This window comes from Myotis daubentonii, chromosome 3, assembly GCF_963259705.1.
Source record: "Myotis daubentonii chromosome 3, mMyoDau2.1, whole genome shotgun sequence".
Taxonomy (NCBI): Eukaryota; Metazoa; Chordata; class Mammalia; order Chiroptera; family Vespertilionidae; genus Myotis; species Myotis daubentonii.
In genome coordinates, this window is record NC_081842.1 from 67,116,703 (window position 1) to 67,244,696 (window position 127,994).

Below are 127,994 nucleotides of genomic sequence, written 5' to 3' on the forward strand. Positions count from 1 at the left end.
ACTATTGGTGTATAGAAATGCCTCAGATTTCTTGGGGTTAATTTTGTATCCTGCTACATTGCCAAATTCATGTATTAAGTCTAGTAGCTTTTTGATGGAGTCTCTAGGGTTTTGTATGTATAATATCATGTCGTCTGCAAATAAGGACAGTTTTACTTCCTCTTTTCCAATTTGGATGCCTTTTATTTCTTCTTCTTGCCGAATTGCAATGGCTAACACTTCCAGTACTATGTTGAACAGGAGTGGTGAGAGGGGGCATCCCTGTCTTGTTCCTGTTCTTAGGGGAAATGGTGTTAGTTTTTGTCCATTGAGTATGATGTTGGCTGTGGGCCTGTCATATATGGCTTTTATTATCTTGAGGTATGATCCTTCTACTCCCACCTTACTGAGAGTTTTTATCAAAAATGGGTGTTGAATTTTGTCAAATGCTTTCTCTGCATCAATTGATATGACCATGTGGTTTTTTTCTTTCAATTTGTTTATGTGATGTATCACGTTTATTGATTTGCGGATATTATACCATCCTTGCATCCCTGGGATAAATCCTACTTGGTCATGGTGTATGATCTTTCTGATATACTGCTGGATTCGATTTGCTAAGATTTTGTTGAGGATTTTGGCATCTATGTTCATGAGGGATATTGGCCTGTAATTCTCTTTCATTGTGTTGTCTTTACCAGGTTTTGGTATTAGGGTGATGCTGGCTTCAGAGAATGAGCTTGGAAGTGTTCCTTCCTCTTGAATTTTTTGTAGTAGTCTGAGGAGGATAGGTTTTAGTTCTTCCTTGAATGTTTGGTAAAACTCCCCTGTGAAGCCGTCTGGTCCTGGGCTTTTGTTTGATGGAAGCTTTTTGATGACTGCTTCAATTTCTTCCATAGTTATTGGCCTGTTGAGATTTTTAGATTCTTCCTGATTGAGTTTTGGAATGTTGTATTTTTCTAGGAATTTGTCCATTTCCTCCAGGTTGTCTAGTTTGTTGGAGTAGAGCTGTCCATAGTATTTTTTAACAATCATTTGTATTTCTGTGGGGTCTGTTGTTATTTCGCCTCTATCGTTTCTGATTTTGTTTATTTGGGTCCTCTCTCTTTGCTTCTTGGTGAGTCTGGCTAGAGGTTTGTCAATCTTGTTTATCCTTTCAAAGAACCAGCTCTTGGTTTCATTGATTTTCTGTATTGTTTTTTTGGTCTCTATGTCATTTATTTCTGCTCTAATCTTTATTATCTCCTTCCTTCTGCTCACTCTGGGGTTTTCTTGTTGCTCTCTTTCTAAATCTTTGAGTTGTAGAGTTAGGTGATTTACTACCATTTTTTCTTGTTTTTTGAGATAGGCCTGTAGAGCTATAAACTTCCCTCTCAGGACTGCTTTCATTGTGTCCCATAGGTTTTGGATTGTTGTGTTTTCATTGTCATTAGTTTCCAGGATGTTTTTAATTTCTTCTTTGATCTCATTGGTAACCCAGTCAATATTTAAATGCATGCTATTCAGCTTCCAGGTGTTTGAGTATTTTGGGTTGTTTTTATTGTAGTTTATTTCTAGTATTATGCCATCGTGGTCTGCGAAGATGCTTTTTATGATTTCAATCTTCTTGAATTTGGGGATACTTTGCTTGTGACCCAATATGTGGTCTATTTTTGAAGATGTCCCATGAGCACCTGAGAAGAACGTATATTCCCTGGCTTTGGGGTGAAGTGTTCTGAAGATGTCTATTAAGTCCATCTGATCTAGTGAGTCATTTAGGATTGCTGTATCTTTGCTGATTGTTTGTCTATAGGACTTATCCAGTGCTGTCAATGGTGTATTAAAGTCCCCTACTATGATTGTATTGTTGTCGATCTCTCCTTTGACATCTTCCAGGAGTTTTTTTTATGAATTTGGGTGCTCCTACATTGGGTGCATATATGTTTACCAGGGTTATATCTTCTTGTTGTATTGATCCCTTTAGTATTATGAAGTGGCCTTCCTTATCTCTTGTTAAGGCCTTCACTTTGAGGTCTATTTTGTCTGATATAAGTATTGCTACCCCAGCTTTCTTTTCCTTTCCATTTGCCTGAAAGATATTTTTCCATCCTTTCACTTTCAGTCTGTGTGAGTCCCTTCTAATGAGGTGGGTTTCTTGTAGACAGCAGATGTATGGGTCATGTTTTTTTATCCATTCAGCCACTCAATGTCTTTTGGTTGGAGCATTTAGTCCGTTTATGTTTAAAGTTATTATTGAAAGGTACTTGTTTGTAGCCATTTCTTTTTTTTGTGTGTGTGGCTGTTTTCTTTCTGAGCTTTTTATTTCTTCTTTTTGTACCAGTCCCTTTAGCATTCCTTGCATTGCTGGCTTGGTGGTGATAAACTCCCTTAGCCATTTTTGTCTGTGAAGCTCCTTATTTCCCCTTCAAGTTTGAATGATAGCCTTGCTGGATAGAGTATTCTTGGATTCAGTCCTTTGCTTTGCATCACTTTGTAAATTTCTGTCCATTCTTTTCTGGCCTGATGTGTTTCTGTTGATAAATCATTTGATAATCTAATGGGAGATCCCTTGTGACTTTCCGTCTCTTGCGGCCTGTAAGATTTTCTCTTTGTCCTGAACATTTGCCATGGTAATTATGATGTGTCTTGGTGTGGGTCTTTATGGGTTCACCTTGTATGGGACTCTCTGTTCTTGTGTGACTTTTCTTCCCCACCTCAGGGAAGTTTTCTGATATGATTTCTTTTTTTTTTCTTTTTTTTTTTTTAATTAAATCTTTATTGTTCAGATTATTACATTTGTTCCTTTTTTTTCCCCCCCATAACTCCCCTCCTTCCAGTTCCCGCCCCACCCTCCGCCCTCACTCCCCACCCACTGTCCTCATCCATAGGTGCACGATTTTTGTCCAGTCTCTTCCCACATCTCCCACACCCCTTTCCCCCCCAAGAATAGTCAGTCCATTCCCTTTCTATGTCCCTGATTCTATTATAATCAACAGTTCATTCTGTTCATCAGATTATTTATTCACTTGATTCTTAGATTCACTTGTTGATAGATGCATATTTGTTGTTCATAATTTGTATCTTTACCTTTTTCTTCCTCTTCCTCTTCTTAAAGGATACCTTTCAGCATTTCATATAATCCTGGTTTGGTGGTGATGAACTCCTTTAGCTTTTCCTTATCTGTGAAGCTCTTTATCTGACCTTCAATTCTGAATGATAGCTTTGCTGGATAAAGTAATCTTGGTTGTAGGTTCTTGGTATTCATCACTTTGAATATTTCTTGCCACTCCCTTCTGGCCTGCAAAGTTTCTGTTGAGAAATCAGCTGACAGTCGTATGGGTATTCCCTTGTAGGTAACTGAGTTTCTTTCTCTTGCTGTTTTTAAGATTCTCTCTTTATCTTTTGCTCTTGGCATTTTAATTATGATGTGTCTTGGTGTGGTCCTCTTTGGATTCCTTTTGTTTGGGGTTCTCCGCGCTTCTTGGACCTGTAAGTCCATTTCTTTCACCAGGTGGGGGAAGTTTTCTGTCATTATTTCTTCAAATAGGTTTTCAATATCTTGGTCTCTCTCATCTTCTGGCACCCCTATAATTCTGATGTTGGTACGCTTGAAGCTGTCCCAGAGGCTCCTTACACTATCCTCGCATTTTTGGATTCTTTTTTCATTTTGCTTTTCCGGTTGAGTGTTTTTTGCTTCCTCGCATTTCAAATCATTGACTTGATTCTTGCGCTCCTCTGGTCTGCTGTCGTGCGTCTGTATAATATTCGTTATTTCAGTCTGTGTGTGCTTAATTTCTAGTTGGTTCCCCAATATAAGATCGAGGGTCTTATTAGTTTTCGTGTAGATCTCATTAAGTTTATTGGCAGCTTCTAAACAGTTCTTGAGAGACCTTAAAAGTGTGGTTCTGAACTCTATTTCTTCCATTGACAATTTTGTCCTGTTTCTTTGTCTCCGCATTTTGTTATGCTTCCTTGGTGCACCCCCTAGTGGTCTTTGTTCGCAGTCTTATAGATAAATCTTGATTGTTGTAGCTAATTCCAGGGAGGGTTTGACCTCCAGGCCAAGTGGCTATGAGAATCAGCTGTGTCAGCAGTGAGAGAACTTCTGTCCTCTAGGGAGGTGCTAATCTAGCCTTTGCCTGAGGCTATCCGACAAATGCCTCTGTGCAGGGCTTGGGCGGGGCGGGTCGCACAGGATCAACAGGGTGGGCCGGAGAGAGCAGTTATGGCGGCTCTCAGTCCTGTCCCAAGGGGCTCTGCCTCTCTGAGTCCCAGCACCCGCTGCAAAGCTGGGAGAGAAAGCTGCACTCGCTCTGACCGAAGCCTGACAGTCCCGCTTCTCCCGTTTGAGTCTGGGTCCCTAAAGACTCGCCCGGATCTGGAGCTCAGAGTCTGCGACTCCCTCCCGATTGAAAACAACAACCGCGCCCTCCGCCGCCAGCCCGCTCCGCGCACTCCGCACCTCAGAATTTGACTTCAGCACTGCGCCTCCTCTGAGTGTCCGTGTGCGTTTCTCTTTCCTCCTAGTTGTAGGACTTCCACTCAGCCAGCGTTCCTGTGGTTCTGGGTGATGTCCCTTCCGTTTTTTGGTTTCACTTTTGAAGTAGTTGTTCAAAGCAGCAAACTCCGGCGTTAACCTATGCCGCCATCTTGGTTCTCCCCTTCTGATATTATTTCTTCGAATAGGTTTTCTAATCCTTGTTCATCTTTCTGTTGTTCTGGTACCCCTATTATTCGTATGTTGTTTCGTTTCATGTTGTCCCAAAGCTCCCTTAGGCTCTCCTCCTGTCTTTTAATTTTTTTCTCCAATTGCAGTACATTTTGGGTGTGTTTTGCTTCCTTGTCTTCTAATTCACTAATTCGGTCCTCCGCTTCTCCTAGCCTACTGTTGATACTTTCAATGGTGTTTTTTATTGCAGCTATATCACTCTTCATTTCTTCTTGGGTCTTACTTAAGTTGTTGATTTTTTCATCTGTTTCTTCTTGCTTCTTGCAGAGGTTGTCGATTTTCCCCTCCATCCGGTTTATGCACTCTAGGACCCTTATTCTGAATTCTTTTTCTGTCATGTTGCATGCCTCTGTATTACTTAGCTGCTTTTCTGGAGAGTCCTCCTTCTCTTTCCTTTGGGGGTTTCTTTGTCTACCCATGTTTGATCTCACTGACATATCTAGACGTTGAGTCGTTCAGTGGCTGCTCCCTGGGTGGCAGTGACTCCTTGGTCTGTGGTTGCTCTTCGGGCGGTTGCGGTAGCAGCTGCTCTTCAGTTGGCAGCAGCTCCTCTGGTGGGTGCTGTTCACAGCTGTGGTGGCTCTTCTGGCTGGTGGGGGGAGGTTTCACGTACAGCTGCTGTTCCTTAACTGAGGGTGTGGTGCTCAGTAGGCTGCTATTGCTCGGATCTGCTGCGTTGATTTAAGGGCACAAAATACAACACAACAAGGCACCACGTACCAGGCACTAAACAGAAATATATTCACGATATTAATAACCCCAAATAAAGGTGACCACCCGAATAAAGAGAATTAGGGGATAAGGAAGAAGGAAGAGATAAAGATAAAAGAGAAAAAAGAAAAGAAAAGTAGGGATCAAAAAAGGGAGTGCAAAAATGAAATTGGGAAAAAGAAGGGGGAAAAATAAAAGCGAGAAAAGAAAAGAAAAAAAAAAGAGCGAAAAAAGAGAATGAAGTGGAAGAGGGGAAGAGACTTTTTATATGAGGAGAATACTCCTATAGAACCGCCACCAATCCCAGCAAATTCCAGCAACAGCTCCCTGTAGATGGATGCAAACTAGAAACAACCAATAATATAACGATGAAAATAGAATGGAGAACACTAACCCCAAAATAGAATAAAGAGAAAATAAAATGGCACTTTAAAAGATGGTAAAATGGTAGCAGTAATAATGCTGGTTAAAAATAAGAAGGTAGCAATTAAAAGGGTAAAATCAGGAAAAAGAAGAAAAAAAAAAGAAGAAGAAAAAAAAGCAGAAAAAAAAAGAAAAAAAAGAAAAATAAATTGGTTTCTTAGTTAAAAGGTGAAAAAAGAAAAAAAAAATTGCAGTAGTGAAGGTCCTTCGGTTCTTCTATTCTTCATTCTGGCTCGCCTTTAGTCCTGCCAGGTATTCAGGAGAGTGTTGAGTTTCCCTGTGATACACTGTTCCTCTGTGTTGTAAACCACAGTCCTTATTTCAAAGCAGGCCTTATTTGTTTCTCAGACTGCCTTATTTTGTGTTTAGCAAAGAGTCAGTTTGTGGCTCAGCCTCTGGGTGGCAGTGTTCTCGGGTTGGCCTCTGAGGCTATATGGCATTGAAAATCCTTCTATAGGCCAGACCCTGTTAACTCCCAGGGACTGATCAGATTATTTTAATCCTTGATCTTGTTCAGGGTGGAATCTGGGTGTGGCTGTGCTCCTTGCCTGGGGGCTGCAGGGAGGAGTCTCACTCTCCGGAGAGAATGGCTGCCCCAGTCCTGGGCTCAGGGGTGTCTCAGCACTCAACACTCAATTCGCTGCCACCTCTCCTGGCCCCCCTTCTCTCCTCAGTCTCTCCCCAGATTCCACTCCTCCGCACCCTCTCCCTCTCTTCAGCACAGGTGAGTGTCTGTATCCGAAATGTCCCATGAACAGGATTCGGTGAGAACAAACAAACAAACGCTGGCCGCGGAAACGGGGAAGGCTTAGGTTCTGTAAGCTCCTCTCTTACTGGCACTGCATGGTCTGGTCAGCTCTTCAGGCTGCCCCCTTTAGGCTCAGTCCTCCGTGGTCACAGAACCCCGTTCTCAAATCCTCTGGCAGCGCCAGGAATCCCGCAGATCTCCTTTCCCCTGTCAGGGGCTGTGCCTGTCCCAGGGGACGCGGCTGTCTGCCACTCGGTCTCCCTCCGACCCTCTGGGCTCAGAGGTCTGGCAAACTTTCCTGCCCAAATCCCTGTTTTTTTTTTTTTTACCTTTCCAGGGGAGTTCTGCCCTTCCCGGCCGTAAACCGTCTCACCAGCCGAGCAATTTCGCCAATTCGGGGTGGGTGTTACTAGTTTCAGCTGCTCACTCCATTTGCTCCGGGACACAACCTGGGACGCGTCTGCCTATATCGCCGCCATCTTCTTTCTCTCAAAATTACTTCTTGCGTGAATTTTGGGACACCCTGAAACTCTGCCTCTGGGTGGGATACGAAGGCTGTTTCTCTGTGTTAAGGTGACTAAGATCCCGGTCAGGAAATGGTGGGCTCGTACAGAGGTGACTTCAGACAGCCAAGTTTTTGACAGTCTAGAAAACTTGAATGCACAACTCTGTGTTGTCATCAGCAGTTTACTTCTCTGTGACCTCCTCAAAGACAAAAACCTACTTGCTTCCTTTTTGCATGCTGACGGACTTACAGCAGGTGCCCGACCGAGTGTTTGGTTGAACAAAGAGATATTATATGCCAGGCATCATGTTGGGTATTTAATACACCTATCCGTGCCATCCGAGAGTTTTCTGCAATGATAGAAACGTCCTATAGCACCTGATTTAATTCTCACAACAATCCTGGGCGAAAAATAATAATTTTATAAAATAAAATATTTGTATTATGTAGTGAGTTTGTTGCTATCTTTAAATGAATAAATATTTTAAATTTCCCATTTTTATTTCTAACACTAGAGGCTCAGTGCACGAAATTCGTGCGGGGGGGGGGGGGGTCCCTCAGCCCGGCCTGCACCCTCTCGCAATCTGGGACCCCTCGGGGGATGTCTAGGCCTCGGGGAGTTTAGGCCCGATCCCTGTTACATTTCTGAATTAAATGATTGCAATGTGGTTACAAAATTTTGTTGCTGATCTCTGGGGGATTGGGCCTAAACCGGCAGTTGTACATCCCTCTCTCAATCCAGGACCGCTGGCTCCTAACTGCTCACCTGCCTGCCTGATCGACCCTAACTGCTTGCCTGCCTGCCTGATCGCCCCTAACCACCTCTGCCTTGGCCCCTGCTTCAGCGGCTTTGTCTGGGAGGATGTCCGGAATGACTTCTGGAAGGTTGTTCGGCTGTCCAGTCTAATTAGCATATTATGCTTTTATTATTATAGATGGTAAATATTGATAGATATAATTTACATAAACAAAAACATCTTTGAGGTTCTCAATAATATTTAGTGCCGGGAGCCGGTCCATCCTTGCTGTTTCAAGGGACCTGGCATATATGGCATACGGTTCTTAATATGTTTGCTCACCTTCTTGGCACTGTGTTTTAACCAAGGTCACCTCTCCGAGAAAGGTTGAATCCCCAGGTAGGGATTTTCCCCTGAAGTTAGGGAGAGAATAAAACCCCTCAACTAAGTGCCAGGCGGGTAATTAATCATTTTAACTATGAACAATCATGCTTAAGCTACATAATCTTTACTCCCTGGAATGGAGATAAGAAACGCCCTAACCTTTGTAATAGAGATTGATAGGATTGAATGAACTGGTATAAATACAGATGTAACAAGACAGCAAGACACAGGGGCTTGGAAGACAGGACCAAGAGAGACAGAGCCTAGGCACAGAACCTATACAGAAGGTTCTTTAGAGACAGAAGAACTTCGCTGGAGAGAGCATGCCGGAGGATCCTGGACAGGGACTGGCCTCGGAGCCTGGAGGCAGAGCCTGGCGAGAGAGCATGGCAGGGGATCCTGGACTGAACCTGACTGCGGAGATTGGCAGGAGAGCCTGACTAGAACCTGGTGACTGAACCTGACTGGAGAACCTGGACAGAACCTCTCTGGAGATCCTAAGCAGAACCTCTCTGGAGATCCAGACCAGAACTTGGCTAGAGATTCTGGCTAGGCTGCTGATCAACTGAACGCTGTCTATGTGTCATTCCTTCTTCGCCGACTCCGTCTACACCTTTGGGGACCCCTGGACCTGCTGGGGTTGGACCCCGGCAATTTAGGACTATAAATGGATCCTGAGACCAAACAATTTGAGAACTAGTGTTCTTGGAAAAACACCTTAGGAAATATTATCTGAGTATAACCATAAAAAAAAGATTATTATATTAGACTATATTAAATTTAAATATTTCTCTTCAAGTTACAGAATGGCAAAGATTAAATGTATCAAAAAGAAAAAGCCTCATAAGCTGATTTTTAAAAAGTTGGCAAAAAACTTGAAAACATTCTTTACGTAAATGGCCAAGAGCCTAAGAAAAGGCACTCAACATCAGCAGTCAGAGAACTGCAAAATAAAACGAAATGAGATACCATTACTCTCTCACCCAGAAAGGCTAAAATGGAAAGAACTGACAAGTGCCAAGTGTTGGCAAAGATGTGGAATAACTAGAATTCTCATGGGTGATAATGGAAACTTTGGAAAATTGTTGGCAGTTTCTTTAAAACTAAAGACTTATCTACTCTACCCTGGAAAATAATGTTGTATAAGTTCACCAAAAGATATGCGTAAAACTGTTCATAGAAGCTTTCTTTACAGTAGCCCCAAACTGGAAACAAACCAAACATCATCAATAGGAGGATGGATAAATGAAATGTCATATTCACAAAATGAAGCTACTGGTACACACACAGAAGAATCTCACAGACATATCAAGGGAAAGATACCAGACAAAAAGGAGTACTTACTGCACAATGCCATTTATATGAAATTCGAGAACAGGCAAAGTTCATCTATGAGGAGAGAAGTCAGAATAGTGGTTATCTCTGGGTTCAGGATTACCTTGGAACAGACATGAGGATGCTAGGAATGTTTTCTATTTTAATGTGGGTAGCAATTACAGTGGTGTATATGTGTGTGTGTGTACATATATATGTAAAAATTCACCAATCTATATAAACTTAAATTAGTGCACATGTTGTACATTACTGAATATACTTTATATCTAGATAAAAAACTCTGGAAGTCTGAACTGATGTTGGCTTTCTCTTGATAAATTTCTTGAGTCAGTCAAATCTCAAAGTTATTTTGCTGTCACTCTTTAGAAAAAGAAAGAGCCATGATACTCTTTCATATCAGGCTGCCATTGCTGGGCTGTGTGACGTCGGGCAAGCAGCATAACTTCTTTGTTGGTACATTATCTGTCCTTGCTCCCTTACAGCGCTATTGTAAAGTACAGAGGTTTTATATTTGGAGCATTTTCACACAGTTGGAAAGGAATATTTAAATGTCAAGTGAGATTAACTGAAGAATTTATGTTCATATATGCATAACCCATAGACACAGACACTAGTGTGGTGAAGGCCTGGGGTGGGTGGCAGGTGCAGGGTGGAAGGAGTCAATGGGGAAAAAAAGGTGACATCTGTAATACTTTCAACAATAATGATAAAATTAAAAAATACAAAAAATGTCAAGTGGCAATTCTTTTCCACAACCTTCTTCATTTCCATCCCTCTATATGTGAGACTGAAATGCTAGAATATAGTTTTTTAGTCAGCGGCTTTTTTGACCCATTTTTCTTCCTGTAAGAAATTAAGGAGATAATACTAATTTGCTGCGTATGTAAGTTCAGAAGTCAGGCCGGTTAGTTACTGGCATCAATGTGCCACTTAATTTTTCATATGAACAAGTAAGCTACAGATTTGGGGGATGATACAAAACCCAGATTTTTTAAAAAATATATTTTTATTGATTTCAGAGAGGAAGGGAGAGGGAGAGAGAGATTGAAACATCAAGGATGAGAGAGAATCATTGATCAACTGCCTCCTTCACGCCCCACACTGGGGATCAGGCATGTGCCCTGCTGGAGATTTTTTTAAATTTTTGTTTTATTGCTTAAAGTATTACAAAGAGTATTACATATGTCTTTCTGCCGGAGACTTGAACCGTGACCTCCTGGTTCATAAGTCAATGCTCAACCACTGAGCCACACTGGCCTGGTTGGAAACCCAGCTTTTTAGCTGTGCTTGTGCTGTGCACTTTCTTGCTTGGTGGTGTTTTCTCATATGGTTTAATCACATTCAGATCTGTGGTTTGGAAAAAGGCTGAAGCCAGATTGTAATGGTGGAGAACTGACTGCCTCAGAGAAGTTTTCTGGGAGCTCATGACTCAACTAGGTTAAATCCCATTTTTTAAAATGTTGCTGAGTGGTGAATGTGCAAATTCACAAATATTTTTTAAAAGTCTTAGAGGCAGCTTAGTATAGGAGAGGAAAATTGGTTAGTATTTTAGCGTTTCAAACCATCACATTGCTTTTTTGTCTTACTTATGGACAAATTTAGGAACACTTATCACCATTATCATTGTACCCCAAATGAAGACTTGTGATTTCCCAGTTCAATGCAGGCTATTTCCTCTGCCTCAATTTGGCAGATGGAACCACTCCTTTAAAGGAGGGTAGGGTTGGGCCCAGCCCTGAAAAGCAAAAATGGGTCAGCCATCAATTGGAGGCAGAGATTCTGCCTGATCTACTGAGCCAGCATGGATTAGTTTCGGAAGCAGCTTTGGAGGATTTTTAAATTCTTGACAGTTTTTTGTTTTGTTTTTGTCTCTGAATGTTTTTTTAGGAATAAAAACACACCATACCCCATACATTCCTGCGCTTTCTCTCCATTGTTAATTTTGTTTAGGAATTAACAGGCTCCCAGCGGTAACTTGACATCTTATGCAACATATATTTTAATCTAAAATGAGTCCCTCAGTCTATAGCCCTTTGCCAAGTGCAATCATCGAATTTATATAAAGGTTTTTGGTCTTAGCTTTACAAGCTTAGAAACAAGAGCAGCAGTCCTTATACAAATCCATCCAGCTGTTCCAGTTTAGAGAGCCAAAATGATCCAATGCTGTAGTTTTATTGGTTGGCTTTCCTAAAAGCACAGTAGGTTTCACTGTTACTCAGGTTTATAAAACAGACACATATCTTCTGAGTTTTGGAAAACTTTCTGTTCTTGTTAATATGTCCAATAGTTATGTAATTTTAGGCTGTGTGTTTTACAGATATAGATACATGCACAAATAAAAGTTGAATCATCATTGCACCACAATCTTTCTTTCTTTTCTCTGGTCTTGTTACTTAAACTACTAATTTTTGACTACTAATCCAGGTTTCTGCACTATTCGCTTCATCTAGAGAACAGTGGCTTTCCCTAACTTTCACTTTCTCCATCTGGGAAATGGGGATAATTGTAATAATACCGACTTCATGGAGGAGGTGTTTTCAGGATTAAATATGGTAATATATGTAAAATCCCGGGCAGACGGCCTGATGACAGATGTCAAGTGTTTCAGTAATCAGTTCTGCCAACTTTAATCTTCTAGGGGTTGGAGATGGGAATTTTGGGCAATAGTTTCCTATAGTAAGATTCCACTAAAAGGGCAGACCTAATGCCCCAGTGCCACGCGTGTCCTCCAGCAGGGGGGATTGTTGCAATTCCTAAGAATTAGGGAGATGGTGCCATTCTCTTCTTGGAGATCTTTGTCTACTTGTAATTAACAAATTAGAATTATTTGTTTCATGTACATCTTCCCTTTTGAATGTTTTTATTTATTTATTTATTTTTTAAAATATATTTTATTGATTATTTCACAGAGAAGAAGGGAGAGGGATAGAGAGTCAGAAACATCGATGAGAGAGAAACATCGATCAGCTGCCTCCTGCACACTCCCCACTGGGGATGTGCCTGCAACCAAGGTACATGCCCTCGACCGGAATCGAACCTGGGACCCTTCAGTCCGCAGGCCGACGCTCTATCCACTGAGCCAAACAGGTCAGGGCTGAATGTTTTTTTTAACTGACTTTCAGAGAGAGAGAGAGAGAGAGAGAGAGAGAGAGAGAGAGAGAGAGAAAGAGAGAGAGAGAGAGAGAAGAAGGGAGAGGGAGAGGGCAGACCACGATGGCATAATATTAGAAATAAACTACAATAAAAACAACCCAAAATACTCAAACACCTGGAAGCTGAATAGCATGCTATTAAATATTGACTGGGTAACCAATGAGATCAAAGAAGAAATTAAAAACATCCTGGAAACTAATGACAATGAAACACAACAATCCAAAACCTATGGGACACAATGAAAGCAGTCCTGATAGGGAAGTTTATAGCTCTACAGGCCTATCTCAAAAAACAAGAAAAAATGGTAGTAAATCACCTAACTCTACAACTCAAAGAATTAGAAAGAGAGCAATAAGAAAACCCCAGAGTGAGCAGAAGGAAGGAGATAATAAAGATTAGAGCAGAAATAAATGACATAGAGACCAAAAAAACAATACAGAAAATCAATGAAACCAAGAGCTGGTTCTTTGAAAGGATAAACAAGATTGACAAACCTCTAGCCAGACTCACCAAGAAGCAAAGAGAGAGGACCCAAATAAACAAAATCAGAAACGATAGAGGCGAAATAACAACAGACCCTACAGAAATACAAATGATTGTTAAAAAATACTATGGACAGCTCTACTCCAACAAACTAGACAACCTGGAGGAAATGGACAAATTCCTAGAAAAATACAACATTCCAAAACTCAATCAGGAAGAATCTAAAAATCTCAACAGGCCAATAACTATGGAAGAAATTGAAGCAGTCATCAAAAAGCTTCCATCAAACAAAAGCCCAGGACCAGACGACTTCACAGGGGAGTTTTACCAAACATTCAAGGAAGAACTAAAACCTATCCTCCTCAGACTACTACAAAAATTTCAAGAGGAAGGAACACTTCCAAGCTCATTCTCTGAAGCCAGCATCACCCTAATACCAAAACCAGGTAAAGACAATACAATGAAAGAGAATTACAGGCCAATATCCCTCATGAACATAGATGCCAAAATCCTCAACAAAATCTTAGCAAATCGGATCCAGCAGTACATCAGAAAGATCATACACCATGACCAAGTAGGATTTATCCCAGGGTTACAAGGATGGTACAATATCCGCAAATCAATAAACGTGATACATCACATAAACAAATTGAAAGAAAAAAACCACATAGTCATATCAATTGATGCAGAAAAAGCATTTGACAAAATTCAACACCCATTTTTGATAAAAACTCTCAGTAAGGCGGGAGTAGAAGGATCATACCTCAAGATAATAAAAGCCATATATGACAGGCCCACAGCCAACATCATACTCAATGGACAAAAACTAACACCATTTCCCCTAAGAACAGGAACAAGACAGGGATGCCCCCTCTCACCACTCCTGTTCAACATAGTACTGGAAGTGTTAGCCATTGCAATTCGGCAAGAAGAAGAAATAAAAGGTATCCAAATTGGAAAAGAGGAAGTAAAACTGTCCTTATTTGCAGACGACATGATATTATACATACAAAACCCTAGAGACTCCATCAAAAAGCTACTAGACTTAATACATGAATTTGGCAATGTAGCAGGATACAAAATTAACCCCAAGAAATCTGAGGCATTTCTATACACCAATAGTGAACTTTCAGAAAGAGAGATTATAAAAACAATCCCATTCACCATCGCACCAAAAAATTAAGCTACCTAGGAATAAACTTAACTAAAGAGGTAAAAGACCTCTACTCAGAAAACTACAGGACGTTGAAAAAAGAGATAGAGGAAGACATAAACAGATGGGAGAACATACCTTGTTCATGGATTGGTAGAATCAACATCATTAAAATGTCCATACTACCCAAAGCAATCTATAAATTCAACGCACTTCCCATTAAAATACCAACAACATACTTCAGAGATCTAGAACGAACTCTCCAAAACTTCTTCTGGAATAAAAAAAGACCCCGAATAGCTGCAGCAATCCTGAAAAAGAACAAAGTAGGTGGGATCTCAATACCAGATATCAAGATGTATTACAAAGCCGCTGTTCTCAAAACTGCCTGGTACTGGCACAAGATTAGGCATATAGATCAATGGAATAGAATAGAGAGCCCAGAAATCGGCCTGAACCAATATGCTCAATTAATATTTGACAAAGGAGGCAAGAACATACAATGGAGCCAAGACAGTCTCTTCAATAAATGGTGTTGGGAAAATTGGACAGATACATGCAAGAAAATGAAACTAGACCACCAACTTACACCATACACAAAAATAAACTCAAAATGGATAAAGGACTTAAATGTACGACAGGAAACCATAAAAATTCTAGAAGAATCCAAAGGCAACAAAATCTCAGACATATGCCGAAGCAATTTCTTCACTGATACAGCCCCTAGGGCACTTGAAACGAAAGAGAAAATGAACAAATGGGACTACATCAAAATAAAAAGCTTCTGCACAGCAAAAGAAACCATCAACAAAACAACGAGAAAACCCACTACGTGGGAAAACATAGTTGCCAATGTCATATCTGATAAGGGCCTAATCTCCAAAATTTATAGGGAACTCATACAACTTAACAAAAGGAAGATAAACAATCCAATCAAAAAATGGACAAAGGACCTATATAGACACCTTTCAAAAGAGGACATTCAGAAAGCCAAGAGACATATGAAAACATGCTCAAAGTCACTAATCATCCGAGAGATGCAAATCAAAACAACAATGAGGTACCATCTCACACCTGTCACACTGGCTATCATCAACAAATCAACAAACGACAAGTGCTGGAGAGGATGTGGAGAAAAAGGAACACTTGTGCACTGCTGGTGGGAATGCAGACTGGTGCAGCCACTATGGAAGACAGTATGGAGTTTCCTTAAAAAACTGAAAATGGAACTCCCATTTGACCCTGTGATCCCACTTCTAGGAATATATCCCAAGAAACCAGAAACACCAATCAGAAAGGATATATGCACCCCTATGTTCATAGCAGCACAATTCACCATAGCTAAGATCTGGAAACAGCCTAAGTGCCCATCTGTAGATGAATGGATTAGAAAACTGTGGTACATCTACACGATGGAATACTATGCTGCTCTAAGAACGAAGGAACTCTTACCATTTGCAATGGCATGGATGGAACTGGAGAGCATTATGCTAAGTGAAATAAGCCAGTCAATGAAGGAAAAATACCACATGATCTCACTCATTCATGGACAATAGAGACCATTATAAACTTTTGAACAATAATAGATACAGAGGCAGAGCTGCCTCAAACAGATTGTCAAACTGTAGCGGGAAGGCTGGGGAGGGTTGGGGGGCAGGAGGTAGGGGGGTAAGAGATCAACCAAAGGACTTGTATGCATGCATATAAGCATAACCAATGGACATAAGACACTGGGGGATAGGGGAGGCTAGGGGACTGTCTAGGGCGGGGGGGGGAAAATGGACACATATGTAATACCCTTTGTAATACTTTAAGCAATAAAAAAAAAACATAGACTAGAACCAAGGAATTTGTTAAAATGTAGAGTTCAGGGGTACTTATGAAATCGAATCTGGAGATATTTAGGAAGAGGGCAGAGCTCCATTCCCTAAGATTTGGGGGAGTAAAGGACAATTCTGTGTGAATGATGGGAAACACTTCGTGTTCTTTGTATTTCAATGGGAATAGAAAGACCACACTTCAGGAAAGCCATATGGGGAATTCCTGCCCCTCCTTGGAGCTCAGAGCAGCGGTCCCTTTGCAGAGTCCTGTCCAGTGAAAACTCTATCACTGTGGCCTATTAGACGCTCAGAGGTGGAGCTAACCTGGGACGCCTGCCAAGCCTACCTGAATTCCTGTGTGAAGGCCTAAGGTTAGGTGCCTTGACATCGAGGAGGTGTCAAAACGGAGCCACACTGGTGCATCTTCTCCAAACACAGATTTAAAAACAGAATTTAAAACCGGGCAGAACTGTGGTGAGCAAGGTCATTTCAAAACCTGAGGGACCTCCCATGCTTCCTCCTCCTGGGACCTGCTTGGTCAGTGCAGGTGGAAGCCCTGCTCCACTGGAGCCCACCACCAGGACATTTGGTGATGGGCGGGGAGGGTGGGAGACGTTTGCACATGGCGCTCCCTACACCGGTAGCAATAGCTGCTGGAGAGAGGAGGCCAGCCCGATGGAGAAGGCAGTGGTGAAGTGTGGCATCATACCCAGCCCCACTTCCCGCTGGGCCCTAGCTGTGGTAGCAACTTTTCATTTGAGTTGGAATAAAAGTATTAAGGGTCAGAGGCAGTGGAATGCAGCAACAAAGGGCAAGGAGGGGGGCGGGGGGGGGGGCTTGGGAGGGTAGATAGCTCCAGGCAGCATCTGGGCAGGTGAGGCCTCCCACCCCCTGAAGGCCTCCAGGAACCCGGCGGGGAACAAAACCGCTGGTGTCAGGAGCCCCTGGAGGAGGGAGACACACCGGGGAGAGATCAGCTCTGGCCCTGCCTCCCCGTCGTGCTGGGCGAGGCCGTTCTGCGTGGACCCGGCTCCTGGTGCTCCACACACCTCCACCTTTGTCACCCGCAGGTAGTGCACCTGGATGGGAAGGTGGGGATCAGAGAGTTCCAGCAACTTGCCGGGCGTCCCACGGCGAACGTATTTGGACTCAAGTCTGATGCAAGGATCCTGCTCCCACTCCGCATTCCTTCTATGAAGAACGTTGATTGTTGTCTCCCTTCGCCCCAGGTTTTACCTGGAGAGACTGTCTCCCGGAATGAGAAACACGTGGGCATTGCTTGCTTTACTGACACGTGCAGTTCGCGGCCCCACAGAACACTCCTGTGGCTGTTTGGAGCTGCAAAGCAGCAGCTGCTGCTTTCTCTGCCCCAGGAGCTGGCCGGGTGATGTCCGGCCACGGAAAGTCCCTTCCTCAGATAGATCCTGCTTTTCCCCTGGCTCCCGCCGGTGCTAAAATAACCCGGCTAAGCCGCAGCCATCCGGCACGGCAGGTGTTTCTCAGAGGTGTGAAGAGGCTGTTTCCCCGTGCACCGTTCTGCCCCCCTGGCCGCCACATGGCAGTCCGGCTCCAGCTGAACTGCTCTCATTACTTCTGGGCCTGCTCTGCCAAGACCTGCCTGGCAGGGCTGTTTTTCTCCAATTACCCTCCGGTTGACCTCAGTGTTCAGAGTTGCCTTCCCTTCCCCTGTCAAGAGTGCAGTCCACGAGCACAGGCGTTGTCCTACACAGGGGAGGGGCCATCGGCTCTAAACAACTCTGGTTGCCCCTGCTCCACATTCCCACCCACCCCTCCGGTGCCTTCGAACCATGTACTGAGCCCTCCAACCATGAGATCAGCACTGTAGGGAGAATGAGCAACAAGTACCTTTAGGATTAATTTCCTATATACTAAAAGGCTAATATGCAAATCGACCGACCGGTGAAACCACCAGTCACTATGATGTGCACTGACCACCAGGAGGCAGATGCTCAATGCAGGAGTTGCCCCCTGGTGGTCAGTGCGCTCCCACAGGGGGAGTGCCGCTCAGCCAGAAGCCAGGCTCACAGCTGGCGAATGCAGTGGCAGTGACAGGAGCCTCTCCTGCTTCCGTGGCAGCACTAAGGATGTCCTACTGATAGCTTAGGCCCTAAGCCATCAGTCAGATATCCCCTGAGGGCTCCCTGACTGAGAGAGGGTGCAGGCTGGGCTGAGGGACCCCCTCCTGAGTGCACGAATTTCGTGCACCGAGCCTGTAGTTTACTAATATCTGAGTGGGCTTGGTCTGGGATTTTAGTTCTGCTGTAGAGAACAAAACTGACCACAGTGTGTGAGTTTATAGCACAAGACAGACATCAGAAAATGATCAAGAATACAGCAGCACAATTCATCCATCTCTACAAGGCCTTTCCCATGTCCATGTCCATGGATGTATTTTCTCAAAAAGCTACCAAACAGGTAATGTGTCTTACAAAATACTCACCTCAGGCCACAGAGTTACTTGAACAGACTTTGTTCACATTTCCTTAGTGGGACCTTTTTTTTTTTTTTTGATTTGTAACCATTAGTGTATTAAAAGAAACGAATTAATTCAAATCAGCCATAGTTAAACAGATTCAAAATTTGTTTTAGATGTTAGACTAACACAACCATTTAATGGGTGGCCTTCATATGGCCTACGCAAACCAACAATATATTTTTTTTACGAGTTTTTATTTTATAGAACACTTTCACCAGTATGTGTTAGCTCATGTGATCATACCACGATCATGTGAATGAGGCAAGGATTTTGTCTCCAGGGTAGAATGCCAACAATTTTTAAGGAATAAAGAGTAACAGAAGACCAATTACAAATTTGGGGGCATTTTAGGAAACACACACACACACACACACACATCACAACATTTCATTTAAAGCATCTTTGTGTTTTTAAAACCAGGGAAAGTTTGCCATTCAAATTTCCATAATGTTTTTGAACATTATCAGATATTTTAGAGAAAGGATAATAGTTTTTTTTTAATTTTTTAAATGGCTGATCCCTTTCTCTAATGAATGATCAGGAAAGCAGAGGTGAGAGGTGACCTCACAGGCAGATATATATCCATGTGTGCACATCTGTGTGCGTAGTTTCTGATTACATCCCACTCAGGTAACAAGGAGCCTGGTCCAAGTAGGACTCTCAGGTGCAGAGCAGCCAGACAGTGGGGAGGGAAGTGGGATGCTGAGCTCTCAACACCGTACAGGGAGACAACGAGAATCAGGTGTGACCAAGGCCATCCTTAATGTCCTGTGCTCTTTGCAACTAGAGAGTTAGAGTAAAATGCATCGGCCTGAGAGTTGCTTCTAGAGAACTCCAGGGAGCATGTCTGCAGGCCCTGATCTACAGAAAGTGACAGCTCAGGGCTGGGTCAGTGTACAGGACCCCAGTGCAGTGTCCCTGGTGAAACACCCATTTCTTCTGCAGAGGTGATGTGGGCGCAGAATTGCGCTGTTTGAACTGGAGGCACAAGGATGCCCTTTTGCTGTGGCTGGGTTTCTCCAGGAGCCCAAGTCCTTAAGGCGAGGCATGTTTGCTTGATGCTGATGTCACTCGCCTCAGCCCTGCCGGTCATTTCTCTTGCTCCTCCTGCTGCTAGAAAAGTTCTCTCATTTCCCTTCCACCTTGGAGCTGGTCTGTGGGCTAGCAGGGCCTTCCGGAGAAGGCGGAGCCTGAGTGTTGGGGTCAACACACAGCAGTGAGATGAAGACACCAGGAATAGGTAAGCACCCAAATTCTGGGCCCAGCGACCTGTTAGGAGGAATGTGTGACAGGCCCAATCCAGAGTCTCTCTAGGGAGGTGAGGAACCTGGGGGAAACACACAGCAGTCCTTCTGAGGAGGTGCCCAGCTGGTGCTGATAAAACATCTGTCCACTCCTCTGCCAGACTCTGAGGAGCCAACATCAGCCCAGGGCCCTGGACAAGGAGCTGGTGCTCAGAGATGGCTAGAGCAGCAGACGTTGCAGAAGTGCAAAGGGCGCCCACCTCAAGTTTCTGGTGGGCATGGAGGCAGCTGGAGAGAAGGGCGCAGCTTCATTCAGCCATTGCTGGTGGGTCCCAGGTGAGGGTGGGAGGGCCCCGCATGATAGCAAGTTGACTTTGATGCAGCGGTTGTCCATCTTTAGTTCAGAGCTGCGACATAAAGGGACAGGGGCTTCAGGGCTCGCCTCTGTCCATAGCCCTGGCTTCCCTGCTGCCTCCACCCTTGCAGGTTCGAGTCTCCCCCGCTCCTCTCCTCTCTGTGTGAATATATTCAGAGTTGACTCCACAGGGGGGGAGTGGAGTATTTGGCAGTGGTTACTTTGCTACAGGCCCTGCATTTTTCATGAAACAGCACCAAGATCGATCGCTCCCTCTCTCCTCTCTTAATGCTGGAGGCTCAGAAGACAGGGATCTGGTCCCTCCGAACCACATCCAGGTCATCATCCAGGGTTAACAAAACCTGAAAGGAGAGGGACGGAGAAATGAAATGAATGCACAGTCATAGCTGCAGTAAGTCGTTACTTTCTCTCTGAGACACATGTGGATTGAAACATGTGCCTTTACTCGTTTTCATGTCTTCTGCGGCCTTCTACCATGCCGTGCCCTGAACAGGCACTTATTTTAATGACATAGCTCATTTATTAATTAATCAAGGTCTACCATGTGCTATTCTAGGTGCTGGAGATACAACTACTTGCAATGACAGAGACAAAAAATCCCTACCCTCCTGGAGCTTACATTCAAGAGAGGGCTTCAGACATGAAGCAAATACATGAGTAAAACATATGTAGTATGTTAGACAGAAACATGTGCTAAGTATAGTATGTTAGATGGTAATATATACTAAGGATAAAAGTCAAACTATGACAAGAACATGGCAGTATGGGGTATGGGAGGTAAAAACATGTTGAGAGGTGGCTGAGGAAGTCATTACTTTGAAGGGACCATTTAGGTCAAGACCTAAAGGAAATGAAGTCTTATTGCATAAAGTGTTACTACACATAAACTGTATCCTCCTCCTCCATTTGTAGGCCCCTCCACCATCACTCTCTCCATATCGAACCCTTCGCTCCATTTCTGTCTCTCTCTAATGAAAGTGACTCAAAAATAAAAGCCTTAAGCAAGAGTATACAGAGTAAACTTCTGAAACCGGCCACCAGGGGGTAGCCCTGCTCCACTAATTGAGGCAATAAGGCCAGCAGAGACTGCTTAAAGCGGGCAGTAGTGGGCGTCCTGGAGACCGACTCCTGCTATTTGTCATGAACCTGTGCAGGTACCATGGGCTTTTAACCCTTTGCGGTCGTATTAAATTTGGACATGGGTGTCATACTGGTCGGAATTAATTTCCATTGAAAGAACAGTGATACATAACATGCAAGATTATGAAGGATAAACAAGATTTATTAATTCTTTTTTGGAACTACGTCACTACTAGTAGAATCACTACAAACGTTATCACTTTCTATGTCAGAGTCAGTATTCAAGGTGCCAAAATAAAACTCTTCATCGTTACTTTCAGATTCGCAGTACACTTCTTTCGGTAACTTTCTTTTTGCCATTTTGGAGTATTATTTTGAAATATCTTAACAAGCGAGAATGCCTAATTACAGTTAAACGTAATTTGTAAAGCTTTATTTGAAATTCTGCGAAGTATCTCCGAAGCTTGTCAATTTCTTCACTCTCAAAAGGCGACTGACTCGCCAAGGTGTTTTGCATGGCTAGTGTGGAACGACCGCGTTTGTTTATATTGAGTTTTGATATCTCCAATTTGTCAGGGCAATGTTTTGGTTCGTGACAAGGTCGCTTAGACACTTAAGAGCTTTTAGAGAAATTATGAACTGATACATGAATGAATAGAGTTAAGATTCGTACGGTTTCCTTGTTGTGGTGGCTGAGAGCAGACATACGACCGGAATGGTAAAAAAGCTTTGGTGGCTGAGAGTAGACAAACGACCGCAAAGGGTTAATTATGAAAGTCAAAATTAATGTGAAAGAATGCTGGGAGTTATCTTCTGAGGATGTTACAATATGCGTGGCTTCTGGGAAGGTGTTTGGGTTAAGAAATGAAGGGACTACATGAAAGACTTGGAACTGACAGGTTAAAAGGCAACAGAGGCCTGGATGCTATCCTGAGTTACTCCAGGAATTTGTAAATGACTTATATTCACTGAGACTGAAAGGAGGAATGTGAAGATAGCATAAGGAGGAATAGCCTAATGCTATCGAAATTTTAGTGGATGCCAAAAGCAGTGCCTGGGGGATTCTGGGCATGTGAGTTCTGATAACCAAATGTTGTGAAGCTTAAGGAAAATCATTTTGTCACTCTGTGTCTTAAAATATTGAAGAATAAAGAAAAATAACTATCTAACCGGAAGATACAATGTAAAAAATGAAACAACCTGTACATTAAATTACAATGCAGAATTGGAAAGGGAAATTAGAAAGAATAAAAAGAAAGAGGGTGTAAGAAAGAGGGAATGAGAAAAAAGACAGAGTACAAGATGTAAAGAGAGAACAAATTAACAAAAAGGTATCAACTCACCAAGAATGAGAAAAACAGGGCAGTGGCAGAGAGGAAGTGCCAGATGTCATGCTCATCAAAGAAATCCAGCAGGACACATTCCCGGTTCTTCTCCCGGGACTCAGCTGGGGTTCCCTGGAAGAAGGTGAGGCTGGATGTGGGCGAGCATTCCCACAGTTCAGCTGTTCAGAGGGCTGAGCTTCCAGAAAGCTACACAAATGCTACTAGAGGCCCGACTCAAAAAGTTAGCTTCCAAGAAAACATATGTTCACACACAAAAAACTTGCACATAAATGTTCAGAACAGCGTCATTCATAAGAACCCCAAAGTGGAAACAACCCAAATGTCCCCATCAACTGATGAATGACTAGATAAAATGTAGTGTATCCATACAATGGAATATATTATTCAGCAATAAAAAGACATGAAGTACGGATACATGCTACACCATGGGTGAATCTAGGAAATGTTATGCTACATGAAGAAAGTCAGGTTCAAAAGCCACAGAGTATATGATTTCACTTCTAAGAAGTGTCCAGAATGGGCCGATCTATAGAGACAAAAGACAGTTTGGTGGCTGCCTAGGGCTCAGGAATTCAGGAGAAATGGGGAGTTTCTTTATGGAGTGATAAAATGTTCTAAAATCGATAGTGGTGATTGTGGAGATGGAGAGTGGAGACTCGCACGTTCTGTGCTTCAGAAATATCACTAAATTCCTAGGCCTCCGCTTTCCAATCTATGAAATGGACTTATAGACCCCTGCACCTGGGTATTTGTTTATGGATGGTGCTTATGCTGAGAAAGGGGAGAAGATACACTAATCAAGGTCTTGCACATGTTAAACACTCACTGGCAACAGGATCGTAACACAACACATAAGGAAGGTCAAATGTGCAGCGTCTGTAGGACTTACACACCTGTGAGTGCTACCCTGAGAGTGATGACAAGGTGCCATTCGTTGAGCATTTGTGTGTGGATATTGAGGTTTTTAGAGAAAGCTTTTGTTTGAGAGGATATCCCAAAGATAAATAGCAACTAGCACATAGAGAGAGGGAAGCAAGATGGTCAGAAGGCAGATGGAGAGGGACACACCTTGGAAAAGAAAACTTCTCTTACCTCCCAGCTGCTGAGATTCTGGAAGAAAAAATACAGGGCGGCGGCCCACACCACCGCGGTGGCCACGATGCAGAAGAGCGGGATGGGGAGGACCTTCTCGGAGCTGCGGAGCTGCGGGGGCGAGAGGCAGAGGCTGCGGGGCTGCCTGCACCGCCACCGCGGGCCCAGGCGCTGCGGCTCCCAGCGCCTCGCTTACCTTCATGATGATGTAGAAGGCCAGGTAGAGCAGCAGGTTGCCGATGAAGATGCCCAGCATGTAGGAGGCAAAGTCCCTGGGCCGGTAGATCAGTCCGAAGAGGGCGCTGAGCACACGGGGAGGAGTTATTTTGCAGCCACGAAGGTGGATTTGTGACATTATTGACTTTTTTCACTTCCCCACTCCCATTTTTGCAAGGAGGGGAATTAAAAAAAAACCTCTTTAACATATTATAAGTAACTTTTAACGGCTTGCATTTCCTTCAGCACGTTCATTTTTAACGATCGATCGTAACTTTCCCATAAGTGGATGCACCATAAAGAATTGCCTTTCCTCTCTGGTTGCAACGAAGGGTTTTCCCTTCGCCCTTCAGTTTCTCACTATTATAAAGAACAACACAATGAATGGATGAACGAACACCTCCAGACATACTGTGCTTGCTTTTGCACTGAAGATTACTTCATTAGACTAGACTGCAGTACTAGAAGTAGAATTATCCCAATAATTAGCTTGAAACACATGACCAACTTTAGATAGCTGTCTATGGCTTTAAAATTAATACTAAAATTTATTATCCCATCTTACAGTCACCAGGTCTGCGGAGTCTGCCCTAAAAGGGTGGCCCCAAACAGCCCGCAGGTGACCACTGCCAAGAATCGTCCATCTCGACTCACCCCCATGTAAAGCAGGGGCCCTGCACAGCCATAAGCCTTATCCTGAGGGCATCCCTTGGTGACAGCACTGTGGGGAGATTCTTCCAGAAGCTTATGGTGCCCCAATAAGATTCAAGTGATCCTGAAGAGATTCTGGCTTCCCTGAAGGGATGCCTCTTTCATTCCCTTATGTCTTAAAGGGCAACAGAAGTAGAGAGTTATTGTTCCATCGAAGGTCACTGAACAGAGGTGCCCATCAGCGAAGAACCACTAGTAAAAGCAGCTAAACTCACTTATCTTTGAGGGATTAATAAATTATCTCACTCATTCTTATATTTTTTAAATCTTCACCTGAGGATATATTTCCATTGATTTTTAGAGAGAGTGGGAGAGAGAGGAAAAGACAGAGAGAAACATCCATGTGAGAGAAACACATCGATTGGTTGCCTCCAGCATGTGCCTTGACCAGGGCCCGGGCCGGGGAGGAGCCTGCAACCGAGGTACATGCCCTTGACTGGAACTGAACCCAGGACTCTCTGGTCTGCAGGCTGACGTTCTATCCACTGAGCAAAACTGGCTAGGGCAGAGAATATGTTTTTATTGGTGAGAGAGAGAGAGAGAGAGAGAGAGAGAGAGAGAGAGAGAGAGAAATGAAAGAGAAAGAAAGAGAAAGAGAGAGAGAAACATCAACTCCTCCCTGCGAGCCCTGACAAGCCTTTCTGGTGTACAGGATGATAGTCCAAACCACCTGAGCCACCCGGCCAGACTCATTCACATTTTTTAGTTGAAAATTGGTTGCATAAAATAGATACAGCTAGCAAAAATATACGTCTATTGTACTGTTCTATTTTGAGACCATTTGCAGGAAAAAGGGCCAATAACGAGAGAAAGAAGAGGAAGAATGATGTAGGTGGAGTAGTAAGAATGAGACCTAGGGGGGAAACAATAACTAGGAAAGAGACTTTTGCACACACACACACACACACACACACACACACACACACTCTAAGACAAATGGCTGGGTAGCCTTTATGGAAAGTTCTTCAAAAATATTTAAAGCTACATTGCATTTTTGCAACTACAGACATAATATCTATCTATCTATCTAATCTAATCTAATCTAATCTAATCTAATCTAATCTAATCTAATCTATCCACTAATTCGATGTCTGTCTTGTTGAGCAAATGAACTCAATGCTTTGAACTCAACGCTTTAAGGGGGGCTACTATTGGTACACAAGAGCTTCTCAGTGCATTCTTTGCAGGAGAAAAATGCCTTTCTCTCAAGTCTCTAGGGCAAGCTCAATCCTATGGTCTCCTTAATTTCAGATTTGTTTATAAAAATGACAACCAAGGAAAGCTAAACCGCAGTGTTAGAGGCATTAATACAGATGAAAAAAGGTGTCTTCCTAAGATTACTTACAAGGACCAGTTAATCAGATTCCCCACGATGAGCAACACCATTCTGTCCTGAAAAGGAGGAGAGAAAACACGGAAAACCTCTCAGCCTCAGCCCCCTCAATTTTTAGTGCCCACAGGTCCTGACAAGTGGCAGTGGGCTAAGGGGCCCCACATTCCTTTGTGTAAAAACCCTCTGATTGTAAACCATTAGCAGGTGCTAAGGGACCACAGACCAGTGAGGCTATTTGGCAGGGCACACGGGGTTCCCTGAGCACCTGCCAAGGCGGGGGCCGTGGCTCAGAGGGCGTGTGTAGCTTTCCCAAGGTCACTGCCAGTGAGCCGAGACATCGCTGTGACCAGGGCCCTGATTCCTGTGCTCAGTGTAGAAAGGTATAATATACCGAAAACTAGAATGGAGAATTTAAAGAAGTTGTGTTTCAACCACTAAGCAAGATCCACAATTTTGAAAAAATATCCTTGCTCATTGTACAAAAAAACAATGCATAAAAATCAAACAAATGTATAATGGGGGCAGTGTAAGTTCCTAAGGAAAGTTGCTGGAGTGGCCATAGGTCCCAGTTTGCTTGAGAGGGTCTGGCCTGTGCCTGCCGACCTGGTGCGGTTGTTGATAGCGCCCCTTTCACTTACTCAAGGGAAATCATCTTACCTCCTTGGAGGGTTATTTACAGGGACGCCCCACAGCAGTGATCACCGTTTAATAGTTCTGTACACACCCGCAAATATATTTTTTCCTTCTATACTAGCAATCTTTCATGTACAAATATGGGACCATCCCAGCTTGTTTCTTACGAACAAGAAGAATAAACAGCGGGCTTCTTGCCCCTGATGGACCTCAGCCACCTGGACCATCTGGCCCTCTGGATTGGGAAGGCTGAGTGGCTGCCCTGAGCCTGCCCTCCTGCTGTTCCCCCACTCTCTGGGAGAAAGCCAAGGGGTGCGGGAGCACACACATACCATGTACAGAGGCCGGCTGCACTGATGGATGAAGTCCGTGTAGAGCACCATAGCAGCCCTCCGGAAAATCCCCAGATCTGCCGGGGACACAATGGTGTGGTAAGAGGCTTGGTCAGAGATAATACAAAACACTCCCACAGGGCCCGAGCTTTTGGGGTCAGGATGATGTCGTCTTCACCTCATAAAAACGGTGCTTTGCAGCTAATAGGTGCACAACCCATGTTTGCTTCAAAAATGGCACCCTCACCTCCCCATCTGTGCTCTCATGGAGGGTGAGCCACACCCCTGGGTGATACTGCAGGAGGGCAAGCAAGATGGACACACGTAACCGGCAATCACAAGGAAGTTGGGTGGCCGGCCAACTCCTTTAGGGTCTCTTCCAGCTAAGTTTCCCTTCGTTTACAGCAGTGGTTCTCAACCTTCTGGCCCTTTAAACACAGTTCCTTATGTTGTGACCCAACCATAAAATAATTTTCGTTGCTACTTCATAACTGTAATGTTGCTACTGTTATGAATCGTAATGTAGATATCTGATATGCAGGATGGTCTTAGGCGACCCCTGTGAAAGGGTCGTTCGACCGCCAAAGGGGTCACGACCCACAGGTTGAGAACCACTGGTTTACCGTTTCCTCCAGTGGTGTTTCTCTTTTAGCAGAGAGGTTGCGGGGCCCACCTTAAAAGCACCTGCTCTCTCCAGAGGATGGGGAAGCTTAGCTTGTAAAAGTTCTAATCTGTATTTCTCAAAGTGGATATGAGTCAGTAAGCATTGAACCAAGGGATACTGGGTTTTACTGGGCATGTTCAGAAAGCCCAAACCTGTCCTGGAACAATAATCAGAGGATCGTAGTGAAGATGCGGAGAAAAAGACAGGAAAGATTTTTTTTTTTAAAAATGCAATCCTCCAGAAGGAAACTGTGAGGGGGCGTGCTATAGCTGCTACGGGAACAGAGACGGGATCCCAGACGGGCTGTCTTCCTCTGAGCTGTCCACACTGCAGACACCGCATGCAAGCTGGGCAAGCATCCCGTGCGGGTGGATCCCGCTCTCTTGTGAATGCTACCCTTGGGGTCAATGCAGCCAGCCTTCACTATACTCTTAGCCACACAGAGGGAAGGGGGCCCGGGGCATGCCCATGCGATAGCCCAGAGCCGTGCGCAGTCTGGGTGGGAGTGATCCTGGCCTCTGAGCCTCTCTCTGGCTCCCCGCCCACCACCCTGTCCAACCTGGAGGGAGGTGTTCTGGGGGTTGTCAGGAAACCCGGAGGGTCACGTTGTCAAGGAAACAATCTAGAACCCTGCGAAGGGCTGCTGGACATTACCTGTGTCAGACACCTCTGAGTCAGTGGAAAGCAGAGAAGACATGGGAAAGAGAAAGATCTGTAAGAAGGTAGCCAAACAGGTAAACTACTGGTTATTTTCTTTTTCTCTCTAAATGGATGACTTGAAAGTTATTTTCTGATTAGAAAAGTAATGTTGGCTCATCATAAAGCACAGAATTTGTTGCCTGTCTCAGACATTCAGAAATGTACTGTTTCTCCAGGAGGGAGTCAGATTTCTCTCTGTGTCTCCTTTTGTGTCCCGCTTCCAGTTTATAACCCACCCTGATCATGAGCACTCCCTGGGGTCCTTTTCTGGGGTCCTGGCAGCACGGTAGAGACCTGGGCAAGCAGTTGTGTGGTTCTCTGTCCCGCGTATGCAATGCTCTGCCTCACTCCTGTTGCCTTTCCTGTGCCCATGTTTATTTTCACGTGTGGCCCCCAGGGCCACAGAGAAAGGAGCTTGTGACTTGAGAAAGCAAAGGTAGCTTATGAAATGGGCAGAGAGGTGCCTCTGTCCACTAACTCAACTTCCTGCCTTTGGACTAAATCTAGAAGCAGTCGTCGTCACAATGAAATAGAGAGTTTTCCTTTTGACTCTGGTAAGTCTATCACCACTTGGGGAAGACTCCTGGGTGAGGAAATTGAAGATATTCCATTAAGCTGCACACTGGCTCTCTCTGTCTGCCCTTTCAGACCTGCTTTCCACGCCCGGCCCTGCCCTGCGCCGCCTGGAGGCTGACTGGACATCGGTGGGTTTCCTGGCCCTGCGTGGATTTGGACAATGGGAGACCCCGGCAGGAGACGGGAGGAGCAGAGGAAGGAGAGCGACCTCAGGGTGTTTACCCTCCTAGCGCCCTCCCTGTGTCTGTCAACCAAAGGTCACTGCTCTTTTCAGAGTGGCTGCCTCCCCACCATGCTCCCTTTGCACATCTCGGTAACCGTGTCCTGCCTGTCCGTTGGGGCTCTTGGAGAGGCAAAGCTTCTCAGCTGCCAGCCCAGGGTGCCCTGCTACCCCTCCCATTCTTCTCTACCCGCCCTTGTCCTTGGCATAGTCCCTCTGTGAGCAAATCCTCCTCAATCTGTGTGTGACAGCTTTTTTCTGTGGAGACCCTGGCAGGTATATGTTACCTGGCCATAATGCATTAACTTTCTTCTTTTTATAAAGATAACTAATTCAGCATTGCAAAACTTATGGCGTATAAGTGGTATAAATGTGGTATAAATATATTCAAAACTCCTCTATGTGTTAATGGTCATCATTACACATGAGTAGGTCCCCCTTATTCATGGCTTTGCTTTCCGCAGTTTCAGGTACCTGCAGTCAACCAGGGTCTGAAAATAATATTTTTTAAAATTTGTATTTTTTTTAAAGAGAGAGAGAGGGGAGAGAGAGAGAGAGAGAGAGAGAGAGAGAGAGAGAGAGAGAGAGAGAGATCAGTTTGTGTTCCACTTATTCATGTATCCAGTGGTTGCTTCTCTACGTGCCCTGCCTGGGGATCGAACCTGAAAGCTTGGCGTAGCAGGACGATGCTCTAACCAACAAAACTACCTGGCTGGGCCGGGATCTGAAAATATTAAATTGAAAATTCCAGAAGCAAACAGTCCATAAGTTTTAAATTGCACACTGTTCCAAACAGCGTGGTGAAGTCTGTGAGTCCCAGGAATTTGCTCGGATGTGACTCCACATCTGCACGCTGTACACCCACCGCCTGCCAGTCACTCAGTGGCGTCTTGGTCATCGGACGGGCTGTCCGGGTGTTTTGGTGCTTGTGTTCAAGTCGCCCTTATTTTACTTCATAATGGCCCCAAAGCGCAAAATATTGACGCTGCAATTGGGACATGCCAAAGAGAAGCCGCAAAACGCTTTCTTGACGTGGAAAGGTGAGCACAATAAGATACTTTGAGAGAGAGACCACATTCACATAACCTTTGTTACAGTAATTGTTATAAGTGTTCTATTTTCTTATTAGCCATTATTGTTGATTTCTTATCATGCCTAACTTAGGCATTAAACTTTATCATAGTTATGCATGCATAGGGAAAAAACATAGTATTTATAGGGTTTGGTATTATCCACAGTTTCAAGCATCCACTGGGGGACTTGGCACATATTCCCCGTGAATGAGGGGTGCGGGGGACTACTGTATCTGCACTACCTTTATTTTTCCAATTCTGAGAGAACCCAGAAGCTTCAGCTTATTTTCCGTTTGCAAGTTGACTTTGTATGGCCTAACTCACCTTTGAGTCTGGGGGATGGGAAGTGACCAGTGCACCAAACCAAATGCTCTACACAACCAGCTAAAGATGCTTCCCTGGGGAGCTGGAGGCACGGGCATGTCAGTGCCAAGGGAAAACCTACCGGCCATGCCAAAAGGGAAGCCTAAACTGCCAAAATAAGACAATGCTTTATTAGGTCTACTCCTCATAAACTAGCCACTTGCTTATGTAGAATCACTCGGACCTGGGCAAGAGGGGTCTTGTATTTCGGAGGCCCTCATGCCTCACTGAGTGAGGAGTCTGCAGGGCAAGGGGACTACTCCTTCCCCTCCAAGACCACAGTCTGAATTCCTGGACTCTAGGATTCCCTGCCCAGAAGGCTTTGACCCTGATCTCAGAGTCTGCATAGCCCCGTTCCCGGGTCTATCTTCTGGGGGTTGGGGCAGAAGGCACTATTGGAGCATGTACTTCCAGGGGCAAGGAGTGGCCATTTGGATGTAGAACAAGGGTGTCCACATGCATACCTGTAAGACCCCTTAAGACGTAGGACAGAGACAGAGGTGGGAAGAAAAGAGGGAGGGCCTGGGGAGCAGCTCTACAGGAGAGCTATGTTCTGCGGAACCGTGAATTCTAAATTAGAACCTGGACCATCTAGGTCAGGGGTCCTCAAACTACGGCCTGCAGGCCACATGCAAATACAAATATTGTATTTGTTCCCGTTTTGTTTTTTTACTTCAAAATAAGATATGTGCAGTGTGCATAGGAATTTGTTCATAGTTGTTTTTTTTTTAATTATAGTCCGGACCTCCAACGGTCTGAGGGACAGTGAACTGGCCCCCTGTTTAAAAAGTTTGAGGACCTCTGATCTAGGTTATAATGAAGGTATATTCTATTTATCAGTTTGTTGGCATTTTCTTGTCTTCCTTTTCTTCCATGAATTTAATATTTTTTTTTTAGTCTGCTTTATACCTTTAAAATTTATACATATGGCATATGAGCTTTTATTTGCAGTCTTTCCTTGGGCTCTGCAAATATGAGGAGTGGGCCTATGTTTCTATATATATAATTTTTTCTTGACATAGACCAGGGGTCCTCAAACTACGGCCTGCGGGTCACATGCAAATACAAATATTGTATTTGTTCCCATTTTGTTTTTTTTACTTCAAAATAAGATATGTGCAGTGTGCATAGGAATTTGTTCATAGTTTTTTTTTTTAACTATAGTCCAGCCCTCCAACGGTCTGAGGGACAGTGAACTGGCCCCCTGTTTAAAGAGTTTGAGGACCCCTGGCATAGACCAAAGAATATTTGTCTGACTTCATGGACCTCAAAATGGCAGGTGAAATTTAAATGCTCCAAGATGACTTGAACCTGCTCCCACGTGTGATGACTGACCAGCAGCAGGCCAGAGCTGATATCTGTGGGAAACACTTGTCCATGCATGTTTAGAAAGTGGTTTTTAATCTTTGAAGTCAGTCTTCTCAGGGGTAGTTTTACAGGTGCCAATGTTCAATGTTCACATGGTCAAAGGGAGTCCAGGAGGTATCCTGCAACTAACATTGGCAAGTTGGTCTCAAATTTCCAGTCCCAGAACTTGAAAAGAATATATAATTCATTCTTGATAACCATTTATCACGGTTAAAGAAATGGCCCTTTTAAATGCCACAAAACAAACAAACAAAAAAACATCCCCCAGGTAGAATTAGTGGTATGGTAATCATGCTGTTCTGCAAATGCACTTCCAAAGTTTGGTGGATTGCAAAGCTTTGGGGGATGCCTCAGCTCTCAGGTGTGGTGAGCGTAGTTTCTCAGGTGACTAGTCTTAGTGATAGTAGTTTACTGCAATCCAGTGAAGGAGAGGAGGTTTTGGAGAGAATGTATGCTATGAAACACAATACAGAATTCAGAGCATGTATTCACGATGGCTGGATCAGAGAGAACAGTGTTTTCTCAGTGTGCTTAGTATTACGTAAAAGGCGACTCACCTATCTTGAAACGACCCATGTAGTAGATCTGGGTGCTGAGGGCCAGAGAGGCCAGTATGTGGATCGCAGAGAAGATGACCCAGAACCAGACGTCATTTTTTCCAAACACCTAGAAGAAAAGATGGAAGTTGCCTTCACCTGCGGTTTTCCCCAGAGAACTTCTAAGATCAGCTCCCTCTCAAATCGGCATAAGGAGTCAAAAACCAAGCTGTATGTGACTTTGTCCCCCTCGCCTCCCCCTCACACTCCACCTCATCCCCTTCACTGACCTCACAGGGGTCTTACTACACTCAGGGCAGGAAACAGAATGGCTACCTGGCCAAATAAAAATGGAAAAGGGAGAGGCAGCTGAACAGCAGTGGTGAAGGGGTGAGAGGTTTAAAGTTGAGGACTACTGCTCTTCAAATAGCTGCAGACAGGTAACACTTGTCCATGCATGTTTAGAAAGTGGTTTCTAATCTCTGAAGGCAGTCTCTCCAGTCTTGTACATCCCTACTTCAGTCTCATGCGAGTGAAGTCCCAGCTTTAGCTTAAAACTCTTCAGGGGTAGTTTTACAGGTGCCAATCACATTATAAAAAATAACTAGCTGAATAAGTAAATAAAATGCCACGAATGGATCAATGATGAGAGTGTCATGACCAAGGATTATGATTAATTCAATTCTGTTCACCTGAGCTCCCCAAAACAAACAAACAACAAAAAACCTTCCAAGAGGGTTTGTTCTGAAAGGGAGGCTGAAGTCATGGGGAGGGACGCACCACTCCAAGCACCGTGAGTGTGATGACCAAGGCGAAGGAGGCGTAGGCAGCGTAGGCGCTGGCGTTGATGTCTGGGTGGCGGGTCTGGTAGAGCTTCAACATGCAGAGGCCAGCGATCATGTACATGAAGGAGGTGTCTGCAGGTGCAGAGGAGGAGCTGAGACCATCAGGATCCAGTAGGCAACAGACAGATTTCTCTTCAGCCTCGCAAAACCCCCTCCCTTCAGGCCTTGGGGTATCCATTGCCCTTAGACTGTGTGGAGACCTCCAATATGCCTGCCTTGCAGGCATGTTCTCTAGGCAACCCCTACATACTCCACTTCTGAATCCCTCCAAAGAAAGCTGTTCCTAGTTCACAGAAGAAACTTACCTGATATGACAAATAATTGACTATTCCCACTTGCAGGGGTGTTTGTGTTTAAACGCTGGTGTTCAACAACAATAACAGAAAAAGCCCTCGTGGTGACAATTAAGGCAGTGTGACAAGAAAATGAATCTTAGGTAAGCGTAGGAGGCCCTTCTCAGCATCCAGAAACGTAACCACCCTGATGGCTGCTCCTGCATAGCTTTATAGGCTAAGGATTTCTCATCAGCTAGAAATTAAATGTGGCTTAGCTGCATGAGAGTTATGGAAATGCAAGTGAAAACAACAATGCAATATTCCATGTTACTAAACAATCTAATAAGAATTTAAATACCCACTCAAATGCTCATAAGACATATTCAAAAATAGACCAGATATTGGGTCACAAGCAAAGTATCCCCAAATTCAAGAAGATTGAAATCATAAAAAGCATCTTCGCAGACCACGATGGCATAATATTAGAAATAAACTACAATAAAAACAACCCAAAATACTCAAACACCTGGAAGCTGAATAGCATGCTATTAAATATTGATTGGGTTACCAATGAGATCAAAGAAGAAATTAAAAACATCCTGGAAACTAATGACAATGAAAACACAACAATCCAAAACCTATGGGATGCAATGAAAGCAGTCCTGAGAGGGAAGTTTACAGCTCTACAGGCCTATCTCAAAAAACAAGAAAAAATGGTAGTAAATCATCTAACTCTACAACTCAAAGAATTAGAAAGAGAGCAACAAGAAAACCCCAGAGTGAGCAGAAGGAAGGAGATAATAAAGATTAGAGCAGAAATAAATGACATAGAGACCAAAAAAACAATACAGAAAATCAATGAAACCAAGAGCTGGTTCTTTGAAAGGATAAACAAGATTGACAAACCTCTAGCCAGACTCACCAAGAAGCAGAGAGAGAGGACCCAAATAAACAAAATCAGAAACAATAGAGGCGAAATAACAACAGACCCCACAGAAATACAAATGATTGTTAAAAAATACTATGGACAGCTCTACTCCAACAAACTAGACAACCTGGAGGAAATGGACAAATTCCTAGAAAAATACAACATTCCAAAACTCAATCAGGAAGAATCTAAAAATCTCAACAGGCCAATAACCATGGAAGAAATTGAAGCAGTCATCAAAAAGCTTCCATCAAACAAAAGCCCAGGACCAGACGACTTCACAGGGGAGTTTTACCAAACATTCAAGGAAGAACTAAAACCTATCCTCCTCAGACTACTACAAAAAATTCAAGAGGAAGGAACACTTCCAAGCTCATTCTCTGAAGCCAGCATCACCCTAATACCAAAACCTGGTAAAGACAACACAATGAAAGAGAATTACAGGCCAATATCCCTCATGAACATAGATGCCAAAATCCTCAACAAAATCTTAGCAAATCGGATCCAGCAGTACATCAGAAAGATCATACACCATGACCAAGTAGGATTTATCCCAGGGATGCAAGGATGGTACAATATCCGCAAATCAATAAACGTGATACATCACATAAACAAATTGAAAGAAAAAAACCACATGGTCTTATCAATTGATGCAGAAAAAGCATTTGACAAAATTCAACACCCATTTTTGATAAAAACTCTCAGCAAGGTGGGAGTAGAAGGATCATACCTCAAGATAATAAAAGCCATATATGACAGGCCCACAGCCAGCATCATACTCAATGGACAAAAACTAACACCATTTCCCCTAAGAACAGGAACAAGACAGGGATGCCCCCTCTCACCACTCCTGTTCAACATAGTACTGGAAGTGTTAGCCATTGCAATTCGGCAAGAAGAAGAAATAAAAGGCATCCAAATTGGAAAAGAGGAAGTAAAACTGTCCTTATTTGCAGACGACATGATATTATACATACAAAACCCTAGAGACTCCATCAAAAAGCTACTAGACTTAATACATGAATTTGGCAATGTAGCAGGATACATAATTAACCCCAAGAAATCTGAGGCATTTCTATACACCAATAATGAACTTTCAGAAAGAGAGATTATAAAAACAATCCCATTTACCATTGCACCAAAGAAATTAAGCTACCTAGGAATAAACTTAACTAAAGAGGTAAAAGACCTCTACTCAGAAAACTACAGGACGTTGAAAAAAGATATAGAGGAAGACATAAACAGATGGAAGAACATACCGTGTTCATGGATTGGTAGAATCAACATCATTAAGACGTCCATACTACCCCAAGCAATCTATAAATTCAACGCACTTCCATTAAAATACCAACAGCATACTTCAGAGATCTAGAACGAACTCTCCAAAAATTCATCTGGAATAAAAAAAGACCCCGAATAGCTGCAGCAATCCTGAAAAAGAACAAAGTAGGTGGGATCTCAATACCAGATATCAAGTTGTATTACAAAGCCACTGTTCTCAAAACTGCCTGGTACTGGCACAAGAATAGGCATATAGATCAATGGAATAGAATAGAGAACCCAGAAATCGGCCCGAACCAATATGCTCAATTAATATTTGACAAAGGAGGCAAGAACATACAATGGAGCCAAGATAGTCTCTTCAACAAATGGTGTTGGGAAAATTGGACAGATATATGCAAGAAAATGAAACTAGACCACCAACTTACACCATACACAAAAATAAACTCAAAATGGATAAAGGACTTAAATGTATGACAGGAAACCATAAAAATTCTAGAAGAATCCAAAGGCAACAAAATCTCAGACATATGCCGAAGCAATTTCTTCACTGATACAGCCCCTAGGGCACTTGAAACGAAAGAGAAAATGAACAAATGGGACTACATCAAAATAAAAAGCTTCTGCACAGCAAAAGAAACCATCAACAAAACAACAAGAAAACCCACTGTGTGGGAAAACATATTTGCCAATGTCATATCTGATAAGGGCCTAATCTCCAAAATTTATAGGGAACTCATACAACTTAACAAAAGGAAGATAAACAATCCAATCAAAAAATGGGCAAAGGACCTAAATAGACACCTTTCAAAAGAGGACATTCAGAAAGCCAAGAGACATATGAAAACATGCTCAAAGTCACTAATCATCAGAGAGATGCAAATCAAAACAACAATGAGGTACCATCTCACACCTGTCAGACTGGCTATCATCAACAAATCAACAAACGACAAGTGCTGGAGAGGATGTGGAGAAAAAGGAACACTTGTGCACTGCTGGTGGGAATACAGACTGGTGCAGCCACTATGGAAGACAGTATGGAGTTTCCTTAAAAAACTGAAAATGGAACTCCCATTTGACCCTGTGATCCCACTTCTAGGAATATATCCCAAGAAACCGGAAACACCAATCAGAAAGGATATATGCACCCCTATGTTCATAGCAGCACAATTCACCATAGCTAAGATCTGGAAACAGCCTAAGTGCCCATCAGTAGATGAATGGATTAGAAAACTGTGGTACATCTACACGATGGAATACTATGCTGCTGTAAAAAGGAAGGAAATCTTACCATTTGCAATGTCATGGATGGAACTGGAGAGCATTATGCTAAGTGAAATAAGCCAGTCAATGAAGGAAAAATACCACATGATCTCACTCATTCATGGACAATAGAGACCATTATAAACTTTTGAACAATAATAGATACAGAGGCAGAGCTGCCTCAAACAGATTGTCAAACTGCAGCGGGAAGGCCGGGGAGGGTTGGGGGGCAGGAGGTAGGGGGGTAAGAGATCAACTAAAGGACTTGTATGCATGCATATAAGCATAACCAATGGACATAAGACACTAGGGAATAGGGGAGGCTAGGGGACTGTCTAGGGCGGGGGGATAAAATGGACACACATGTAATACCCTTTGTAATACTTTAAGCAATAAATAAATAAATAAATAAATAAATAAATAAATAAATAAATACCTGACAATAACACACGCCAGTGACGATGTGGGAAATGAGAACCCTCCCACAGCTAGCAGGAGTGGGAATTAATGCTCTGGAGAGAAACCTGTCCGCTTTTGGTAAAATACAAGATGCCCATCTGCCATTGCAGGTGACCCCTAAATTCTACTTTTAGGTTACCCGGAGAACCTCTTTCACATATACACAGAGCTGAACATAAGGACGTTTATTCGGGACTATCTGTCACAGCAAAATGTTGGTAACATCTGAAGGTTGTTCAATAGAGGAATTGATAAATGTGGTATATTTTTAATATAGAATATGACAATCCTTAAAAAAAAAAAGAATGAATGAGCTGTCCTTGATTCAATATTGATAAATCTTGAAAACATATTATTGGATGAAAAAAGAAGGTTGCAGAACAGAGTGTAGTAAATTAATATCAATTTACTACAAATGTAGTAAAACTATAAAAACAAACTGGAAGAATAAATACCAAATTAATCATGGTTGTTGCCTCTGGGGAAGGAAAGAGGGCAATAAATTTGGAAAGTAGTTCAAACAAGAACTTTATACAATATTTTATTTCTTAAAAAGTAGATTTAAGTCAAATGTTTTTAAATATTGGCATTTGTTTATTCTGAGTGGTGAATAATATTGTTCTCTATAGTTTTCCCTCTTAAAAATGTTTTCTAATTTTAAAAAATTAAAATGTGACAGAGAGTCCTGGCCAGTTGCTCAGTGGTTAGAGCTTTGGACCTTGGACTGAAGGGTCCGGGTTGGATTCCCGGTCAAGGGCATGTACCTATGTTGCAGGCCTGATCCTGGCCCGGGTTGGGGCATGTGCAGGGGGCAACCAATTGATGTGTCTCTCTCACATCAATGTTTCTCTTCCTTTCTCTCTCCCCCTTCCCTTCCACTCCCTCTAAAAATCATTGGAAAGGATATCCTTGGGTGAGGATTAAGCAAAAATAAATAAATAAAATAAAATAAGACAGAGAATTTCTGTGGTGTTCTAAGTTAATAGCCAGAGGCTAGAGCACAAACATAAAAATGACTGTTTAAAAACCTTTCTTCTTGAGTACAGAGGACATTGTTAATTGCCTACCACCAGCATCAGCTCTTCCCTCCTGCTCCCTGACAGCAGCTCAGTGCTAGCTCAGACTTCTTAGCCCTGCTTTCAATTCAGAAATGCATACCTGTCAAGCCAATTTGCTTTAAGAAGGCTAACCTCACCCCTGGTTCCAGGGATAGGTCCCATTGATCTAAAGGTAATCTCACCTTCTTTGCCACTGTGATTAGTGTAGCAACCCAAGTCTGAGCTAACTAGCACACAGGGAATGAGTCTGGAATGGGCTCATGACTCTGATTCTGGAATAGGCTCAAGGAGCTATTGCGCTGTGGGGGAATATCTGGGGGACTTTTAGAAAAGAAGTTTCCATGCTCTTAAACGAAGGCTCCTGAAGCTGTGTCCTCCAAACATCGTGGGGTGGAGACAGGAAGCCAGAATCAGCTATAACTATATTTGCCATCCTAAGTTCCCTGACAGCCTGAGAATAAAAGCAACAGGTGAGAAGTGGAACCAGAGCTATTAGCCCTTTCCGCCTCTGGAGTTTCAGGTGGTGAGCTGAGCTGATAAATGTCCTTATTATTTCATTCAATTTTAATTGGTTTTTCTATTACATCCATCCCAAAGCAATCTAACTGCTAAATTAGGCCAAGTTATACTGAGGACCTTTCTAGACACTAGTTGGTGAGTTCTACCTGCTGACTTGCTGCCTAAGATTAGCCCACGGCTCACCTGCAGATATGGCCATGAGATCAACATTCAGTCTTAGGAGTTGTCTAGTCTAAAACGTGATCAGAGAGAAAATGTGTGGAAACCATGCCCTGTAGTGAGGTGCCCTTGGGCTTTAGTTCGTGTGAAATGGTGTTTAATTCTTGCAGGTATGACTTTGGCATTTTTGGGAAGGTCCCAGGATAAGGATCCTATAACTCAAATCCGTGTAGTTGATGTAAATTCTAATTACCAAATTGGAAGTTGGAGTAATTAGGGCAGATGTGGTAACAAGCACTGAGCACTCCTTCCATCATCAATGCGATGCCCATAGCATAGAAGAGACCGAAGTGTTTGGGAATCCCATACTCCTGGAAAAGGAGAAAGCGTGGTCAACAGAAAGATACCAGTGAGTGACAGAGCCACAGAATCTGGAGCCCAAGCCTGGCCTCAAGCATCGTAAACCATCATCACCACCCATAAGATGTTCTTCCTCTTTGTAGATCTGGTTTGGAATCATAGCCCTTGTAGCTCCCACTTGTGATTCACCCGCCCTCTGCTCACCTTGGCAAAGATGTCCTTGGCATCCAGGGCTCTTCGGTGGAGAATGTCCCGGCGCAAGACTATCAGCAGGAAGAGGAGGCCCAGGAGCACGTGCCCCACGTTACTGAGGATGTTATTGAAGGCACTAAAGGGACGAGAGAGAAACCATGAGAGAGTCAGGCAGTCAGAGAGATTTAGAGAATGAATGCACGAATTAGCGAGGGAACTCAGCATTCGTGTTTTCCACCACTAACCTTTTCATAAGGTTCCAGGACTGAAAAAAAAAAAAAGATTCCAGGACTGGAAAATCATCAGAGATCATCTTTAACCTTTCATTTTAGGATGCCAGGCCTGTAAAATGTGGCTGCTTCCTCTCAGGGGTGCCCACTATGCTTCCCTATTTTTTAAAATATATTTTTATTGATTTCAGAAAGGGAGAGGGAAAGAGACAGAAACATCATCGATGAGAGAGAATCATGAATTGGCCTCCTCCTGCATGCTCCCCCGGTGGGGATCGAGCCTGCGACCCAGGCATGTGCCCTTGACCGGAATCGAACCTGGGACCCTTTGGTCTGCAAGCCAATGCTCTATCCACTGAGCCAAACCCGGCCAGGACTATGCTTCCCTATTATGCTCTCAATCCTCTCTGGTCCCATGGGCACTGGCATGGAATGAATCCTGGGAAAGAGAGATGCTCCAAAGATGGGCAGTTTGGGCAAGTGTTTCAGCTACAGTGTAAGAGGGAATTCTCATAGATGGATCCGTGTTGTGTCAACACTTAGCTCTGAAGGTATGAATATAAGGATTTAAGCTGGTCACAACCAGTGGCTTTAATTCAGAAAACTTGTTCTAGAACAAGAAGCCAGGCTCCCAACTCCCAGGCTAATGCTCTTTCCACTTCTGGAGGTTGCAGCATGGTCTTAGGGCAGCCGTGGGCAAACTACGGCCCGCGGGCTGGATCCAGCCCGTTTGAAATAAATAAAAGTAAAAAAAAAAAAAAAAAAAAGACCGTACCCTTTTATGTAATGAAGTTTACTTTGAATTTATATTAGTTCACACAAACACTCCATCCATGCTTTTGTTCCGGCCCTCCGGTCCAGTTTAAGAACCCATTGTGGCCCTCGAGTCAAAAAGTTTGCCCACCCCTGTCTTAGGGGCAGCAAGTGTGGTTCAAGTTCCTACATCACTGACAGCTGAGGGACCTTCAGCAAGTCCTTACCTTTCTAAGCCCTAGCACAGTGATGGCAAACCTTTTGAGCTCGGCGTGTCAGCATTTTGAAAAACCCTAACTTAACTCTGGTGCTGTGCCACATATAGAAATTTTTTGATATTTGCAACCATAGTAAAACAAAGACATATTTTTGATATTTATTTTATATATTTAAATGCCATTTAACAAAGAAAAATCAACCAAAAAAATGAGTTCTCGTGTCACCTCTGACACACGTGTCATAGGTTCGCCATCACTGCCTTAGCATCTTCATCTAAAAAGGAGGATGGCGACAGTAACACTGTCTTCCTCATGAGGTTGTTTAATGGATTGGATGTACTTGCAGCTCATGCCCATGGAAAAGTGTCATCACAACTAGGGACCTGATGTTTTCAAAAACATCCCTGCCCTCACCTCAGCAGATTATTTTTAGGAACATTTCCTGACGCCTCATACAGGAATGCGAGAAGCATGTCTGGTCTCAACTTCTTGATTTAAATTCCTGTTTATCCATGACTGGGGTAGTTTTCCACAGGTGTTTTTAGTATTTTTTAAAAACTGAAATCATAGCATTACATAGAAAGGCATTTCTAAAAGCCTTTAGAAATGGCAACCGGTGGAGTGGGCTTACCTCAGGACACCCAAAGGGTGAGCACAGAGGAAGTTGTAGTAACAGATGTCCTGGTTTCCAGTGACATTTACCACCTGCAAAATCAAGAGCGAGAAGCAGAGATGCAGTTTTTCTCGGTCCCCTGAGCCAAGCCTGAAATCACAAAGAGCAGCACTGCTCACAGTGATAGACTGTCTGTGACTCACAGTGCAACCAGCACTCCTTCTCATCAGGCTGGGTCATTATCTGCCACCTCCCCTCAGCACAGGCACATTTCCTTTAGATGCTACCATCTTGCTTTGAATTGAAATATTCTGTTTTCCTCATTACACGGCCTCAAGGTGGAATTCAACTGAGTTTGTTCCCTTTGTTCTCATGATAAAAGGAGTATCAAAGGATGCTAACATTGGGACATGCCTATTAGGACTGCCATGATATGTCCTATTTTCTAGATGAATGCTGGGAGGACATGAAGCTGTCCCATCCTCTGTGAAAATAACCACCGTGCAGGTAGACACGAGGATATGGTGTTCAGTTTTCCATATTTACCACCATCTCTATCATCAAGAATCTCCCCAGACCACAGTATAAATATGTTTTCTGACAGGGCCCCAAAGTATTCAGAGAATATTTAGTTTATAAATTGTGATAATCAGACCTCATAAAGTACTTGTTCTCATAATGTAGTACATGCAGTAAATATGAAATTGGCTGAATATTATTAGAACTTTGGTTCTCAAAGTTGGCTGTACACTGGAATCACCGGGCATTTAATAAGTACTGATGGCTAGTTCCACTCTAAGAGACTCTGATCTAATTGCTATGGGGTACAGATTGGACACAGGGATTTTTAAAAGTTCCCCAGATGATTTTAATGCACAACAGTTTGAGAACCACTTCACTGGAGACACCTTCAGCTTCGTGCTAATCTAAATGGACTTTCTCACAGAGAATAAATCCTAGGAAGGTCACTCAAGTGACCCGGACCCTTGGATTCTATGAAGGAGTATTAGGGATTCTTAAACTATTTTAATTATTATTTATGTTTATTTTTATTTTGTTTTCTTTTAATATTTTTTAGTTTTATGAAGCTAGTTTTACTTTTACAAAAAAAATGTCCTCTTAGTGAGAGGGCACAGGCTAAATGAGACATCAGGCATCTTTGTTTTGATCTGCAAACTTATTTATTCATTATCCCATGATGGTGAAGATTTCAAACTGGTAAATCATAGGCACAATTGATAGATACTATGACTGAATGAGTGCAAGGTAATAATTTTGAATTGGTAGACAAAACAATACAAGTGGTCCCAAGCCTCTCTCTGATAAAATAATTGGGAATTAAAAATCAAAGATGAAGTATTGGAGAAGTCCAATTAGAACCCAAATGGGAAATTAATTTTTGGACCAATCCCAAGTTATACCTTTCTCTGTACCACAGCTCTCTCCCTGCAGTATGAGAGCGTGGGTTCTGGGGTTCAGGGCAGCACTTACTGTCTGGTAGGTGATGACCAGCTGGATCACAGGTAGTGCATAGAACACAGCGATAGTGATGATATTCCTATGCAGGCAGAAAGAACCAGAAATAGCTATTTCCAAATTAACAATGAAATCTTCATTCAAGTTTTTTAAAAAAGAATGTTTTCACCCCATAACTCCTTAGTCAACTCACAAAAGCAATTAGAAACTGATAATGTGGTTCTGGTTTCTCCAGTCATTTGTAAAGCAATGTAAATAATACTTGCTTCTGTTTTAACTAAATTACTAATGAGAATCTATCGCTTAAGGATGTTATTAGAGGAAACGTGGTCAGAATGCAAGTCATGGGAGATGGATCACACAAAGGAATGTGGCTCTCTTAGATTCCTCTTAGTTCCAAAATGAAGGTTCCACTATGAAATTCCATGTCGCCCCCACTGTCCCTTGTTTTCCTCTAATATCTGAATCCAATTAAAGGGGAAAATAATTGGGAAGAGAAAGGAATCAGAAGATCCGTCAGTGTCAGCCTGGGGTTTTGAGGGGAGGGAAGGGCCCTTGACAGGCAGCTCAGCCTCTCAGCTCGAAGGGAGGTGGCATCAGTGTGTTTGATTATCCTGGGATAGTTTCTAGCTACCCTGAGATGCTCTAGGCATCTAGTCCCTGAAATGCCTGGTTCGTCCAAGAGCAAGGCCTGGTGAGGAGAAGAGGAGATGGCTGCAGATTAGCATGTCTCATGCAAGGTAGTGACATTAATGTTATTGTTGCATTAGCCTTCTGGAAGAGAATTTGGTGTGCTCCCTGCACATACGGGAGTCTACTACCATTCTTATTTTTTCCTTTGTATTTATTTAATTTAGGGCCGGTTGCCTCTTATAATTTATTTTTCCTATGGAATGTGGCATGGATTCTTTAAAAAAATATATTTTATTGATTTTTTTTTTACAGAGAAGAAGGGAGAGGAATAGAGAGTTAGAAACATCGATCAGCTGCCTCCTGCACACCCCCTATTGGGGATGTGCCGGCAACCAAGGTACATGCCCCTGATTGGAATCGAACCTAGGACCCTTCAGTCCACAGGCTGACGCTCTGTCCACTGAGCCAAACCAGTTAGGTCATGGCATGGATTCTTGAAACACCTATATCTATGCCTCATTAAACATTAAAACCTGTAATAAAAGTGACGGTATCATATACAAAAAAACCTTTACATTTTGATAAAGATAACTATGGCCTCTTGGTCATCTACTCACCAAAAATAAATCTTATATTTTTTGCTGATGATTCTCCGGTCCTTCCTGGACAGATCTGACAGGTAAAGAAACATCTGGAAGCCAAATAAAAAGAGAATGCAAAGCTGTACTTGCTCTCCCCCCCCCCCCCCCCCCCCGCATAAGATACAAAGGAGAGCTTTACAAATTTCAGTTCAATCCCTTACTAGGTAATTAAATTTATTTAACAAGATTTTTCTTTTAACCTTGCTTATCCCAGAATATCATAATAAAAATCTTAGTATTTCTTCTTGGACTATTAAGGATTGGCTGATGTGGAAAAACTAGTGGGAATCGAATGCTTCTTATATCTTAAAAATTGATTTCCCAGTTTTCAAAGAGGTCCACAGTGTGGTTCTTGAATTGTAGGACTGAAACTGTGCAATTCATCTTCATACACCTTCCCAGATAAACACGATATAATAAGTATACACCAGAAAGAAGCACACTTTACTCCTAAAGGATGATATGCACAGAACCAGAAAGTCTTTCCCAGCTACACCCTTCAGTGAATTTGTTCTTCCATCTGGTTGGATCCCTCTCTCCTTTATTATCCACAAGCTGTCACTTCAGACCTGAGGGTGTTCTGATGCTCTATTCTCTTTAATGTTCTCATTTTCTTCCTCCAGACAGAAGTGCTAATTAGAGGATTGCTTCTAGCCTATAGTTATAGTTTACTTAAAAAGCCCTTTGGGAAATATGACTTTTGCCCGAAGGAAAACAAATAAGGACACAAAGGCATTGCTGAAGTTGTAATCAACTGCCCTTCAGAGAGGACAGCCAGGCAGAGGTACCTTGGTCCGGATGACGTTCTTATCACTCTCAATGTCTGGCATGGTGTCGAAGTCACTCTCCTCCACAGAGCTGTCCGAGTCTGACTGGTATGGCTGCCCCCCATCAGAGGAGGACATCTGCCTGCCGGGACTGGAGCTTGACTCATCTGAAACAGAGAACACTCATCTGCCTTCCAAAGTCCAGAAGAACCCAGGTTGCCCATTCTTCTCTGCGAAAAGCACAGTGCTGACTCAAACTAGTAAAAACTAACACCTTACCCACAACACATGACCTTTCTCTCAATTCCTCCTCAACGAACTTTTAATGTTCCTCTTCTATTTTTAAGAATATAAAGACATCTGCTCTGTTACCGATTGGACACAAACATAATATGCTATATTTCCTGTTTCATATTTAAAATATGAACATAAATATATAAATATATGCATTCACATAGTTATGTATAGCATCTACCACATATACTTGTCAGCACACCCATATCCAGCAGCTCTACATGGCTTGTGGATCAAGTATTTGTACACGGAAATCCCCCACATGCCACATCTAGGATTACATAATGTAAACAACATTCTCAGGAAGAGGAATCCTTGTGTTCCCGTGAACACTTCCCAGAGCAGATGGGAATCTGTGCAGCTTGATGAACACATGTGCCAAGCCTACTTCCGCTTTATTTCTTCTGTTCAGATGGCTAAATAAAAAAAGCTCCTGTTCTGGCAGAGCCAGAAATAAGTCGTCTGCACTGAGTCCACATGCTTCTCATAGTTACAGAACAATAGGGCAGGGATACAGGATCCCAGTCTCTCTACACTGACATTTGAGGTGCAGCATTCATAGGCCAATCAGCGTCATGGAAGTGCATGAAAGCATCAAAGCACTCCTACTCCAAAAGACAGGGCTGGGAATTCTGTTTCCCTCAGGCCACTTAATGAACTCTGGGGGTTGCCAGGTGCATGACTGGGTGTCAGTGAGCAGGTTCATAACTTCATAATTTCGATTATGAAGTTGGCCCAAAGGATGACTGGGGGGCTTCAGCCATGGTCACCTGCAGCTCAGCCTTAGTCTTCTGACCACCCTTACTCCCCTGAAACCTGAGAATGAAGCAGCTGGTCAGGTGAGGTCAGGCTCCCTAACATCAGACCCCGACACATCTTTCAAGTCCTCGACAGGCTGGGTATGAAAAAACCTCCATGGGGGCCTTGGGATGTTGATGGCAAACCATTATAGGGAATTCTGTTCAAGTGTTGCTAGCAGATCCAAGAAACAATAATAGAACCAGAGAAAGTTAGAACTGGAAGGAATCTTCCAGATCATCCAACCAATTCATCTTACAAAGACCATACAGTCTTACTAGTATGTGATGACTGCCTTGCCTGCTCTCACAGTCATTAGTGGCTGGAGAATTAGGAAGCACTTCCATGAATAGACTCGTAGAAAATACCTATTGCCCCATAGCTGCTCCCTTCGGGGGTGCTGGCAGCAATGGGATGTGACACAGCCAGAGTTCCAGAGCCTGTTAAAAAGCAAAGCGAAGAGAGACACACTTTATGTCCAGTTGCTAAAACAAAGGAACACAACACAATTCTAAGTAGTTTGAACGATCAGCACACAATATTTTAAATTTGATATTCTTTTCACTCTAATACAGGAGTCACCAAACTGTGGCCTACAGGCCAAATCTAGCCTGCCACCTGTTTTTCTATGGCCCTTGAACTAAGAATAACTTTTAAATGTTTAAATGATTGGAGGGAAAAATCAAAAGGAAAATAATATGTCATGACAGGTAAAAATTCTAGGAAATTGAAATTCAGTATCCTATCTAATAATAGACAAACATGGTAATTAACCATACCTCTGCTATCCTTCCCATTGGCTAATCAGGGCAATATGCAAATTAACTGCCAACCAATATGGCGGGCGGCAGCCACGCAGCTGAAGCGAACATGAGGCTTGGTTGCCCCGGTGATGGAGGAAGCTAAGATTCCCCGCCTGCCGCAGCCGGGCTCTGAGCTGCACTCTAAGCAACTATGTTGCAATTATAGAAGCTAAACAAACCCCAGGTACCTGCTTTTAGCCAGCCGGCCTCAGAGCTGGAGCCACAACAAAGTTTCAATTACAGAAGGTAAATAAATCCCAGAATAAAAAAAAAAAAAGAAAAAAAGGAGAGACTAGGAGCTTTTCAGTTGCAGGCTTGGCCCGACTGAAAACAGCCCTCAGCCCCTCATCCAGGCTGGCCAGGCACCCCAGTGGGCACTCCCACCCTGAAGGGGGTGCGGGCAGCCTGAAAACAGCCATCAGCCCCTCACCCAGGCTAGCCAGGTACCCAAGCTGGACCCCCACCCTGATCCAGGACACCATTCAGGGCAAACCAGCTGGCCCCCACCCATGCAGCAGGCCTCTATCCTATATAGTAAAAGGGTAATATGCAAACTGACCCTAACAGCAGAAAGACTGGGAATGACTGGTCACTATGACACACACTGACCACCAGGGGGCAGACGCTCAATGCAGGAGCTGCCCTCTGGTGGTCAGTGAGCTCCCACATGGAGGAGCTCTGCTCAGCCACAAGCCAGGCTGATGGCTGCCAGTACAGCGGTGGTGGTGGGGGCCTTTCCTGCCTCCTCAGCAGCACTAAGGATGTCCGACTGCAGCTTAGGCCTGCTCCCTGCTGGCAAGTGGACATCCCCTGAGGGCTGCCGGGCTGCCAGAGGGATGTCTGATTGCCATCTTAGGCCAAATCCCCCGAGGAGCAGGCCTCAGCCAGCAGATGGTCATCCCCCAAGGGGTCCCAGATTGTGAGAGGGCACAGGCCAGGCTGAGGGACTCCCCCCCCCCCCCACCCTGAGTGCACAAATTTTTGTGCACTGGTCCTCTAGTTCATATATAAAGTTGAATTGAGATATAGTCATACTCATTTGGGTATGTCTGTGGCTGGCTTTAGCTACAATGAGCAGGTTTGACAGAGACTATATGACTGGCAAAGCTTAACATATTTACTGTTAGGTACTTTAGAGAAAAGCTGCTGATTCTCGCTTGACAGTATTGCAGAATCACAAGAACAAAGGAGCATAGGTGCTGAATCCCTGTGAGAAAGGCCACCACTGAACAAAAACGTCAGAAATAAACGCCTGTGATTAAGGCACTGTAATTTGGAGGTTTACTTGTTACAGCAGTTAGCAGAACCCTCACAATAGGCTGAGAAAGCCCAGATGGGAAAGGAAATTTCTGCACTCCTTGGAGCAATAAATAATAGCAACATGAGCTAAAGATGTGAATGAACATTGGTTATTTTGAGGGATATTGAGGAGGTAGAATAGGAGTATCTATTGCCAAGTGGTTGTTGTCAGTGAGAGAAAAAGACTCTAAAAAGTACATCTGCGCAGGTATCTAGGCAGTTTCTGACTCTGACTTAATGCCGCCATGTTTCCGGGCGCCACGCTCATTTGTGGAGACGCACGGGATTCTTCACCGTCTCCTGAGCTTTGCCAAGGATCTGGGATATTGTCGGGCTGGTGGGGATTCCTTACTGAAATCTGCTTTCTGAGAGATGCGATTGCTTCTGTCGCAATACAGACAAAAAAAAAATAAAATCTGTAACTTGCCAGTCTCTTGTACTGTTGCAGGGAAATATCTTTTCAGTGAAGCCATAACTGAGAATATTCTTTCATATCCTCACTGCAAATATATTTCTATTTCTTCATTGAAAACATGGATCTTTATCGTTTACATTAATGCTGGAGTGTAACACATGTAAAAGGACCCAAAGCCTCAAACAATTCATCGTTTGTCACAGTTGGCTCTCTTCATTCAGCTCTCAAACTACACTCCCACTAGTGGCAGTGAAATCATCCAGTTGTGCAAGCCAACTTTATAGTCTTTCCACTTTTTTTTTTTTTTACTCTTTGTGTGTCCATTCATTTCCTCCATGAAAAAAAAAAATTAAATCTCAAGTCCAAAATATTTAGCCAGACGATGAGAGACATCTGATGGCCTTGGAGACTCAATTGCCTGCCTCACTTTGATGGCTCAGCAGCTGGACAGCAACACCATGGAGCTAATGGCAGCATTCCTGGCTGTTCCCAGGGCCCTCAGAATGCAAACTGCCTGGCACTGTTCCTAGGCTTGGAGATCCCTTCATATATTTCTTATTATTTAAAGAAAGATGTTCCCTGGCCTTCCTTGGACTTACCCATAATTGCATGGTATCAACACCATCTCTACTTTCCAGCCAATTTCCAGGCATAGAAACAGGTTACTTTCAGACTCTTAATGAGAGATTAAATCTTTTGAGCACATAACAATGTTATGGGAAGATGGTGACTGCAAATTGACTTTTTTTTTTTTTTTTTACCTAGGACAGATTTGGCCATAGTTACAGCACAGAGCTCTGCTGCTGCTACTATTGACTATGATTAGTACTATAACAAGTACTAACACTGTTACCACCACCACTCCTACTATTACTAATGCTTCTGGTACTGCTGCTGTGGCTGCTGCTGCTATGATCACTACTACTGGCCAATGGTTATTGAAAGCTTACTGTGCGTCAGACACTCTTTTGAGCTCTTTACAAGAATTTTAATTTTTCAACAACCCTATGAAGTGGGTGCTACTGTTATCACCACTTTAAAGACAACAAAAGGGGAGTTGCTGAGAGATCAAGTAATTTGCCCAGAGTCACTCTGATATTGGGTGGATATTGGTTTATTATATTGGTCTCAGCTAAAATTTTTCTTAATTGAAAGAAACACAAGGGTTTTCCTTCAAAATATGAATAACTGTCAGTAAGCAAGTTGTTTTGGTGGAGAGCTCCAGAATATCTTTCAAAAGAGACAAGCAGGTTGAGGCTCATGCGCATCTCCACAACCATAAGCACAACCTTTGCTCTTTACATTGGCTGCTGTGCTGGCCAATGATTCCTTACTGGGCCATGCTCCTGCCTTCTTTCTGTCTAGTTCATTGTAGGAAGTCTCACAAAAATCACTGCATTGATAGTATCCCTCAGTGCTATATTCAGTCTTCTCCATTTACATTTCCCTCAGTCCCTTTCACATCTTTTTCTTTTCAAGTGTAAACCCCCTATTTTTAACCAGAAACCTCTGTTCCTTATTTAAGATTTAATTAAAAAAATAAATGTGCAAATAGTAAGTGAAGAATGACACTAAAATAATAAAACCTAGAATTTTTGGCATTTTGGTGTTCCTGAGAAGCCCTCTGAGGAGGTAAGAAGTGCACATAGGAAAATGATGAGGTCAGTTTTGGCAGGAGGTTGTAATGGTTTGTGGGAGCCAATGGTTTTTGTGTGTGTGTGATCAAAAGAGAAAAAAAAACACAAACAAAAACTAAAATCAAAGCAAGCGAGAAAGCAAAAACAACCACTGTTTTGTCAGGTGACAACTCCATTAAAAAGAAAAAGCCAGCTGTGTAGGTCTGTTCAGACTTGGACGTGTCACTGATTTCTGCACTCTGCTCTGCCTCATTCTGAGCCAACAGCAGGGGCTCTGTGACGATTTAGAACGTCAAGATTTTCATGTGCAATATAATTGCCAGCACGTAAAAAGTTTGAACTCTGTGGACTTTTATAGGTATAATTTAAACATACGATTGATCAACATCGGATAATTTTTCTTATGTCTAAAACATGGGTTTCAGGCATGAAATCCAAAGCATTTTCTTCCAAACTTCAAGTATGATCAATGGTCCTAGAAGGCAAGCCATTTTTACACTTATCTGTATGGTACTGAGAAAGAAGAATTAAATACAAAAATATTAGCTCATAGGACAGACCAAGATGTTCTAGCTGGAAATAAGCAAACTTATAAGGTTGTGAATGAGCTAATCTAATTGAGGAAACTTGTTCTGTTGTGTTTTTCTCTGAGCACAACCCCCTTGCCATCTGTCTACTTTACTAACATAGAAAAATATATGCTTTCATGCTTGCTCTTTATGTTAAATGCTCTGTGTGAAGGGGAAAAATATTTCATTCTGAGCATATTTGGAACTTTCAGGGACTTCATATTTATAACTGTCCTGCCTCTTTCCATTTCTGAACGCAGGAGGTGGGAAGCTGAAGAGGGAGTCGGAAATGATGTGAACTAGCTGCCATGAAATTCCATTTTTGTGTCAATTGGCTACCTACCCCAACTAATTTCATGTTTTGTTTCAAAAGCTGAGGAGAAAATGAAGGAAACCATGAATCTTTGTAAAGGGATATAAAATTCCTCTCAAAGGAAAAACTGAGCAAGAAAAGTCAAGGAAATTTGGAAAAAGAAGAGTAGAGGGTCAGGACTAGCATTAGAGACCCATCGCCCCAGAGCCTGGTGATGGCCTGTGCTCCTTGGTGTCTCCAGACTCAACACACTGCTTGTCTTACTCCCTCTGAACCCTACTCTTTGCTGAGAGGCTGACTCAATAATGGCTCTACCCAGGGAAGGGTTCATTGGATTGGCCATATGGTTCTTAAATGTACAAACCTGGCAGGTTTGTCAAGCTCCCTCACTTGAAAAAGTGACCTTGCCTTATGCTACACCCAGGTTTGTGGTGACAGCTCAGGTGCCCCACAGGCCTGTGAGGTATGCTTCATTCATCTCTCTTCCCACTTGGTGTCTGAATTTCTGTACAGACTCTTTAACAATGATGAGAAATATGGGTTTCTCTGCTGAGAGAGCCAGTGGAAGAAAGGTTTTTAGAGCACAGAGCTTTTTCTAGTACTCCTCAGATGACCCCCGAGAACCTTGCTTTAAGTCCTAAGTGATGAATGGAGAGTACATTGTCCCTTCAAGGATGGAAGAAGCTCTTTACCAGCACTATTGCCACTTCATCTGGCTCTAGGGTCTCATCTCCTTTTTCATCCAATCCTTTCTAATAAAGAGGGACTATGCCAATTGACCATCACGCCATCGCAAAGATGGTGGTGCCCACAGCCAATATGCCCTCAAAGATGGCGGTGCCCACAGCCACAAGATGGCGGTGCCCGGTCCCCTCAGCCTCGCTGGGGTGGCAGGTGTGGCAAGGCCAGACCCACCCCCCGGCAGGCCCGGCCTTGCTGTGCACCTACCTCTGGAGTCCCCCAGTCCTCTCAGCCCCTTAGCCGTCCAGGGCCGGCCTGAGGCACAGGCAGCTGCCCAGCCACCCAGGGTCTCCCAAGGCTCAGGTAACCAGGGCCAGCCAAGGCTTGTGCTGCAGGCAGTGGCAGTAGCAGAGGTGTGATGGGGGCATCGCCATCCCCTAATCACTGGGTCGCCTCCCATCCCTGAGGGCTCCCGGACTGTGAGAGGGGGCAGGCTGGGCTGAGGGACACCCCCTCCAGTGCATGAATTTTCTCCCCTGGGCCTCTAGTGAAGTATAAAATAAGTTCTTTCTCTTTTTAGGATAGTTGGAGCCAATGTTGACATATTTCATATAAACTTAAAGAACTGCATACAAGTCAAAGAATAACAAATGCAGAGGAGTCGGCAGGTTCTCCAGCTGCAGCCTTCCTGTGGTTACCAAACTAAAATAGTGCTGCCACCAAGCCCCCAAGGCATTTCCTGGAGCTCTGAGCTCCACTGAACTTCCTGGAGCTCCACAGTCACACTAATCTTGGCCCTGGGGAGAAACAGACATTTCTGAATCCTGGTCCTTTCCAAAGCTTCCTCCCTGAATGTCTCACTTTAGCTTCCAGATAAGGTCCCTCTCTGAGGCTGGCTTATCCATGCTCTGTTTGATATGTTTAAAAAAGTCACTAACTGGTTTTTCTCCAAGGTAGATCTTGTCTTCTCTGCTCTTGGTTTTTTTTTTTGTTTGTTTTTTTAAAAAAATATATTTTATTGATTTTTTACAGAGAGGAAGGGAGAGGGATAGAGCCTTAGAAGCATCGATCAGCTGCTTTCTGAACACTCCCTACTGGGGATGTGCCTGCAACCAAGGTACATGCCCTTGACCAGAACTGAACCTGGGACCCTTCAGTCCGCAGGCCGACGCTCTATCCACTGAGCCAAACCGGTCAGGGCTCTGCTCTTGGTTTAAATCACCTAAGTGTCCTCTCACTAGTGGTCCTGTGACATGAGTTATATTATCTTTGATCTTTCCCTGTAGCCTCTCTGCCACAAAGATTCTTTATTTCCACCCTATTTTAAAGCCCTTTGTGGTGAACTTTCTTATTCCACACTTCCTAACTAAGCTGGGATTTTGTTCAGGTATCCTCACCTGTGCCTGGCAGTCCATGTGTTTAAGTCAGTGATTTTCAACCAGGGATGGAGAAAATGTTTTGCCCTCAAGATGACATTTGGCAATGTCTGGAGACATTTGAGTTGTCACAGGGAGGAAGTGTACTGCTGCATCCTAGTAGGTAGAGGTGAAGGATGCGGTTAAATGTTGAACTTCCTGCAATACATAGGACAGCTCCCAACAACAAAGAACTATCTGGCCTGTAATGTCAATTAATGTTGAGTTTGAGAAACCCTGGTCTTAGCAAAAGATGATCTCATCCTAATTCTGTAAGTAGGCTTAATGGATCTGTGGGTAAATATGTTCCTTTGCAGTGACTGGTTTACCAATAAGTGAACGATTCCCCGTAGGCCAGTAAAGTGAGAATAAGTTGCTTCTGAAAACATCCTTCCCTCTGGACATTGTCAAGTGAGGGTATAAATCTGATCCATCTTACCACCAGCCACTGAGAGCAAAGGAGAGCCAAGGAAATGGCAGGGAAAGGACAAGAGCCACCTGACTCAGTCAGTTCTGAAGCCCAACTTTCTGCTCAACTTCCAGGGAGAGGAGCTTCATATGGTTTAGGCATGTTTGAGATATATTTTCTTGTTACTTGCAGCCACATGAAACCTAATTGATGCACCTTTATCCTTCCCTTCCCTTCCCTTCCCTTCCCTTCCCTTCCCTTCCCTTCCCTTCCCTTCCCTTCCCTTCCCTTCCCTTCCCTTCCCTTCCCTTCCTTTTCTTTTCCTTTAGTCACTCATTAATTTCTGCTGCCATCTGAAGGGCACCTCTAGCTCTTAGCTTATTTTCAGGGCCTTCTTGATTTTGACAATCATCTGGCCCAAGTCCCAGCTCTGTTCACCTATGTCTCACTGTTCAGGAGAGTCTTCTGAACATGGTGTTCCTTTAACTATCATTGTAATAATAAAATGACTTCACTCATACAATAAAAATAACAGAGTATTCATTCACAGAGCACCGAATGGGATCCAACCAATCTGGCTTTCTAAGTTCAACCAGGCATAAAATAAGAGCAAAACCTGGGGAGCCCTGGCGAGAAAAAGCTGAAATCCAGAGAGAAGGCAAATTTACCTACACATTTTACGAATAAAAGGGAAAGTAGTACTTAGCATTTTAATGACAGTAGAGCAGGTGTCCTTTCACAGTCTCTTATATTGGCTGTTGGATGTTATTTTAAAAAACTGCCTGGGTGGCTGGAAAAGTAGACATGCTGACAGTAAGGAAGACAAAAGTCAAAGGAAGGCAGGAGAAGCAGCAGGGGGGAAATGCCTGCTGGTGGTGTGTGGGGGAGGGGCTCAATTTGTGTCTTCCTAAGATTCCGTGGGTTCATTTAAGTGTTGAAAACACAAACTAAACATCTGCTGCTTGTGACTTAAAAATCAAGTCTCACTTATCCTTCCTTTCCCAAATGATCACTCTTTGCCAAATGGCATATGAGTACTGTGAAACTCATGCTGATTTAGGCTTTTCAAAAATGAGGACATGTACAAAAGTACAAACTTCCAGTTATAAAATAAGTAAGTCCTGAGATGTCATTAATGTATAGCATGGTGACTATAGTTAATAATCCTGTATTGTACATTTGAAAGTTTCTGAGAGAGTAGATCTTTAAAGTTCTCATCACAAGAAAAAAATGTGCATGTGTGGTAATGAGTGCTAAGTGAACTCATTATGGTGATCCTTTTACACAACATACAAATATTGTATTTTTGTTGTATACCTGAAACTTATACAGTGTCATATATCTCAATTTAAAAAATGAAGACATTTAATTTTTTAAAAGTTTTGATAAAAGGTACCAGGCAATTGAATTCCTTTGTTTAAATTCTCGGAGTAGAGGAAAGGGCATATTACAATGGTTGGATAATCAATTACTTTGGATTTCTTAGAGATATTATTCTTATGATATTTCTAGACTCAAATATTTCAGTTTTCTAGTTACTTGAACAAAAGAAACCAAACACCTTTATCTCAATTTGGGAAAATTAAACTCTGAATTAGAATTAACAATACATTTTTAATATCTTTCATAAATCAACTCGGGGATAGGTATAAACAATTTATATCCTCAAAAAGATTTTACTTTTAAAAAGGATGCATGGCTGACAAATGGACTTGTGGATAATTACAAGGGACGCTCCAAGAAAAAGTTTTCAGTATGAGTTCCATATCTCAGTAATTATTGGTTCTCACTGAGCTCCATTTTCTGTAGAAAGGCTGCAGATTAGACTATTTTTTGGGTTAGGAACCAAGGGAGGGATTGGAAACTACAAAGGACATAAAGACAAAAGGAGTACCAAATGGGAGTGTTACCATACACATAACATCAATTTGATTTGAAACCAGGGATTTTTCTTACCATCATTGGAACCAAAGCTTCCATCAATGGATTTTCTCTGAAACCTGCAAAAAAAGCACATGCACATGCTCCTAAGGCAGCGAAAAACTCAGCATTTTACCTGCGTCCTCTATAGACTTTATTGCACATTTGTCTGCCAGAATCTCTTAAAAATGGGCCTTTGGATGTGGAGAACTTGGGACTCTGATACATTGCTAGTAGGATTGTAAAATGGTGTAGCCACTTAGGAAAAGTTTGGCAGTTCCTCAAAAAGTTAAACATAGAGTTACTATATAATCCAGCTGTTCTATCCCTAGAGGTGCTTGGGAGCACGCGCACGCGCGCGCGCGCGCGCACACACACACACACACACATTCATTAATTTATTTTCAGATTCGTTTATTTTCAGATAACTAACATACCATAAAATGCATACACCCTTTAATATATACAATTCAATGAGTTTTAGTATGTTCACAAAGTTGTGCAACTATCACTATTACCTAATTCGAGAACATTTTCATCATCCCCCCGAAGAAATCTCAAATCTATTAGCAGTCACTCCCTATTCCCCTTCCTCCCAGCTCCTGGCAACCATTAATCTACTGTCTGTCTCTATAAATCTGCCTATTCTGGACATTTCTTATAAATGAAATATACTATATGTAGTCTTTCTTGACTGGCTTTTTTCACTTAATGTTTTCAAGGTTCATCTATATGACATCTGAATCAATACTTCAGTCATTTTATGGCTAATAATCCATTGTATGGATATATCACATTTATTGGTTTATACTTGGTGGACATTTTGGTTGTTTCAACTTTTTTTTTTAATTGCTTAAAGTATTACAAAGAGTATTACATATGTGTCCTTCCCCCCCCCCCACCCCGCTCTTGACAATCCCCTGGCCTCCCCTACCCCCCAGTGTCTTATGTCCATTGGTTATGCTTATATGAATGCATACAAGTCCTTCAGTTGATCTCTTACCCCCCTCCCTCCTGCCCCCCAACCCTCCCTGTCCTTCCCGCTACAGTTTGACAATCTGTTTGAGGCAGCTCTGCCTCTGTATCTATTATTGTTCAAAAGTTTATAATGGTCTCTATTATCCATGAATGAGTGACATCATGTGATATTTTCCTTCATTGACTGGCTTATTTCACTTAGCATAATGCTCTCCAGTTCCATCCATGACGTTGCAAATGGTAAGAGTTCCTTCCTTTTTAGAGCAGCATAGTATTCCATCATGTAGATGTACCACAGTTTTCTAATCCATTCATCTACTGATGGGCACTTAGGCTGTTTCCAGATCTTAGCTATGGTGAATTGTGCTGCTATGAACATAGGGGTGCATATATCCTTTCTGATTGGTGTTTCTGGTTTCTTGGGATATATTCCTAGAAGTGGGATCACAGGGTCAAATGGGAGTTCCATTTTCAGTTTTTTGAGGAAATTCCATACTGTCTTCCATAGTGGCTGCACCAGTCTGCATTCCCACCAGCAGTGCACGAGTGTTCCTTTTTCTCCACATCCTCTCCAGCACTTGTCGTTTGTTGATTTGTTGATGATAGCCAGTCTGACAGGTGTGAGATGGTACCTCATTGTTGTTTTGATTTGCATCTCTTGGATGATTAGTGACTTTGAGCATGTTTTCATATGTCTCTTGGTTTTCTGAATGTCCTCTTTTGAAAGGTGTCTATTTAGATCCTTTGCCCATTTTTTGATTGGATTGTTTATCTTCCTTTTGTTAAGTTGTATGAGTCCCCTATAAATTTTGGAGATTAGGCCCTTATCAGATATCTCATGTGGCTGCAAGTGAGACATCTGCAAATATGTTTTCCCATGCAGTGGGTTTTCTTGTTGTTTTGTTGATGGTTTCTTTTGCTGTGCTGAAGCTTTTTATTTTGATGTAGTCCCATTTGTTCATTTTCTCTTTAGTTTCAAGTGCCCTAGGCGCTGTATCAATGAAGAAATTGCTTCGGCATATGTCTGAGATTTTGTTGCCTTTGGATTCTTCTAGAATTTTTATGGTTTCCTGTCGTACATTTAAGTCCTTTATCCATTTTGAGTTTATTTTTGTGTACGGTGTAAGTTGGTGGTCTAGTTTCATTTTCTTGCATGTATCTGTCCAATTTTCCCAACACCATTTATTGAAGAGACTGTCTTGGCTCCATTGTATGTTCTTGCCTCCTTTGTCAAATATTAATTGAGCATATTGGTTCAGGCCGATTTCTGGGCTCTCTATTCTATTCCATTGATCTATATGTCTGTTCTTGTGCCAGTACCAGGCAGTTTTGAGAACAGTGGCTTTGTAATACAGCTTGATATCTGGTATTGAGATCCCACCTACTTTGTTCTTTCTCAGGACTGCTGCAGCTATTCGGGGTCTTTTTTTATTCCAGATGAATTTTTGGAGAGTTGTTTCAACTTTTTGACTCATGGCCCCTTCCTTTGTCTTTAGAGTGTATGACTCCAACCCCTGCTTCCATTATCACATCTCCTCCTTCTGCCTTTGACCCTCTTGTCTCCCTTTTATTTATTTATTATTTTTAAAAAATATATTTTATTGATTTTTTACAGAGAGGAAGGGAGAGGGATAGAGAGTTAGAAACATCGATGAGAGAGAAACATCGATCAGCTGCCTCCTACCCACTTCCTACTGGGGATGTGCCTGCAACCAAGGTACATGCCCTTGACCGGAATTGAACCTGGGACCCTTCAGTCAGCAGGCCGAGGCTCTATCCACTGAGCCAAACCGGTTAGGGCTTGTCTCCCTTTTATATAAGGGCCCTTGTTATTACATTATACCCATGTGGATAATCTGGGATAATCTTCATAACGTTATCACATCTGCAAAATGTCTTTTGTCCTGTAAAGTAACGTATTCACAGGTTCTGTATATTGGCATGTGGACATCTTTTGGGGGCCATTATTCTACCTACTATCCCATTTTAACAATATTAAGTCTTCCAACCCATGAATATGGGACATCTTTCCATTTATTTAAGTCCTCTTAAATTTCTTCAAGGATGTTTTGTAGTTTTAATTAGTTAAATTTGTTATTAAGTATTTTATTATTTCAATGCTATTGTAAATGGAATTTTTTTCTTAATTTCATGTTTAAATTGTAAATTGCTAGCGTATAGAAATCCAATTGATTTCTGTACACTGAACTTGTATCTTGTAATATCAGTCAACGCAGGGCTTCTTTTTGGAGGTGATGAAAATTAGATAGTGGTGGTGGTTGTGCAACTGTGAATACACTAAAAACCACTGAATTGTATACTGTAAAAGGGTGAACTTTATGTTCTGTGAATTATATCTCAATAGCTATTATATAAAACCTATGTATACCATTTGAGAATGTCTACCAAAAATTTAAATGTGAATTACACTCTTCCTCAAAGTGAGCCTCCCTTTTGAATATGAGGCTGGAGTGGAGGAGGAGGAAAGTTGGGGCTAGATGCACCTGTACTTTGCTATCTGCTCTTGTTTTCTTCCAGACGGGGACTCCAGAAGTGGCACACTCCTGATCCTGGTAATTTGGTGGAGGAACTTCTCTTCATATCTCTTTTTTCTCTAGATACAGCAAATTCATCCCTGCCTCAGGGCTTTTGCTCTTGTTCTCTGCCTGGGCCACTCTCTTCCCAGATCCTCCCATCGCTGGCTCCTTTCTGCTATTCTGTCTTGGTTCTGAGAGGTCTTCCTTGCTGAATTAATTAAATCTAAAGTAGCTTCCCCAATGCAATCATTCTCTATCACTCCAGAATCTTTACTCTTCTCTCTCTAGCTGAAATTGTTTTATTAACTGCTTCCTTGCTTATATGTTTTTCCCGGTACCGTGTAAGTTCTATTAGAGCAGGACCCTAGCTTGTCTTGTTCATCACTGTATCTTTCACCTCTAGGACAGGCCCTGCCACATACGAAATGATAACTAAATACTTGTTGAATGAAAAAGGCATATCATTAAGGAGAGCAGTTACAATTTTGGCCTGTTTAGCTGGCAAATAAGGCTCTATTGAAGTCCCCTTTAAAAACAATTTTAGTGATATTAACTGGCAAACAATTACATATTTGGCCTCATTAAAGATGATGTGTTTGGATTGTGTGTTTGTATTAACAGGCTTTACCCACACTTGCTCTAGGTTTCGGAGCTGATAAAATTTTTCATTAGAGGAGTTCAATGATTTACAAAGCCCGAGTGAGGCAGGCAGTATCCAGTGAGAAAAGGCAAAAATGGTAAATGAGAACTATGCTAGACATTGAAAATGGCTACACCTCATCTTTTATCCAGCTCCTTCAATCAAAAGTGGGTCCGTATCTTCACGTCTTAAATCTGGACTGGCCTCATGACTTGTTTTGACCCACAGAATGAGGGGGAAGTAATACCATTTCTCAGCCTTGTCTTCAGGAGGCCTCCCACTCTTCTGTTATCTCTCCTGGAGATACAATAAGCCAGGGCTAGTCTGTGGGAGCGTGGGAGGCACAGCACTGCTGAGGGCAGTCCAGAAGAGCCAGCTCCTAGACGGCCTAGCAGCTGGTTGCATTCTATGACCACATCCAGCTGAGATCCCAGCCCAGTCCAGCTGACCCACAGATTTTGAGTAAACTTAAGTATTTATTGATGTATGCCACTGACGTTTTTATGGTTGATTTTTACGCAGCATTATTGTGGCAATAGATAACTAATACAAGTATCCAGAGAAGGACGAGCACCCAGAATTGAGCAGTTTGAACTCAATGTCTGGCAGGGTGGTTGAGAGGAACAAATAAGAGAATAGGTATGCAGTGCCTGGGCCAGGACCTGCACATTCATTGTGGGGGCTCCAAAAATATTGAATAGATTGGGTCTGGAGAAAGGGAGGAAAATGGTGTTTAGTCATGTGTTCAAGAGAATATAACATAAAAACACTTTGAGGGCAGGGACATAATCTCTAACCCAGCGGTTCTCAACCTGTGGGTCGCGACCCCATTGGGGGTCGAACGACCTTTTCACGGGGGTCGCCTAAGACCATCAGAATACACATATATAATTACATATTGTTTTTGTGATTAATCACTATACTTTAATTATGTTCAATTTGTAACAATGAAATTGGGGGTCACCACAACATGAGGAACTATGTTAAAGGGTCGCGGCATTAGGAAGGTTGAGAACCACTGCTCTAACCAGTGTTTCCATCCTAATCTCATAGCAGGTACTGAAAACCTCACATGTATTAATAATGGGGGGCAGGGGACTCATTTGGGTTTTGTAGAAAACTGTTATTTCTGCTTAGTTCAATGATGGAAGAGTTGTATTAGCATTTTCCCTCAGTCTATTCCCCTATTTAGAATGCCAACTAGTTCTTATGTCTTCAGATTTCTATTTTCAGTTTGTCTATATTTGGAAAGAATCTCTGCTCATGCATTGACTGTAGCAAAGTAATCTGACAGCTTGAGGTTTCAACAGAGCCTTATAGCACAACTTTGAAAAACTGTGCTCACTTCAGTAGGTTGAATAACAACTGTAGAGAGATTGATATCCAGCTATTAACTTAATTTTTTGTCGGTGTGTTGACTATGCATGTTAACTAACTAAAGAGGAGAAATCCTATCTCCTCAAATCTAAAACATCAAGAGTAGAGACAGTCTTCCTAAGAGAAGCAGAAGAGCCGAACCTCTTATTCCATGACATTGAAGCTCATCTGAGTCAAAACTGGAAGCTTTTTGGACCTTTTTCCCAAGTGAATCCATTCTAGGGCTGCCCTCCCTCACATGCCCTGACCACTCTACACCCATTTTGACCAGGCTGCTTAAGAGCTAAGGCTCTAGAGTCCGGCTGTCTGGTTTCAAACATTTACTGGCTGTGAATTCTTGGTCAAATTGCTTCATCTCTCTATGCCTCAATTTCCTTCACGATCAAATGGTGATAATACTAGTACCCATTGCTGTGGATCATTAGACAAGATCATCTGCTTAGAGAGTTTGGCACAGAGCAGGTACTTGTTAAATGTTAATGATTGTAATCTGAAATTAATTGAACTGATAATTAATGTATGTACTTTTAGGTATAATATTTGCCTGTAGACTGGAATCTTTGCTTTTAACTTTTTATTTGAAAATAACTTCAAATTTATGGAGACCTTCTTATAAGAATATAACAGTCACATACCATTTACCTAGATTCACTTACTGTTAGTATATTATTCCATTTGCTTTATCAGTTGTCTCTTTCTGTCTATATGTACAAATTGATATATATATACATATATATGTATATATACATATATATATGTATATATATATATATATATATACACACCCACTCATTTTTTCAGAACCATTTGAAAGTAAATTACATATCATGAACTTTTAGGCTTAAATAGAATAAAGATATTCTCTTATATAACCACAGTATAGTTGTCAAATTCAGCAAATTTAACATTAATATTAGACTCTAATCTACTGTCTGTATTAAAATTTTATCAGTTGACCTAATAATGTCCTTTATAGCTTATTTTTCTTCTGGTAATAGATCCAGTCTGAGGTCAGGTATTGTCTTTAGTTGTCATATCTCCTTAATTTTCTTCAACCTGGAACATTTTCATTGCCTTTCTTTGTCTTTTATGACAAATTTTAATAAAATGACTGTCATTTTTAGTTTAATTTTTCCTTATGGTTATATTAAAAATATGCATCTCTGGCTGGAACACTATATAAGTGATGTTGTGTCCTTCTCAGAGTGTCACATCTGGGGGCACATGATGTTTATCTTTTCCTCAGTCATAATACTTTTGATCACCCAGTCAATTATTGTCTGATTTCTTCACTGTGTGGTTCCTATTTCCCCCCTTACAACTACTAAGCAGTTTGTGGGAATACACTTAAAGACCATGAAAATATCTTGATCCTCATCAGATTTTTCTCCTAGTTTTAGTACCCATTGATGATTCTTAACCTGATCTGTGCAAAACAATGATTTTCTAATTCCAGCACTCTCTCCATATTTATGTCAGCTTTTGGTGTTGTGCTGTAGGCAAGTGTCCTCCTTAACACTGTCAGTATTTGTTAATAACTCCTTTCCCTAATGTGTACCAGTTTTAGTAACTATGTTAAATTTATTGGATATATATCTGCAGGTATCTAGGTTGTTCCTTCCTCCCCTCTTTTCTTTATCAATTATGGATTCATGAATTTCTATTTTTTGCAATGATTTATAATTAATTATTCTCCTTAATTGTTTTGGTGCTGAGATGGTTCCAGATATGACCAGTGATAATCCCAGGGTTTTCGACGTCAGTTTATTAACTGAAAACCTTCATAAAGGTCACAAAAAGCAGTATTTTTGAGTCAGAGATAGGCCTGCATCACTGAGATGATTGTATCACTGTCTGAGCCATGAGGTTTTTTTACAGATGGGAGCTTGCCCAATAATCTGAAAACTCTACGCTAGCTTTGTTTTCTTTACACGTTCGAGAGGAGAGAGAACATTTGTTTAATATAAACCTCCTGCCATGCTTTCGTAGTTGTTTCACAGAGACCGCAACTATGGAATTCTCAAGGTTCAGGCCTGCTGAGGAGGCAAGGAGAGACAAGCTCATTTTACTGGGAGCTCCAAACTCTCAGAAAGGGCATTTCCTTGGTCAGGTTATAGCCTAATTATCTCCCTTTTTTCTCTCTCTTAAGGGACATTTTACTGGAAAATTGATGCTACAACAGTAAGAATGTAGTATCAAAGTATATTACTCCTGCTATTAATAACTAATTCCTGCTAAAATTACTCCTGCTAAAATAACTAACATTTTACCAGCACTTATTCCATTCAGAACATTGACGTAAACCTGCAGTTATATTATTCTATGAAGTAAATTATTATCTCATTTTACAGATGAGGAAACTGAAATACAGAGAAGTTAAGTAACTTGCCCAAGGTCACACAATTAAGGGGTGAGTCAATATGGTTCTAAAGCCTAATGCTCCAATTACTAAGCAGAGACTGGCAACGGGATTAACATTTCTTGAAACTCTTGACCTACCGGATATAATGAACGAACGCTATCAGCAGGCATCCCAAATAGAAGGAGAAGAAGATGAGGAAGCTGAGAAGAATGGATTTCACAAAAACGGATTCTGAGGAAAGAGAAACAGCTTTAGTCAGGAGAAAAGAGGACCATGCGTGGGACAGACAGATTCAAAGGCCTGTCGTACTCATGCTTAAGTCCTGAGATGCCTCCAGTTAAAGCAGCAAAGCTACTGAAGGTCACCCAGACATTCTCCACAAACGGCTGCCTGTGTACAGTTCATAATGAGTTCCCTTTCCTTTTAGTAGGGATTTAACAAAATGCTCTGATTCCCTCTTCTATCTCTAAGGTAAACGTTAGTTTTCTTATTATGTTTCTCTGGAAGGATGACGTTAGCATTGCATTATATGATCGACTGCCTGACATAGGAATCTGTCCACTGAACCCTAGAGCCAATTCTGACCTTTAATGGAAGGAACAATGGTCACTTTAAGGTTCTTTGTTCGTTGTAGATTCCAGGTCTGGTTCTTCTTTTCTGGTAAAAAAAAAAAAGAACAAGGAAAAATGGATCAGATAGTAGGCTCTTCACCTCGCATCTGAACAGTTGTTCAAAAATGGTCCAAAATTAACTCTGGTTGCTGAATTTTCTTTCAGCAAGAACTAGAGCAGTGGTTCTCAATCTTGGCTGCACATTAGAATCACCTGGGAATCTTTTTAAAATCCTGATTTCTGGGCCTCATCCTCCGGAAATTCTGTTTCTTTGTTACTAATGTTGTGGCCCCACCCCATAACAAAGAAACAGAATTTCTGGAGGATGAGGCCCAGAAATCAGGATTTTAAAAAGATTCCCAGGTGATTCTAATGTGCAGCCAAGGTTGAGAACCACTGAACTAGAGGAAAACCTAACTCCCAAACCTTCACATCATCGAATATACCTTCTGGCTAAACGTTCAAATTGGATGCAGTTGATAGCACTAATTGAGGCAAATGAGACTTCAGCCTCCCTGCTCAGTGAAGAAGGCTTGACCCTTTATTTGACACCCACGTGGCTCAACATGCCACAGACATATGAAGAAAACAGCTACGAAAATAGGAAGTCACGGTGTATTTTGGCTTGTATTTTCTAGCCAGTGAGAACTTGTTTTTTCTTAAATAGTCACCAAAGAGTATGTAGTTTAACAAAGAACATTGGACATTAGCAGAACTCTATAAAGCGATGTAATTAAGAGATTAAAGAATATAGGAACAGAAATTTCACCTAAATACCAAGGGAACCATGTTACACTCAACAATAAACATCTCTCTGTGTTGATCACATATCACATCAGCTGCTGGGGACCTGTGTTTTCCAACAACCTATTCTATTCCCAAAGTAGTTCCTCAGTAACTGGATAACCATTTGCATTATGCCTCAGAGCTCACACAACCTCTGTCATGGTCATTGTCCCACTTTGCTATCTTGCAAGGTATAATTTTTGCAACCAAAATTGAGAACTCAATTTTCCTTGCACATCCTTATGGAAATGATCACTACTGAATAATATAAGTGGCTCCACTACTCTTGGCTACCAAACCAATCTTAGAAAATGGACCTTGGTCTGCTGTATACAAATCAATACTTTCTAGTAGCAAATATTTGCTGAGTGAAGAGCCAACTTCATGTGGTCTGAGAGAGCATAAGATCTTGAAATACACTAAGTGACCTTTTGTAGTATCACTAATACTTTTAGATTTATCATTTTCTTACCTTTATTTTATTCTCAAGTATCTCTCAGCTGCCTTCTCAAGTCATGGCTGATGGCCCTCACTTACTGGGAACTAGAAATGGTCATATAGGGCCAAAGTGAGCTTTTGACTTCCCTTCCATTCCCCTGGGTCAGGTTTTTACAAGTAGCCAAGTTCTCATCACTCTCTCTTACCCTGGATGAAGAAAGATCCTCCGCAAGCATAATCTTCAGGCTTTATCACAAACACCACGAAGAACTGCTCACCTGGAAAATCCTTCTTCTGCATAAGACATAACAATCTTATGATATGTTCTTATGATAAGAAAGATAGGCACCATATAAATAATGCCAATAGCCTATGTTTAATAATTTATACTTAAATATTTTTAAAAATTAATGAGCTTTATTTTAAAATTAACTATATTAGATTTTTATTATTTTAAAATCCTATATAATAAAAGCGTAATATGAAAATTGACTGAATGGTGGAATGACCAGTCGCTATGGTGCACACTGACCACCAGGAGGCAGATGCTTAACGCAGGAGCTACCCTCTGGTGGTCAGTGTGCTTCCACAGGGGGAGTGCTGCTCATCCAGAAGCCAGGCTCATGGCTGGCTAGCGCAGTGGGGGTGGCAGGAGCCTCTCCTGCCTCCATTGCAGGTGGGTGGTAAGGAGCGAGGGGTCCTGGACTGCGAGAGCCTTGGACTGAGAGAGGGATGTCAGACTGCTGGCTTAGGCCCCATCCCTGGGGGGTATCAGGCCTAAGTCGGCAGGCAGACATCTCCCGAGAGGGTGCAGGCCGGTCTGAGAGACAGTGCCCCCCACACCTCCACCCAGTGCACAAATGTCATGCACCGGGCCGCTAGTCTAATGATAAATGACTTTCCTAAAAGTCATATGGTCAGCAGTTAAATAAATAGTTTAGTTTAGGGAGGCAAAGATAAGCCAGGAGACTCGCGTTAGTCCTGGCTTTGACTTTCTCTAAGTTCGCTTCTTTGTGTACCAGTTTCCTTATCCATGAATGGAGCATGCTTGGGAAGATGATCTTTTAAGGTCCATTCTATCTCTACAACTCTGTTTTCTCTTAACATCCCAAAATTTCTGGTATCTCTGAGAAAATGGCTAAAGACAGAATCATGGGCCAAAGGAGAAGTAACAATTTATTGCCAAACATACAATTACCATTGAAATAAAAATTTAATTACAAATGTCAAAATGGCAAACTGCTGCACAAATATGGTCCATATTCCTTTAAATGTTTTTAATATTAAATTTCTTGGGTTGACATTGGTTAATAGGACCACATAGGTTTTAAGTGTACATTTCTATGATACATGATCTGTATATTGCATTGTGTGTCTACCACCCAAAGTCAAATCATTTTCTGTCACCAAATATTTGTCTTCCTTTATTCCTCTATCACCCCATATTCCTTAAGGCTGTCCATTCTGCCCAGCTAAAGTCCTCTTTTTTTTTAAGTCCTCTTTTTCTTACTATTATTGATACAAATTCTTCTTCTACATTTAATTGCTCTCAATGGATGAGATAACCTTACCCTAAATTTGCATCACCCATTGAGTAGATTGAAATATTCTGCCTTTACCTTTCTAGGCAGCCTGTCAGATATATATGTCCCATTGCATTATGGGTTCCCAAGATTCCCTAGGGGGCATGGGGCATCTGGCAGTAGCATTGTCTGGGATCACCCAAGTTTTGATTTCTTGCATGTCAATCTTTCTTCCTTTCTTTTTAAAATATATTTTTATTGATTTCAGAGAGGAAAAGTGGATTTGTTTTGAGAATCCCAAACGCACAAAATCATGGGTTGATCCATGTCAACCATCAACATCAGAGAGGAAGGGGGAGAGAGAGAGAGAGAAAGAGAGAGAGAAACATCAATGATGAGAGAGAATCATTGATTGGCTGCCTCCTGAACACCCCACACTGGGGATCAAGCCTGCAACCTGGGAATGTGCCCTGACCTGGAATCAAACTGTGACTCCTGGTTCATAGGTCAATGTTCAACCACTGAGCCATGCCGGCCGGGCTCAATCTTTTTTTTTTAAAACCAATTGGAAATGGAAGAGATCCAAGGCACACAGTGAATGGCATTCCCTTTGAATGCTGCTCCAGTAGGTAAACTGACACACTGTCATCAATAATGGTGACCACAGAAGTGACGTCTCACCTGTAGTGTGATGGCAGCTTTCTTGGTCATGGACTGATAGACACCATTAAATTCCACATTGTGGTCAAGATCATACACTGGGCACTGTAATGTACATGAGGGGTAAAAAGGAAATCATCACTAACATCATATCATGTTATGCTTCACATACTATGCACACAGAGTGGAGTTCCTTACTAAGCCATAGACCATAAAAGTTTCCCCCCAGAACAGTCATGAGACAGTTCCCTAAAACTTGGTGCTTGTCCTCTGAAGTCTAGGTCTCTTTATACGGAAGAGAACTGAAAAGTTGTCCTAAGGTTTCTAATACCTTTTCACTTTTTAAATTAACACCTGATAGAAAGGGCCTAATGTTACAATAAAATTTTTTAAATTACATTTATTGAGGTAACAGTGGTTAATAACATTGTATAAATCTTAGGTGTACAACATTATAAACTCTATCGTATACTCTATTGCATGCTCACCATCAAAAGCCTAGTTCTTTCCTTAGCATATATTTGACCCCCTTACCCAATTCACTCTTTTCCCTACCCGCTTCCCATTCCATTGTCTGTACCTATGAATTTGTTTTTGTTTTATTAGTTGTTTGTTACTTTTTTGTTTTCTATTCCACATGTGAGCGAAATCAGAAAGTTTTTGTCATTTTAAAAACTTAGAACAAGTGGTAGGCCTCTATTTTTTCTCCTGTAGTCCACAACTTCGTCTTCCTTGTACTTTGTCATGATCATCCCTCCTTCCCTGCCTCCTTTTATCCCTTTGTTTATTTTGGTGAGGAGTCAACTATTTTCTGTTGCTCCAAACCAATGTCTGCATACATTGACTGCCCGAGATGCTGTTCTTAGTATTTAGCAGTTTTTCAGGAGATACACAGACATATCCTCCACCCTTCTCTCTCATTTATCCTGAGACAATATAATGCTCCACACTGGAAAGTTGACAAGTTATTAAGACTCACCATGATATTCTGGACGGAGACAACAGAACATGGATAAGCCACTTTAGATACAACTTTAATGATAACTGAGTCCACATCTTCAGGAAATTTGTATAGAAAATACTGAGAATAAGAAAAATATTTGTTAACCTTAAGAAATGTTTACAGTCATGGACTCAAACTATTTTCACATGAGTAGGATCATTTTCTCTAATATTAAGCACAAAGTTTAGATGCACATCTCAGTAAACCTCTATGAATTCAGTCAGCCATTCATCTCACAAGTATTGAGCAACTTCTCTCTTCGGGACTTTGTGCCAGAGATTAGGACTATATCAGTGAGTAAAAAAAAAGTAGGCATTTCATACAATATTGCCGGTCAGGGCACATGCCTGGGTTGTGGCTCGATCCCCAGTAGGAGGTGTGCAGGAGGCAGTCAATCAATGTTTCTTTTTCACAGATGTTGCTATCTCTCTATCCCTCTCCCTTCCTCTCAAAGCAATAAAACTTTTTTTTTTTTAAAGAAGATCTCTCAACCTTTGAATTAGGGATATGTGAGATGTAATATGAGGCAATATTTACTTCCATATGTTCATTTTGAAATATGAGGCTCCATCTTGTAAAGCAGGTAAGCCTGTTTTTCAAGAATCTTAACCAGCTTCCTACTGGCAAGAATTAGCAATAAATCCACCCTTCTCCTAGTTTTTTTTTCTAAATAATTCATTTTTCTGTCTGGAATAAAGTGGGAGGACATTTAGATTCAAAGACAAAACTTTACATCCAGCCCCTGAAATATATGTTCTCAATTTGGAGCAGGCTAAGATGTCTCTAAAAGTATTTAGATTCTGACATATCATCAGAATCAGGAAATATAATAGAAAGAGGTAATACTGTTTACCTAATTAGATTATAAATCCCCTGAAAAAATTATTAACTCTAACTTTTAAAGGTGTTACTAATAATGAAGAAAGGGGACTTCTGCCCAATAATTATAAATATGGTAACTGGTTGAGAAACTTGACATAAAGTACGTGCTTAAGGTTTTGAGGGGGCCAACCAAAACAAGCCCATATTTTAGGACTCTAATAAATCTATCACTTTAAAGGCAAGGCAAAATATGTCAAAACTTAATTTTGCATAGCAACATCCTCTTTACTAACCTTATTCTGAAAACCAGAGCAATAAGAATAGAATGTTTTTCAATAACCCAAGGCCTTCTCAAGATTAAGGACTGTCATTAACACTGCTATTTGGAAATCTGTTCACACCTTGTAATAGATAGCAATACTCCTAAGAACCGACCTCATTTTGCATTTTCATTTTGATTCAAATTCATATAATACAGGGCTCTTCCAAAGGTGAATCCTCTAGAATTACCAAGAGGTGTTCTTGGTTCTTAGGGAAACCAACCTTTGTAACTCAAGAGCATCATTATGATTACTGTTAGCAATAATGAGCAACATATACGCTGAGTGGCCAGATTATTATCACCACCCCATCAGTACAATGAAGTGAATTAGTTATGCAAATAATAATAATAATAATAAAACCTTGAGAGTGTTTGCTTAGGAAGTTTTCAGTATTCAGTATTTTTAGAAGTGTCAATGAGTACTGATGGGATGGTCATAATAATCTGGCCACTCAGTGTACATGCATATTATAGGGTTGGTTTTGTGCAAGCAGTAGACAACTACAGAAACCTTAATATTATGTTTTTGACCCTTGCCTTGATAATCTACTTTTTTAAAAAATATATTTTTATTGATTTCAAAGAGGAAGGGAGAGGGAGAGAGAGATAGAAACATTAATGATGAGAGAGAATCATTGATTGGCTGCTTCCTGCATGGCCTCTACTGGCGATCCAGCCTGCAACCTTGGCATGTGCCCATGACTGGAATCAAACCTGGGACCCTTCAGTCCTCAGGCCAATGCTCTGTCCACTGAGCCAAACCAGTTAGGGTGATAACCTATTTTTTATCAGAAATAAGCAAATAACAAGTACCCAAAGCCATGACTGGAATTTAGGCCAAAAATCATCCTCTTGGAGCCTGATTACCTGCCCAGTTTCTGTAACCTGCGTTTGTCTACAAGAATAGAGGCAGACAGTGATGATGAAGGTTGTCTGAGAATGCGCAATAGTTTGGGTGAGTTTATAGGAATGGAAAATCCTTTCTACAGTGGGAGAGGATATAGAATTCAGGCCAAAATGGGAACAATTAATAACAAATGAGTCTTTTATAGATCTTGAAGAGTTTCTATTTTGTTTTATCAGTTTGTTCTAAGTACATTTTATTCTACTTTGGGGTTTATAGACAAACTACTTAGGCTTTAGTATTTACACACCCTTTTAAAAGAAAACGAAGCCGTAATATATAATCATCACTGATTTTCAGTCCACAAACTGAAAGTGCATTACAGCATTCACTGTATCATATTTACTATAACTCTGAACAGGACTATTAGAGTATACTCATTCTGCAAGGTTTTTCCTCCCTTTCTAGCTATCTCCCATAGCACCTATTAACTAGTGCTTTCAAATATTTCATGAATTAACTAGCCAATAAATGTTGAGGGCAGTGGTTTGCGAGCCTGTAGTCCTCTTCCATCACTGGGTGGCAGTAGGTAGGCACTATGGAGGCTGAGAAATTTATCAAGAAATGTGTGGGAGTCAGCTCATACGGATTTGTGGAGCTGATTGTATACATCTCTCCCCAACTCTGTGTTCAATGACATCACCTTGGCATCTTGAAGTTGATCGTGATGAAGGTATTTATGCCACAGACATGGGCAAATTTTACAAATCAGGGTTTTTTTCCTCCCTCTAAAAATTAGTTGCTAAATATTTATCATCACACAGTGGTTGTAACAGATTTACAAAAGAGTCCATTTACTGTGTTAATCCTAGTTTTAGTACATACAAGACAAAAATTAAGTAGCCATTTGTGACTAAAACTGTATTACAGCCTGCAGAAGATTTACAATAAATATCAGCACATTCAATAAATCTGTTTTAAACTATTGCCTAAACTTTACTTCTTCAGAATCCATGAAAGAAAAAAAAAGAAAGGTAGCCAGAAGTGTCACCAGAAAAGCAGTTTAAATAATGAAAATTTTCATGTGTTTATTCTATATATAATTATAGTTTAATGGAGAGCACAACACAAATATCTAATTTTATTATAATTTTTTCAGCATCCCTGTTCTCTCTTTACGTAGGAGAAACTAATTTATTCATCCACAACACTGTAGAAATTAAAATCTGTTTTATTTTATTGTATCTCCAGGAGAATTAAGCATTTGTGTATCCATTTAGTGTTGGCCTTCTACTTCTCTGTCCCTCACCCCCATCCTGATTATAAAAGGTCCATGAGGGCAGAAGTTGCATCTTTCCCTTTTTCATCCTGCTCTTCCCACCACCAAGTACAGTTTAACACTGTTTGGTACATAGTAGGCACATAGTAGACCTGCTAAATGAAAATTGAGCCAAGGAATATCTACAAATATCATGCCTCCCATTTCACATCAATTCAGGTGATAAGATTAAATGTTGTGTCCAAAGTTCTAGTGACATGAATAACATTCCAAAAATACAAATACATCTTAAGCTGTGAAATACGAAGGAGAATACCACTTGCTGACTCCACCTATTACCATAGTAACACTATGGGTAACACTAATAGAATCATAACCTTGACACCCTTCACTTACCTGAGGTTGAGAGGGGCTGGCAGTGAAGTGAAAGGCAACATTTGTCCTGAGAAATGTAAGTGGGAGAAGGGAAAATGAGAGGAAAACATAATAAATTAGCAAGCAAAAGTTATTTATTTAAAAGAAAGCCATCTTAAACCAGATGCTAGGAAAGCCTTATCCTTTGTGAAGGGAAGTCTGTTCTCATCAAACTTAGAAAGTAAACTGCATGGAAATTTGCTAACTTCAACTCTCAGGAAAGACCAAATTGGGGAGGGAGTCAATTTTATGCCTTTAAATACCCATGAAGTCATACCTATACAAGTACGTACTTTGTTTACGTTTGCCTTTGGATTTTCTTAAGATATTATAATCAAGCACAGGGTTTAGGTGTTAGAAGTGGGCTGAAAGAGGAAGAGAAGATGGGAGGTTCTTTTCAACAATGAAGATAACACCTCAAAATAATTTTGATGTAACCATGGGAAAAGATCATTTTTGTAAAAAATGTGGTGAATAGATAATCGCCATTGGACAGTCCCTAGGAATAGGAGCATACTCTCCCTGCCCACAAGTATTTCCCCAATTGTCTGCCACACCAGCTGAAATTCTCCTCCAAGATTTTGTCCTCTTTGGGTTAGGCACTGCCTTCAGGATCTCTTTTACTACCTATCTATATGAAAGCCTAAACAACCATCCAACTGTTTGACTGCCTGACCGGTAGCTATGATGCTCACTGACCACCTGGGAACAGATGCTCAATGCAGGAGCTGCCAAGCTGTGGTGATTTGGCAACTGCGGTTCTCAGGTGATGCACCCAGAACCAGAGAGAAGGAAGGTTGATTCTGGGGTGCGTCACCTGAGAACCATCCTCTTACAATCCGGACTCCTTGGGGGATGTCAGAGACCTGGTTTTGGCCCGATCCCTGCAGGCGAGGCTGAGAGACCCCACCGGTGCACGAATCTGTGCACTGGGCCTCTAGTTGATTATAAAATCTTGAGTTATCCCAAAGGCGAAATTGTCTATGGCAGTAAATAGCAAATAGCACCAAAATAATATAATGGAGTTATTTTTTCTCCAGGTGATAATTTGCTGTGAATTATTGGATTAGGTTCTTTCATTCTTCTGTGAAATACAGCAATGGTCCAGCGCAGAGGAAAGGAGAGACTGGGGAGCGTGCAGATAGCACACATTTGTGGCACAGAGTGCTGTCTGGAATGAACGTATGTGAAACAGTCCAAGAGGCTGGAAAACACAAAGACAAGTTTGGTCCTCGATTACAGTTTTGCTTTAGCCTTTTATTTGTGGTGGGTTTTGCCTCATCTTAGCCATGAAGATCACTCATACAAACCCACACCACACTCTCAGTGTCCGCACCTGGGGAATGGCATGCCCTCAACCCTCCAATGTGGCTTGCATTTCTGGGAATCTGAACCTGAACTTCTCCTGAGGTCCCTCCCCAGATTCATAGCCTGGTGCTCTCTAAATAGTCTTTCTGTCCACTCCTAATTTTCCTTTTATAAAAATTAAATAGTTTTAAACAATTGTGTTAAAGATTCCTTTAGAAAGGGCATGCCAAAACATTTAAGAAATTTATAATTGGAGGTGTTGTTTAAAAGTCATAAAATTTGAGCACTATTTCTAAATGACCAGCAATTTAGGCTGTTGACAGACTGGGCTCAGAATTCAGCAATGGATGCAATTTTTACATATCCACACTCAACAGAAATAACCTTCAGTGTTGAGGATTGATTCTGCTGAAGTACAGTTGAGAGCTTGTGGCCTTAAGTCACCTAAAGAGCCACAAAGTCAGTGTCAAGTCCAGTTGTGTATGTGCTCCTGAGATGCCATGGCCGGCCGGAGTGAGAACCCACAGTGCTGTGTGTGCCAGGTAGCGCCCTCTTGGTGTGGGGAGTGCCATCTGCCGTTACCAGGGCAACCATTCTGTTCATTGCCAGGTCAGGGGAACAAAAAGGACACTGATTTTCTTGGCTAGCAACACACATCATGAAATATCCAGAAGGAACCAGATTCCTTTGGCCAGAAATACGTTTTTATATTCCTCCCTATCACTTGAATTCCAGTTGTAATGGAATGTATGAGTATTGATCTGAATTTTCTGAGTTTTTTTTCTTGTTATTTATTTTTTCTTTACCAGTACAACACACACAAACAGTTAACACACATTGTTTTCGTTAAGATTGTCACATTTAAGTGATCCCTTTCTCATGGAGTCAACAGTGTGTGTAAAACAAACATCGCGTCTATTACACATGGAAAGTTCTGCTTCCTTCCCCATAGGCTCTGACGGGGGCGGGGGGAGGTTTGTTTTTATCAAGGGTCATTACCCAACAGAACAAAGTCAGTTGCCGACTCAAGTGCACCTTTAATTTTAGAAAGAGAAGTATAAAAACTCCATCTTATTTGTTTTAAACCCAGGAAATAAATGATTATTCAGTAAGTATAAGAAAAACTGAAAACTGACTTAGTTCCTTTGTTTTGGCTAGTTTGAGGAAGAGGGGGAAGAGAAAAGGGACAGATGGAATCAAGAGAGATGAGCATGCAGATAAGACAGAAGAAGAGGGAGGCTCATGGGGAAGATAAGAGAAATATATACAGGGGAGTAATCACACAGAAGAAAAGGGAAAGGGGGATGGGAAGAAAGGGTGAGAGAGAAGTAAGGACAAAAGCTAAGTGGTTTTTGAGGTGAGTACCAGAGAGGACTGTGAGAGTCAGGGCATATTATCTACTTTATGATAGCAAGCCCCTTTCACAGGTCAGAGAAGGCGTTCTAAACCCCTGCTTTGTTGTAGAAGGAAATTATACCCTATTATTCACTGTACTATGGACTTGAGAATATCACTTCCTCTTATCTGCTTACTGCCATCTGTCAGGAACTCCCTTTGCTTACCCAACCCTCCCCTACCGATGCTCCAGTCCACTGTAACCCTCCACCCCATCGCTCTAGTGTAAGTATAGACTTTGCACATATGCGCTAAATCCTATACTTCCTTCCCTTCTCTGGGACTTTGCTTCTACAAAATCCACTTTTATTTGCCTTTCTACCCTTTGGTTTATAAATATATTCTAGTCTCAACCATTTTCAAAATAAATAACAAACAAAAACAACCCAACAATAACCCTTCGTTTTCCTTGTATTTCCCTTCTTTGATGTTATTCTATATCCTCCCTCTCCTTCACAAACCAGCTTCTTAAGAGTGTTTTACTTGCATCTTTCATTCATTCTATCCTCTTCCCACTGCTATCAGGATCCTTTTCTACCTTAAAACATATCAAGACCCCTTTCTCAGCATTTCCCTGAAGTTGCCTTTGCTAAAGGTAACAGTCACTTCCTAACGGCTGAATCTAGTGACTACTCGTGACATTTGACACTGACAACCACTCCTGGTCTTGAAACTTTCCTACCTTGGGCTCTGTGGGTTTTCTTCCACACATTTGACTGTGCCTACTCAGCTTCTTTTGATAGTTCCTTTTTCTCAGACAATTCCTTAAATGAGAGTGTTATCCATAAGCCTGTTTTTGATCTCCTCATTTTCCTTAGCCACATACATTTTCATATATACCAGCATATACACACAAATATATATACTAGAGGCCCAGTGCATGACATTTGTGCACATTTGTCCCTCAGCCCGGCCTGTGCCCTCTCACAGTCTGGGACCCCTCGGTGGACATCCCCCAAGGGTTCCTTAGCACTGCTGCAGAGGCGGGAGAGGCTCCTGCCACTGCCGCTGTGCTCGCCAGCGGTGAGCTGGGCTTCTGGCTGAGCAGCCCTCCCCCTGTGGGAGTGCACTGACCACCAGGGGGCAGCTCCTGCGTTGAGTGTCTTCCCCCTAGTGGCCAGTGTGCATCATAGCAACTGGTTGTTCTGCTGTTCGGTAGAGTTGCATATTAGGGTTTTATTATGTAGGATATTCAATTGACATTAAAAAATCACATATATGTTCAGTTGCCACAAAAGCCACTAAAATGCTAGTATATCTCAAGTCTCGATGTCCAGCCAAGTCCAGGGCTATCTTCTGAGCTCCAGTCACAGAAGACTAACCACCTGCTGGGCTCCACATGATCAAAATGGGATGTTCTCTCATTTCCCTGATCCTGACCCACTACGTCTGTTTGTCAGTACACCTCACCAGACTTTGAACATCATTGTTAGAGTTATCTTGAATTCCTCCCTTTTAGTTACTTCTCATTAGATTAATCACCAAGTTGTCCTAATTCTATTGCTGTAAAGTAACCTGGATGCACCTGCTCCCACCTAAAGCACTGTTTTCTGCCAGACATAGCATTCAACAACAACTTTGAAAAGTAATGTAAATCATTACTGTAGTCTACCCCAAAACATCAAAGTTGATGACATGACACAGAGCAAAATGGTCTAAAAAACCTCTTCACTCATCCATTTCCTCAAAAAATCTACTTCTTCAGTTCGTGGCAACATGGCTAAACGCACCAAGAAGGTTGGAGTCGTCGGTAAACATGGGACCCGTTATGGTGCCTCCCTCAGGAAAATGGTGAAGAAAATTGAAATCAGCCAGTATGCCAAGTACGCTTGCTCCTTCTGTGGCAAAACCAAGATGAAGGGTGAGCCATGGGGATCTGGCACTGTGGTTCCTGCATGAAAACAGTCGCTGGTGGTGCTGGACCTACAACACCATTTCTGCCATCACAGTAAAGTCAGCCATCAGAAGACTGAAGGAATTGAAAGACCAATAGAAGCTCCACAGTTGGAAACAGTATGAGCCTATAATAAATGGGTTAATTTATATAAGAAGAAAAACAAAAAAATCTACTTCTCACAGCATGGTAGCTGGCTATCTCACTCAAAATTCTCTTTCAAAGCAATGACCCAAGAGCCCTACATAGGTCTTGAGGGTCGAAGGCTGCAAGTACTCATGTCGACTATATATTTTTATTCTGCAACATATATTTGTTGAATTTGTGCATTATCCCCAGGCATCTTACTTGACCCCTTGTCTTCCCTTTAAGATGTTATTGCTGCCATACTATGTTCAGGCTCTTATCATTTTTATTATTCTCTATTCAAATAACTTTTCATTGTCCTATTTGCCCTTACCATCTCCTTACCCTAGAATTTAAGTACACTGCCATCAGGTGACAGTGACAGGTCAAAGGCACAGAAACCAGTTAGTAAAGGCCAGGCTGAAAGCTGGAACCACACTCTGTCCAAATGATGTGCTCTCACCTCCTTCCAATGTATAACCATGAATTCTCATGTTGTTTAACATCATTAATAGGCTTAATTATTAAAACAATCCAACATAAGCACAATAATTAGAAACTGGTTCTCACTTCCAGCTGCACATTAGAATCACCTAGGAAACGAAGAAATGATGTACTAATGCACACACCTCTCTGCTGGAGACTGATTTAACTGATCTGGGTGGACCTTTTCCATCAGAAAATCTTCTCCTGCCTTTTTTTTGGGGGGGGGGGGCGGGGGAAGGGTGGTTCTTGGCTCTTGAATTACCATGTCGTCTTTTCCTATGCCAAAATTAATGGAGGACTTGGAAAAATGCCATGCCTATTTCTCCCTCCTTCTAACCATTCATTCATCCATGTGTCCATCTGTCTCTATGCATATGCACTGTCATGGGGTGTAGAGAAGACCAAGATAAACATTTGATTCCTATTAGTGCCTCGGTTGGCGTCAGACTTCTCTATAAATTAACTTCAAAAAATTTGAGGAGCACTTTATAATGGAACAGAAAATTCTAATCAGAATACAGGCTGCCAAATAGTAGTACATACTGTGCTTAAATATTCTGGATTTTTAAAACTTTTATTGAAGTATAACATACATAGAAAAGTATAAGCATATATCCGAATGGACTCTCACCAGGCAAACATAACCACGCACTTCCTCTTTCCTTGCTAAAGATACCACTCCCCCGACTTCTAAACTACGAAACAGTTTTGTCTGTTTTTACACTTTGTATAAAAGGAGTCACACAGTATGGATCCCTTTTGTCTGGCTTCTTTATCTCATCATTGTGTTTGTGAGAGTTTTCCCTGTTGTTAAGTATACCAATAGTTTGTTCATTTTTATTGTTGTGTAGTATTCTATTAAATGAATACCACAATCATAAATCTAGGAGTTAGGTATGTTACTAGGAATGGAACTGCATTGTCAAACCTTTCAAATTATAGCAATTTTGTAGTTGTAGTGAAATCTTGTTATTTTAATTTGTATTGCTGAGAGCTAGTGAATTTGTGTTTTGGGATCATTTGAATAGCTTCTTTGGTGAAGTATCTGTTAAAATCTTTTGCCTATTTTTCCCTCAATGGGCTTGCTTATCACTTTTATTTTTTAAAAAGGTATAAAAAATACTAGCCATTTCAAATAATTGACTTGTGTTTTCGTTCATTTTGGCCATGTGGATTTGTTTTCTATTTCATTTTTTCATGCTTTTATTTTATTACTTCCTTTTATTTTCTTTGAGTTTAATTTTCATTCTTTTTTCAATTTTGTGAAATGGATATTAACACACTGGTTTTCAGCCATTCTTTTTTTCTAACATATACTTTTGAAGCTATACATTTTCCTCAAGCAGTGATTAGTTGCATCCCAGAAGTTTAAATATGTCATATTTTCATTATTATTTGTTAAAAATATTTTCTAATTTTCATTATGATATATTCTTTGACTCATAAGTTATTTATCCACTGAGCCAAACTGGTTAGGGCTACTCATAAGTTATTTAGACATAGATACTTAATTTCCAAATATTTGTGATTTTCTCTGCCATTTTGTGGTTTACTTCTATTTCAATTCCATATAAAGGATTTCAGTCCTTTGAAATTATTAAGATAAGTATTAGAACCCGGAAAATTTAGTAAATGTTGCACATGTACTTGAAAAGGTTAGGTATTCTATCATTTTGGAATGCAGTTTTCTAAATGAATTGTTTAATTCAAATTTGTTAATCATGTGTCTGCTCTTTTATATCAGGAATTGGCAAACCTTTTCTTAAAAGATCAGAGAGTAAATATTCTAGGCTTGCAGGCCATAATGTCTTTGTCCCAACTACTCACAACTCAGCTTTGTCATTATAGCATAAAAGCAGCCATAGACAATATGTAAATAAATGGGCAGGGCTGTGTTCTAATAAAACTTTATTTACAAAACCAGTCTGTGTTATTTATATATATATATCTCCTATATAATAAAAGGCTAATATGCAAATCAACCGAACAGTGGAACGACCAGTCGTTGTGACATGCACTGACTACCAGGGTGCAGACGCTCAACTCAAGAGCTGCCCCCTGGTGGTCAGTGTGCTCCCACAGGGGGAGTGCCACTCAGCCAGAAGCTGGGCTCATGGCTGGCAAGCGCAGCGGTGGTGGCGAGAGCCTCTCCCGCCTCCGCAGGAGTGCTAAGGATGTCCAACTGACAGCTTAGGCCCACTCCCTGTAGGAAGCAGGCCTAAGCCATTAGTCGGACATCCCCCAAGGGTTCCTGGACTGCGAGAGGGTGCAGGCCAGGCTGAGGGACGCCCCCCAGGGTGCACAAATTTCATGCACCAGGCCTCTAGTGTGTGTGTGTGTGTGTGTGTGTGTGTGTGTGTGTGTGTGTACATATATACATATATATAACACTGAGAGGGGAGAAGATGGTTTAAACCCTTACAAAGCCTTGAGCTTAGAGTAGGATAGTGCAGAAAAGTCCCTGAAGTCTCTGGCTTTCTTAAGGAACAGGCTTAGCCTTTCTGTTTAAATTTTCACACAGATTTACATAATGTTTTACAAGGGTAACCTTGGGGCTAGAACAAATCCCTTGGGGACAATATCATTAACTAAATTTGTTATAATCCATCTCTAATATGAACAATTTGAGCTGTTGTATCACAACTGATTTTGTCATAAAGAATGAAAGTGCGAGGAAAAGGAGGAAATACTAGTAGTCATTAGTTTTTGCACAAAGAACAAAGCCATATAACATATTATTTTCTAACTATGCACATTCCTAACCTGGGAGAAGAAAACTGGAATAGAAATAAGGATAGAAGAAAATTATTTAAGGTCTTTCTTAAAACAAAAACAAAAATTCTTTCAGGAGGGTAATACAAAATACCCAGCCACCAGTGACACCTGCTTGGACTGCAGACAGGACAGGGCCCTCACCCATCCCTGAGAACAGACACCTAGGAGGTCAACCACCCTTCCTCTCCACACCAGTTTCCTACTGCCTAACTATTGCACAGAGCACATAACGCCCTGCTGCCCATCTGTGAGCAGGAGAGGTCAGAAGGTGCTAAGACAATGTGCCCAGTAGAAAATGTCCTTCTGGAGTGCTGATCTGTAAGGAAGGAAGCTGGGTTGAGCAGGCACATGCGCAGGAAGAGCAGACGAGTGAACAGAGAAAGGCCCCAGGGAGTCCTGCTTACTGTAGCTGGAAGTGCTGGATCCTGGTAACCAGCAGTTTGTACTGGGCGCCTAGGGGTGCCATGGATGCTATATCTACAAATATCAGTTGCTGCAGCGGTCCTGTTTCATTGGTTGCTTCTGATGGACATAAGGTGCGGCTCACTTCCTGGTAGTTGTAGGTCCTCTGGTATCTGTAGCAGCCAATGGAGGGAAAGATCAGCCAGAGAGAGAAAGAGAGAGAGAGAAGAGAGAGAGAGAGAGAGAGAGAGAGAGAGAGAGAGAGAGAGAGAGAGAGAGAGAAGAAGAAGAAGAAGAAGAAGAAGAAGAAGAGAGAGAGAGAGAGAGAGAGAGAGAGAGAGAGAGAGAGAGAGAGACTCAGTGAACAAGCTGGGAAAGATGTTTATTGCAATTCACTTCTCTCCGAATTTGTTTTCAAGCCCTTATATTTTAAATGTCAGACTGGACCCACTGAAGGTGATTTCAGAAGCAGTGTTTTTGGTGTAGGGCTCTGTTACATAGTAATAGGGCTGTGAAGTCTGTTTAGTGCTGACCTGTTCACTTAGGCAGTGACTACATTACACTAACCCATCCTCTTAATTCAAAGAGGAAAAATACCACATTGTAAAAGAGAAACTGTCCTGATAAAACAATCAGGCAACTCCATTTTTTTTTTTTTTTATTCTTCAAGCTTTTGCTACGTGGAACATAAAGAAAGTTCCAGAGTCCAAATCAGTATTTTAATTTTCAAATTCCTCTGCCTTCAAAATCATTTTAACTCATACTCTATGTTCATGTCTGAATGCCTTCTGGGTTTTCACTTATAGTCCTATAGTGCCTTGTGTAGTTTCCCTGTAAAAATATAAATTCCATGAGGGCAGACACTCTGTTGGGATCTTTTCCCCACTGTTGTATCTCCAGCACCTATCACCTAGTCATGCTCAATACATTTTATGGAATGAAGATTGCAGACTTGGTGGGCATTTTGACAAATGGAAGAAGTGTCACTCATTTAGGTTGACTTCTGGGTCTGCCCCTGTCCTCAATGGATGACCCGCGAACCAACCAAGAGCTACAGAACATTGATTTGATTCTGAATAGAATTACAATGGTAAAAGTTCTTCGGGGTGCTACAAATCTGGTCAGAGTTCTCATGAGAACTTCAAAGGGGATGGCTATTGAGCAGAGCTGAACACGTAGCGTATGTACCACGACTAGCGTTTGCACTGAGCACGCATCACATGTCAACATTCCAAAGGTCGGATTTCTCATTTCACTCGGGCAAAGACCAACTAAGATCTGGGCCATTGGAAGGAAGCGATGTCGTGAAGTTGTCTGGGAAAAGACCCACTTACAGTCCCTGGAAGAGCAGCGGAACCTGCCAGGACAGCACCTCTTTCTGCTGACGCACCACGACCAGGACCGGGTAGTCAAGGTTCTCGGAAGAGCTGTTCACATGCACCCGCACGGCGCTGACCTGTGAGCGGGGCAGAGAGAGGTGATGCACATTAATGTTTCACGTTTACTTCTGACCATAGATAGTCCAAACGCCTCATCTGTCTTTCCCTCACTCACATTGTAACCACAGGGGTCTCAACCTTGATTGCAGTTCTAATGTGAATTTCTTTCTTAAACAACTAATGCCTGGGTCCAACCCCTCAAAATTCTGATTTAAGTGGTCTTGGGTGAAGCCAAATTATGGAGCCTTCCCATGGCAGGCTGAGGAGTTAGAACTGGGTTGTCAACACAAGATTTTGAGTATAAGCCCAGAACAGAAAAAGATGTCCTTTACTTTTTATTTGAATATAAATGCTAAAGACAAATATACATATTTAAAGACTTACAAGAGCCTCAACTGCGGACAAGCTTTATTTTCACTTTGGAAAATCATTCTGTGCTTCAAACCAAATGTTGTTTTGTCCTGTTTTATTAGAGCCTGGCAGATGGCCTGAGCTTCCCCAGCAACAGATACCATAGGGGCTGGGTTTTCTTCTCTTTGTCCTGCTCCAAAGGCATAAATCAATCCCAGACATAAACTGTTTTTCTGTATCAGGGGCTCTGTGGCTCTTTCTGGATACACGTCAACCCAAGGATTTAACACCGTCATGGCTGTTTTAAAGACAGGAAATTGAAGGACGGCCCTAGACCTAGATGGTTTGGTCATTTTCCTTCAGTTTTTACAATACCGTAGACAACACGGAAGGAGCAAAATAGAAGAAAGGCAAAGTAAAAAAGAAAAGATAAAGTTTGATCTTTCACAGGAGGTTCCCTCCCTCCCCTCCCCCCGCCACCATGTATCAAAACCACAGTGTTTTCTTGAAAACTCTTTTATTGGAGAAAATAAAGCAAAATAAGGAAATCCTGCAGTTAAACCTTGACATTCTATCACAAGTTCAATGTGGAAATTGAGAAAAACAGAATAGCATGGATATCATATACTACTATTTGGTTCTCTTATATTCTTCTCCTGGGTTAAGCCACTTTGATTTTTTCATGTTGAAAGAGCCCTAGAGTAATTTATTAATTGGATAATGCTTGCACATGACAGGAGCATTTTCTTGTGCCTACACTTTTCATGTTTCCATGGAAATTGTGCTGCAGCTGGTAATTGCCAAAACCCATCTCCAGTGCAGGCCTCTTTCCTAAACTCTGGATGTCCACAGGCACCTCAAATGCAACCTGTCAGGAATTGATCTATCACTCCCTTCACCCCTAACTTTAATCTCTTCTGAATTCCTTTGCTGGGTGAATGGCCCCATCATGCAGCCTGAAACCTGAGCGTCATCCTTGATTCCCATTTCTTTAGCTTCTCCAATTCTGCGGGTTTCCTTTCATACTGTCCTGTCCAGACCCTCCCCTCCATCCCAATGGAGCAGTTCAGTCCTTGAACTATGAGCCTCCCGACAGCACCCTCTCTAGCCTTCTTATTCCCAGGGCTACACTTCCTCAGATGCCAATTTCATCTTGGCATTCTCCTGCTGAAAAAGCCTTCATTGGTTCTGGGAATTTTCAAATGTACCCTAAAGTAACAAGAATAGTATAATAAGTCTTCATTTACTTGTCATCTAACTTTAATAATTATTAACAAACATAGCGTTTTGTTTCATTTATACCTCCTATTTGCCCCTCACACCCCTACTGGATTATTTTAAAGTGAATACCAAAGATTGGACCATTTTATCTGTAAATAATTCAATCGTTATCTTTAAGAGATAAAGCTTCCTCTTTTTAACATAAACATATTCCCATTATTGCACTTAATAATATCAATATTTCTTTGAAATTATCCAATATCCTCACAGGGTTTGAATTTCTTCATTTGTTTAAAAAATTGCTTTTTAAAGTTGTTGTTTTTTTGGTGTTGTTTTTTTTAACTGGGTACAAATAAGACCCACATATTGCATTTGGTTACTATCTCTGCCCTTCAAGTCTCTTTTAATCTAAAGGTGCCCTGACCTCTTCTGGGGGGAATAGGGTGGGGCATTTATTTGTTAAAGAAAGTTGCTCACAAAGCAGCAGAACAAATCTGAAGTAACCACATTCTAGATCTTGTTGATTGTACCCTGTGGTGTCTGTCACTGAATAGACTCCTTTATCTCCTGTATTTCCTGTAAACTGGCAGTGAGAGTTAGAAGCTGGAGTAAATGCCAACAGTCGAATGTCTTAATCTTTTCCTTGGAGGGAGATTTTTACCACTTCACTGAGGCCTATATTATGGTTTCATTTTTTTTGTAGGGAAAAGTTCAATGGAACCAGATTGAAGGTTTTCTAACACTGTCCTTGAGGAGCTCATGACCTAGTTGGAGCGACAAATGGTATTATGCAGTATGAAAAATAATTTCAATTTTATCTTTTTTCATGTGGCCTTCAGTTAAACCGACACCACTATTAACAAGTCCATCCTTTCTCCACTGATTTGAATCCCCCAAGGCTCTTAGTCATCGATGCCTTCTTCTCTTTCGTTGCCTGCCAACCCCATACGCCCAATTACCTGCTGTTTCTGAAAAGGGCTCTGTCCCCAGTGACTGGCCTCGGGATGTGCTCATCCCTAAAGTCCTTTTGTGGGAAGTCTTCCCTCATATTGCCCCATCCTACCAAACAAGTGGGTGTTCTTCTTCCTTTGGGGGAGCCCCATATGGACTCTGATTACCTTTGTATGGTATGTTAGTGACATTGTGAAATAAATTTTTAAAAAATATATATGGTCTCTGCTCCCAGTTCCTCACACAGAGCTCCTAAAACCCTTATTATTTCCTAAGTGATAAGAGCACTAGGAGCATCTTTTGTTCTAACATTTGAACATTGACCATGGTTCTTGACAGACCTCCTACATCCCTGGGAATTTCCTGGATGAGAGCAATCTCTTTGGTTCTAAGAAGGAGACTCTTGGGGGGAGGGAGGGGAGGCCTGGATAGCTTCAGGACGAGAGCTGGTCACTGGAAAGACCAACCAAGCCATGATTAGGAGGTTGGAGCCTGCAGCTCCCTGCCTGTCCTGCAGGAAGAGGAGAGGGCAGGAGATTGAGCCCATGATTGATTATGCCCACCTGATGAAGCTTCCATAAAATTTCCCAAAATACAGGGTTTGGAGAACTCCTGGGCTGGTGAACATTATCTGTGTTCGGAGGGTGGCACACCTAACCTCCACAGGGGCAGAGAATTTCCTGCACCCAGGACCCTTCTGGACTTCTCCTATGAATCTCTTTCCTATGGCTGTTCCTGAGTTAGATCCTTTCATAATGAACCAGTAATCTAGTAAATAAGCTGTTTTCTTGAGTTCTTTGAGCTGCGTTAGTAAATAATTGGACCTGAGAAAGGGGGTCATGGGAACCTCTGATTTATAGCTAGCTGGTCAGCAGCATCAGAGAGCCTGGATTTGCAATTGACATCCTGAAGTGGGGAATGGGCAGTCTTGTGGGACAGAGTCCTTAACCTGTGAGACGTGTAAGACTCACAGGTAGACTGTGTAAGAACTGAAATGAATTGTAGAACACTTAGCTGTTATCACAGAGTTGCTCAATGTGGTGTCAGAAGTGTTGTGAGTGTGAGTCGAAGAGAATAGAAGTGAGTTTTTCCTATAAATAATCCCAATGCATTTTTTTTTCATGTAGTCAAATTTACTACCTTTTTCTTGGACAGTTCTTTCATAGCTTTATGAAACTGAGATATAATTCACACACTACACAACTCACTTTTAAAGTGTACAATTTAGTAGTTTTTAGTATATGCACAGAGCTGTGCAATCTAATTCCACTACTAATTACAGAATATTTTCATCACCCCAAAAAGAAGCCATGCCTATTACCATCACTACTAATTTAATTTCTGTCTCTATGGACTTCCCTATCATGGACAGCTCATATAAATGGAATAATATATATGTCCTTTGGTACCTGTTATTTCACTTAGCACAGTGGTCGGCAAACTGCGGCTCATGAGCCACATGCGGCTCTTTGGCCCCTTGAGTGTGGCTCTTCCACAAAATACCACGTGCGGGCGCGCATGTACAGTGCGATTGAAACTTCGTGGCCCCTGCGCAGAAGTCGGTATTTTGTGGAAGAGCCACACTCAAGGGGCCAAAGAGCCGCATGTGGCTCGTGAGCCGCAGTTTGCCGACCACTGACTTAGCATAATGTTTTCAGAGTTTTTCCATGTTGTAGAATTTATCAATACTTCATTTATTTTTATTGCTAAATAATGTTCCATTGTATCAATATACCACATTTTTGTTTATCTATTCTTCAATTGATGGACATTTTGGTTGTTTCTAACTTTTTGGCTATTAGAAACGATGTTGCTATCAACAGGTTTGTGTGAACATATGTCTTCAATTACTTTGAGTATATACCTAGGAGTGGAATTCCTGGATGACACAGTAACACTATGTTTAACTTTTTGAGGAACTGCCAAAATGTTTTCCAAAGAGGTGCATCATTTCACACTCCAGCCATTTACATTACCAGCAATGTTCCAAGAGTTCCAAGTTCCCCACATCATTGCCAACACTTGCTATTGCCTGTCTGCTTTATGATAACCATCCTAGTGGGGGGTCAGCTGGTATCTCCCTGTGGACCATCTGTGTTTTAACTGCTAGTTTACCTACTTGGCTCTTCTAGGAAGATGCAGACTTCATCTTTGGCATCTCTAGGGCTGACAGAATGAATTATCTTAGAAGCAGGCTCACTGCCACCAATGTTATACAGCACATATTTGTAGAGCATACTTATTCTGGCTTAAATCTACAGCAGTCGGAACTGTGGAAAACCTAAGGAAAGCTGTGAACTAGGCAAGCTTCATTGTTAGCTTGTTTGCTTCCCTTTTCTTTACCTAGAATTCAGCCTCCTCCTTCCTTCTTGGATACTTAGTGACAGAAAGGATATCCCTCCATTTTTTTTCACACTTTACTGGAAGGCAGTGATTCTCAAATTTTAGTGTGCTATTCAGCATTCGGATCCCTCAAGCTCACCCCCAGCATTTCAGATTTAGCAGATCAAAAACAGAACTTTAAACTCTACATTTTCAATAAGCATGCTGGGGGTTCTGATGCACATGGATTGGAGCCCACACTCTGGTAAGTTCTGTTTCAGGTTAATCATCTAGTGCAGGTGCCCCATTTTTCAGCAACGCATCCATGTCTGGAAGGTGGTGTCTGGCAGCACTGACTCTGGGCTGGCAGGAGGAGGCCTGCTGGGAGAAGAGCAGAACAGGCATATCGCAGCCATGCTTACCCCAATCTACTGTTCATCTCCACACCCTAATCTTATTTCTGGGGTGACCCTCGTAACCCACTTACTTTTTTACTATTTAATAATGATCTTACTAATTGTAATTAAAAACAAACTCAGAGATACTATTATAATAAATTTCAAATATACATGTATTAAAGTAGGAGATAGAAGACACTGGTTAGCTTTTCAAGATGAACAGATAATGCACTACCTCCAGGAAAGAATGAAGAGCCCTGTTCAAAATTTGCTTTGCTGCACCAGAAGCTAATGTGCAACCGAGAAAATTGGATTACATCTGTACAGTGAAGTAGGCTGTGTAAAGACAAAACTAAATGAAGAACAGGGTATGGGCCACGCGTAATGGACCCCGACACCTTGCATCACACCATTCTTCAGAGCCAAGATTTTTCCTTCTGTGGTGTCTTCCTGTTGTCATGACAACAGACCATTTTTATTATAGATCTTGTTTTCTTCCTATGTTTATTACAAGCACAGAATTGTAGTGCAGCTAAGGGAGAAGAATTATTTAAGTGCTCTCATCTCTGATATTATATAGATCATGATTATGAAAGGTCTTAAGCTTAGAGACTCCCTTTTTAATCTTTGAAAACATGTCAGAAGGGGAAAATTTCAGTGGAACCAGTTTTAAGTTTCTCTAACACTGTCCTTGAGGAGCTCATGAGCTCGTCACAGAGACAAATGGTGTTACTGCCGACAGTATAATGTGCTGATAATACAGTAGCTATGTGAGCAGGCACTGAGGGCACATGGAGGCCAAAGTGGCTACCCACGTGGAGGAGTCAGGGGAAACGACACAGAAGCTGGGCAGTCACTTCCCAAGTTAAAGTGAAGTTGGGCACGTTCACATAATTCCTGCCGTCGCCTGCCTGGTGCAGGGGAAAGTGCTCAGGGAGGTCATCTAGTCCACAGGTTCCATTTACAGAAGAGGTGATATGACTTTCCCCAAGTTATTCAGCTGTGGAAGAATCATGACTAAAACCCAAGCTACTTGGATCACAGCCACCATGAAACACTTGGACAGGACATGCTATCATCACTGTTTCGACTCCCTGGCTCCACTGAACACTTCTATGGATATGGGCTTCTCCTACCATCCCACTGTGAAATCTTTAAACTTCTACTATCCCACAGTGAAGCTATATGTATAAACTCCATTCATGAAGGGAAGAGACAAACCACAAGAGATGTTATTTCTACATATATGAAAAACAAAATATCAGTACCTTGGATATATAAACAACCTTTTATGCTCATAAGAAAACAAACAACCAATAGCCCACCAACCGCCTGTGGCCCCTCCTCCCCAGCAGGCCCCACCCCTGATCAGCCTCCCACCCTAATCCGGGCGGGAGCAGCCGGACAACCTCCAGCATCCCCTCCTCCTGGCCGGCCCAGCCTGATCGGCCCTAATCAGTAACCTTTTGGGGATGATAATTCTTCATAGATCCCTTGATTTCTGCATATCTTATAGGAAGTTACCCCCTGGTTGAACTCCGGTCGAACTCCTGGTCGAGGAGACAATTTGCATATTAACCTTTTATTATATAGGATAACTTCACAGTCCCAGGTCCCAGGGGTTAGAACTTGATATATTTTGGAGGGATGTAAATCAACCCCTAATATTAGATTTGTAGGATTTTTAAGCAATGAAGTCATTCTCCAAGACTGTGCCTTTCCCTCACCATCAGCTTATCTCCAACTTGTACCCACATGTCAAGACCCTTCATGCAGAGTGGAGGCTGGCCTGCCGGGAGTGAAGGCAGTCTGTTGTATGAAAACAGCTTCCCTTGAGCAAAGTGTCCTTTCTGTTCTGAATCCCTTTCTTATTAGAGGCTAGAAAGTCCTATTAAATGAAGCATTCCATCCCAAGCTTTTCGTAACTACTCCAGGGACTGAGCTGCTACAGTCACAGGTTATTCTTTTATTTAAAACACACACACACACACACACACACACACACACACACACACACACACACACACACAGAAAAACCACCCAAAATCCACCACTACCAGGTAAGCATCAAAATAATTGCTCTAGTTATTGATGTGACTGTTTAAAATTACTTCTGATTCAGCTTTGGAAAATCATCTTTGTAAACTTAGGCTGTAATGAAGAAAGACATGTGGGCCTGGATTTTATTTCTGGCACTCACATCTACTATCTGGATGACCTTGGAGATATCATTTAACCTTTCTGGGCCTCAGTTTGCTCAACTGTAGAATGGGAACAGTAACACCCAGACTATCCACCTCCGCAGTCTGTGCGTGACAGTGTTTTGTGACCTGCAAAACACCAGGCGAAACAGAAGGCAAAGCTGTCCCACCCAGGCCATGGAGCTGTCCGCTCCCACACATTCACCAATCAATCAGTATTGACTGTTTGCCATGGATGGAGACACACTTAGAGGCCCAATCGCCCCTAGCAAAGGAAAAGGTTATTCTGTCCATCTCACATAGGATATTAATTTCCTCCCACAACTTGGCTTCCAGCTTTTCTGAACAGCTCATCCATCTCATTGAAAAGAGCAGTTTGCCCTAGCTGGTTTGGCTCAATGGACAGAGTGTTGGCCTGTGGACTGAAGGGTCCCAGGTTTGATTCTGGTCAAGGGCATATGTCCAGTCAATGATTCTCTCTCATCATTGATGTTTCTCTTTCTCTCTCTCTCTCCCTCTTCCTTCCTCTCTGAAATCAATAAAAATATATTAAAAAATAAAATAAATGACATTCTTATTTTAAAAAAAGAGCAGTTTACCCCTTGGGAGATATTTATTCACTATACTTTTAGATTCTCAGCATTTTGTATTCAGAGCACTTTTCTAAGAAGCATACTTTGCACAAGACTTTATCTTACCAATTTCATTATGACAACAATACCGAGACACAAATATATTAATATAAGCTTTCCTCTTTGGGTTTATGATTTAGACTTTATATTGAATATTTTAATTCCAATAAAAACATGGGAAATATTGAAGGGAGGTGTAATAATTGGCAGGCCAGGAATACATAATGATATCCAGTCTCAATTCTAGCTACGTTAGGATGAACTTTGTTCATTCAACAAATATTTGACCGCCCCGCCTGTGCCAGGCATTGTTCTGCGTGCAGGAGATGTGTCACAAAGCAGTGTAGACATAGTCACTGCCCTATTGAGGTCACAGGCTTGTACATGGAATGCCAAGTAAACAAGCCATCACATTAACATTCGAGTTCCAGTGGAAGTGAAGGGCATAGGCTCTCGGGAGAAATATTTACCTAAAGGATAAGAAGGAATTAACACACACACACAAAGTGGGACATAGAAAGAGAAATATCCAAATAAAGGGAACAGTGTAGTAGACCTAAGGAAGGAGGGAGAGAAGAGAATAAGGGAGAGAGAGAAGGCTGAGGAAATGTGAAGGATTAGGAGAAAATCAGTCTATCTGCAATACAAGGTGCATGAAGGGCCATTATAGTCTTGAAGAGTCTTACAAGTCAATCTGGGGAGGTTGGCGTTTACCCTAAGGGCAATAGAAAGCCACTGGAAGATTTTAAGTGCCACCACCCCATTGCCATGACCATTCCTGGAAACCCAATGTTGCCTCCGTTGCTGTTGAACAGCAGCTCTCTGCATCATGGGGTCCCTAGTCAATGCCTCGGGAAAGCAGCTGTGATTGGCAGTGCTGAGACCACTGCCTATGCCTGAAGTTAGGGGTGGGGAGAAGATATGAAAGCAGACACCTCTTTGCTTTATAGTAGAAGTGGCTCTACTTCCAGTGGAGACTCATGAAACAGGGAATTCCCCTAAACATGGAGGAATGGGATTCAGATGTTGGGCAGCCAAAATCTGGTCAAGTTTTACTTCACACGGAACCCCTTTACATGTAACACCAAGACTATCCTAACATTACAAGTGTTCCACGGAACACACTTTGGGAAATGCTGTCTTAGTTTTCATAAGAACTGATGTCCAATCAGGTATGTCCTGAAGACATGTCACTCTGATCTTACCACTCTATACTCATAAAACATATGGGCTGTACAATCCATTTTAGCACTCAATGACATCATATTTTCATGATTTGAAAAATTTGTTCATTGTTCCATATTTGTTTTGATAAAATTTTCTTCAGGATTTTATCTGTGATATATTCAAAATCAAGCCTGTATTGAACACGTAGTACATACACTCCAAAATCTACTATTTCTATATGAGAGGAGATAGTCCAGCTATGTTTGTAGTTTTCATTGAGTACTAGAAAACACCCCAGGATGTCAGGGAAGCGGCTGTTCTGAATTCTTCAACATTATTTCTACAATTTTTTTTCTCTCTCTCCATTTGTTTTCCTCTTGTGGGACCCACATTATGTAGCTGTCAACACTTCTCTTTAGGCTCTCCCAATTTCTTTTTTGTTGTCATTTCTTTTCTACATCTTTTTAGGTAGATCTTCAACCTGATTCTCAAGTTCCCTAATCCATTGTTCATGCTAATGTTCAACCGTCTGCTGAGGTCTTTACATAAACAATATTATTTTCAAAATCTGGGATTTCCTATAGTTCAACTCTATAACTGTAACCTGCTTCATTGGAACAACCCCCTTTTATCCATATCTTTTTGAGGACACTCACTTTGCTCATTTTAAAGGCTTATTCTTTCTATTTATTAATTCTGCTGCATCTTGTAAAGGTTGTTCAGTTTGATGTCTCTCATGTAAGTTCCTTCTGCGGATCTGTTATTTCTCCTGTGAGTTCCTGGGGCATCAGCTATCTGGGGTAGCACTGAGAAGCCCCGTGGGGAGGGGCTCAATGTGAGGAGAGTTCAGGGTAGTAAGATTAAAATGGAACCCCCTTCAGGATAGAGGGCCTCATATCTTTACACCATCCCCCCTTCGGGCTTCCACTGTAATCTGCTGGCCCCACCTTGTGAAGGGGGCAGTGGGGAAGGAGAGAATGCTTAGAGTCAGCAAGTCAACCCACAGCAGTTATCCTGCTGCACTCCAGCCTGTCTCCACAGACGTTATCCCACGGGAGCCCTGATGAGGCAGGGCAGGTGGCATCCACCTAGGCCAGAGTTGAAGGAGGCAAAAAAAGTAAAATGAGAAAGCTCTCACCCAACCTAGTTTCCACCCATGACCTCTTAAATTGTGGGCTGCCACTTGACTCTTACTTCAAGAACTAACCATCTTCTGTCTCTTCAGAGTTTCTGTTTTTCATTGATCTCTCTGTCCCACTGAAGTCCCTAAATCTTTAAGCCTCTCCAGGTGTGGTTTCTGGGAGAGAGCAAGACTCTGCTGAATCTTCTGTGGGTGATTTATTTTCTTCTCTTTATCTTTCCTGTCTTCTTCTATCTCCTGCTTATACTATTTCTCCCATGAAGGGGTTGAAGAAGGAAAAAGAATTGTTTTATGGTTTGAGGCAGAGGTCAGGATCCATTCCCTAGATTTTATTTATATGCCGAGTGATTGCTGCAGGCAACTCTCCTCTATAGCTATTCTGAGACCTCCTTAATTAACGTTCTGAAGATGGAAAAACACTAGAAAATTATTGTTATGATTGTTAGAGTTATTATCTGACACTTTGCAGCTATTTATTTCTGGAGTGTTATTTATTGCCAGACTGGTGCCATTTATAATTTAAGTAAGTACTTGACAGATATAAATATTACCTTAGGAAACTGCTTTCTAAATGAGTCAAAACATCTGCAAACATCTTCACCTTCAAAGTCTTTAAGAAAAATTTTTGAGACAGCAGAAGAGCCCTCAGGGAAGGTCAAATTTACAGACAAAATCATTACTAATCACAGAGTGAACATTGTGGCTGAGAAGATTACTTGAATTCTTCTCTGATCTCAGACTGGATATTCCTCTTTATTTTTTAATGTACCATATATATATATTTTTGTCCTATATGGTCTGTTGTTTGGGCTTACAGGTTTTTTTTATTAATTAAATCTTTATTGTTCATGCCGAAACTGGTTTGGCTCAGTGGATAGAGCGTCGGCCTGCGGACTGAAGGGTCCCGGGTTCGATTCCGGTCGGGGGCATGTGCCTGGGTTGCGGGCATATCCCCAGTAGGAGATGTGCAGGAGGCAGCTGATGGATGTTTCTCTCTCATCGATGTTTCTAACTCTCTCTCTCCTTTCCTCTCTGTAAAAAAATCAATAAAATATATTTTAAAAAAATCTTTATTGTTCAGATTATTACATTTGTTCCTCTTTTTACTCCCCATAACTCCCCTCCACCCAGTTCCCACCCCACCCTCCTACCTCACTCCCCACCCACTGTCCTTATCCATAGGTGCATGATTTTTGTCCAGTCTCTTCCCGCATCTCCCTCACTCCTTTCCCCCACAAGAATAGTCAGTCCACTCCCTTTCTATGCTCCTGATTCTATTATAATCACTCGTTCATTCTGTTCATCAGATTATTCACTTGATTTTCAGATTCACTTGTTGATAGATGTGTATTTGTTTTTTTTTAAAATATATTTTTTATTGATTATAAACGTGGTTTTGAACTCTATATCCAGTCGTTTGCTTTCCTCCATTTCTGTCATTTGTGACCTGTTTCTTTGTCTCCACATTTTTTATGCTACCCTGTGTTGGTAGAGTGGTTTTGTGTGCTAGGTGTCCTATAGGGCCCAGTGGCTCAGCCTACCCAGTTACCTGAGGTGGACACTCTTGGTGCACCCCCTTGTGGGCTTTGTGCACTGTCTTGTTGTAGTTATGCCTTGATTGTTGTAGGATCACTGGGAGGAATTGACCTCCAGGCCAATTGCCAGTGAGAATCAGCTGTGTCTGCAGTGGGAGAACTTCTGTGCTGAAGACACCCTTCTGGGGAAAGACTTGCTTCAGTGGGGCTTTGGTGCTCACTGAGTCTGCACCCTGAGTGTGTCCCTTATGGATCTGAGGAGTTGTAATCCGGACGGTCCCCCTCTGACAACTGGGTACACTGGCTCTTGGATTTAAGGAGGTGCTAATTTAGCCTCTGCCTGAGGTTACCCAGCAGGAGCTACGAAGAGAACTGCAGATTCCCCTTCCTTTTTTGGAGTTTGGAGGTGCCCTGATGAAGCCCAGCTGTGAAGCAATGCAAGCTGCTGTGGGGCCTTGGGCCTTCTCTTGGAAGTTCTGGGTCTGTCTGGCCCAGCTGCAATTTGTTAGGTAATTTTCAGGTTGCAAAGGGCCATGGCATTCATATGCAAAAGCCTCTGCCGCAGCCTGGGTGGGGCGGGGTCTCAGGGAATCAACAGGGCGGAGCAAGCAGCTATGGCGGATCCTCAGCCCTGCCCTAAGGGGCCGCACGTCTCAGTGTCCCGATAATTGCTGCAAGCACCTCTGAGGGAAAGCCGCCCTCAAGTTCCGAGTTCTGCCTGCTGCCAGACAGTCCAGTTTCTCCCTGTATGAGTCCTGGGTCCCCAGAGACTTCCTGGAACCGGAGTTCAGAGCAGTCGGGAGCTTGTGACTCCCTCTGGATTCAAAAAGATAGCCACGTCCTCAGGTGCCAGCCCCTTTCGGCTCGCGTGAGCCTCCGTACCTCTGCACTTTACTTCCGCAGCTCCTCTGGCTCTCAGAGTGATTTTCTCTTTCCTTCTAGTTGTAGAATTTCTACTCAGCCAGCCTTCCTGTGGTTCTGGATGATGTCTGTTCCGTCTTTTAGTTGTATTTTTGAAGTGGTTGTTCAAGGCAGCAAACTCCGGTGTTTACCTATGCTGCCATCTTGGTTTCTCCTTTAATGTACCATATTAAGTTTATTTTTTTGAAATAGAATTTACTTCCAATATTATTTTGTACAGCATACAAATATGTGGTGTACAGCATAAGGTTTAGACAATTATATATTTTACAAAGTGTTCTCCCCAATATTTCCAGTGCCTATATGGCACCATACATATTTATCGCAATATTATTGACTATTCCACATGTTTACACCCACATGAGTATTTTTTTTAAAATTCTCACTGGAGGATATGTTTTTTTATTGATTTTTGAGAGAGACAGGAAGAAAGAGAGTGAAGAGAGTGAGAGAGAAATATAGATGTGAGAGAGAAATATCTGGTTGCTTCTGACTTGGGATTGAACCTGCAACCTTTTGGTATTTGGGACCACATGATGCCCCAATCAACCAAACCACACGGGCAGGGCCATGACTCTGTTGTAACTACCAATTTGTATTTCTTAATCCCATTGCCTTTTTTACCCAGACTCACAAGCCCACTCTCCTCTGGCAACTATCAGTCTGTTCTCCGTGCCTATGAATCTGTTTCAATTCCATTAGTTTGTTTTCTTTGTCTTTTAGATTCCACATATAAGTGAAATCATATGATAATTGTCTTTCTCTGACTGACTTACTTCACTTAGCATAATACCCTCTAGGTCCATCCATGCTATTGAAAATGGTAAGATTTCACTCTTTTCTTATGGCTAAGTAATACTCCATTGTATATATGTGCCACCACTTTTTTATTCACTTGTTTATTGATGGGCACTTGGATTGTTCCCATGGCTGCAATGAACACAGGAGTGCATTTATTCTTTTGGATTAGTGTTTTGAGTTTTTTCAGCTATGTAACCAGAAGTGGAATTCCTAGGTCATACAGCAGTTCCATTTTAAATTTTTTGAGGAACTTCCATACTGTTTTCTATAGTGACTGCACCAATCTGCATTCCTACCAACAGTGCACAAGGGTTCCCTTTTCTCTCATCCTCACCAACAGTTATCATTTGTGGGTTTATTGATGATAGCCATTCTTACAGGTGTGAGGTGATTTCTCATTGTGGTTTTAATTTGCATTTTCATTTATCAGTTCTAGCAGTTTTTTGGTGTAACCTTTGGTGTTCTCCATATACAGTATCATGTCACCAGTAAATAATGATATTTTTATGTCTTCCTTTCCAATTTGGATGCTTTTATTTCTTCTTGTCTGATTGCTGTGGCTGAAATTTCCACTACTATGTTGAATAAGAGTGATGAAAACAGACATCCTGTCTTGTTCCTGATCTTAAGAGAAACACTTTTAGATTATCCCTGTTGAGTATGATATTGGCTGTGGGTTTTTTTATTTTTATTTTTATGCCTTCTTTTTTTTATTAGTTAAGGTATTACAAATGTGTCCTCATCCCCCCCATTAACCCCCAACTTCCCCTCCCCCCGCACACTCATGCTCCTGTCCCCCTGTTGTCCATGTCCATTGGTTTGGCTTATATACATGTATACAAGTCCTTCGGTTGATCTCTTCCCCTTACCCCCGCCCTCCCCTACTTTCCTTCTGGGGATTGATAGCCTGATCATTGTTTCTCAGTCTTTGGATCTGTCCCTTTTCATCAGTCTATGTTGTTCTCTATAATCCACAAATGAGTGAGATCATGTGGTATTTATCTTTCTCTGATTGGCTTATTTCACTTAGCATAATGCTCTCCAGTTCCATCCATGCTGTTGCAAAAGGCAAGAGTTCCTTTTTTTTTTACCGCAGCATAGTATTCCATTGTGTAGATGTACCATAGTTTTCTAATCCATTCATCTACTGATGGGCACTTAGGCTGTTTCCAAATCTTAGCTATGGTGAATTGTGCTGCTATGAACATAGGGGTGCATATATCCTTTCTGATTGGCGTTTCTGGTTTCTTGGGATATATTCCTAGTAGTAGGATCACTGGGTCAAATGGGAGTTCCATTTTTAGTCTTCTGAGGTAGCTCCATACTGTTCTCCACAGTGGCTGCACGGCTGTGGATTTGTTTTATATGGCCTTTATTATGCAGAGGTATGTCCCCTCTATTTCCACTTTGCTGAGAGGTTTTATCATAAATGGGTCCTGGATTTTTGTCAAATGCTTTTTCTGCATCTACTAGTATTGATATAATCATGCGATTTTAATCCTTCATTTTGTTTATGTGGTGTATCAAGTTAATTGATTTGCAGATATGGTATTAACCTTGAATCAGAGGAATAAATCCCACTTAATTATGGTGTGTGATCTTTTTAACGTATTTGGATTTAGTTTGCTAATATTTTGTTCAGAATTTTTGCATCTGTGTTCATCAGGGATGTTGGCTTATAATTTTCTTTCTTAGTAGTATTATTATCTGGTTTTGGAATTAAGATGACGCTGGTCTCATAAAATGAGTTTGGGAGTCTTCCCTCCTCTGGAATTTTTTGGAATAGTTTGAGAAGGATAGGTGTTAGTTCTTTGAATGTTTGCTAAAATTCATAGGGAAGCCATCCGATCCAGGACTTCTGTTTGTTGGGAGTTTTTTAAATTTTATTATTTTTTTTATTTCATTAGTGGTAATCAGTCTGTTCTGTTTCTTCTTGAATCAGTTTGAGAAGATTGTATGTTTCTAGGAATTTTATCCATTTCTTCCAGATTGTCCAATTTGTTGGCATGTAGTTGTTTGTCATATTTTCTTGTAATCTTTGTATTTCTGAGATGTCAGTTATTACTTCTCTTTCAGTTCTGATTTTATTTATTTGGGTTCTCTCTCTTTTTTTCTTGATGAGTCTGTTTAAAGGTTTATCAATCTTGTTTATCTTTTCTAAGAACCAGCTTTTAGTTTTATTGATCTTTTGTATTGATTTTTAGACTCTCATTTGGAGTCTGATCTTTATTATTTCTTTTTTTTTGTTATTCATCCAGCAAGTAACTTTTATTTTTTATTTTTTTAATTAAATCTTTATTGTTCAGATTATTACAGTTGTTCTTCTTTTTTCCCCTCATAGCTCCCCTCCACCCAGTTCCCACCCCACCCTCCGCCCTCACCACGCCCCTCACTGTCCTCATCCATAGGTGCACGATTTTTGTCCAGTCTCTTCCCGCATCCCCCACACCCCTTTCCTACCCAAGAATAGTCAGTCCACTCCCTTTCTATTCCCCTGATTCTATTATAATCACCAGTTTATTCTGTTCATCAGATTATTTATTCACTTGATTTTTAGATTCACTTGTTGATAGATGTGTATTTGTTGTTCATAATTTGTATCTTTACCTTCTTCTTCTTCTTCCTCTTCTTAAAGGATACCTTTCAGCATTTTATATAATACTGGTTTGGTGGTGATGAACTCCTTTAGCTTTTTTTTTTTATCTGTGAAGCTCTTTATCTGACTTTCAATTCTGAATGATAGGTTTGCTGGATAAAGTAATCTTGGTTGTAGGTTCTTCACATTCATCACTTTGAATATTTCTTGCCACTCCCTTCTGGCCTGCAAAGTTTCTGTTGAGAAATCAGCTGACATTCGTATGGGTACTCCCTTGTAGGTAACTGACTTTCTTTCTCTTGCTGCTTTTAAGATTCTCTCTTTGTCTTTTGCTCTTGGCATTTTAATTATGATGTGTCTTGGTGTGGTCCTCTTTGGATTCCTTTTGTTTGGGGTTCTCTGTGCTTCCTGGACTTATAAGTCTATTTCTTTCACCAGGTAGGGGAAGTTTTCTGTCATTATTTCTTCAAATAGGTTTTCAGTATCTTGCTCTCTCTCTTCTTCTGGCACCCCTATAATTCGGATGTTGGTACACTTGAAGCTATCTCAGAGGCTCCTTACACTATCTTCGTATTTTTGGATTCTTTTTTCATTTTGCTTTTCCGGTTGGGTGTTTTTTGCTTCTTCGTATTTCAAATCTTTGACTTGATTCTTGCGATCCTCTAGTCTGCTGTTGGAACTCTACATAATATCCTTTATTTCAGTCAGTGTATGCTTAATTTCTAGTTGGTCCTTTTTCATAACCTCGAGGGTCTCACTAGATTTCTTGGGGGTCTCACTACATTTATCGGCGGTCTCACCAGACTTTTTGAGGGTTTTACTAAATTTATCAGCGGTTTCTAGAAAGTTCTTGAAAAACCTTCAAAGTGTGGTTTTGAACTCTATATCCAGTCACTTGCTGTCCTCCATTTCTGTCATTTGTGACCTGTTTCTTTGTCTCCGCATTTTTTATGCTTCCCTGTGTTGGTAGAGTGGCTTTGTGTGCTAGGTGTCCTATAGGGCCCAGTGGCTCAGCCTCCCCAATTACCTGAGGTGGACACTCTTGTTGCACCCCCTTGTGGGCTTTGTGCACAGTCTTGTTGTAGTTAAGCCTTGATTGTTCTAGGTATTACTGGGAGGAATTGACCTCCAGGCCAATTGGCTGTGAGAGTCAGCTGTATCTATGGTGGGACAACTTCTGTGCTAAAGACACCCTTATGAGGCAAGATTTGCTTCAGTGGGGCTTTGCTGCTCACTGAGTCTGCCCCCTGAGTGTGTCCCTTATGGATCTGAGGAGCTGTAATTGGATGGTCCCACTCTGACCACCGGGTACACTGGCTCTTGGATCTAAGGTGGTGCTAATTTAGCCTCTGCCTGAGGCTACCCAGCAGGAGCTATGAAGAGATCTGCAGATTCCCCTTCCTTGTTTGGGGTTTGGAGGTGCCCAAATGAGGCCCAGCTGTGAAGCAATGCAAGCTTCTGTGGGACCTTGGGCCTTCTCTTGGAAGTTCTGGGTCTGTCTGGCCCAGCTGCAGTTTGTTAGGTAATTTTCAGATTGCAAAGGGCCAGGGCATTCATATGCAAAAGCTTCTGCCGCAGCTTGGGTGGGGCAGGGTCTCAGGGAATCAACAGGGTGGAGCAAGCAGCTATGGCTGATCCTCAGCCCTGCCCTCAGGGGCCCCATGTCTCAGTGTCCTGGTAATCACTGCAAGCACCTTTGAGAGAAAGCAGCCCTCAAGTTCAGAGTTCTGCCTGCTGCCAGACAGTCCAGTTTCTCCCTGTATGAGTCTGGGTCCCCAGAGACTCACCCGGAACTGGAGTTCAGAGGAGTCGGGGGGCTTGTGACTCCCTCCTGATTCAAAAAGACAGCCGCGTCCTCAGTTGCCAGCCCTTGCAGTGTGCACCTCTATACCTCTGCACATCTGCACCTCCTCTGAGTCTCAGTGTGCTTTTCTCTTTCCTTCTAGTTGTAGAATTTCCACTCAGCCAGCCTTCCTGTGGTTCTGGATGATGTCTGTTTTGTCTTTTAGTTGTATTTTTGAATTTGTTGTGGGAGGCAGCAATTTCCGATGTTTACCTATGCCGCCATCTTGGTGTTTGTTTTTTTTAATCTTTACTATTTCTTTTCTTCTACTCACTAAGGGCTTTTTTTGTTGTTCCTTTTCTAGTTCCTTTAGGTGTAAGGTTAGATTGTTTGAAAATTTTCATGCTTCTTTTTCTTAAAAATATATTTTTATTGATTTCAGAGAGTAAAGAAGTGGGAGAAAGAGATAGAAACAACGACCTAGCTGGTTTGGCTCTGTGGATAGAGTGTCAGCCTGCAGATTGAAGGATCCCAGATTTGTTTCCAGTCAAGGGCACATGCCTGGATTGTGGGCTCGATCCCCAGTAGAGGGCATGCAGTAGGCAGTCAATCCATGATTCTTTTTCAACATTGATGTTTCTATCTCTTTCTCCCTCTCTGAAATCAATAAAAAAAAATTAAATAAATAATAAATGAAGAAGAAATAAAAAAAGAGAGAGATAGGAACATCAATGATGAGAGAAAATCATGGATTGGCTGCCTCCTACACTCACCCTACTGGTGATCGAGCTCACAACCCAGGCATATACCTTGACTAGGAATTGAATGGTGACCTCCTGGTTCATAGGTGGACACTTAACCACTGAGCCATGCCGGTCAGACTCATGCTTCTTAAATTAGGCCTGCCTTGCTATGAATTTCCCTCTTAGGAATGCTTTCGCTGTGTCCCATCAATTTTGGGTTGTTGTGTGTTCATTTTCATTTCTCTCAAGATATCTATTGATTTCTTCCTTGATCTCATTCATTTTTTTTTTTAAGTAACATTTTATTTAGCCTCCATTGTTTGTGTGTTTTTCATGTAATTGATTTCTAGTTTCATACCATTGTGGTCAGAGAAGATGCTTCATAGGATTTCAATCTTCTTGAATTTATTGACACTTGTCTTGTGTCCTAGCATGTGTTCTATCCTAGAAAATTTTCCATGTGCACTTGAAAATAATGCATATTCTGCTACTTTGGGGTGAAATGCTCTGAAAATATCAGTTAAATCCATTGGCTCTATTATATCATTGAAGGCTGCTATTTCCTTATTGATTTTCTGTTTGGAAGATCTATCTATTGATTTCAATGGGGGTGTTAATAAACCCTACTATGACTGTATTGCTGTTGATCTCTCCCTTTATGTCCATCAAGATTTGCTTTATATATTTAGGTGCTCCTATGTTGGTTGCATAAATGTTTATAAGGGTTATGTCCTTTTGATGTATTGCTGTCTTTATTATTATGCAATGTCCTTCTTTGCTTCTATGGCCTTTGTTTTAAACTCTATTTTGTCTGATAAGTATTGCTAACCCAGCTTTTTTTTTTTTCATGTTCATTTGTATGAAATGCCTTTTTCCAACCCTTTACTTTCATTCTGTGCATATCTTTTGTTCTAAACTGGTTCTCTTATAGACAATATATATACAAGTCTTGTCTTTTTTTCCCTTTTCATTGAATTTATTGGGGTGACACTAGATAACAAAATTATACAGTTTTCAGGTGCACAATTCTACAACTGAGTCTTGTTTTCTTATCCATTAAGCTATCCTATATCTTTTAATTGGAGCATTTTAGCCATTTACATTTAAAGTGATTATTGATATATATGTATTTATTGCTGTTTTATTTTTTATAATGATGCTCCCCCCCCTTCTTCTTCTTAAAGAAGATGCTTTAACATTTCTTATAATACTTGTTTGGTGGTAATGAACTCCATTAGCTGTTTCTTGTCTGGGAAGCTCTTTATTTCACCTTCAATGTTAAATGATAGCCTTGCTGGGTAGAGTAGTCTTGATTGTAGGTCCTTGCTTTTCATCACATGGAATATTTTGTGCCAATGTCTTCTAGGCTGCAAAATTTCTGTTGAAACATCAGCTGATAGTCTTATGGGAGCTCTCTTGTAGATAAATAATTGTCTTCTCTTGCTGCTTTTAACATTCTTTTTTTGTCTTTAACCTTTATCATTTTAATTTTGATGTGTCTTGGCGTGGGTCTCTTTGGGTTCTTCTTGCTTGTGACTCTTGGCACTTCCTAAACTTGTGTGTCTTTTTCTTTCACCAGGTTAGGGAAGTTTTCAGCCATTATTTCTTCAAGTAGGTTCTCAATTCCTTGATCTCTCTCTTCTCCTTCTGTTACCCCCATAATATGGATGTTGTTATGCTTCATGTTGCCCCAGAGGCCCCTTAGCCTATACTTATTTTTAAAAATTCTTTATTTTTTCTGCTTTGATTGGGTGTTTTCCTCTACTTTGTCTTCTAAATCACTGATTTGATCTTCTGCTTCACCTAGCCTACTGTTGATTCTTTGTAACTTATTCTTCAATACAGATATGATATTCTTCATTTCTGGCTGATTTTTAATGGTGTCTATGTCCTTTTTAAAAAATATATTTTTTATTGATTTCAGAGAGGGAGAGGGAGAGAGAGATAGAAACATCAATGATGAGAGAGAATAATTGATCAGCTGCCTCCTGCACACCCCCTATGGGGGATTAAGCCTGCAACCCAGTCATGTGCCCCTGACCAGAATTGAACCTGCAACTCTTCAGTCCACAGGCCAACACTCTATCCACTGAGCCAAACTGGTTAGGGCTCTATGTCCTTTTTAATGCTTGTTATCTATTTGTTGTAGTCCTCTCTAAGTATTTTGGACATCCTTATAACCATTGTTTTCAACTCTGTATCTAGTGGCTTGCTTGCCTCTATTTCATGTACTTATTGTTCTGGGGTTTCTCCTATTCTTTCATTTGGGCCATGTTTCTTTGTCTCCCATTTTGCCTGCCCATCTGTATTGATTTCTGTGTATGAAATAGCCTTGGTAGCATGGCCTTATGTAGTAGGTGTTTTGTGGGGCTTAGTGGTGCTGTCTCCCTGGTCACCAAGATAGGTGCTACAAAAATGTTCTTTGTGTCAGCTATGTGAGCCCTCCTATTAGAGTTGAGTCTTGGTTGTTGTTGGCCCATGCATGGGGGAAGGTTGCTCCTCCAGCTGGCTACGAGGATGGACCCTGACTACAATGTATGCACTGCTGTGTGGCATGGCCGTTGCTATAATTTTTTCTTTATATTAATCCCTAAAAGTAGTTTGTGTCAGTCTTAATTTTATTTTTTAATTTCCATCCATCCATCCATCCATCCATCCCTCTCCCTTTGGACAAGCATAAGCTTCTTCTCTGTATATATGGGTTTGTTTTTGTTTTGTTTTTTTATTTATTCTTTTTTTTTTAGATTCCACATATAAATGAAATCATAATGGTATTTGTCTTTCTGTCTGATTTCTTTCACTTAGCATAATACCCTCAAGGTCCATCCATGTTGTCACAAATGGCAAGATTTTATTATTTTTTATTGTATATCCACATACCACATTTTAGAACATATGTTTTTATTGATTTTAAAAAGAAAGGAAGGGAGAGGGAGAGAGAGATAGAAACATCAATGAGAGAGAAACACCCATCGGCTACCTCCTACTGGGGATTGAGCTCACAACCCAGGCATGTGCCCTGACTAGGACTTGAACCAGCAACCTCTTGGTGCATGGGATGAGGCCCAATCAATTGAGCAACACCAGCTGGACCATATACCACATTTTTATCCATTCATCTGTCGATGGACACATAAGTTGCTTACATATCCTGGCTATTGTAAATAATGCTTCAATGAACATAGGGGTGCATTTATCTTTTTTAAATAGTGTTCTTGTATTCTTTGCGTAAATGCCCAGAAGTGGTATTGCTGGGTATTATTGCAGCTCCATTTTTAATGTTTTGAGGCCTCCCTATACTGTTTTCTAGCTACTGCTATAGTCCCCTGCAGTTTAGTTTCCCTTGGTTCCAAATTGTAGTCTGAACCTGGTAATCAGATTTGGGAGATACCTAAATCCTACTAATAAATTATTTTTCTGCTCTTATTTGCTGGCAGATTTCTGTTGCTTTCAGGTAAAAATCTCGCCAGACCCCCACATTCTCTTTTCTTCTTTATTTCACTCACATCCCACAGCTATCTTGGAACTTCACTGTTCACAGACCTCCTAAAACCACCTCTGAACACCCAGACTTCATCCTGTTGCCTCTCTCCTTTCCCCTACTTTTTATCTCTTTATTCCTCAGGTAAACATTATCTTTCTCTTAAAAAGCTATAATTCCTCCTCTCTAGTGATGATGGCAAGGTTGGGGAGGGGGAGGGCAAATACAGGATTCCATTTTGCAAATATTGGGGAGGCTAAAATAAAACTGGGCATTTACATGTTAATTTTGGGGGAGCATAGCATATGCTTCCAGTTAGGTTAATTAAAAGAGTGTGAGTCACTTTGTCCACAAAGGGCAGTTAAACCTAGAGGTACAGAAACAGTCAGTTATTCCTGTTTTCGATGGCTTATCTTCATGGCTGTTTAGTGGGGATCCAGAAATACCAGTTCTCAGGATTAATACTGTCCTAGAGTAACATATAGGCTTGCTGCTTGGGTCTCCAAGCTGCCCTGTTTCTGGCACAAAGAAGGAACCCAGCACGGATAAAAACAAAGCACAAGCCCTAACCGGTTTGGCTCAGTGGATAGAGCATCGGCCTGCGGACTCAAGGGTCCCAGGTTCGATTCCGGTCAAGGGCATGTATCTTGGTTGCGGGCACATCCCCAGTGGGGAGTGTGCAGGAGGCAGCTGATCAATGTTTCTCTCTCATCGATGTTTCTAACTCTATATCCCTCACCCTTTCTCTCTGTAAAAAATCAATAAAATAAAATAAAAAAATAAAAATAAAAACAAAGCACAAAAGAGATGAAGATTGACTCTTTGGTCCACAGGGACTCAGAGTAAGATCGTGATTGGTGGGTGGCTGTGGCTCTGTGAAACACTGAAGAAAATCTGCCAACTTCCCAGTTTTACTTCGTGTCAACCCTGCCTGCTGACTTACACAGACAAATGGAGGCCTGGACAATTCATGAGGGAAAACAAAAATTAAAAACCTCTTGCTTCAATTTTCAGTATTGTCAAGAAGTCATACATGAAGCTCCTAAAGTGCATGGTCAAATGACCTGGCTGTGGAAGTACGACTACAATATTTAGCAATTGTTCTTGTTGTTGATTAAAAGAGGTGCTCTTGTGGGAGGGAGAGTGGTTTAGCAGAAACACCCTGAGGAAATATCCTCAGGAACCTGAGTTATGTTCCTGGCTTTGCTTTAAGCTAGTTACATGATTTTGAAGAAATCATTTATTTCATTGGCTCTCAGTTTTCCCTCCTGTTAAGTGAGAAGAGATTGGGTGACTTAACAGATCCCGTTAGCTCTTCAGTTTAAATACAGTCCCCTTTCTTGTGGTTTCGAGGGACAGTTTAAATGTTTTTTGTAGTGATGTAAAAAAAGAACAGGAAAAGTCTCAAGTACAAGCCCAATTACACATCTGTAGCTAAGTAGACTTGACATGCACAATCCTTCATCCTCCCCTATTGGTATTAAAATTCTATAACAAAACCTTGAAAATAGGGAGACCAGATTTCTAGTAACTGAGATGACCCACCATGGCTCTGAATCAGGAAGTAAGGAATAAAAACTATCTCCTGAGATATAGAAGAAGGAGTGTCTGCGGCAGCAAAGCCTCACACAACCTGAGGAGATCAACTAGAGAAGAGAAAGAACCTTGGTGGGCTGACAGTATACATAAAAGACTTGAAAGACAAAAAGGATGGGAGAAGCAGAGACACCAGATACACAGAGAAAAGGAGCAACAAGAGAATGGTCAAAATTACACATGGTGGCTGCAGAAGGGAAGGCTAAGGATAATGGGCTCTGGGTGAGAAGCTGCTTCAAATTCTTTGGTTCAAGTCAGGTTGTAAATGCACACATACACACATATACTGTAATACTAAAAATAGGGTAGTGCTGGGACAATTGGACACCATATGCAAAAACAAAAAATCTAGATAGAAAGAAAAAAAATTTTAAAAAGGAAAAAAAATCGGAAAAAAAAAATCTAGACAGAGACCTTACACCTTTCACAAAAATTAACACCAAATGGATCGTAAACCTAAATGTAAAATTTGAATCTATATGACTTCCAGAAAATAACATAGGAGAAAATCTAGGTGACCTTAGATTTGGTGACTTTTTAGACATCATATCAAAGGCACGATCCATGAAAAGAATCTTGTTAAGTGGCACTTCATTAAATTTTAAAATGTCTGCTCTTTAGGAAAAAAACCAACACTATTAAGCGAATGAAAAGACAAGCCATGGACAAGGAGATAATATTTGCAAAACTTGTATCTGATAAAGGACTGGTATCCAAAATATATAAAGGATTCTTAAAAACTCAACAATACAGAAACAAGCAATGCAATTTAAAATTGGACAAAAAATCTGAACAGACTCCTCACCAAAGAAGATGTATGGATAGCAAATAAGCACATGAAAAGATACTCAACAGCATATGCTATGAGGACATTGCAAAGTAAAACAATGAGATATGACGCTAGACCTGTCAGAATGGCTAAAATCTAAAGCACTGACAATACCAGATGCAGATGAGGATGTGGAGCAACAGGGACTCCCTTTCACTGCTGGTGGGAATGCAAAATGGTTCAATCACTTTGGAAGACAAGTTTGACAGTTCCTTATAAAAAGCAACCTACTCTTAGCATGTGACCCAGGAATTAAGCTCCTTGGTATATAACCAAATGAGTTGAAAACTTAAATCCACGCAAAAATCTGCATGCGAATGTTTACAGCAGCCTTATTCCCCTTTCTTTCTGCCTATCCAAGTTCTGCTTATCTATTATCACCTTTTCAAACCTCATTACCTCCAACAAAGCTATCGGTGGAATGAATGACTTCTCCAGTGGTTCTCAACCTTCTGGCTCTTTAAATACAGTTCCTCACTCTAACCGGTTTGGCTCAGTGGATAGAGTGTCGGCCTGCAGGCTGAAAGGTCCCAGGTTCGATTCCAGTCAAGGGCATGTACCTTGGTTTCGGGCACATCCCCAGTAGGAGGTGTGCAGGAGGCAGCTGATCGATGTTTCTCTCTTATCGATTCTAACTCTCTATCCCTCTCCCTTCCTCTCTGTAAAAAATCAATAAAATATATTTAAAAATAAATAAATAAATAAATAAATACAGTTCCTCATGTTGTGACCCAACCATAAAATTATTTTTGTTGCTACTTCATAACTGTAATGTTGCTACTGTTATGAATCGTAATGTAAATATCTGATATGTAGGATGGTCTTAGGCGACCCCTGTGAAAGGGCCATTCAACCGCCAAAGGGGTCACAACCCACAGGTTGAAAACCGCTGGACTTCTCTTAAGTCTTGTAGTACTTGGAGAAGTGTTATCTAATAAAAACATAATATGAGCCAAACATGTTTTAAAATTTTCTAGTAGTTACGTAAAAAAAGTAAAACAGGTGAAGTGAATTTTATTATGTATTTATTTAACCAAATATATCCAGTATCCTATCTAATAATAGACAAACATGGTTATTGACCGTACCTTCATTATGCCTCCTATTGGCTAATCAACACAATATGCAAATTAACCACCAACAAAGATGGCGGCTAATTTGCATACTTTAGGCAGGGCGGGATAGTGCAATCCGCCCACCCCACCGCCAGCCGCTGCCTGCCCTACCGCCTGCCAGGCCCGCTGTCCACATGCGCGGCCTGGTGGGTGGCTGGGTGGGGCAGGTGGACCGCTATCCGCCGCACCCTGCCCTTCCCCGCCCCCTGCCGGGCCTGCAGTCCGTGTGCATGGCCCGGCGGCCAGTGGGGCCTGCAGTCCATGTGCGCCGCCCGGTGGCCAGTGGGGTGGGGCGGGGCACTGTGGATCGTGTTCCGCCCGCCCCATGCCCCACCCTGCCCCGCCATCTGCCGGGCCGATTGCGATCCGCCCACCCCGTCCCACCACCCGCTGGGCCTGCCGTGTGCAGTGGGCAGCGGGGCGGTGTGGCGAGGCAGAGGGCCTGCCATCTGCGACCCAGCACGAGATCTGGTCCTGCGATCTGCCACCCGGGGAGCCGGCCTAAGCCAGCAGGTGGTTATCTCCCGAGGGGTCCCAGACTGTGAGAGGGCACAGGTCTGGCTGAGGGACACCCCTCCCCCCTCCCCTACCACCCCCTGCCAGTGCACAAATTTTTGTGCACCGGGCCTCTAGTATAATACATAATCAATAAAAATATGAATGATACATTTTATGTTATTTTTTTCATACTGTCTTCAAAATCTAGTGTGTACTATACCCTTACAGTACAACTCATTTTGTGACTAGCTACAGTTCCAGTGCTCCATCGCCACATGTGGATAGTGGCTACCATACTGGACAGCACATACCTACAGAATTCATTATAAAATTTAGCACAAGATTATCGTCTAGGCAGGCAGAAGATGGGGCCTCCGTAAAAATCATAATTGGAGTATGATCAGCTCGTGACACCCTTATGACAGTTGATACTCCATTCAGAGCCACAGAGAAAAATGTGGGAGGTGACTTCTATAGACTGAAGGTTTGTATTCCCCCCTCACCCCAATTCATAACTTGAAGCCTAATCCCCAATGTGATAGTATTTGGAGATTGGGCCTTAGGAATGTAATTAGATCACGAGGTTGGAGCCCTCATGATGAGATTAGTGCCTTTATAAGAAGAGATGGGAAAGAGCCTGCTTCTCTCTGCTCTGTGGGCCATGTGCAGACCCAGACAGAAGGCACTGTCTATAAGCCAGGAAGCCAGTTCTCACCAGATGCCAAATCTGCTGGCACTTAGATCTCGGACTCCCCAGCCTCTAAAACTGTTAGAAATATTTTTTAAGGCCCCCAGACTATGGTGTTCTGTTATAACAGCCTGAGCGGACAGAGACAGTAACCAGTCACCCAGATCATGTGCTAATGAGATGATTCTCCCCTCACAAACAAGCACCAGGCAGTTCAGTAAGAGAACATCAGAGGAGGTTTCGCTGCCGCAGTACTGAGAACACAGGGAGAGCACAAACGAGACCAGGAGAACTGAGACTGCACATCAAAATCTTACATTCTTCTCCATCACTATTCATGTACATAGCAGGAAGATACCATTGTTCATGAGAACTGGGTGGGCTTTTGAACCTGGATCCAAGAGACTGGTATAACTGGTTTAGATACATGACTGATGATTGATCATACTAAAGCCAGCATTGTTCCTTGGGCATAGAAAAGTATATGTCATTAAAGACAAATGCCTCCGTGTAATAAACAAAATAATTATTTCCAGGGAAACATTTCAAATTCAAAAAATTCTATGGCAAACACTGAATTCTGTTTCTGAAAGTCTCAGAAAGACATATTGTTGCACGGTGGGTAGATTTTTAATTAAAGACTCAAATATAAACATCTGCTTATTGCCAGCGCCTGTCTGTACAAAGTAGTCTCATTTCCAAAAAATCTGCTTTTGTGCCCTCTGTCCTACTCAATCATATCCCTGGTGACTTTCTCAGCGAGGTGATTTCCTCCCGGTCTTGCTCCAGACTGTGGTTTTAGAACACCTTGTGTGCCACAGTGAAACCCTAGTCCTCTGAAAAGGGAAATGAAATGAACCATGGTCTTGCCTAACCTGCATCTTCAATCATTACTTTCATTATTCTTCTTTAAACCAATCACTCCATTCTTTTGGTGATATTTTTTTAAATGGCAACTTCTTATTTACATTACTGTCTGCCTGGAAGGCATGTGAGACTTTTCCTGGTACTGAGCTCAGCTAATTACCACGACATACACGTGGTTAAACAGTTCTCCAGAACAGCAGTTTGGTAGGGGAGATGCTGAGGCTGACAGGAAAGATTAGGAGGGAAGGCTCCCGTGGTAGCTTCCTCTCTCTACCAAAGCCTAAATTTAGAATAGCCTTTCTCCTCCAAGCTGAAGGAGAAATAATGGCAAATATAACAATGTTTGAAGAGAAAAGGAAAAAGAGATTAAAATGCAAAAAAAAAAAATAGATTTTTTTCTCCTAAACCAAATTCTTTGTTGCACCGAAGAGGGGTAGGTGGGAAAGGACCCCTTCAGGGGAAGAAGCCCTGACCAGGACTTGCTCAGGTCGAAGGAGACTGGTCATGGCCATGCTTATACTTTTGGGTTTATAGACCTTTATTTAGCAGAGCCCTTTGGTGAGTCTGGGTTTGGTGATGGAGGCAAAACCATTTGATATGAGATAGTAACAAAAATTTAGAGAGTGGGAAGTCAGCATTTGGGGTGGGGAGTGGCCAGGAAGATAGTGATAAGCCAGTGCCCCCAAAATAGTGTCACTATCTTGAGATTTCCCCGTGGGGGATAGCTGATAAATTGTTATGACAGAGTTGCCTAGATTTCTGATTTAATCTATCACTTGTCCTGTGGTGTTCTGCAATTTCCTTATGTTAGTCCAAATCTTCGGTAAAATTCTGCTAAATCCAACAATATCATATTCATGGTATTGGAAGGAGGGGCTGCTGGTGCTCAACGTGGGGCAAAAGGGATTAAGAAGAGAGGAGGCTATCAATAGAAACTGAGTAATGGGTTGGACGAACAGATCAGAAAAATGCCATCTCTGGAGAAATCAACAGAGGAGGGTCACTTCCCAAAGTAAGCGGGTGGAGAGTTCCACTGTCTTACTTGGACATTAGAGAGAGAGCTCAGAAAGCTGTAAGATGTGAGAACATCTGGTTCATATTATTGCTTACTGGCATTAAAATACTTGAGTTATCTGTCAGTTCCATGGTCCCCACCTGTATTGCTGACTAGTAAAATTTTAGGGACTTCTAGGATAACTAACTTTTTATTATATTATGCAAAGCTATTTTAAAAAGTAATTGACATTGTTTCATAAAATAAAGGGCACTTTAACACACAGGCAAAATGGAAAGGGCATAATCGCAGAAAAATTCTTAAAAATTTTGTTTTTCATAAAAATTTTTTGTTTTTATCTGAAATGATCTTACACTTTCAACCTAGTGAAACACTACATAGTTTATCTTATTTCGCTTCAGCTTATAGAGTCCTTAAATCTTTCTTCACTTATTTATTCTTTTTTTTCTTTCCAAAACATTGGTAAACCTCTTATGTGCCAAGCACTGTGCTAGGTACTGGGGTACAGAGATGAACATGATTCTGCCCTTTTCCTCAATGTCGCATGGTTTTCTAACAAAGTCAGTCAGGTGACCCCAACTGCAAACAGTATCACCTGTGCTATAGTGAAGTAGAGGAACTGGCAGAATACTAACGGCAAAAAGGCCTAACAGTTAAAAAGCAGTCAATCTATCTCTAAGCAGACGTGCAAGAAACACTAAAGCCTGCTGTTAGGAATTAACTTTGCACAGAACACTTGAGTTTTCTTACCCATGATTTAGGGGGATGCTGGCAGTACATCCCAGAGATCATGGAGTTCTTTAGACTTTTATTTGTTCTGAGTCAATCACAGGGCTAGAAACACACCTTATCTGTGATATGTCAGCTGGTCCATACCACACACAGGACAGAAAGAGGTCACTTACGTGGGGTTTGGAGAATAAATCTGCCCCTTCCCACGTGTCTATAATGGAACGGCTCTGCACACAGCCACTCTGCTCACTTCAGGACACACCAGGGGAAGGTCAGAGGAGGGCAGGACAGGGTGAGGGCTGTGCTGCTATGGCAACCACACCTTAGGGTGCAGTGACAGTGGAGATGGAACACTTGCTTAATACACAGTTGGGAGATGACTGGGAGGGCATAGGCACGTGGGTCCCTCCAGCTCAGTACAACCCCAAGTTCCTGGGTCAGTGAGAGTTACAGAGGGAGGCATATCATGGTATCCCAATAATCAGTTCCTGAATTTTCCCGGGAGTAGGGACACATGCCCACACACATTTATGTGGGATGAAGATCCAGAGACAGGTACAATGGGGGGGTGGGGTGTTCTCTTTTCTCTGTACCATTAAAGAAAAAAAAATCATGCTATGTTTTTCTTACATTATATAATCAGAGTATATGTGTCAAAGGGATAGCTGCTGGAAGTCATTCCCTTGCCTCACCTCAATTCTTGTGAGAAACAGGTCTAACATTTTCACACAATTATCCATCCTTATTTAAAATCAAAATCTCAACAGACAGGGGCATGGCTGCAGTTCCTACGTCTCTGGCCGGGTCTTCCGGCTTCTCGCAAGCACAGATGTGTGACAATGGTACAGAGGCACAGGAAGTGACTACGAATGCACAGAGGTTCTGCAGCTTGCGTCCATTCTCACACATTCCCGTTTTAGATTCCGAGCAGCGCTTCCACCCCAATGCGCTAGGAAACAGAAGGGTCTGCCGGAGTCATCCCAATGGAACGAGTTTCCTTCCCTGCAGGAGACCAGGACCAGAGCTGCGGTCCTTGCCCTCCGCGACCCTGGAAATCGTGACTTTCCTAGAGGAAGGTCCAGTAGGCGGACAGGACCCGCAGACCGTGGGGTACCAGTGCCTTGGTTAGCCCAGAAATGCCAGCGGCCAGGCCAGGGGAGGCGGGAAGGGGAGCGGAGTTGTTCCCAAAGCCGGTTGCGGAGGACGCGCCGCTCGGCAGGGCAGTGATTGCGGTGAATGAGAAAGGAGCTAGGGGCCCCAGTCCCTGAGGTCTCCCGAGGTCGCTTCCCGAAGGACCCGAAGCAGCGACGGGCTCCGAGGTCTGGCAAGTTCCTGGGAGTCGAGCGCGCGAGGGAAGCGAGCTTCTTACCTGGCCAGGCTGGCTGGTGTAGGAGAAGGAGTAGATGTCCTCGGTGCTGAGGCTCACTACGCCGCTGTAGACACGATCGAAATCGGCGCCCCTGGCCGGGTCGTGGGGGTCGCGGCGCGCGAGGGGTGGCGCCGGGCTCCCGGGTGCGGCCGCCCGCAGGAGCCAGGGCAGCGCGCAGAGCAGGGCGAGCCGCGGGCAGCCGGGCATGGTGGGCGCCGCGCCCGCCGCGCAGCAGAGCCGCCCTGGGGACCGGGCGAGCGCAGAGCCGGTCCTTCCCAAGCCTCCCCGGGGGCTGGCGCGCGCTTCGGCGCAGAGCGGGCGATGCCCGGCAAGCCCCGCCGATGACAACGCGCCGGGGAAGGACCGAGCAACTATCCGTGCAGCCGCCCGGGGTCTCGGCGGGAGGTCTCGGCCAGGAGTGAGGGGGCGGGAGATGACCCGCCGGGGGCTGCAGCTTAGCGCTGCGACTTCTAAGTCAGTTTCCTGGCCCTTTTCTCATTTCTGAGAATCTCCCACTTACCAAACCAGAATTTCAACCGATCGCTTCCCCTTCAACCTCAAAAAAAAAAAAAAAAAAAAAAAAAAGAAAGAAAAAAAAAGAAAAAGCACTGAAGACATTAAAAAGAACTATCCACTAGTCTTAAAGAGTCAACCTGACCAGCCACTGAGCAGGCAGCTCAATCCTTTTCAAATAAACGTGCACCCTGTGGCCGCCAGCGAAGAAATAGGAAGAAGCACAGCCTGTCCCCAAAGCGGGTGCACGAGTGCGCGCCTGGCCTGGCGGCTACCTGCGGAGAACTCCTGCCTGTCTGAGTGATGGTTATCAACTCTCAGTTCTCCCTTCTCTAGCAAAACCCCTTCCAGACACCTGTTTTATTTCCTGATCACCTCCTAGTCTCCAAGGAGAGACTCACGTCATCGCTTTCTCTCTAACCATCTGTGTATGCAAATATGCACAGTCATTAAAAAAATAAATAGATATGGTAAGAGGACAATTTCTAGCACCACCTGAAGCCTGGTCCCGGAAGTTGCTAAGGGTGATTCAGAGTAACTGGATTTATGCACAAGGCATTTCTTTCCACCCTATCTCTTGCCTACCTTACACTTTGTAATGACTTCTCGGATTCTGAAAGATTCCCTAGGATTCTGTATGTTTTTCAAAAGAGAGAGACACACGGCCCATCATTAAAAGGAAATTTTCTGACAAAAAACAGGGGATTCGATTTAAGCAGTTAAAGAGCCAGATAAAGGGCGTGGTGAAAACAGGATCACTTGGAAGTCTTGGAGAACAGCAAACAGTCACCATTCAAGTGTAGAAGGGGACTCACTGTTTTATTTCAGCTGTAAGTTATTTACAAACGAGAAAAGCATATAATTGGGTTCAACCTGAAGGAACATTAAAAAAGAAGTCACAAAGAAGGAACCGATCTTGTTCAAAAAGTTAAGATTACAGATTAAAATCCTAGCATTTGCCATTCAAAGGGAGTTTTTTGTTTGTTTGTTTTACCTCATTGAATTCCTACAATTTATTAAAACTTCAAAAATAAGTGCAATGCATTTGGTATAAAGTTTTATAACTGCACAATCAGAAAACAATGCTAATGACTCCTAAGAAATGACTATGTCTCTTTTTAGAATATAACAAAATTTAATAATTGAAATTTATGAAACCCTTCAAGGTCAGCCTGATTGCCCCCTAACCACTCCCCTGCCATCCTGATCTCCCCCAACTGCCCTCCCCTGCCGTGACCCACCTTCTCCACACAAGGCAGCTGAGATGCCAGGACCAGACTTCTCCATGCTGCCTGGAGCCACGGGACCCCCAGGCCTCACCGTGTGGAGCAGCCGCTGGGCTCGGCCTCTGCTGTGCACGCAGCCATCTTGTGATGGCCATCCTGTGACGACGTTAGGGTGTGATGCATGAGGGTGTGATGCCACCTAGGCTATTATTAGTATAGATGTATACTCCAGATGAAGATCTTAACACTATACCTGACTCTCTATAAAATTCCCCTTGACACAGGGAACATAATTGGAGTGGAATCTGTTAAAGTTCAGGGAGAGTCTACCAAACTGTTAGCCAAACTTCCCCAAAGCTAGAAGCTAGAGTAAAGAAAAGCCTCAGCCCTATAGTCGAGGGCCTTATAGCTCAAGGCCTTTTATAACCTGCCCTAACACTTGTAACGTTCCTGTCCTGCCAGCACAGAAACCAATAAACAAGAATATTGATTTGTTCAAGATCTCAGGGATATCAATGCAATTCTTTTTCCTCCCTTTCCACTAGAATCTAATACTAAATACTATCCTGCCAACAGTTCTTCCTCAAACCACCTGCTTCCCTGTAGTGGATTGTTGCTCTGCTTTTCTCTGTGTGCCCTGACCCCAGAATAAATCAACATCTTTTTGCCACATTGGAGAGGATAATACTCTATATGGACAGATAGGCCCAAGAGGTTCACTGAAGGCCCTCCTGTATTCCTAGGTCCTTAATCAAGAATGAAAGGATCCAGCCCTAGCCAGCTTGCTCAGTGGTTAGAGCGTTGGCCCTATGGACTGAATGATCTCGGGGTCAATTATGGTCAAGGGCACGTATCTTGGTTGCAGGCTCAATCCCTGGCCCCAGTCAAGATGTGTGCAGAAGGCAACCAATGGATGTGAATGCTGTTTCTCCCCCTCCCTTCCACTCCCTCTAAAAATTAATGGAAAGATGTCCTTGGGTGAGGATTAACAAATTTAAAGGATCCAAATTTCCCTTGTGATTCAATTTTGATATGTGATATAGATGATTTCCTACTTTGTTCAGAGAAGTCTGTAAGAAAGATTCCACTTACTTGTTCTCAGGCTTAGCAGAAAAGGGAAATACAATTTCAAAAAAGACAAATTACAATTTTGCCAAAATATAGCCCATAATTTAAAACATGACCTATTTAAGGAGGGGAAAACATTCACTCATGACAGGTTAGAGACTATTCAAACTTACCTTAGACTCCTCAAAAAACTACAATTGAGATGATGTCTATAGGTTTAACTGAAGAGTTCAGACAGTGGGTGCACATTTTTTTGAGATTGTGATACCTTTTTACGAAATGCTAAATTTTTGTTAAGAACCACTCTCTTTTAGGAGCCCACGTATTAAACAAGTCTTCTATAATCCAAAGAAGGCTCTTCAACAGTCTGTTTCCCTAGACATCCCTAACAACAGAAAACCCTTCTGTCTAATTGAACATTCTTGGCAAACCTTGGGGTTTTAACTCACCTTCATGGGAACCATCAAAATCCCATCACTACTGTAGCCGCACCCTCAATCCAGTTGCAAAGGCTGATACTCCTTGTCTTAGGGCATTGCCAATGCAAACCGGGTCAATGCTATGCTTCTGCTGAATTTATTCTAGGCTCCCTGCTTGACTGTATGGTTCCCCATGCAGACTTTACTGACTGAGAGCACACAGAACTTCAGTCAGTCAGTTAGCCTCAGCTGCTCTCTAATTCTCATAATACTATTCATTGCTGTAAGACCCTGTACTCTGCTACTCTTCTGCCCTTCCCATAAGAAGGGGAACCTCATGATTGTCTTACTTCAGTTAGGGAACTTTCTGTATCTGCTCAGCTTTATTAGAGACTCCCAGTGAGAATTCTGACCTATTTTTTTTGTTTTGTTTTGTTTTGTTTTTTGTTAATTCTCACCCAAGGATATTTTTTCCATTGATTTTTAAAGAGAATGGAAGGGAGGGAGAGAGACACAGAGAGAAAAACGTTAATGTGGATAGACACATCGATTGGTTGCTTCCTACGCATGCCCCAACCAGGGCCAAGGATTGAGCCCACAATGGAGGTATGTGCCCTTAACCAGAATCAAACTGGAGACTCTTCTGTCTGCTGGCTGATGCTCTATCCACTGAGCCAAACTGACTAGGGCTTGACCTAGTGCTTGCTGGTGAATCATACTGCAAAATGGAAACAGGAGGTTATCAAGCTACTATTAACGCTATCACCAATCTACACTCCCCTTTAAAAGACAGGCCTCTATCAGGTAAAATCAGTCCAGATGGCAGAATTTATCACACTTAATAGAATTTGTCAACTAGCCAAAGACCAGAGAGTAAACATGCAGGCATGCTCTGGAGTCGTACATGATGCTTTGGAAACAAAAAGGTTTTCTCATCTCTGTTGGAACCCTCATCAAAAGTGGCCAAATTCAGGAATTTTTCCATGCACTGCTACTTCCCAGTGAGATGGCTTTCATAATGATTGAGATGGAGATAATATGGAAGTTAAAGGAAATGCTGTAGTAGATCAATTTACCAAGCAAGCAGCTTCCACCAAGGTTATGATACTAACTAACCACCAAAGGATCGATCTCTGGACTATTATTAAATATCCACACTTAGCTCTGGATCTGGAAAAGGAAGAATGGAAAAAATGTGGTATATTCTTCAATCAGGCCATCCTTGGCACTCTCAAGATGGCCATTTGGTGGCACCAGATGATTTCAAGTGGATAGTAGCTGAATTTCTCCACGAAACTACTTGTCATGGCCAAGACAAATTGCTTACTATCTTTTAAAAAATATTTATTGGGATGACATTGGTTTTAAGTGCACAATTCTATAATATGTCATCTGTATATTGTATCATATGTTCACTACCCAAGGTCAAGTCTTCTTCAAATTTTCTTCATAGTTAATCATGTCATTTGAAAGCAAAGACAGTATTATTATTTCTTTATTTTTTATTAAATTATTGGGGATGACACTGGTTAATAAAATTACATAGGTTTCAGGTATACAAATCTATAATACATCAACTGTATAGTGTATTGTGTGTTTACCACCCCAAGTCAAGTCTCCTTCCATCACCATTTATCCCTCTTATACCTTCTTCTACCTACTCCCGCCTCCTTTCCCCTCTGATAATCAACATGCTATTATCTGTGTCTACAGGTATTTTATTTTGTTTAATCCCTTCACCAATCACCCAGCCCCAAAGCCCCCCTCCCCTCTGACAGCTGTTTCTATTTTGTTAGTTTAATTTGTTCATTAGATTCCACATTTGAGTGAAGTCAGATGGTACTTAAAAGACAAATTGGTTACTAGCTTAAATCAACATTGGTGGGGAAACTTTAAAAAGACAGCTGAAATTATTTTTGGGTCATGTATTACTTGTGAGCAACATAATTCTGGAAAAACTGTAAAGATGAGGCATGGCCGGGACTCGAAGCCTCCAGGACCCTGTGAACACCTTCAGGTGGATTAAAAAAAAATCCTCACGTGAGGATATGTTTTAGAGAGAGAACAGGAGAGAAGGAGAGAGAAGGAGAGAGAGAGAGAGAGAGAGAGAGAGAGAGAGAGAGAGAGAGAGAGAGGAAGAAACATTAATCAGTTGCCTTCCATATGCGCCCTGACCAGGGATAGAACCTGCAACCTAGGTATGGCCCCTGACCAGTAATGGAACACACAACTTTTGATATATGGGACAATGTTCCAACCAACTAAGCCACCCAGCCAGGGCTTCAGGTAGATTTTATCTGTGGGAAGTGTTTCTTTTCAGGATGGTAAAGCATTTCCTTGCTGAAAATCTTCTTTGCTGAGAATTTCTTTCAGTCTCTAAAAAGTTGCTTGATTTTGTTTCCAACCTGGAGTATACCGATTTTTATATCAAGTGACTAAGGTACACAATTCACAGAAACAACCACAAAAGACCTTTGTAAAACATTACCACTTCTCAAAAACTATACTTCTCTTATCATTCACAAACTTCTAGAAAGATCAAAGTAACCAATGACTTCCTTAAACTAAAATTATCAAAATTTTCAGAAATCCTTGAGCTCCAGTGGCTAAAGGTACTCACTCTAGCCTACATGGCAATTTGATCCATCCCCTTGGAGACATATCTGCTGTGTCCTTATGAACTGTTAACAGGAAGACCCATACATTTAGAAATTTTACCCTTGATATTTGACTCTTATTTGCTGTATGGAGAGCCAGTTCTATCATGAACAAGTTAAGGCCAGCTTCCCAAAAACACTTCTTAAATAGGCTCTTCATAATCATCAGCCGGGAAATTCCATCTATTGGAAGAGATATTGGATAAAAAATGCTCTTGAAACTAACTGGAAGGGACCTTATCAGCTACAATGAACAAGAAACACATTAGTGAAACTTTGATGAGTCAATCCTTGATTTCGTATTTCACAATGGAAGAAACAACTATGAATTCTGTACAACTGGAAGGCTACTCCAACATGGCACTTCAAGGTGAGAGAAGCAGCCTACCCTTGGAGATAGCCAGTTGATATAAGATCTCAGATAATGGACAGCTCCCACCTAGGACCAAAACCGTGTCAAATTCCTGTTTTGTTTTTGACCTGCTTATTGATAATCATTCTCCTTCTCATTTATTATAGACCAGTGATGTTTTCTACCCAAAATGGCCTCTTCCCTCCCAACCTCTATTATAATTGTTAGATCAGAACATGCTCATTCTAATACCATCCATTGGTTATACCAAATATGTGCCTCCACTCTCAATCTTACTATTGGATATGCCACACATCATTGGACCCTCGCTATAAAAACCTCTAGACTATTCCAATCTCATCAAATTAAATCATAGAGAATTAAAACCAATGGTGGTTCCACTTGAACCTACATGAACAAATGACCTTCACCACATTAACCTACATTTTGCTACTTTTCCTTCTCCCAGAAACCCCCCCCCTCCACAATTATTACAATCTCTTGATCAGACCCCAGATAACTCTAAATTTGAATTCAACAAACTTTACAGGGCGAAGGGCCAAATTCTTGCCACCTGGAAGAGACTAATAGAGATCCAAATATGTAAGGCTTTGGTTCTGACTTCATGTTGTGATCATTTTTTTCATGGATCTCCATGTGCCCCATATAGGTTACTATTTCTTTTGCAACCAGGACACATGATCTTGTTTGCCTTAGGCCCGTGGTCGGCAAACTCATTAGTCAACAGAGCCAAATATCAACAGTACAACGATTGAAATTTCTTTTGAGAGCCAAATTTTTTAAACTTAAACTATATAGGTAGGTACATTGTTATTAACTTAATTAGGGTACTCCTAAGGCTCAGGAAGAGCCACACTCAAGGGACCAAAGAGCCGCATGTGGCTCGCGAGCCGCAGTTTGCCGACCATGGCCTTAGGCTAACACTTCATACATTTCAGTAATAGTATTCCAAGACTTATTTATACATAGAGAATCTAATTCTATAAACCATCAAGAATGGAAATTCTGACTCAGATATAAAATTCAAAAGAAAACCAGCCTTGATTGTTAGGTACTCTAACTGGAGGAATTATTGACTCTGTTTATTCTAACAATCAGAGCACTCTTCCCAATGGTGAAACTTATACAAATAGAAAGGTTGTAAGAAACTTACTATTAACTTTGGCAGGAGTTATTAATGATACTATCTCAGCTCTAGGTGAAATACAGATGAGTCTTAGCTCATTGCCATGAGCAATGGTAGACAATTACATTGCTCTTTATTTTTTGTTTGGTAATCATGTGGTGTTTGTGCCACTGCCAATAATTCTTGGATTAATAACACAGGCATGGTAGAATAAGATATGCATTGTCTCAAGGATAAAGCCACCTGATTCTCTAAATTTGATCTTCATGACCAAGAGAATTGATTCTCTTGACTTGGGTTGGGCAATTGGGGTTCCTGATTCTGAAGCATCTTTAAGGACTATTAGTTGTTATTGTTTTTGTTATAATGGTGATGATGTTGTCCATTGCATTCTATAAAAAGTTTTAAATGCTTCTGTGCACCTGCTCTCTTGTGAGATGGTTGTCATGATGATGTAAGAATAAAAAGGTCAAGAAGATCTCATAATATAGTTGACTACGGCGACAACTGGATAATTCCAAATGGTGAAGATGTGGATTTCTCGCCTTCCTTGAATTGATCCAATTCTTGCAAGTGAGAAGATGACCAAAAGGAGGAACTGATAGACTGAATATTCAAATAGACAATGGCCAGACCACATCCTATATAATAAAAGCCTAATATGCTAAGTGTCTGGTTGCCCATTCAACCAATCAAAGCATAATATGCTAATGATATGTAAAGCTCCCCCCAAATGCTTTCTATGATGTGCACTGACCACCAGGAGGCAGACACTCTGACAGGTAGGGCAGCTTGCTGCTGGGGTCTGGCCTATCAGGACTGAGCAAGACAGGCTGGAGCCCTGGAGCCCTCCCGCAGTCCCTCCCTGCCCCCGCCACTGGCCAATCTCCCAACTCTCCCCAACCCCGATTGTGCACCGGTGGGGTCCCTCAGCCTGGCCTGAACTCTCTTGCAATCTGGGACCCCTCAGGGAATGTCAGAGAGCCAGTTTTGGCCAGATCCCTCAGGCCAGGCCGAGGGGTATGAGAATAGAACTTGACCCACAATCTCTGCAGCAATCAGTCCCGGAAGTCAAACCATAACCTCTGCAACAATCAGCCCAGAATGTTCATGATTTGGTCATGACTGGCAGCTTCCCTATTTTTAGTTTCTCACAACTGACCAGAGAACCATATTATTTATATCTAACTTTAGGTATTTTTACATTTTAAAAATCAGAAAATACAAAAAGAATGATTCATCTCCTAGTAGTACTCAAGATGAATCTTCCCAATCTTAAAAAAAAATCAATGTCATAAAAAAAATATAAGTAGTTGTAGAAACAAAAACTACTAACATGAGAATAAATAGATACTATTTATTCAGAGTTTGATATAGAAAGTATTTCAGCCACCACCACTTGCATTTGGTATAGACTAAAAAACAGGAAGGATGTGGAAAAGGTTTATAGTAAAACTAGAGGCATGGTGCATGGATTTGTGCACTGGTGGGGTCCCTCGGCGTGGCCTGCAGGGATTGGGCTGAAACCGGCATCCAACATCCCCCGAGGGATGTAGTAGTGCACAAAGTGGAAGGCAGCATGGGAGGAGCCGCTCCTGCTCATCCCGGTCAGCTGAGCCATCTGCCCCCGTCTTCCACCACCTCCCCTCGCATCTCCTCGTCTGCTGCACCCAGCTATGGAGAAGTGGGTCCTTAGGGCGGAGCTCCTTCAGCCTCCCTAAGGGTGCAGACTGAGGCTTGGAGAAGTGGGGTGAGTGCCCAAAGGGCACCTGGGGCTGACCAGGGAGTTGTGGTAGCTGCACAGTGAGGCTGCCCACTTCCTGCAAGTCTTGGGTGGCTCCAGTCTGATAGGAGGAGGCAGGCGCTGGGGATGGAGTTTCTAGTCTCTTTTGTCCCTCCCTCCGTCTCTTGGTCCCTGCTGCCTGGTAGAGGATGTGGCTGGAGGGATTGATGGGGGTCGGGGGTGCTGCACCTCTGGAGTGGTGCCTGGGGAGCGGCAGAATTTGGGCCGATGGCCCGGCCTCCCAGTGCGAACTGCAGCTCAGCCCCACCTGCTTGTGATCTTTCACAGACTCAGTCGCCTGTTTCTCTTTTCATCTGCCCAAGTTGACTGCCCCTTGGTGGTCAGTGCGGGTCATAGTGCGGGTCATAGGCTTTTATATATATAGACTAGAGGCCTGATGCATGAAATCCGTGCAAGGGCCTTGGCCCTGGCCCCCGCCCGCTGCTGCTTTGTCTGGAAGGAAGGATGACTGGAAGGACATCTGCTCTAATTAGCATATTATGCTTTTATTATTATTTTTTTTTAAATATTTTTTATTGATTAAGATATTACATATGTGTACCCTCTACCCCCCCCCCCCCCCTGCTCATCCCCTCACCCCCCCGTTGTCCGTGTCCATTGGTTAGGCCTATATGCTTGCATATAAGTCCTTTGGTTGATCTTTCCCCCTTGCCCCCACCCTCCCCTACCTTCCCTCCAAGGCCCGACAGTCCAATCAATGCCTCTCTGTCTCTGGATCAGTCCTTGTTCATCAGTTTATGTTGTTCATTATATTCCACAAATGAGTGAGATCCTGTGGTATTTATCCGCTCTCCAGTTCCATCCATGCTGTGGCAAATGGTAAGAGTTCCTTTTTCTTCTTCCTCTTCTTAAAGAATACCTTTCAGCATTTCATATAATGCTGGTTTGGTGGTGATGAACTCCTTTAGCTTTTTCTTATCCGTGAAGTTCTTTATCTGACCTTCCATTCTGAATGATAGCTTTGCTGGATAAAGTAATCTTGGTTGCAGGTTCTTGCTATTCATCTCTTTGAATATTTCTTGCCACTCTCTTCTGGCCTGCATGGTTTCTGTTGAGAAATCAGCTGACAGTCGAATGGGTACTCCCTTGTAGGTAACTGACTGTCTTTCTCTTGCTGCTTTTAAGATTCTCTCTTTATCTTTTGCTCTTGGCATTTTAATTATGATGTGTCTTGGTGTGGTCCTCTTTGGATTCCTTTTGTTTGGGGTTCTCTGCGCTTCCTGGACTTGTAAGTCCATTTCTTTCACCAGGTAGGGGAAGTTTTCTGTCATTATTTCTTCAAAAAGGTTTTCAATATCTTGCCCTCTCTCTCCTTCTGGTACCCCTATAATTCTGATGTTGGTACGCTTGAAGTTGTCCCAGAGGTTCCTTACACTATCTTCATATTTTTGGAATCTCTTTTCTTTTTTCTTTTTCGGTTGGGTATTTTTTGTTTCTTTGTATTTCAAATCTTTGACTTGATTCTTGGGATCCTCTTGTCTGCTGTTGGATCTCTGTAAATTATTCTTTATTTCAGTCAGTGTATGCTTAATTTCTAGTTGGTCCTTTTTCATGTCCTCCATGGTCTCACTATACTCCTTGAGGGATTCATTAAATTTATCGGCGGTTTCCATAAAATTCTTGAAAAACCTTATAAACGTGGCCTTGAACTCTATATCCAGTCGTTTGCTTTCCTCCGTTTCTGCCATTTGTGACCTTTTTCTTTGTCTCCGCATTTTGGCTGCTTCCCTGTGTTGATAGAGTGGCCCTGCGCGCCAGGTGTCCTGTAGGGCCCAGTGGCTCAGCCTCCCTAGTTACCTGAGGTGGACACTCTTGGTGCCTTGGTTGTTGTAGGATCACTGGGAGGAATTGACCTCCAGGCCAATTGGCTGTGGGAATCAGCTGTGTCTGAAGTGGGAGAATGGTCCCCCTCTGACCACTGGGTACAGTGGCTCCTGGATCTAAGGAGGTGCTAATTCAGCCCCTGCCTGAGGCCACACAGCAGGAGCCACGAAGAGGCTCAGCTGTGAAGCAATGCAAGCCACTGCGGGGCCTTGGGCCTTCTCTTGGAAGTTCCGGGTCTGCCTGGCTGGGCTGTAGTTAGGTACATTCACATGCAAAAGCCTCTGCCTCAGCCTGGGTGGGGCGGGGTCTCAGGGAGTCAAAGGGCGGTGAAAGCAGCTATGGTGATTCTCTGCGCCCTGAGTCGCGCGTCTCAGTGTCCCGGTAACGGCTGCAAGCACCTCTGAGGGAAAGCCGCCCTCAAGTTCGCCCGCTGCTGCCTGACAGACCAGCCTCTCCCCGTATGAGCCCTGGGTCCCCAGAGACCCGCTGGAACCGGAGTTCAGAGCAGTCGGGAGCTTGTGATTCAAAAAGACAGCCGCGTCCTCAGGCGCCACCCCCTTTCCACGCGCGTGAGCCGCTGCCGTACCTCTGCACTTCACCTCTGCAGCTCCTCTGGCTCTCAGCGTGCCCCTCTTTTCTTCTAGTTGTAGAAATTACACTCAGCCAGCCTTCCTGTTGTTCTGGACGATGTTTGCTCTGACCCTTGTGGCATTCTTCAATTGTTGTGTGAGGCGACAATTTCCCGGTGTTTATCTATGCCGCATCTTAGTTTCTCCTATGCTTTTATTATTAAAGATAAAGGGAAGACTTCAGAAATACTCTGATTAGAAGTTGAAATGGGGAAGATGGAGGTGGGCTAAGTAGAAGCAGGAAATGTTATGATTTTGAGAGCATTTCTGGCTCATATTTGACCACTCAGAGAAAGCTAAATACTAGTAAATAACTTTCCCGAGATATAACTGACACATAACAAACTCCACATTTTTAAAACACACATATTACCTGTGATATACATACACACCATGAAACCATTACCTGTGTATCCATCACCCTAAAGTTTCCTTCCACCTTTAAATCTTTCTCTTACTTCCTCCCTGTTTCCTTTCCACTCCCAAGCAACCACTGGTCTGTTTTTTGTCATTATATTAGTTTTCATTTTCTAGAGTCATATAAATGGACTCACACAGTATGTCTTTTTCTCTTCTTTCTCTCATGCTTCTTTCATCAACATAAATATTTGTTAGATAAATTTTGTTGAAATTTTGCTAAGAATTTTTGCATCTATAAATATGTGAGATATTGGTCTGTAGTTTTCTTTTTTGTAATGCCTCTTTCTGATTTAGCTATCATGGTAATTTTGGCTTCACAGAGTGAGTTGAGAAGTATTCCCTGTTCTTCAATTTTTCAAGTGTTTGTGTAGAATTGGTGATATTTCTTCCCCAAATGTTTGGTAGAATTCACCAGTGAAGCCATCTGGGCCTCTAGTTGTTTTTTTCTTTTTAACTGCAATTTTAATTTCTTTATTAGATATAGGAATATTCAGATTATTCTTTTTTTGAGAGAGAGAGCGAGAGATAGAGAGAGAGCTTGGTAATTTATGTTTTTTTCAAGAAAATTGTCCTTTTTATCTATGTTTTCAAATTTATTGAGATAAAGTTGTTCAAAATATTATATCATTCTTTTAGCATCTGTAGAATCTGTCACCACTTATTTCTGATATTGGTAATTTATATGCAATTTTCCCTAATCAATTTGTTTAGAGGTTTATCAGTTTAATTTCAAAATTCAGCTTTTAGTTTTCTCTATTATTTTTTGCTTTTCTGTTTTAATGATTTGGCTTTAATCTCAATTATTTCTTTTCTCCTTCTTACTTTGGATCTAATTTGCTCTTCTTTATCTAATTTCTAAATGTAGAAGCTGAGTCATTGATTTAATACCTTTTCTGATATAGGTGTTTAGTGTGATAAGTTTCTCTTGAAGTACTCTTCTCAATTACATTCCAAAAATTTTGATATGCTGTATTTTCATTTTCATTCAGTTCAAAATGTATTCTAGTTTCCATTTTTATTTCTTATTTGCTTAATGGCTTATTTAGAAGTATATAACACATTCCCCCATCCCCCAATTTTGAGGTATTTGCCAAGAATCATTATGCTATTGATTTCTAATTTAATTTCATTGTGATCAGAGAACATATCCAGTATGAATTGAATCCTTTTGAATTTACTGAAATTAAATTCGGGCGACAGTAGAGGTGCTGCTTGCCCTGATGGGGCCCCAATGAGAGCGGGACCATGGCGGGATGGTGGAGCAGGTGAGCGGGCGGCGCCAGGCCAAGGCAGGGTGCCAGGCGGAGCTGTGGGGCTGCGAGGCTGAGGGCATGAGCTGGGGCTATGAGCCCGGAGGTGCGAGCTGAGGTTGATCCCCGCAGGCCACCCTGAGGGACTCCGCCCATGCACGAATTTGTGCACTGGGCCCCTAGTGTTATATATTTACCCTGTAGTTATTTCCAGTGCTTTTCATTGTATAGATCCAGATTCCCTTCTGATATCATTTTCCTTTTGCTTGAAGTACTTACTTTAACTTTTTTCATAGTGAGGGTCTGCAGATGAATCTATCAGTTATATGTGGAAGCATTTTTACTTGGTCCTCATTTAAAAATATTTTTGACAGATAGTCCCTAGCTGGTTTGGCTCAGTGGATAGAGCATCAGCCACGAACTGAAGGGTCCTGGGTTTAATTCCCATCAAAGGCACGAGCTTCGGTTGCAGGCTCGATCCTTGGCTTTGGTCCAAGCATGTGCAGGAAGCATCCAATTGATGTGTCTCTCTCACATTGATGTTTCTCTCTCTGTGTCTCTTCCCCTCTCTCCCCCCACCCCTCTCTAAAGAAAAAAAAAAAAAAAAGAGTCAATGGAAAAATATCCTTGGGTGAGGGTTAATAACAACAACAAATACATATTTTTGACAGCTATAGAACTATAGGTTGATAGGTTTCTTTTTCTTTCAATACATTTAATATATGCTATTGTCTTCTTGCTTGTAATGTTTCTAATGAGAAATATGATGTCATCCTTAGTTTTGTTCCAATGTAATGTTTTTACTCTCTGGCTGCTTTTAAGATTTTTTTTTTATCATTGGTTCTAAGCAATTTGACTATTATGTGTGTATGTTATGCTGTTGAGTTGGCCCCAACTCTTGGTGACCAGATGAATGAGTGATGTCCACAATGTCCTATTCTCAACAATGCTACTCAGTTCCTGTAGACCTGTGCCTATGGCTTCTTTTATGGAGTCAATCCATCTCATATTTCACTTCATGTTGTGGTCATTTTTTCCTACTGCCTTTTAGATTATTATATACCTTGATGTAATGTTCTTTGTGTTTCTTGTGTTTGGGTTCTATTGAGTTTCTAGAAGGCAGGGTTGTGGGTAAAGATGCTGTGAGGAGATTGACTTACTGATGGGAGTTTATGGAAGTTTTCTTCAGATTGATTCAATGTTGTCAGTGGAGTAGGAAGCAAGGTTACTGGCTGAGACTAAGAGATTTGGGCATGAGAGAAGGTATAAAGTTGTCATTTAGGAGGTTAGAAGAATCAAAGGAGCAGGGAACTATAATATTGTCTTCAGGCATCTTTAAGGGTTTAACTAAAATTAATAATCATAAAGTCTGCTTGGTTAGTTGTTTTTCTCTTCCCAGTTTCAGCTGCAAGGGTGCAGATGTTACAGTAACTCAGAGTGGGCCAGGGAGTTGAGAGTGTATGCAGGGAATGATTATACTGATTGATCACTGGATATATCTACATCAATGTTCCTTAAACAGGGTGGAAGCTATTAGAAGGCAGTTTTTTTGTTTGTTGTTTTCTTTTTTTTTAAAATATGTTTTATTGG

At 42.0% G+C, this 127,994-nt stretch overlaps 1 protein-coding gene and 1 pseudogene across 2 annotated transcripts; one reads left to right on the forward strand and one right to left on the reverse strand.

Moving 5' to 3' along the window:
• Positions 1 to 18,513: 18,513 nt before the first annotated feature.
• Positions 18,514 to 113,984, reverse strand: SIDT1 (SID1 transmembrane family member 1). 2 transcript variants are annotated; one of them, XM_059687836.1, is made up of 26 exons: positions 113,096 to 113,984; positions 82,038 to 82,159; positions 80,706 to 80,876; positions 72,300 to 72,345; positions 68,613 to 68,714; positions 67,655 to 67,738; positions 65,657 to 65,744; positions 64,201 to 64,272; positions 63,753 to 63,846; positions 55,758 to 55,801; positions 46,629 to 46,700; positions 45,190 to 45,335; positions 44,378 to 44,451; positions 43,143 to 43,209; positions 41,670 to 41,743; positions 39,850 to 39,973; positions 39,539 to 39,656; positions 33,279 to 33,415; positions 32,520 to 32,628; positions 28,318 to 28,332; positions 27,000 to 27,076; positions 26,047 to 26,093; positions 23,971 to 24,076; positions 23,775 to 23,885; positions 22,680 to 22,793; positions 18,514 to 20,597 (listed from the first exon to the last, which is right to left on the reverse strand). In XM_059687836.1, exons 1-26 carry the CDS (start codon positions 113,300 to 113,302, stop codon positions 20,535 to 20,537), a joined length of 2,484 nt encoding a protein of 827 aa, XP_059543819.1. In that variant the 5' UTR covers positions 113,303 to 113,984; the 3' UTR covers positions 18,514 to 20,534. The 2 variants fall into 2 exon arrangements, with proteins under 2 accessions (XP_059543819.1, XP_059543820.1); XM_059687837.1 differs by lacking the exon at positions 28,318 to 28,332 and having other exon boundaries at positions 18,515 to 20,597; positions 113,096 to 113,983.
• Positions 76,730 to 77,065, forward strand: LOC132229271 (large ribosomal subunit protein eL43-like; annotated as a pseudogene).
• Positions 113,985 to 127,994: the final 14,010 nt, after the last annotated feature.

Bases quoted from the DNA above. Each gene is read 5' to 3' on its own strand.
- SIDT1 (XM_059687836.1), bottom strand. From the start codon at position 113,302: ATGCCCGGCTGCCCGCGGCTCGCCCTGCTCTGCGCGCTGCCCTGGCTC. The intron at 67,739-68,612 runs GTGAGTCTTAAT...TGTACATTACAG, and splicing joins TCTCCGTCCAGAATATCATG to TGCCCAGTGTATGATCTTGA. The intron at 32,629-33,278 runs GTGCGTCCCTCC...CTTTTCTTCTAG, and splicing joins CACTCACGGTGCTTGGAGTG to GTGTTTGGAAAAAATGACGT.